Source organism: Anthonomus grandis, chromosome 22 (assembly GCF_022605725.1).
Source record: "Anthonomus grandis grandis chromosome 22, icAntGran1.3, whole genome shotgun sequence".
NCBI classification, from domain to species: domain Eukaryota; kingdom Metazoa; phylum Arthropoda; class Insecta; order Coleoptera; family Curculionidae; genus Anthonomus; species Anthonomus grandis.
Window position 1 is genome coordinate 42,889,959 of NC_065567.1, and position 121,896 is coordinate 43,011,854.

Below are 121,896 nucleotides of genomic sequence, written 5' to 3' on the forward strand. Positions count from 1 at the left end.
AGCACTAAAATAGTAAAAATACTTATCACAAGTATAAATGCAAATTCTTTAAATCTAACTGTAGGCAATTCCCTTTAAATTTACTGGTAGTGCATTAAAATATTTACTCAATCAATATCCTGGACTACTGGCTTGACTGGAATAGTCTTGGGGTTGATTTTATTATACTTAAGTATTTTCATTCAAAATGACAAATGTTTGAGGCTTGTTTTCTGTTGTTAATATTAAACTAAAAAAGAGCTAAAAAGGTTAACCAAGGGATTGAAAATTTCTTCCAAAAACTTAGATGCTTACATTATATTAAAAAATTCTACAGATATTTTTTTTTGTTAAATCTCACTTAAAGGCTGAGATTCTTAACCTTAATATAGGTACAGATATAGATGGTTTTGAAAATATGTGGCTAAAAATTAATATAAACAGGGTCTCTATTACTGCTGGGGTCATATATCGTACTATGAATAATATTGGGGCTTGTGCAAATGCACTCGACAATATTCTACCAGAAATAATATTAACCTCCGACTATGTAACGGTTCTAGGGGATTTAAATATAAATTTTTTTAACAGCAATAATCCAATATCCGACATATTTGATGTTTTTGGTTTCACTCAGACCATTGATGAGGCTACAAGGGTCACTGATAGAGTATCAACATTACTAGATCCTATATTTTTTAGTGATGCAGATGCTGTTATGGATGTTGGCACCATCTCTGCTATCGGGATAAGTGACCATAAGTTGGCATTTTGTAATATACGCTTACCAAATCTTAAAAGAGTCCAGAAAATAATATAATTCCGCAGTTACAAACATTTTAATGAAAACCTTTTTAATACAGAGCTTTTACAAATACCCTGGGATAACATATATTATTTTCCAAATATAGATGACAAAGTACAATTTCTGACACAGAACCTAATAAAATTATTTGACAAACATGTACCAATAAAGACCGTCCGCGTTAATAAACCCCCAGCACCTTGGCTTACACCAGCTCTAGAGGCCATATTAAAGGAACATGATAAGGCTAACTTAAAATATAAAAAATCAAAGTCATTAGCTGATTTTGAAGCTTATAAGCGGGCTCGAAACTTTGCACTTGCTTCTATTCGAAGGGAAAAAAAGGGCTATTTAAGTTTTTTGGAACAACAAAAAAATAGTAAGTTACTCTGGAAAAATCTTAAAAATATGAATGTAAATGTAAGCTCAAATACTTCTAATAGTGAATTTCCACTTGACTCTGTTAATCCTGATAGTGCAAATGACTACTTTTTGAGTGTATTTAAAAAATCAAATAAATGTGACCAAAAAATACATTTCTATAACACAAATAAACTTAAGAACAACTTGCACTTTCAATTTAATATGATAGATTCCAGTTCAGTGAAAAAAAATATTTATTCCATTAAGTCCAATGCTTCTGGTCATGACAATTTGACACTTTTTATGATAAAGCCTAGCCTTCCTGCTATTCTACCTCATTTGACACATATTGTTAATTCTTGCCTAGAAGCTGGGTATTTTCCAGAGGACTGGAAAAAGTCCATAATTCTCCCTGTTCCTAAGACCAGAAAAGTAACTGCTGTGAATGAACTTCGTCCCATAAGCCTGTTGCCTGTCCTATCTAAAATTCTTGAAAGAACTGTTCACACACAAGTATTAAATTACCTAAATCTTAATAATTTGCTCCCAGTTCATCAGTCAGGCTTTAGGTCTGGACATAGTACTACTACTGCTCTTCTGAACTTAACTGACAACATAATAAGGGCATTAGACAAAAATATTGCGGTTGTCCTAGTCTCCCTGGACTACTCTAAAGCTTTTGATCTGATAGACCATGATTTACTGTGTGCTAAACTAAAATATCTGGGCTTTGACGAATGCTCTGTCTCCTTTTTCAGGTGCTACCTGACAGATAGACAACAGCGCGTACAAATTGGTAACAAGTTTTCTTCTGCTGAGACTGTGATATCTGGTGTACCACAAGGATCTATAATTGGACCACTTTTGTTTCTAATATACATTTTTGACATTTTCCAGGTAATCAAAAATTCAGATTCACAGTCATATGCAGATGATAAACAGGTTTTGCATTATTTTGACCCCAATAAACCAGCAGAAGCTGAAGCATCTCTCAATGACGATCTAAAATCCATCAATGATTACTCAAGAGAACATAACTTAAAGATAAATCCTGAAAAAACAGAGGTACTTCTCTTTTGTTCAGAAAAGTGAAGAAAACTGCTAGAAGGTAGGTTGCACCTGAAACTGGGCGACACAACTTTGGGATTTTCTAAAAATGCGAAGAACTTAGGGCTTATCATTGATACTGATTTAAGGTTCAGAGATCATGTGAATAAGTTACTTCAAAAAAGTTATGTAAAAATGAAAGTTCTCTATGCCAACAGATTTATCTTAGACTTTAATATTAGGAAAAAACGCTGTGAATCTCTGGTTTTGCCAATTTTTTATTATTGTAATATAGTGTACTACCCCTGTTTAGATTTAGTGACAAAAAATAGATTGCAAGCTGTGCAAAATAACTGTTGTCGCTTCATATTTGGTCTGAGGAGATATGATCATGTCTCAGCAGAATTTAAACAATTAAATTGGTTAAATATGTCGGGTGTAGTAAAGCATCATTTTGCTACTTTTCTAATGAGGTTGTTAATATCAAATATTCCTGTATATTTGAGGGAAAAGTTAGTATTTCGAACATTTATTCATAACCATGAACTTCGTTATGGAAATCACTTTACTATGCCACAACATCATTCAGCACTCTTTCAAAGAGGTTTTGCCTATAATGCAGTATCTTTATATAACTCCTTAGATCCCTATTTAAGAGATATTAGTTTAAACGGCTTTAGGTCTCAGTTTAAAACTTATTTGTTAAATTTACAAAATACTTAGTGTCATTATGAATTATGTTTACTTTTCACTTCTTTTTTGATTTAGAATAGGGATGGTTAAGTGTAAGAGTAGCCTAAGGCTAAACTTCGCCATTTGTATTCTTTAACCTTAATCTTATATGTATATACCTATAAAACATTTAAATCTGTGTAATGTATATGCATGATTAATAAAAGACGATTTATTATTATTATTATTATTATTATTATTATTATTATTATATTGTACCATCTATGACAAAACAATTCAGGCAGCTTAGCAAATATTTTATAATAAACAACTCTGTTTCAAATAGGCAAAGAGAAATTTGGAAAGTTGTCATTGATTTTAGGGGCCTTAGGTCTAGTCATCATTGTTTTTCAAGTTAAGGGCTGTTAATATAAACACATTCTACTATTCAATAAGTAAAAAATTAGTATATAGTATTACAGAAACTACTCAATTTGCTCACTGGGTGGCAATTCTGTGTCAGACAGTTTTTACTTTAGGCCTGTGGGTTTTGAGGAGCTCAAGGAAGAATAAGCAAATAAATAATAAGAGATCTTCTGGTTGTAGTATGTCAGTTAAGGTGTTTCTTAGCATACAATACTTTCATTAGTAGTGATAATTTTCCAGCTTTTCTAAAGAAAGCCTCAGTTGTTCTTATCTTTAAGGGAGGAAACAGAGAAACACCAACTGATTACAGACCAATTTCTTTTTTGCCTTCAGTTACTAAGCTTATGAAATGCTAAATATTACAGTTTCTCAAGAAGCATAATTTTCTTAATTCTTTGAAATTTGGCTTTTAAAACAGTAGAGGACAAATGATGCTGTTTTGTGGGTACTTCAATTTGATGCTAATTATGTCTTAACTATATTCCCTTTACTGCCTCCTCATGATTTGGATGTTCTTACCTTCCTTAAATCTTCTTTTTAATGGAGTTTTTATTTAAAACAAATATTATCATCTTAGGAAATTTTAAGATGAAGTCTTTTACATTTTTATGAAATACAGTAAAAGTTTTTTTATTCGCGGGGAATATGTTCCGTAAATATGCCACGAATATGGAATGGCAATTTTATGGGATTATAGGGGATACATTCCTAGGTGACAAAATAACAAACAAGTACATACATACATATATAAAAAATTAATTTAATTGAAGTTTTTGACTATATTGATTAATTATTACCTTCAGGCTTCGGAATTATTTATTAATAATTATTAATTAACCTTCGGGCTTAAAGAAATTTGTAATTTTTTCTTGCTTGGCATTTTTTAAAAGCTCCTTCAATTCATACTGATATTCAGCAGTGGCATTAGCAATTTGCCTCTTAAAAATAAGACTTCGTTCCATAGATGGATCAATTTTCATAAAAAAATCACAAAGTTCATTTGCCAATCTCTTAGATTTTTTGAATTAAATGTAACGTTTCCAGTGCTTGTTGAAGGCTCTTCTTCAATAGGCTGCGAATTTAACATTTCCTCCAAGTCTGTTTTAGTCAAATCTTCATCTTGTGATTCAAGCAATGTCTGAATGTCACTTGATTCTATATGTTCGAACCCATCTCGTCCTATTTCATTCCCAATTTCGACTATGTTTGCAGTCAAAGTTTGAATTTGCACAGATTCTTCATCATTTTCTGTAGTCAGAGTGGCCTGTGTCAAAGGAACCAATATGGCAGCGATATCATTTAACAATATACTTTGGGTATAGTTGTAATAAGGTCAATTTTAATTTTTTATTAGTCCATTTGACGATGCATTTACAAAGGATATTCCGTTCAATACCTATTTGAATCCTTTTTATCAATATATATGCACCAACGTACTGATTCGATCCGCGAATAAAGACATCTTTAGCCGGGAATATAGGAATTGGGTTGCATTTTTTTAATCCGCATTATTTGCGGAAAATGCGAATGAAGAAATCGCGAATAAAGAGCTTTTACTGTATTTAATCCTAGGCAATATAACAATATAGTCAATTGAAAACATCTTGTCGAACTTGCATTGTCTTATTTATTTAATGTAACACGACGTTTCGGTTGGTAAGTATCTCCAACCGTTATCAAGTGTAAACTGACAGCAAACTACTATTCTATAGGCTTATATACTAGATGTGTGCAGCGATGTGGAAGGGGAGGAAAGGGAAGAATGGATATCCAAAGAAGCTAATAAGTAGGACCATCCAAAGGACGCGTCCAAATCAAATCAGAGACGAGGCCACCACGACAACCAGACTTCTACCCATACCTTACATTAGGGGTACATCGGAACAAATCCGACGCATTGCCAGCAAGTACAATATTAGAACTGCCTTTAGATCTAGCACCACTATCAGAAGCGTGGTATCAAAGACCAAACCAGATGGCATGGTGGATACCAAAAATTGCGTCTACCGGATCCCATGTGAGTGCGGTGACTCATACATAGGTGAAACGAAGCGCCCCCTAGAAATCAGAGCGAAGGAACATCGCAGCTGGACCCAAAGAGGAGAGGTTTCCAAATCCGGGATAGCAGAGCACGCGTGGCATAATGGACACAATATCCATTGGTCAGAAGCCAAGATTCTGCACAAGGAACAGCACTGGCGGAAGAGGAAGTTCGTAGAGGCAGTTTTCATTTCACAGAATCAGGGGCCAGCCAAGCGTCGATGTGCCCAGCATCTGGAAGCCTCTACTCTCAGGACAGTGTAGGATCTAGAGAGAGGCGTGTCCTCCCCCCCCCCAACTCTTTTCACGGATGACTTTCCCTTCCACATCGCTGCACACATCTAGTATATAAGCCTATAGAATAGTAGTTTGCTGTCAGTTTACACTTGATAACGGTTAGAGATACTTACCAACCGAAACGTCGTGTTACATTAAATAAATAAGACAATGCAAGTTCGACAAGATGTTTTCACTGTACCATTGTCTACCACCTTCAAAAACACATAGTCAATTGACTTTTTAGATCTGGTGTTTAGTAACATCAACATTGATATCATAAGGCATTATTTCTTATTATATCCTCAACTGCTAGAGCTACATTTCTCTAGATGAGGATACACATTATAGATGCTAAAACTGCCCACAAGACTCCTCGTCCAGTGGCTAAAAAAACTGATCTAAAATTACTTTTTTTTCCAACTTCAAGGTACCAAATGCAAAGTATCAAGGTCCACAGCAAATGGCTTTTTTCACAGCTTTTACCTTTTTTCAGTGCTTTTACCACCCCAGAACAATTACTCTTATGATATTCTCACCATGAGCAAGTTTTTAAAGAATAACCCTACTGCTGTTTCTGGATGGCATTCTTAGTTTTGTTGTAAAGGATTGTGTTTCCTGACAGGTGGAAGGTTGCTAGGATATGTCCGGTTCTTAAGAAGGGAGATTCCAGCTTAATTAAAACATTAGCAACCTATTTTAATTCTTTGTAATTTTTCTAAATTTCTTGAAACCATGAATTTGTTCTCAAGTTTCAGTTGATCAATGTAGATCCTTCTCTGGCAGATGTTATGTAACTAATCTTTGTTCTTTTCTCATGGTTTTATCTTGAGTTTGCAAAGTTCGAAATGAAAATAGTTGACCATTTTCAGAAGCTAGTATTATTTGACTTTTTTTACCAAATTGATCATTACAAAAACTCGCTAATCTTTTTGGATGTTCGCACATTCTGGTAAAATTCCTGCACTTTTTTGCTCCTATTGATATAAGATAAGATTTATTACATGAAACAAACAACAGTCGTCAAAAAACATGCATAAAACTATAATACTAAAATATCTCCTATGCTAAGAACATTACAATTTAAAATTTCCTCAACAGTACAACATGTTTTTTCTATTAAATAGTTTTTAACAATTTTCTTAAAACTATTTATTGCCAAGTGCTTTATGTTCAGTGGCATTTTATTGAAGGAAACAGGTGTAAAGTGCAGAGCAGCATTCCAGGATCGTCCCAGTCTCAAAAAGGCAACTCTGAGATCCTCCCGGGCACTTTGTTTTATAGAGTAACCCAATTCAAATTCATAATATTTTTTATTTAAAAAAAATTGTAAGTAAACATACATACATGTAGTTACAATTGGGCAATAAGCGTCAAACAAAAAAAAAAGTACATTACTGTTTACAGCCTGTTAAGCATAGAATAAACTTACGCAACTACCGTACTACCTAAAATTAAATTACGTTAAAATAGAAATAAAATATTGCATTAAAAACAATGATTAAACCATAAGAGTAAGTGGTTCCTCTTTCCGCTGCTGTCAGTCTATTCATTGGTACTATCAGGCCTATACACCTCGTTGGAAAGTTGTGCTGAGATTCAAATTTCTGAAATTTTTCATGGCTTTTGAAGAAAAATAATAATATAGTATATACATACATATAGACCCACTAAAGTAAGAAATCCCAAGCCCCTAAAAATGCCTCTGCATGAATGGCGTTTTCACAAATTGAGCATGGTATGTACTGCTCTTTTTTGTGCTATAAAGGCCTTATCCACATCCATACTGTTACCCCAGAAAATAATCCCATATCTGAGCACCGAAAAAATGCTCCCATAGTTGACAGTTTTTAGATGTTCTAAATGTTCTAAATTTATATATCTGGCCATGATTCTTAAGGAGTTGCATGCCTTATTAACTCTACCACAAACAGTCACTACATGCTCAGTTCAATCTAAGTTCTAATCCACATGAATACCCAGAAAGTACTTGACAGCATTATCCAACAAAACCTCCTGAGGCGTCTCCCTACCTTTCTGTTTTGAACTAAAACACACAAAGTTAGTCTTTTTATTAAAACAAGTCTATTCTTTGTAAACCAGTCTTGAGCTGTTCTTAAATGATCTGGAGATATGTGGAGAAGATCAGAAAGTGTTGGTGTCTGACTTCTCAGTGTAAACCCTAATTTTTCTGTTTGATTCTGGTTAAGAGTAGTTTATTACAAATAAACCAAGTCTAAGCCCTCTGTGCATCCCCAGATCGCTGCAGAGCAGCATCTACAGTCTCTGTAAAAACTGAAAAGGTAATGTCTTCTACAAAAAGGGTACAATTTGAGAATTGATCTATTAGAGTGATTTAGATAGATAAGGAATAGAATTGGCCCAAAATGGATCCCTGGGACACTCTAATTTTCATTTTCCTTTTATTAGGCAACACTCTACCATCCTTCACCGCCTAGCATCACTATGGCTTTATTACCATGTAGGCTTCATCACTATGGCTTTCGGGGGGTTACATCTTTCTGGTTTTCTTCCTATCTATAAGATCGACAATAATGAGTATTTGTGGAGCCGGGATGCTCTGATTTCCATCTTATCTCCCTGGGACTTGCTCCGGGATCTGCTCTGGGGCCTATACTTTTTCTCCTGTACATAAATGGTCTTACCAATCTTGATGTTCAGGAAAAATTACTCTATTTGCATATGATACGATACTTCTCTGGCATAATGCCTATACAGATTCTTGGCGGACTACAATGGCAGCTGATCTTCAGGTCATAAATCTTTGGTTTGAGTTCAACTTGCTGTTACTAAATCCTCAAAAAACAAATATATCTGCTTTAAGTGTGTTCTTGACCATGTGCCTATTTCTAAATTACTAGTACAGCAGTCTGATATAAAGTTTTTGGGCATAGTTATGGACAGGGAGCCCAAATTTGTGGATCATATACTGGGCGTTTGCAGAAAACTTTCTGCAGGGTGTTATATTTGCAGAAAACTATCTCCAAGGGACTCTGTCGTTCACTCTTTGTCAAATTGACATTATGCGCCATAGTAATAAATTAAATCTTCCAATTCCCTCAAGCACTTTAATTCATAAATCAACTCTTTACGAGGGAATTAAAATCTTTAATCATTCTGACTTAAAGGGGGCTACATCTATTAAGCTTTAACCTGAAGATATTCTTGACTGGCAAAATTTATTATTTATTGGGCAAGTACTATGCTGACTCTTTTTAATACCGAAGTTTACATCTTCAAGTTTTAGTCCTAATTTTATCATAAATGGCCTCCCTCCTGTATATACTTATAATAAGCATATTTTGATTTGATTGGATTTGGCATCTCTCTGCAAGATATGATTTTAGCAATTTTATGCTACTCTCTTGGAATGTTATGCTAGGAAATTATAAAATGTTTTATAGTTAATAAATAGTTTTATAGTTAATTATTTTAATAATTTTAATAATAGTTTTATAGTTAATAAATGTTTTATAGTTAACATTTTAAGCATAACATTCATAACATTCATTTAATACCAACTATAGAATTTCGGATGGTATCGTCATAGAAAACACACAATTTTACAAAAATGCAATGTTATATTTGTTCATAATAACGATAGTCGCACTGCCTTATGCTTACTTTTGGTACATTACATATGTACAAACATTGCGCGCATGTTGGTTTTGCATGCTAATCTGATTTGTACTAATGTTCTTCGTAAATACTCATAGTTCAGCAATTCTTTTAATTTCTTAACAGTTTGTTAAGAGACAAAGAAATAAACTAAAAGGTATATATACAGGTACAAGGAAGTCAATTTAAAATATTTGTTAAAAGTAAATATTGTAACGCGATATATTTAAAAAAAAATAACTTAAATATTATTATTAAAAAAAATATTTTACTTACAGGTTTAGATGAATGCCTCAAGTTTGTAGAAAAATTCTGTTATTCAGATAGTGACATAGAATACATCAAGCAGATATTACCACCACATATTGAAGATCAATTCTACGATTATTTAAAATGTTTGACGGCAAAAGATATAAAGCTGTATGCAGTTAGAGAAGGTAAGCGGAATAAGTTGTCTTTCTCCAAATAATACAATTAAATATTTGTAGGTACCGTCGTTTTCCCCAGAATACCTCTAATAAGAATAGAGGGTCCTCTGATCGTAGCTCAACTGCTGGAAACCACCTTACTCACTCTAATAAACTATGCTAGTCTTATGGCAACTAATGCAGCTAGATACCGGATGGCTGCCGGAAAATTAAAACTTTTTGAATTTGGATTGAGGAGGGCGCAGGGGCCAGACGGTGGTTTGTCTGCGTCAAAATATGCCTACATCGGAGGTTTTGATGGAACCAGTAACGTTTTAGCAGGGAAACTTTTTGACATTCCTGTCAAAGGTAAGCCGCAAGCAAATCTATGACAGATGAGAAAATATATTTAGGTTTTCATTTAGATATATATTTACCTCAATACGTTAAAACACTAAAATAAATTAAAGTATTGTAGGTTATAAATTTTTCATTGATTTTATAGACAAGGCAACCTGGGTTCCACCAATACCCTCTTTAGAAAGGCCAGAGCGCTCACATTAATTTTGGCGTGACGTCATCATATGTAGGCCTAACAAATTAGACAACATAGTAGCTGCCCGACGCGTGACAGTCGGCTACAGGTTGTTTATCTTCCCGCTTTTACTGCCGGTTCCGTTCGCGTTTTTTCACTTTTACATATTGAAGTTTATAATACTGAATATGCCGTACAAGTTTTGTGCACCGGGATGTTGGGGAAATTATTTTAGAAACGGGCTTACAGTTCATGTGTTTAGTTTTCCAAAGGAGAGTGATTTGCAAAACATATTGTTGCGAGCAATTCCGCGAAACGATTAAGTGCCTGGTAAATACTCTAAATTGTGTGAATTTTATTTTCCTAAACGTAATATAATTTGAAATATTTCTGAGCAGGATCCCAAAACAGGTAAAAATTATTTTAGTCAATTTAAAAAAACCCGATTAAAGAAAAATTCTTTTCCAAATCGTGCCGATTATTTTTCGAAAAATTTAGTTGTGCGGAAAAGTAATGAAGATAAATAGGAACTCCTGGTCCTGTAATAACTTAATCAATTGTTATAAAAAATTATTTCAAATTAGAGACGTATTTATATGGCCAGTCTATTTCTGTTTCATAATTATGATACCAAATTTAAATTCACTATTTAAAACTAGCAGTTTGTATAAATTAGGAAATACGGTAAATACAATTGATAATAAGATGATGTCATCTCCCTTAAGTTTTAACAATGAACCTTTAAGTTACCTACCAACTAGTAGCAATGAAATATATGAATCATTAACCAAGCCAAATTACAAAGGTGGTAACCAAACTGATTCCGACAAAACTAAAAACATAATAAATTTTGTTTTTAACCTATGCTCAGAATATTTTTCCGTATTTCCGGATTATTTTTTTTGATGAAAATCATATTGACCCCTGTTCGGATTATTAAGGAGGCAATACTGTACAAACTGCAGTAAATAACAATACTATTACATCCTCTGCAGTGGCATTTATGCTAACTAGCCCACGTTCAAATTTTAAAGAAGGTATATATGTCCTGTGTCCAGAATAAATTCGAAAATGTAATATCAGTTTATTAAAACGATAATAGAAAATTTAGAGGAAATTGGTTACCTAGTATTTTGTACAGTTAGTGATAATGCAGTAAATAGTAAGGCAATAAGTAATATTTCATCCTTTAATAAACTCAGGATGCTTTACCCACATCCTATTGATCCAGAAAGAACCCTATTTTATCTTTTTGACACAGTTCATTTATTGAAATGTATTTTTAATAATTAGCTTAATTCAAAACCTGATCAAACATTTTGTTATCCTGATTTTGAGACAGGTCAAGAAAAATGTGCTGCTTTTTCCCATCATGAAAAGACTGCATGAATTGGAACAAGTGAATGGCTATTCACTTAGCTTATATCCATCATCTATAAAAAGACAAAAAGTTAAATTAGCACTTAAAATTTTTAATCCTTTTGTAATCGAGGCTCTGAAGAGCTTTGTTAGCAATATGTCTTTTTCACAAGATACAGTAGATGTTATTGTCATTATATGGACATGATGGAAAATTGTAAAAGTAAAAATTCCCCTTAAGGGAAAATCTTTACTAGATAAGTACCAAGAACCTTTTACCAAAATAATATTAGAAGCATATTTAAGAAAAAACTAGTACTCATTGTAAAAAATATTCAACAAATACAATAAGGGGTTTTTGTTTTGAAATTTTGTTTTGCCAAAAAAAAAATGGAATGGGGTGCGACTAAGGGGTCAGTTCAAGTTCTGGCAGCCTTGTTTAAACCAGAAACCCTTAAATATCATTCAGAAAATTCACATACTATAATCATTTTGCGTTAAAACTTTTGTTCATTTATATACACCGCTCAATGCCTAGGACCAAATATGATGACGTTACGCGTTAAGCGCTCCGTCCCTATTATAGGAGGTATTGGTTCAACCCTAGAATAATCATAATATAAATTTAAATTTAAAACTTATGATCTCATTCTAGGTACGCACGCTCATTCCTATATAACCTCTTTTGGAAACTTCGAAGAGGTTACAAACAAAATGCTAGTACCGGCAGGTTGTTCCGGTTGTCCCCGAAATTTCCTCGAACTGGCTATCGAATACCGTTCGAAGCTAACCTTAGTTTTTAACGTTCTACTATCCGAAGTTAGTGACGGAGAGTTGGCTGCTTTTGTTTCTTTTGCGACGGCTTTACCAAATAACTTTATGGCGTTGGTAGATACGTATGATGTGAAAAAAAGTGGGTTGATAAATTTTTGCGCCACTGCTTTAGCTTTAGATCGGCTAGGGTATCGTGCGCTGGGAGTTAGACTAGATAGGTATGTATTTACAAGAAACATTTATATTGTTATTAAACATTCATTGAGATTATGTTTCATATTCATTTTTATATTGTATTTGTTTTTCATTTATTACTTAAATTATCCTTTTAATGTCAAGGAGAGAAATAAAAGACTATTTTTTGCTATTAATATTTATTGGTACAAGAAAATGTTTCTAGATTTTTTGTTAAATTTTTTTCTTATTTTAGGAAAAGAAAATTATTTATTATATAATTATATTATAATAAATAATGTATAATAATATAATTATTTATTATATAATGTGATATATAAAATAAAATAATAAATGTGAATGTCTGTCCGGAATGTCAGTAAATATAGATATGTTTACTGTAAATATATATAAATATATATATATAGAACAGATTATGAAGTTGAACTATCAAAATAGGAGTTGCTGGGAGTTTCGAACCAGCATCTTATGGGCCTAATTTTGATTTATTTTATAAATAACTAAGAGAGTTAGTTATAATTAGCTTATGTGTAAATATTATGAGATGCATTTCCCAAACATTTGAAATCTCATTTCTTAGAAATTTCTTGATACTATGTGATTTTAAAACGGCTTTCCTTTATTTCAGTGGTGATCTCGCTTATCTATCCTGCGTGGCAAGAGACTATTTCCAAAAGGTAGCACAAGAATACAACATTCCATACTTTGGAGCTCTGACTATTATGGCATCTAATGACATCAACGAAGAAACCATATTGAGCTTAAATGAACAAGGGCATTGTATAGACTCATTTGGCATTGGAACTCATTTGGTAACTAATTTTTTATTAAAGCACAATCGTTGTTCTGAACAGTTAATTCAAAATATAGAACTAATTACCACAATTATGTGAAGAGTTCAGTCGGTTAGTTTAACTGAATTAAATTTCGTAGGTTACCTGTCAAAAACAACCTGCTTTAGGTTGTGTGTACAAAATGGTGGAGCTAAATGAACAACCTAGGATAAAATTAAGTCAAGATGTTCATAAGGTAACAATTCCTGGAAAGAAAGACGCGTATAGATTATATGGCGAAGCTGGATATGCACTTATTGATTTATTGCAGCGAAGCTCGGAACTACCCCCTAAGGAGGGTAGCAAAGTGCTATGCAGGTAATATCAACTTGGTGCAAATATTTTAACAGCGTATTTTTAAAGTTAAAATAAGACTTTTTGTTTCTACAAACATACATCTTAAAATGCACCCCCTCAGAGCTACAGCCCGCGCAACTTGATTGATTTTTTAGAATCGTGGCTACAGTTATGGGTCAAATCTTCTGAAAACTTGCATGTTCCCATTTTTTTGGGTGTTCTTTTTATTTTCTGTCATAAAAATGATGTAAATCCAATTTTATGGGATGATTTAGGGGAGCTTATCTTTCTGATAGCCCATATCTTATATAATGTGGAAGAGTTGAGAAGTTAAGTGTGGCTGAATATAGACAACGTAAAATTATTTAACTACTTAATAACAATAAAAAAATTAGATGTATACGAAAGTTTAGCAATATTCAAAAACCAAAAAAACATTCTTAACAGGGATGAAGGTCCAATCCCTTATAGTCAATTATATAGTTTAGTTAATGTTTAAAATTTGTTCGGCGATGATTTATTGCTGTATTAATTACATCTTTAGCATATAAGGTACTTATAAGTAGTTTTAGAGTTTTGGTTAGTGGTAAAACTGTCGTAATTTGAGTGTTACACCAAAGGTTTTAACCATAGGAATGTAAGCATAGAATTTCGTAAAACAATTTTATACCCTATCGTTGCTTATATACCAGCTTATGATGGATTTCGAACAACTAAAATAGTTTCAACGACCAAGTCGAGCTTTGTTTAACTTAATTAATTCAATTCTAATTTAGAAAACAATTGGTTAGACAGAAGAATAGCGCGGCTGGTTTGCTTAGAATTTTTAAATTAACTTTCCCCTATAGAGTAAATGTTACGTTAATCTGCATTGTAAAATTGTTTCATATACATATATGTTGCCTTCAGACCTTTTCAATATTATTTTGATTTAAATTAGGGTATTTGTGTTTATACAGTGGTGGCCAACTAATTAGAAACAGTGTGAATAAATTAATAATAATAAATCTTTTGTAAATAAAATTGTTTATTCTTAAATTTCTCGCCCATTGTCGTAACTAACATTTACATTTAATATTACCATAAATTTAGTGGATTTGTCTTCACATATATACTTTTAAAAAAAAAGTTAATTTTTTATACAAATATTGAATTGGACAACTAATTAGAAACCAAAGAATTATCAATTTAAAAAAACAAAATAAGAACTCTAAACCCTAAATAAATCAATATTTTGTAGCAAATCCCTTATTTTCAATGACAGCTCTACATCTCCTGGGCATTGACTCCACCAGATGTTGACATCTCGCTAGTGGTATCAATTTCAAGGTTTTTAATATTTTTATGTTCTAAAAGTTTTTTCAGGTCTCTCCAAAGATTCTCAATGGGATTGAGATCCGGACTACATGAGGGCCAATCAAGTACATCAACATGGTTATCGTCAAACCATTTTTTTTACAGACTTAGCCGTGTGCTTGGGATCATTGTCTTGTTGCAAAACCCAAGACACCGGCAAAGTTTCATCAGCAAATGGCAACATGTGGTTCTCCATAATATCTTTATATTTTTCTTGGTCAAGAATACCGTCAATTTTCACTGATGGACCAACACCACGCCACGAAAAACATCCCCATAATTTTATATTTCCACCTCCATGTTTGACTGTGCTGGTTGTATACTTTGGATTATTTTCCGCACCCCTTATTTTATTGTTTGATTTATTTATTTATTTTTTGGTATTTTATTGTTTGATTTATTTATTGATGAACTAACAAAAAAAATTAAATACTGTGAATGTGTTCTCTAGGAGGATGATTTACAAGTTTTCATAAATATTAATGAATTTGATGATTGCTTAAAATTGCAACACGATTTCGATATAATTTCTGATGGTGTTCGGCCAACGGATTGAGCTTAAATGTAGAAAAATGCAAAATTTTGACAGTTTCCAAAAAGAAATATCGCATTAATAACAATATCTTGGGTAGAGTTAATGAAATTAAAGATCTGGCTGTGTATATTGATATTGGTCTTAGATTTGATTACCATGTAAATTATATTAGGAATAAAACTATGAAGCTATTGGGTTTTATTAATACAACTTTAAAGGATTTTAATGACATTCAATGTTTTAGAGCTCTTATTGCTCCCACGTGCGATCTATATTAGAATATGCTAGTCCAGTTTGGTCACCTCAATATAATATATACATTGAATTATTGGACAAAATTCAAAGAAAATTCTTTAGACTTGTTGCTTGTAAACTTGGCATATTTATAGAAGTCATTGATTACAATTATATGGAAAATCTCTTAAACCTAAATTCTTTGAAAGCTCGGCGTGTAATACTTGATCTGTCCACTATATATAAAATTGTTAATAATGTATTTAATTTTTTTAAATTGTTAGACAGTATCATTCTTAAGTCCCTCAAAAATTCGTGATCCAAAATTGTTCTCTCTAGTTAAATACCACGGAACAAATTATGGTATGAATAGTCCATTAACTAGACTATGTAGACTAGCCACTGTAAAGATATTGACTTTTTTGTACATCTTTCAGAATATTTCATAACTCACCTTGCCAAATACCTTTATCATAGTACTATAGTTTAAATATTTTATTTTCTGTTTATATACTCTTTTCTTTTTTTTTATATGTACCAAAATTGTGAAACGGAAATTGGGAAACCGTTAATAAACTATTATTATTATATAAAAGAACCTAAAGCTGTAATATTTCTTTTTTTTTAGGCACCCATTTGAAGAATCCAAACGAGCGTTTGTAACACCATCCAAAGTTGAAAAATTATTAGTGCTACAGTTTGATCAGGGGAGAATTTGTCACGCATCAGAAAACCTTCAAGAAGTACGCGAGACTGTTGAAAAATCTTTGAAGATCCTTCGACCTGATATCAAAAGAAACTTAAATCCTACACCATACAAAGTATCGGTGAGCGATGATCTTTATCATTTCTTACATACTTTGTGGCTTGCAAATGCTCCGATAGGAGAACTCTCTTAAGAATGCTTAAACCTATTTCAACTTTTTATTATGTGCGCGGAGTAAAAAATTCTAAGGTCAAAACAAAGCGATTTATTATGATATAATATGAAACTGTCGGTTTACTAAGTTGACCAGATTTTTTTGGAGTTTTTTTTAAGACAAAAATTGTATGTCTTGCTGTACTAAAATAATATTAAGACAACTTAAAACACGACCACTTTGACGTATCCTATCCATTTTAGTATAAACAGTATAAAAAAGAGCACTTTTTAGTATGTTCATTTTACTTTAGTATGTGATCTTAACTACTATTTTAATATATATATTTTACATTTTCTATAAATTACATCAGCTGATTTATTCAGAATAACTTTTTAAAGTTGGCTGTCTATAGTTGTAGTTTTATAATAATATATAATATACAATATATATAAGTTGCAGACATTTTCAATACAAGGGGAGATTATAAGAAATTATCAAATACCTTATATTGATAATATTTACAAAGTAGGATATTTTCTTTTTTATGATATTATTTCTGGCCAGTATGATACACTATTTTTTCCTTCTTCAAATATTTTTAGTTACATCGGTATATAAATTGCTTTGGTTCATGATATTAGTATTTATAGCCTATGAAATAGCTATAGCCTCTTTTGGAATACATAAGTTCAGACAGTATTTTATTAAATTTATTGCATAATACAAAAATAACTCAGTCGTCTGTATAGATTTTTTACTTGAATTAATTCCCAGCATATCTTTCAAAGAACCCGACAAAAATGCTACAAGTCTTAGTTTTAACCCATTAACTCCCGGTTATTTTTTTTTTGTGAGAAAATTATTTTTAATAAGTTTTTTTCAATACTTCAAACAAACTTTGCTGTGACCATATGGTGCTACGCGGTTTGACTATGATTTATATATATGACTTTGAAACAATACAAACAATATTCAGTCATTTAATTTAAAGTAAAGATGAATACTGTTATTGTAACTCGACTTCATATGGAATATACATAAAAACACCCACGTTGCATTTTTTGCACACTCTTCTACCCACTAGGAAACAACCCCCAGTGGCATAACATCGCGGTTTGTCTTGTCGAACTCGAATAACCGAATGATACTTTTTGATTTTCTTCTAAATTCGAGTTGCGGTAAATATGGTTTACCACCACTTTGTACCCCTTATACCAATGCGGTATCTATTCTCGTCCATTAGGTTGCCACCAGCTGTGTTTTCCAAAATGTCGGATCATAGATTCGTCATAATATAGATACTGTTCGGGCTCAAAGGAATATAACAGAATGTTCTCTGATCTTAACCGTTAGTAGATGTATTTTCCACATTTTATCCGGTTTGTTATTATCAGTGAAGGAAATAAACCGTAAAATTATAAAAAACGGTCTCTGCGCGTAGACATCTAAACCAGTGAAGTCCCAGGCTAAAACCTTATCCTTGGTAAATTGGTTTACCCACTAATAATAAGAATTCCAATATAGCATTTCATTATTTCTACGGATAATTTATGGTCGACACGTTTTTAAATAAAAAATACCTGGACGTTTTCTCGATAATCATACGTATGTTGTCGTCATCGAAGAACAATTGTAATAATTCCACGAGAGTTAAATTCTGATATGGCTTAAAGTCATATGTTGGAAAAATTTGCCCACTTGCTTGACTCTTTTGCTCTGACATTTTATGATGGCTGAGAAGACCTATGTTTTGGTGAAGCATGACTCAAGACTTTGCGACGAATCATCAGAATTCTACTCACCAACTTTCATGTTATCCAGGAGTTCTATTTCGGCTTGAGCTCTAGATTGTCTGCCAGACAATTTGTTGATAAGTCCACTACGTTCTTTATCCCATCGTGGAATCTACGTGTGTCACAATGTCCGTATCGAGTGGTTCAATAAATATTTCGTCTTATAATAAGCTATATCTAGGGCATTTTGAAATGAGAAACTCTTCCTATAACAAAAAAAACCATTTTGACAAAAAATCGATAGTATAACTGCCCAGCGTTACCATACGGTAACAGGCTGATATACCCGTCTGTAGCTCACATGACATAACTCATGTTTTGATGGAAAATAATACAATATTTGATATCTCTTCTAATAAGCTAATGAAGATAGAAACGATTCTGTAGAAAAAGTATACATAAACCAGACATCAACCACCAGCAAACAATTTGTTATAAGGCTTTGTCAAATCTGACGTACAGCCGAATACAAGAAATGTTTTTTTTTTCGTTTTATCAATTTCACAACCATACATTCAAAGTAAGACACGTTAACATTACTTTTTATCTAAATTTTTATTTAATATAACGATGAAGTTATATTAAATATTTATATCTATTTTTCCGTCGATTGAATAATTCATACTAGTTTTCAAATATCGACTGTCACTGATTTATTCACACTTTTCCTCACGTCAGTGACAATATTCATTTTACTGGTGCCCGTTACCTGAACCGAAAATTTGCTAATTTTGCAATTACATTTAATTGAATAATTCAAGATTCACTTATTAAAATTTTTTGAAACTTTGCGCAAGGGTTTGCTAGATTGGTCTCTTCAAAAAGTTATCTTACATTTTTTCTGTAAAATGTACAGGGAATACAATAATTGACCCCCTTAAAATTTACATGGGATTTCCTATGTTCCGCTCGGCAACGCACCACCGGATATAATTATAAGTGTGTTTTTTTAGAGGCGAAGAATTTTAAATTGAAACTAAACACAAACTATTTTATTTATATTAATGATTTTGCTTTTATATTTAAGATAATTTTTTGGCATTAACATTTAAATATGATTTCGGGCATGTGACTCCTACGACTGGCGCGTACATGATGTAATCTATAGGTCCAATTTTCACACACTCTTTCCAGTACTGCGTCGTATGTTGGCTTCCAAGTGCTCAAGTGTTTCGGGTTTATTAGCGTAAACATGCGACTTAACATAGCCCCAAAGAAAATAATCTAATGGCGTCAAGGTGCACGAACGAGATGGCCAGTTTAGAGATGCATTTCTTGAAATTATTTGTTGCTCGAATATCTCTTGCAGTAAATTAATTGTTTGGCGCGCGTATGGTGGCACCGTCCTGCTGAAACTACATTTTTGTAATGACCATCAGCATTTCTGAAGACATAAGAACCAATGATTCCACCAGTCCATAAAGCGCACCAAACAGTGAGTTTTTCTGGATGCAAAGGTGTTTCGACAATAAATATAAAGTTCTCGTGGATTCTCATCGCCCCAAATTTAGCAATTCTCCTTGTTTTCTTAGCCTAATCTCTAGTCTTAAGTGTGCTTCATCACTGAACAATTTTCATATGAAATCGTGGATCAACAGCAATCTTTCCTTCCACCCATTCAGCTAATGTACCGCTTAAAAAGATAATCTTGAGGTTTCAACTCCTGGACAAGTTGAATTTTATATGCTCACAACCCGAGATCTTTGCGCAAAATTTTCCATAAAGTGGACACAAGTCCACTTGTTGAGAACGGCGACGAATTATTACATTTGAATCACTATTAACACTATGTTGCACAGCACCTATCGCTTCTTGCGTGCACACTGTACGGCGTCTTACAGAATGCGTATTGTTGATTAGATTAATATTGCGAAATCGATCAACAATTTCTCAAATTAAACCAAACGTTGCTCCGGGATGAGTCTATTCATGTTGAATTGCCAAACTAACCTCAAAACAACCCAGAAATGTAAGATTGGCTGTGACAAAAAACAGTGTAGCCAAATGAAAGTTCTCCGCCTCTAAAAAAAACACCTTTTACTTACGCAAAGTTTGGCTCCCTAATGAATTACAGACACCGGTGTTTGTTTGGTCCGAACGAATAAACAGGTTGAACTATTTTTAAGTGGCTGATAGCGGCATCTCTTCAACTGGTCTGAAAATAGAGCTGCAGCATCCGAAAGAGAACTTATGACCAGTGCTGTGAATTCGTGTTCCGAAGGATCAGCAGCTTGAAAGAAGACTTGTGTAATAAGACAACGCTTTGTATGCCAGTGTAATCTTTAATTAAAACCTTCTAAGCGCTTTCGGTTTGTTAGACCATCTTCAGAGCAGCTCTGTGACAACAAACAAAAAGATTATGGAGTGACCTAACATAAACATATTTGAAAATGAAACATGGCTAAAATCAGAACAGCACTTCGATCTCCTTTATTTTAAGTTTCTAAGACAGTACAGAGGAGAGGGATATGGAGGCCTAGCAATCGCCATTAAAAGCAACATTCTCTTCACAACTTCATTAATTAGCCATATAGACCAATCCAACAACCTGTAAGCTCAAGCCATTAAAATACAAGCTTTGCACACAACAACTGCCTATGCCTCACATAAGATTTGAATTGAAAAATTTAAGGTCTATTTTTTTAATGCAAACTTATGGCAGCAATATATTTATGGGAGATCTAAATGGCGATGATCAAGAATGGGAAAGCAAGACCAACATTTCTAATCGAGAATAATTAGCTGCAATCTTAAATTCGATGATAAAATCGACTTTCAACTTCTCATGAACGATGGTTCATCTACAAGACTACACTTACCAAATGAAAATGTAAACACCATAGATCTAACAAAGAACAACCAAGAAGACAATTTCAACAAGCAAATTAAAATTCATATTACGATGAGGTAAACACAAAGATGGCAAATGTAAGACAGAATGCCGCATACAATGATCTAATCGAGACAACCCAGGAAGCAGCAGAGAACCATATTATCAAGAAAAATACCAAATTCTTTAATTGAAAATATAAACTTTAGCTATTTATCTTCCTATAAAATTATGGAAAAAAATGAAGGTCCTCAAATATAATATTGAAGAGTACCGTTTTAGCAACCCAATACATGCAAAAATCGAGAAGAAAAAAAACGTGCCAATTACCAATGATCTTGTCAGGCAAAGGTAACTTACATGTTTGTGTTACAATCCTACATTGCCTTATTCCTTAATATTTTGAAATCACATCCTTATAAGTTAACATTGAGTAACCTGTCTGACATGAAATACCCAAATAGTATGACCTAAGGTGTATAAGCCAAAAGTACACCAAATGCACAGCACTTAATCGAAGTAAAAAATCGGTGTTCGTTATGAACTTTTTACTCAAACTTGAACGATTTTCGAGCCAGATAAACCAGAGCATTATCTAATGCCTGGCAAATGCAATTATTACGTTCAGGTACACATATCAAATTGTATTTCATGATTTAATTTTATGAAAAATACACTAATTTTAGAGTTAATTAGGCTAATACTCACCTTATGAGAGGCTAATACTCACTTTTATGAGTAAATGTATTTTTTACAAAAATACATTTACTCATAAAACAACACATATTTTTCGAAACATTGTTTAAAAAAGTGTATTAGTCTTTATAAATATCTAAAATCAAGAAATATTTGTTGTTGCTTTGTTCTAGCCATACAGTTGTTCGAGCTTCACAAATAAATTGATTCGTTTTAATAATTTATAATGTATGTACCCTTTTATGAAAGTACAATTTTCTGTATTAATAAGGGCTTTGATTTCACTGGGCTCACATACATCTTTAAATAGTTTAATATTTAAATTTCAATTTTGTATCAGTATTATTTACTTCGTCTGCACATGACTATCCTGTTATACGGATTGAAATTTACTTCCGTTAACAGAAATAGTGGACATTTTCGAGGTTCCAAATCAGCTTTAGTGTAAAAGATTATCCAAGTCAGAGGAATATTAAAACTGACTCTTTTTTTTTACCTGCGTCCTTATAGTAATTATTTTATTATTTTTGGTATTAATATTTTATTTCTGATATCAAAAAAATATAATAGAGACATATTTTTGCTAAAAGCACCTAACACCTTTATTTAGAAAAAAACATCTTCCTAAAGGTACGTGGTTTTGAAGCTCTAAGGTACTTACTATCTTACTATTGGCAAATGTAAATTTAGATCCGATTTATCCTGTATATAATATGTCTGAGCCAATATAAAGCATTTAGTAGAAAGCGAATAACTTTTTTTAAATTTTTTTTTATTTGTTAAAAAGATTAAGTCGGTCATAAATCGAGGATATCGCTATTATCTGGGACTGCGAATCTAAATAGACATTTATTATGAAAGTGGTCAGAAGAAAGTAAAAGAAAAATTTCGTTCATCGCTTATGTTATATTCAACAGTCAAGAAAGACACATCTTTTACTAGTAATTTCTTTTGGCAACTTATGTAATATATCGCTTTTTCTTGTATTGTTTGTATGTATTTCTTATATATGACTGACTATATTTGTTTCGATAGTCGAAATACATTATTCGTAAATAAATATGGCAGCTATTATACTTTTTTTCATGTTGATAAGCACAATACTTTCAAAGAATTTATTGTTATTTTGTTGACCTCTTTAGATTTATGACGGTACTTGTATTATGTATATTTAATAAGAGTAGGTATTATTTATTATGAATTATTTGTATATTTTGATTGTTATTTAAAATCTTTGTATATATGTGTATTTTATGGTATATAAACTTTTTAGTGTAGAACCATTGTATTAAGACATTTAAATCGATGTAAGGTATTTAAATCCATCCAGAATTTTAGCATGAAAAATGTTTCGTTTCCTATATTCTGATGACCACAGTATCAGGGTTAAATAATATACAGGGTGGCTATTCAAAAACGAAAGTCAATTTTGGGCTTTTCAGGTCATTTATAAAAAAAGGTTGGACCCGTCAATTTTTGAAAGCGTTTACTTTGGTTACAAATATTTCCCTAAATATTTAATTTAACCCTGATATGGTGATTCTAAGTCAAGAGTGTTAAAAGTTTTTAAAATATTTTCTGGAAAGGATTAAATACATGTTGAATAATATATTTTGGCACAAAGAAATAATGTTTCCATAAGTTTTTTTGTAATTTATTTTGCGGTCACTATATTATACACCTAAGGACATAGGAATTTCAACATTGTACTCCCTTCTCCAATTTCACAATACTCTTTTAAGTCCGCAAATTTTAAAGCACCAAATAGCATACGCCTCGGAGTTACAACACAAGTACAAACTATTTTATAACGGTAGGTCTAACTCGTCTGCCGTTAAGCACTCCCCACTACCAATACTATAGAATTTCCTATGTCCGGTCTTTAAATTTTCATACCTGTATAAATTAGTTGATAAGATTAATTTTTATTTATTGGCATATTGGTTATATTTTTTGCTTATTAGACTAGTAGATCTGTTTACTCTTTATATCAATTCTTAAACGAACGTTTTTTGTTTTGAAGTTTAGGTTGTTCCATGGTTTTAGACTATTTATATGCATTTACTTGTTTTTGTATAAATTGTTATGTTATGGTGGTTTGAGATAAAGAAATATACAATGCACAATTTGTGAAATATGTTTTTTTTTAATGTTATTTTGTTGCACCTCAGATACACCAGGGGAGTGACGGTTTGCGGTCAAATCATAGGTAGATAGTTTCATCATCAATCATAGTTTCTAGTAGACCTCCTTTAGCATTTCGCCAAGACCAATTAACTGCCCAAGGACACACTAACGTTTAATTAATATTAAGTTTTGTTTGCTATACCGAACCTTCAAGGCCTAGATATTGTTACACTCTAACGAGATAATGCTCAGCCCCACATTGTAGCTCTTAGATTACAATGCCTTCAAAATGCCAAGATCAATATTTTTCCATGACCTGCGCGTTCATTTGATCTTTCGCCTATCGAACATGTCTTGAAAGTTCCTCCAATGAACTTATAACAGCTGCGTGATGCTATACAGGTTGCCCGGGATAATATACCTTAGGATTGCCTGGATCACCTTATCAGAAACTGCCTAGGTGTTCTATAAAATAGAATCATTTAAAAGAACGATAGACCGAATTTGTTTAAAAAAAAGAGTCAACATTTTTGAATAAAAATTTAGTCGTTAAAATTATATATCTTCACCTTTAAATGCTTTTAATAACCAATATTACGAGATTTCATATTTATTTGCCTATTGTCCTAGATATGCATATAACATCGAAGTTATTACGTTGTTCATAATCGTTAATAACCTTAGTGATATTGACCTGTTATAAAATATCAGGTTTTGGTCTATAGAGTGATTCACGTTTCACATGAAAAACGAAATATAAACTAAACAGCATTTGTTCAGAATAGAAGATTCGTTCTGCGAGAAAGACGATCCGCATCAGATTCTTTTCGAGCAAATAAGACAGCCAGCTTTTTTATTTATGGCACTTCGCTGCGTCCCAGAATTTTTTGTAGATTTGTGGCCTCTCAGTTTTATTACATAAGATTCACATAAGAAGAATATAAGAATACACTGGCACAAAAGAGCGAACCCTATAGTACTCGAGCATGAGTAGCGCCAGTACTACGAAGGTGTCTGTGGATCATTTTCTTAAAATTCTGCAAGTTGTAATGTTCCAGAAAGACGTACTTTGGGAGTTAATTCTGCAGACTTGCACTTTATAAAAGGGAGTCCCGAGATAGGGACGCTCTACGCGTGTGTACATGTACTCGCTTTTTATGAGTCGCATCTGCCTGTCAAGTAGATCTTGCATATATAGCTCTAGTTGGAATGATATGGGCCAGTTTTGGAGAGCATTTTTCCATAATGATATCGATAAAACAGAGTCAGGTCCGCCACCTTCATTCTATGCGCCAAATGTCCAAGCTTCTAGTTATCTCTGGATCTCCTATAAGACATATGATCCTCTTCTGGATGGAATCAAGCAGCTTCTGCAGTGTGCTTGCGTGCAGAGCTCCATATATGAGAAACATGGTCACAATGTTCATCACACACGACATGGCGTGGTTTTTGCTTCCATTAAAAATAATATTAATACAGAAAAAGCTATGGATATGACCATGATTGGCCTGAATCAGATTGAGAGGGATATTATATGGGAACCTAATGAGAATAATATTGAAAGAAGAGCGGTTGGGCTGAATGAGTTGCTTAAAGATGTTGCTGATCAATGCATTCCAGAAGGAGGATTTATCTTGGTAAGCCGAGCCTATTTGGTGGAATGAAAATTTGAAAGATTTAAAAAAAGAAGACTTATTAAAAGCTGAAAGATTCAGAAATACTATAAGAAAATAAAACGAGAAATCTTGGGATAACTTTATTGAAGATAATTTATGGTCGAATCTTTGGAGCCGGCCTTACAAGCTGGCTTCGGGTAAAACTTATAATAAAACTGTTATGGATAGTGTTGGCACTGCAGCCGGCTTTAAACCGCTGACTTTGTTTTTTCTGCTCGAGAAATTATTGATTAATTTATTCCTCTAGTCCTATTAATTTGGATACAGTTCAATATAACTTACTTAGAGATAATGCACTTTTGCATACTCCTGTGGAACCTTTAAATAGTCATTTAGAAGTTGATGCATCTGAAATTGAACATTATTTATTACATCTGAATATTAAGAAAGCTCATGGACCTAATGGAATTCCGCGTATCGTCCCCAGGATGGTCTCGGTTATTATAGCCAAATTTTTAAGTCGTCTCCCATGGCTGTTTCAATTTCTCGTATTTTCCAAAAGTTTAGCAATTTGGCAAATTAATTATTATACAGAAACCTGGTAAACCGGCTACTGATCGTGAATCATTTGGGAAAAAACCTTAGAACATTTTATTAAACTTAATATGCTTAGTGAATTTGAGGATGGTGCTAATTTTTATCATAATCACCAATATGGGTTCTCTTCTAATTCTCAGGCAAATCTGAGCCTTATAAAGCATTAAAAGCTGTTGTGATGTATACAGCCTTTTCGTTTTAAAAAGAGTCACAAGTTTTTGAGAAGCTGCTTTAACTATTACCGCTACATAATCATGCGAAAACATATTGCTTCCAAAATCCACATCCAACAAGCGAGCTGATGAAGACAGCAGTAAAGTACATAAGACTTGCGGAGTAAGAGGCAGCCTTCTTTACAAATACAGCCTAGAGTCCTAGCTGCATCTAACTTAATCAGATTGGAATCACCCCTCTCCAAAATGATGTTAAGATCGGCATTAATATGTGGTTACCTGGCACTGCGTGTCGGCTGAAGTAATCTGGTTGGGCGACTTGAAGAAAATCATCAATGTATTGTTATCAGCAAAGATGTAAATTGGATTAGAAGTCTTGTCGAGACATGGTTAATATATAATAGAAAGACGGTAGGGGACAAGATGCAAGATGCTGGTCCCTGAGAGACACCTTAATTTGAAACCTCTACGAGGTATGTTCGTTAACGACAACCTGGATGGATCGGTTCTCGAGGAAGCTACCAAGCAACGAGATTTGATGGCAAACCATAAGAATACAGTTTCTTTAAGAGGTTTTCATGTCAGACTCTCTTAAATGTTTTTGAAATATCTAGAGCTATTGCACGAGATTAACCCTATTTCTCGATAGCCTCGGTCCAAACATGCGTGACATACGCCAACAGATCGTCAGTAGATCTGTGTTTTCGAAAACCACACTGATGGTCGCTAACGATGTTTTTGTTGCAGATCAGAATGATCTTGATCCATTAGTTTGTTTTTCACTTTCTCATTATATTTTTCTTTGCAGGTATCGGTCTGCTTGCACGCGTTTCTTAAGGCAACAAAGTTGACATGATTTGCAGGGTTTGGGTCTTGGCGCCATTTGCGAAAAGCAATATTTTAGTGGTTGACTGCCTCAAGACATCTTCTTTGGAGCCACGCCTTGCTGTATGAAGAACTCTTTTTAAGATGTTCGGAATATAAGCATCCATACCTGCCAAAATCACCTCTGAAATCTCTCTCGCATACGCTGAAGGATAATTGGTCTTAAAACTGACAACATTGCACGGAAACGAAGAGAGAAACTGTTTTGAATATCTCCAGTTGCCTGATTTATAATGCCAAACTCCGATGATCCTGTTTTCATTTCTAGTTCACATATTGCGGCTATTAATTTGTGATCTGTTGTTCTAGTGGTGCATATACGGTAATGTCAGGTCATCCGTCGCGAGAAACAGATTCAAGAGGCTAGGAAAGTCTCCCTGTCAGGGAATCTGGTTGACTCTTGTTTCAGCTGCGTTAGGCCATGACTAATCGCAAAGTGTCTGCTTGGCACCCTTTCCGGTAGAATACGTCAACCAGTTGGCCTTGTAGACGTTAAAGTCTCTCACAATAACAGTTTCCGCACTTGGATGGTTTGCTTACAGATCGTTGATTTGCCCAGTAAGGTCGGTGAAAAGCTTTCTGTAGTGTATATCGCTGGGTGGTGTGTAGAGGAAGTAGAAATACTTTGTGGATGTCCCTGTTGTTATTTTGAACCACATAACATCGAACCGTGGTAATTCTCGAGATTCTTCCTGCTGAAAAGACATATCGCTTCTAATGAAGACGGCGACTCCGAAGGTGCACCTAAATCAAGTGTAAATGTCATATCCAGGATACAAAATATGACCCTTGGTTGTTTCCGAGCTCACTTTCCTCTCTGTTAGAGCCAACATGTGAGGTCTGTTTGTTTGAAGACGTTGGTGCATGGCGTTGATGTTCAGATTTCTCATATTATCTAAATCCAATGCTTAATGTTTTATGTCTGATGGATTCCCCAGATCAGCCTTCACCTAGAGATCCTTAACTCCGGAATATTTTGATCCAGGAGGGGCCATCATGCAGGACAGAAATAAGGCTTTATAGGGCGGCAGCTGGTTCACCTAGTTATCAAAGAAGAGAAATGATAACTGTTTTCCAGGATTGTGAGAAAGTCGAAGAGCATCGTTGGTGGCCTGAGTACGGTTCTTAATCTATTTTCCTGGGAGATGCCGGGGTTGAGGGTGTGGTTTGCTGCAGCCTTCTGGTTTTAGATGAATTTCGTGAGGTCTTGTATAAATACCAACGATAATTGTCTTGCTCTGGTCTCCGTGTTCTGTATCTACCGCTTAACACAATATTTTGCTTTATTAATCTTTTTTCTAACCGAATTTCTTTTCTTTTTAAGGTCTTTATGTCACTCCTCCGGATAAATTCTCTTTGACTTCTAGACATTCAAAATTCTTTCTTAAATTGAAATATAAAAAGGAGTTATTAGGGATATTCCTCAAAAGAAAAATATTTTCAAACCTAGTACCTGTTAATCGTCAGAATTTTGTGGACCTCATTGTAGTTCTGTCCATCATTTTTCATGGTTAGTTCCTGACCTCGCTTTTAGCCGTTTATTTTATTAAGTCTAAAAATAGGTTAAACACTTGATTACTCTTCATCATAAAAACGATGTAACTATGAATACGTGTTGTTATAAACATTGTACAGGGATTAACCTATTAGTTGGCATACGAAAAATATGTATTACTAAAAGCACTTTAGTCGAATTAATAATTAAGTAAATAATTAAAATGCTTGAAGTTCATTCGTTTACACTGTTTATTGCAATCTAATACATGATTTTGTCATATTGTAAAAATAGGTTTAAATTAGTACTCATTTAATAAAATGTAGCTGTGTAAAAACATGTATTTTACATTTAGGAACGTAAAAAGACCATAAAGGCGTAAACTGAGTGTCCTTGTCTTAAATGTTTAGCCATTATTTGAATAGTCTATATTTTTATTTGCAATACGCTACAGACACCACACAATTGGTAATTACATGTAAAGTAAAGTAGGTATTAAAAAAAAACAGATTACTACTAATATCGTATTAAATTTAAGAACAATAATAAAAAAAAATATTGTTGTAATTATTAAGTACAAATAATTAACAAGTCCAATAGGTACAAAAAATAATATAGAAAAGTTGTAAAAAGGGGTCTTAACCTAGTTAGGAATCCCACCCTTATTAAGGGGTTAAAAATATCAATTATATTAGAGCTAGATTTTTAAGAGATATCTTCAGAATATCTATCCAAGAACTTCATTAGCAACAATCATAATTTGATTAAAGAGAGATAAATTATTATTAATGTCCACATTAAAGAATTTTTGATTATTTGGAACTCTTAGTTTAACTTTATATACATTTAATCGGATAAAACTGACTAAGTTGCAGTCATTATAATTAAGGTTTTTTAATATATTATTCAAAAATATAACAGGCAGTGTTTTTCTTCTAACTAGGAGGGTATTAAATGAATGATCTAGCATACTTTTATAAGAAACCATGCATGGATAGGAGTGATGACATGCATGGCGTAAAGATACCGCAGAAATCTTTTTTGGGCCTTTTTTATTTAATCTATATGCACAGATTCCAAAGCCATCCTTATTTGAGAATCATATTTAAGGTGGAGTCTATTGCATTATACCGGGTGGTGCGTCGCCGAGCGGAACATAGGAAAACCCATATAAATTTTAAGGGGGTAAATTATTCGCTTACCTGTACATTTTATAGAAAAAATGTAAGATAACTTTTTGAAGAGACCAATCTGGCAAACCCTTGTGCAAAGTTTCAAAAAATTTTAATAAGCGAATCTTGAATTATTCAATTAAATGTTATTGCAAAATTAGCAAATTTTCGGTTCAGGTAAAACCAAACGAACACCAGTAAAATGGATATTGTCACTGACATGAGGAAGAGTCAATAAATCAGTGACAGTCGATATTTGAAAACAAGTATGACTTATTCAATCGAGGAAAAAATAGCCATAATTAAGTGGCATTATGCGGGAAACAGTTTTAGAGCAGTATCTGAAATGTTTTCAGTTTATTTCCCCAACAAGCCCATTCCGTCCATTTCAACTATTAAACGTATTGTCAATAAGTTCGAGTGCAAAGGTACCGTAATAAATAATTGTAAATGTTCAATTCAGGATATCGAAAATAGAGCCGAAGAAGAGAGAACAGAGATCTTAATATTGTACTGTGTGTGGAGGAAAACAAGATGGTTAGTACGAGGGTTCTTGGGCAAGAGCTATATAAACATCATACAACGGTATTGCGCACTTTAAAAAAACAAATATTATTCGTATAAATTCGAAAAACATCAAGAGCTGCAGGAAGGAGATGAAAAGCGAAGAATGGCATTTTGTTTTGAAATGATGGAAAGAGCAAATAATGATAGGAATTTTTAAAGAAATATTTGTTTTACCGATGAATGTACATTTACCCTCAACAATGAACCAAATGTTCAGAATCGCCGGTATTGGAGCCAAGAAAATGAACATCGCTTTGTTCATGCTCGTACACAATATCCCCAAAAACAAATGTATTCGTGGGAATTATCGGACACCATATCATTGGACCCTTTTTATGGACTATAACCTAACTGACACCTATTTGAACTTATTTCAAAATCAAATTGGACCCGCCTTGGAAGAAGTTGTTCAGGAAGATCAAATGATCTGCTACCAAATGGATGGTTGCCCGGCCCATAATGCCCGTGAGGTTAGAGAGTGCTTGGAAAATGCTTTTAACGGCAATATTATTGGTCCACGGTACCGGATACTTTGGCCAGCCAGGTCACCTGATCTTTCACCGAATGACTTCTTTTTGTGGGCTCATTTAAAAAGTGTTATTTATAAAAGTGTAAAATTTGAGAATCTAAACCAGTTACAAAACGCTATTTCGTTAGAATGTAATAAAATTTCCTAGTATCAACTTAGTAACGTTAGAAATTTTATGATCGGTTAGGATATTGATAAGAGACCAATCTAGCAAACCGTCGTGCAAAGTTTCAAAAACTTTTAATAAGCGAATCTTGACGCTTATTAAAATTTTTTGAAACTTTGCACGAGGGTTTACCAGATTGGTCTCTTCAAAAATTTATCTTACATTTTTCTGTAAAATGTACAGGGAAGCCAATAATTGACCCCCTTAAAATTTACATGGGATTTCCTATGTTCCGCTTGGCGACGCACCACCCGGTATAGTTTTGTTATTATAGTCGATATTTCAAAATGCTTAGAAATTCTAATGAGAAATCTCAGTGCTTTAAAAACTTTTTTCGTAATGTTTCAAATTGTTGATTGGACAAATTTTTCTAGTAAAAGAGATAACATAATAATTTATCATAAATAAATTCCGGTGGGTCATTCTCGGACAGACGATTTTCTTGAACTCTGGTTTAATATTTTGTTTTTTTGGGGCGATTTTCCGGATTTGTATCTGTTTTTTGAACTTGTCGTTATGGCAGGTAAAACAAGCAAAAGCTCACTCTCTTATGTAGTTTGTGACAAAAATATTTCCAAGTCAGCCTCACATGGCATTATTCTGAGTGTGCAAACTTAAGTGACTTTAAGGTACGAATAATGAGTGAACAAAAGGTTGGTCTTGCAAAAATTGTAAAAGGCAATCTACTTCGACAGTACTATTTTCCCAAACATCAAGTGCTTCTCCTGGAACTGGCAAAAGTGATACCAATAAGTCCATGTTATTTACCCTAGTAATGGAATTGAAAGGTGAAATAAGTGGCTTAAGAAGTGATGTGTCAACTATGAAGCGTTAAAAACGTTATGAAAGCGTTAAAAAATCCCTTGAATTTCTCAACTCTTTATATGAAGAACAAAAACAAGCAAGTAAAGTTATAGGGGAGATTATGGAGGCAATAAAAACGGAGAATACCAAAATTCGTTCTGACTTAACGTTGTTGCAAAACAAGTTTTCTGATATGGAAAACAAAAAATGCGAAAAGTCCCTTTTAATTAAAGGCGCTTTTGTAATTGGAGATTATCCTGATGTTATAAAGAAACTTTAATAATATTTAAATAAGAGGCTTTTCAAGTAATTAAATTTATAAGTTTAGAGTTTTCAAAGAGTATTGTAGAGAACTTAGGACCTATTATACCCAAAAAAAATCACCAGTAGCAAGTGTGACTTTTAAATCCAGGGCTGTAATGTAGGATTTATAAAAAATTCGAAGGGAAAAGGGGGATTTAAATACAACTGCCTGTGGAAACAATCAAAAAATGAAGCGTGTTTTTGTTAATGAGGAACTTAATGAAAATACGTACCAGTTGCTTAAAGAGGCCAAGCAACTTCGTCAAAAAGGCTATAAATATGTATGGAGCAGGAGTAACTTGGTGTTCATAAAAAGCACCGATCAGGCGATTAAAATAAAGGATAGGTGCTTATGTGAAAAAAATCCTGGAAAGTGCTAACAGAGGTTAGAAATAAAAATCAGTGTAATGTGCTATAATTTAATGGTTGCAAATATTTTCAGGTAAGAATGGCAGGTAACACTAAAATTGTAAAAATTGGGAATCTAAATGTAAGATCATTGGTTGCTCATTTTCCTTATGTACGTGATGTTATACTTAATCATGATTTTGATATATTTTGTATAACTGAGACTTGATTAGGGCCTGACATACACTCTAATCTTTATAATATAAAAAATTATAAAATGTTTCGCAAAGATCGTATGAATAGGGCGGGAGGGATCGCGGTTGATATTCGCAATGAGTTTGTCTCTGATGTTTATAACCTCATAAATACGGATCAGGGTCCTATAGAATACTTGTTAACGTGTATAAAGGCTAAAAAATGCCATATTTTCATTGCAGTTATTTATCGCCCTCCCAAAACATCTGTAACAGAATCAATTGCGTCATTTCACCCCATTTTATCAGAGGTTACTCCGGTTTTTGATCATGTTCTGGTAACAGGTGACGTGATTCTCAATCTCCTAAACCTTGGTAATCCTTTTAGCGATTGTTTTAACTCCTATAATTTAAACGAAGTAATTAATGAACCAACAAGGATTACTAAAAGAACAGCCACTTTACTGGACCCAATACTGGTTAGTGATTCATCTCTCGTTATTATTACTTCCTTGTGGCACTCCTGAGGTTGCTATAAATATGTTTGATCTTGAGAGCCAGAGCCAACCCTAACAGGCTGAAGCGTGTCTGTCATACAGGATTTCAACAAACAGTAAGCATACTCTGCTATTCCAAAGTTTTCTCCAAAACTCTCACAGTAGGTATAAGCTACGTCTAATGCTTCAGTCGCGTCGATTTAGCTTCAGTCGCCAATTCTGAAATGTGCGCAAGATTTGTAGTGGTAGATTTACCCTTTAGGAACTCATGCTGAAAGTTTGAAATTTTGGGCATTAATAATTGAATCGGTTCACTACAAAGTAAGGTTTCAAAAATTTTTGCTAATACTATAATTAAACTTATGGGTCTTTAATTTTTAATTTCATTTTTAGTTCAGTTCTTAAAGACAAGAGTTATAAACTCCTGGACAAAATTTGCGCACCACTTGATTTTTAGAGATTTTTTTTTAATAAAGATAAAAAAATAAGCAAACTTATAAGCATTGTTAACTATGCATTATTAATTAACAAAAACAATTATATTCTATTTAACAAAACGATATTTAAGTAACTAAATTCAGTACAAGGAAAAGCATCGATTTTCACTAACTTCAATTTTGATACAAAAATAAAACAATAGACCCATAATGAATTCTTAATAACCTGTATTGCCACCTCTAGCTGCAATGACCGCTTGAAGTCTTCGCAGCATTCCTCGTATCAAATTATGAAAACTTTCTCATATTCTCACTCCTCACGAGCAGCATGTTCCATGATAAAGTATAAACATAGTTTTTGTCCAGTTCTGCTTTTTATACGAGAAAAGATATTATAACTGTTATTTATGTGATATTTATTTTTATTTAAATTTTCTTGACAAAATAATTAGTGGTGCGATAATTTTGTCCAGGAGTTTATTAATAGTTATACTGCCATTTTTAAAGTTTAAGAAAGTGTCTACGTTTAATAGCTACATTCAATATATGGTTTAAGGGTGCAGCTAAATACTCTGCCAGGCCCTTGGATAATATATAAGCTGGAACGTTATCAGGTCCACTTGATTTTTTACGTTTTAGGGCTTTTATAGTTTTAATGATTTGAGACTTAGTTGTTTATGAAAAATTAAATGTGCTACCACCTAAATAAAGACTTTCTTTCTTGTCATTAGCAAAAATCTGAAATTATATTAATATTAATTGATTTTGGCTTAACATAATTTATGATTGTACCAGGATTTGGTTTCTCAGCATTTCTCAGTAGCATTCTGAACCAACCTTTGTGAGATTCAAAACCAAATGGGAGGTCTCTCATTAAGAGGTGGAACAAGAGTGGAAATAAAGGATCGCTGCGATATATGACAATTGAAGAATGTTTACTAAAAAAAGAGGACACTAGCAAGGCCTCATGATCTGGGAAGTGGGCATCAACCAGCTTGAGTATCAAGTCGTTCATGTCACATGCTAACAAGGGCCTCGATGTCCAAGAAAACTGCTCCGGCGTGCTATATAGGCTCCTCGTACATGAGTGGAGTGGTTTGGATAGTAGTGGATTGCCACAAGGCGGATTCTAAATTGGCCTTCTTTAATACACCGGAGTATTATTAGGACGGTAACGGATAAAAGGTGGAGAATCGCTCTTTCCTTCCATTTCCTAAGGGGAACGCTTATACGGCAGTAGGTCGCGAAGAGGACTGTGGTGCGCAGTATCCTGGAAGCGGATTACAGAGTTGGTATGACATCAGCAAAGAGGATTGTAGGCGAGTACACAAGGATCAGTTCTGTTAATATATGTATATGATCAATTATTTTCCTTTTGTACCTCTTTACATGTTATTACAGGATGTCAATCGGGTTTCAGGAAAAATTATAGTACAACTACAAGCCTACAAGTTTAATCAATGATATTCGAATGAACATAGACAATAAAAATGTAACGTGTTTGGGATTGCTAGATTTTAGCAAAGCTTTTGACACTCTAAGACATGAGCTGCTTCTAGCAAAACTGCAATATTTTGGCCTTTCAAAAACCTCGATAGATTTCTTTTCATCTTATCTTAGCAACCGTTCCCACTGTGTTGCGATACGTACTAATGACTACCTTCTAGCTAGGTCAGATTACTCGATTATGCCACAGAGAATACCTCAAGGGTCTATTTTTGGCCCACTGTTGTTCTCTATTTATGTTGCGGAAGATCCAACAGTATGCGGACGATTCGCAAATATATATATCATTCCCTGAAAGTCAGGTGCAAACTGCACAAAACTGTTTTAATACTGACTTGAATCATATTAATAATTTTGCCAAAAATCACAATTTAAAACTTAACCCTTCTAAATCGTCTGGTAATATTTCTTGGTGGTACCAAACTAAAGCGGAAACGGCAAATTCAATTCAAAAATTACAGAACTCCTGTTTACGTTTTTCTTTTAAATGTAACATATAGAGAACACATTACGCCTCACTTGAATAAGCTTTCCATTTTATCAATGACTAACAGGCGAAAATGTCATTCGCTGAGTTTTGTGCATAGAGTTTTAAAAACTGGTCAGCCACCTTATTTGCGTCAGTTATTTTACTGTAGTCGACATAATAATTTCTTAATTCCGCGACATAAAACTGGGAATTTCCAAAAATCATTCAGTTACGTAGCTTATTAAGTTAAGCTAGTTCATTCCATAACTTATTAAGTTATGGAATGAACTAGCGGACGAAATAAAAACACAAACATATACATTTACATTTATAAAGAGTGATGAAAGTAACTTATTGACCAAACAAGGAAATATCTTGTGATTTATATATTTTATTTTTTTTTTTGTATTTCTTGTTACATCATTATAAGTACAAATAATTGTTTTATAAAAAATAAAAATTGAATCCCTCCATTATTTTTTAATTGAAACTGATTGTGATTGAATTGATCTGTGTATCACAGGTTATTGCTTTGATTAAATCTATTGTAGATTTCTATTTAATACAATACAAATTGCGTGCATCGTGTGCAATAAAAGTTTTTAGGATTTTATTTTATTTTGTTTTATTGTAAATCTAGACTTAGGTTTTAATTTATATAAGTATAAGATTTTTGTATTAGACACTTTTGTATTGCTGAAAATAGTACATTTATACTTTTAACGGGTAGCATCCCGCAGATATATCGACATCTTTGTGGTGTTGCATGTATCTGTGTATCGGTTTTTTATCATCGCGATGCTTTCCTTATTTGTCCTTTTTCGGAGAATTGATAAGATTATTTCCGTATTACTTACTGTATTTTATGTGTATATTTTGGACAAATAAAAAGATTTTTTTTAAGTATGCTTTACACATATTGTTAGCATATAATTATAATCAGAAGTAAATTTAAGCTATAAAAATGTTTGATAATTTGCTTTAAATTAACACATAATTAATTTGCTTTTAATCTTGCGAATTGTAGACCAGATTTCTTTAATTATCATTATTACAGATATTACAACAAGTATTTTCTTAAGGTTCCGAGCATTAAAATTCTGATAATATGTTCTTTAAATAAGATCTGTGCAAATCAGGACTTATTCGGCTAAAATAAATAATTCAAACAATCAAAAAACCAACAAAATATTTTTTCAGTCCTAAACCTTGATTAATTAAAATTAACATTGAGTCTATCTAAAAATAACTAATTAGCACAGTATATTAGGCATTTTAGACAAACGGTGTCAATGTCAGTGGCAAGACTCCAAAAATTATCATTTTAATCGAAAATAATTTCATAATACAACCAACCCGATGGTAAACACCCGAAGATATTGCATCTCGCACATACCGAAAAGTAAAGTAATAGCTGATTCAAAATGTGGATCTTGAATGAACAAGGTTAGAACCACTTTATTGAGAAACAGCAGTTGGTACTGCCGCTAAATCTTTTAGCGTCTTGCTTAAACACTTCATTTTATTTTATTTAACCAGTTAACATTGATAAGTGTTCAGGTGGAGTTTTAATTAGAAACTAATGTTTAAAATATATAAAATAAAATGCTCTTCCTTAAAGTCGCATTTTTAGTATATCTAGTGTTTTTTTTAAACCGATTTACGGTGTGTGTTGCGCAATTTAGGAGTAAACTAGGGACTTTAAACAAACTTTTAAGTGACAACACTAATAACATAGGAGATTCTGGAGATATTTTGGGAGAGTATGATTTTATAGTTGTTGGAGCAGGTGAGTAACATAGCATAATTACTATTTATAGGGTTTAATATAAAAATATTAGTAAATTTTGTGTAAATTTAAACCTCGTGATTTAAGTATACAAAATATAAAGGAAAATTAATTGTTAAAAATGTTTATTTAAAATACACAATTTATTAAAAAATATATATAATTAAGTAAACCAATTAAATAATTGTAAAATATACCTAAATAAATGGCAATAGGAAACGTGAAAATAGCTTAGAAAAAAAATTCGAAAAATATGCTAATTTTTAGAAATATATTGCATCTGCATGAAACAAAAATTACATTAAAATAAAATTTGTTGAATAAAAGCACAAAAATTGGTGAAAAAATGCCCTATTTTTAAGGAATTAAAATTTTTTCCATCATTTCATTTTTATTCATTTTAGTTGTTTTTTAAATTAAGAATTTCAAAAATAAAATAATAATATTAAAATAAAATTCGTTAAATTAAAAACAAAAATTAAAGAGAAACTCTAACGTCTTAACTTATTAGCAATTCTACATACCACGAATTATATTTTTTGGCGGCAAAATGACCAATAAATAAAAATTAGAAAATTTACTAATTTTCATATTAAAATATTATGCAGTGCCATCGGTGTTTTATATTGGCGAAACGAAAAAAATAGATTATGACGTTTAAATGACGAAAAAATTAAATCATGATTACAATAGTGAAACAAAAACTGGTATTAAAGAAGATTTTAAAATTATAAAATACGACTATATAAGCTTATAAGTAAAAAATACATCAACTGGACATGAAAAGCACGTTAGACTAAACATTACGTGATAAAACTAAACTAGATTAAGAATCGTAAAGATCAAAAAGTTTTAAACTGTAAATCTAAAAAGGTAAAGACAAAATATTACAAAAACACTGACGAAGACAAGAATAAAATAAATAACACAATATTTTAACATTTATTTAAAACAAATCCTCTCAGGAGCCCTTTGAACCGATTTAAATTATCACCACTTTTCTCATCACTAGGTAGCACGAACTTAATAAATATACCTGGACTACTAATCCATATTGCCACGATACCCAAAAATTACCACTGCCTGGTAGCCGCCAATTTGATAGTGGTTATATCCTTTTGATGTTGGTCAGTCTGAACATTTTCAGTGTTGCCAACAAAAAATATATTAAAGCTAGAAGTAGCTTTAATATATTTTTAGCAACAGCTACAAGTGGATTCATATACTAGGGTAAATGAGGAACTTTCAGAGAAGATAAAGGAGCTAAGTGATCTTAATCAAAATTTGATTAATACCATTACAATGCTTGAAAAAGAAACTGAATATCACAAAAACAAGATTGAGAGTATGCAGACAGAGATTGAAAACTTAAATTGTATTAATACGCACATGTTAACATCAATTAAAACTCTTGAAGCGGAGAAGGATATCCCGTCTCTAAATAGAAACGCTAGCAGTAACTTAAAAGATTTGATGACTACAAATCTTCAATCAAAATCTACAAACTGCTTAGCAAAAGCGCATTTCAACCCACGAGCAAAATCAAATGTACTAATTTATGGTGATTCTAGTGCTAGAGGTTTCTCTTCTCTTCTCTCAGGTATTCTGAGCTCTTCATACAACACCTGTAATTATGTGTTTAGTAATGTTACAGCCCAGACCTTATGTAATTATGCGTTTCCTCTAATTGTTAAGTATACGAAGAATGATGTTGTTGTTGTTTGTCTTGATTTTTCTTGTACATCGCCATCTTTTTCCCAAATGAAATCCTTGCTATCAATGGGCAGGATAACTAATGTAATTGTTTGTATTAAATGCGATTTTAATAAGTACTCAAAAACCAGATATTACAATACAATTCATTTTATGAATTCTTTCATCTGTAACCGTAACTTTTCTGTGAAAATAATTACTGATGTCAGACAAAATTTTAGATACCGTCACTCTGTCAAATCTATGTGAAAACTTTTATCTTTATATGTTAAAAATACTTTTCTGTCATCCAAATTAGTATTAGCATCTTTGGGTATTAGCAATAGTAAGATAATCAGCGATACACCCTTGACCGAAGGTAGGTCTTTGGTTACGCCTCAACTAGACCAATCTATAGACACCCTTGCTATTGGATCTTCTTCTTTTTTAATAGAAACTCCCACCAAGTTGCCCTAGCATTTCTTAATATTTAATCTGTGCGTTCAAAAGTTAGCGGATTAGAACTATTTTTAGAATCGGTTAACTTTCCTAGTGTGTTAATTCTTGTTGAACACTGGTTGAGGTCTGACGAGCCTATTGATATCCCTGGTTATGTACTAATTTCCAAATTTTCACGCAAGCATTATACACATGGCGGTACTTTTATTATGTTAGAGAAAGCTTTTTTAATTAACTTTAACTTTCAGTTTATGTTTATTACTATTGACAGATTTGATCATCAATTGATTGAAAAGGTGTGCGAGTTATCTATTGTACTTAACACTAAGTTAAATTTGTATATTTTAGGATTGTATCGATCTCCATCGGCTAATTTAGATTTGTTTTTAGAAAGGTTGGAGATCCTCTTAAGTGAAATTTCGGTTAATGCAATGTTGATTCTGACTGGCGATCTTAACGTAAATTTTCTAGACAAATCTAATGGATCAAATCGAATGCTTTTTAATCTGTTAAACTCATTTAATTTTAAGATGCACGTGGGTCAGCCTACCCGGATCTCAGCATTTTCTTCCTCACTGATAGATTACTTCTGTACGAATTTTAACCAACACGAAAATCAGTGTACAACAATCAGTGCCGATTTGTCTGACTATGAGGCAGTAGTGGGATTAGTAAAGCTTAATAGTGCAGCTAATGAGAATAGGTTTAGACGTGGTAGACTTTATACTAGAGCTAATTTCCGCAAATTCTCTTTGCTTTGACATATGTCAAGTTGAAATAATGTATTGACTACTGTTAACCTACTGCATAGCTTTCATCAAATTGTATTAAACAATTTTAACACTGCTTTTCCTGTTGTCAATATTAAAAAACGAAATAGAAAACCTTGGTAAGTATACTAAGGGTTTACGAGTGTCTGGGAAAAATATGCGCTCCCTCTTTTACATTAGGAAATACGCTATGAACAATGCAACATTTTTAAATTACTATAATAGATACCGCAAGATTTACAGAAACTCAATCAAAATGGCTAAGTGGACCTTCTTTCAAAGGAGGATAAATAGTTCCTCCAATACAGCAAAAGAGTCTTGGAAGATTTTAAATGAGCTAAGGGGCTAAAATAATGTCTTGGTTATTCCAAGTACCTTAGTTTCCAATATCCTCAATTCCTTCTACTGTGATATTGCTAGTAACCTTGCAGCCAATATCTCATAAAAAATAGATCCCAGGAGCTATCTCAGCAATGTGGTAGTAGCCGAATCTTTCTTTTTTGCCCCCACAAGTGTGGAAGAGCTTATACATTTAATGGTTAATATTAAGAATAAGAGTTCATCAGCGCTTTGTCTCATCAGATGGGCTTTCTCTTAGAATATTTTCTGCTTTACCTCTTGTTGCTTTGCAAGTCTTGGCCGAGTCAATTAACTTTTCATTTATGTCTGGAGTTTTCCCAGAGTGCTTAAAAAGAGCAATGATTATTCCTCTTTACAAGGGTGGCGATCGCGACTGTCCTTCTAACTTTAGACCTATAGCGTTATTGCCTACTTTAGCCAAGATAGTGGAACGGCTCGTTAAGGTGAGGATGGTTTCATTTTTAAATAGGTTTGGCCTATTGAGTCTTCAGCAGTTTGGCTTTCATGAGTCTGTGAGCACAAATGATGCTATCTTTAGCTTTCTAGAGCACCTGTACAACCGACTGAATGTTGGTGAAGTTGCAGCAGCGGTATTCTGTGACTTGTCCAAGGCATTTGACTGTGTGAGTCACAGAGTGCTGCTGATGGAAACTGGAGCTCTATGGTTTCACAGGAACTGCCCTTGAGTGGTTTCGTTCCTACTTATCAAATCGTGTCCAGGCTGTCAAATTTTATGGTGGTATCTCTAAGGAACTTAAATGTGGGTGTTCCGCAAGGATCAGTACTTGGTTCTTTACTTTTTCTCATTTATGTGAACGATCTGCCACAACTGCAGGTAACTGGAAAATTTACATTGTTTGCCGATGATACCACCATCCTCTGGCACGACTCTGATGTTTCTCAAATGAAGGCCAATATATGTGCAGATTTGTTAAAAATAAAAGACTGGTGTGATGCAAATTTTTTGACATTTAATGTTTCCAAAACAAATATCCTTAATTTTAAATGTAATACAAATGATATATGTTTGAATAATGAAGCCATAACCATGCCACCGTTCAGTAAGTTTTTGGGTCTTTCCATAGACAAGTTCCTTAAATTTGAAGACCATATTGTGAATGTATGTAGAAAAGTCTCATCGGGCTGCTACGCCCTAAGGGTTATTGCCACCAGTCGTAATTTCTCCATCGCCAGATCTGCATACTTCGCGATCACAGCATAAAGAAACCAGCAGTCGCACTTCAATAAAAATACATTGGCTTGAATAAGCGAGTTCGGTGCATGTGTACTAACGCAGGCGAGGCATTTTTGCTTATAGTAGGGATGCCGCTGACACTCGCTACGGTCCACGCGGCTTTTGCCTTGGCTAGAGCCGGACTTAAACATTTTTTTAGATGTTATTATCTTGTAAAATAAAAATACCTACATAGTACAAACACAGCATAAAGAAACCAGCAGTCGCACTTCAATAAAAATACATTGGCTTGAATAAGCGAGTTCGGTGCATGTGTACTAAGGCAGGCGAGGCATTTTTGCTTATAGTAGGGATGCCGCTGACACTCGCTACGGTCCGCGCGGCTTTTGCCTTGGCTAGAGCCGGACTTAAACATTTTTTTAGATGTTATTATCTTGTAAAATAAAAATACCTACATAGTACAAATATTGATTTTTTAATATAAATAATCCGTGCAGGAAGTTAATTAGGTATGTACCATAAATTTAAGAGACCATTCTTTGAGTAATTTTAAAACAAAAAGTTCATATAAATATATGTCCAGAAATTCTTCGTTCTCAATATACAGGGTGTTAAAATGTAACAACTAAAATATATGCCACTGACTTTTGTGCAATTTTTATTATGTTCTGTGGATTATACAAATAAAACTTTTCTGTCTCTTGAATTTTTTTCGTATCTTGCTTAGTTAATAATAAATTCCAAATGAAACTTTTCCCCAAATTCCTTGTGTGATCCAGGGACATGCAATTAAGTGGACTTTTTTTTTCTCGAAAAATAAGCGAGATACGAAAAAGTTGTATTTGTATTTGAGTAAATCAAATAACATATTAAAAATGGCACAAAATTGAGGTGCCCCAATTTTTTTGCCACAAATATTTCTTCAGGTCCCGTTCGAGATTACACTGGACCTAATAAATTTAATCATGTTAGGGGTAAATTAGCTCCTTAATGTTATAAATAACACCGCCAGAGAACTTGCGGACCTATGTTCATATGAACTTTTTGTCTTAAAATTACTCAAACAATCGCCTGTTAAATAATTTATGGTACATACTTAATTAACACCCTGTATAGTAACGCTTTTAGATTAACACCTGACTACATAGTAGTTTAAGGATAACTAATTATACAAATAAAGTAATATATCAAAACCAATAGAAACTCTTAGGCCAATAAATAAAGACAAATAGTTGGCAACAATTCAAAACAATTCTAACATCTGCGAATTTTTGTTATATTATTAAGTACCAACTAAAGTAAAAGTATACAATTTTGCAACTCTTTTAAATATGGCAACACTGTTAAAATGGCAGAAATATAAATAATGTCCTTAAAAATCCAAAAAAAAAATATTACATTGCTGCAACTTTAATTGATGCTTAATTATGTTATTTGAGCCATACAGCCAAATTTGCAGCTATTAAAAACTTTGGCAAAGTCAATTATTTTGCTTCATTAATAATTTTTGACATACCCCTCTTTTAATACAAAAGTTTTTATAAAAAACGCTACGCTTTGTAAAAATGCTATTAAAATAGTCACTAAGTACGGCGCTGAACTAGGCGATACACCTATGAACACAGTTCGATAAACAGTGAGCTCGGCATCCGGAGAACATGGCTGCGGCATGGCTAAGGATGCTATTAGTTCGCTTACATTTTCGAGCGGAGTGAGACTGCTGGTTTCTTTATGCTGTGGTACAAATATTGATTTTTTAATATAAATAAAGTTCATACATTAACAAAATATTTAAACAAAAATAAACATCGCAATTCTACATCTAACAACGACGATATAGAAGAATACGTGCAGGAAGTTAATTAGGTATGAACCATAACTTTAAGAGACCATTCTTTGAGTAATTTTAAAACAAAAGGTTCATATAAACATATGTCCAGAAATTCTTCGTTCTCAATATACAGGGTGTTAAAATTTAACAACAACTAAAATATATGCCACTGACTTTTGTGCAATTTTTATTATGTTCTGTGGATTATACAAATAAAACTTTTCTGTCTCTTGAATTTTTTTCGTATCTTGCTTAGTTAATAATAAATTCCAAATGAAACTTTTCCCCAAATTTCTTGTGTGATCCAGGGATATGCAATTAAGTGGACTTTTTTTTCTCGAAAAATAAGCGAGATACGAAAAAGTTGTATTTGTATTTGAGTAAATCAAATAAGATATTAAAAATGGCACAAAATTCAGGTGCCCCAATTTTTTTCCCACAAATATTTCTTCAGGTCCCGTACGAGATTACACTGAACCTAATAAATTTAATCATGTTAGGGGTAAATTAGCCTGTTAAATAATTTATGGTACATACTTAATTAACACCCTGTATAGTAACGCTTTTAGATTAACATCTGACTACATAGTAGTTTAAGGATAACTAATTATACAAATAAAGTAATATTTCAAAACAAATAGAAACTCTTAGGCCAATAAATAAAGACAAATAGTTGGCAACAATTCAAAACAATTCTAACATCTGCGAATTTTTGTTATATTATTAAGTACCAACTAAAGTAAAAGTATACAATTTTGCAACTCTTTTAAATATGGCAATACTGTTAAAATGGCCGAAATATAAATAATGTCCTTAAAAATCCAAAAAAAAAAATATTACATTGCTGCAACTTTAACTGATGCTTAATTATGTTATTTAAGCCATACAGCCAAATTTGCAGCTATTAAAAACTTTGGCAAAGTCAATTATTTTGCTTCATTAATAATTTTTGACATACCCCTCTTTTAATACAAAAGTTTTTATAAAAAACGCTACGCTTTGTAAAAACGCTATCAAAATAGTCACTAAGTACGGCGCTGAACTAGGCGATACGCCTATGAACACAGTTCGATAAACAGTGAGCTCGGCATCCGGAGAACATGGCTGCGGCATGGCTAAGGATGCTATTAGTTCGCTTACATTTTCGAGCGGAGTGAGACTGCTGGTTTCTTTATGCTGTGTTCGCGATTATCGAGTCGCACCTTCGATATGGAATTTGCTTTTGGGGTTTATGTTCAAATTCACTTTTTAATTTAGTGTCTATACTCCAGAAAAGAGCCATTAGATATCTATGTGGGGCCAAGCCTCGTGACTCATGTCGCCCGCTTTTTGTAAGTCATAATATTTTAACCCTGTGTTGTATTTTTATTTTGGAAACAGTTTGCTTAGTTTTTAGAAAATATAAACAGGAACTCCACTTAGGAAGCCACTATAAAACGCGACAAAATTATTTCTTGAGGCTACCCATTCCTCAATTTGAACTTGTCCGTAGCTCTATCATATATGGAGGTAAAAAGCTGTTTAATATAAACTTCCACTAGAAATAAGACAACTTAAGACTGAAAAAAGCCTACGTATAAGGGCGAAAATATTTCTTGCTAGTAAAGCCTACTATAGTTTAAGTGCATTTTTAATGATTAGCATTTAAATATTTTTCAAAGTTTTATATAATTTTATTTTATTTTAAATTAGTTTCTCGTTTTTATTCCTTTAATGTACAGTCTATTGGCTTTGTCTACAACTTCTATGTTTATGTTGACAATAACGGTTTAACAGTAATGAAGTTGACGACGCTGACCTTTGACGTGTGACGTGTCACGAACTAAATTATTTTTCTTCTTTGCATGGTTTTTAAACCATCACTGGGAATCTAAAAAAATAATTCTAAAATTCTTTTGGCGATTTGTAAACGACGGTTGGGAATATCATCTGCAACAGGCGATGTAGCATCCTCCTTATTTAATACGTGGATAATGTATCACCATCCTTATTGAAACGTATTTGGTTCACTGTTCATCATCTCTATTTTGATTTTAATAGATGGTTGTATATATTAATGTGGAAGCACTGTACATAGAAGAAAAGTAAAAGTCGTAATAATGAAAATAGAAAGATAATAAAAGTATTTTTAACTGGATTTGTTGAGTAGATACAAGCAAAACTTTAAATGAAGATCATCATTTTCATGGTATTAGGATTTATAAGATTCAGGTTTAAGTTTATAAGATTCAAGATTATCAGAAAAAAAAATAAATATTTTAAAGTGCATGCATCTATCCCAAGTTAATTAAAACTTCGTCTAATTTTAGGTAAGGATTAAGATTTCTTTCATAAAATTTAACGAAATTCTTAAAGAAGTACAAGAAAACCCACAGATCTAACGCAACTATCTTAAATTCTTAACTAAATGTAACTTTCTATTTTGTATTTGTAAACATAACCTCTCAAAAACTTTAATTGTTTTGTTTCCCTACAATTGGCACAACTGAAGTTTGTCAGAGTGACCAACATCGAAAGGACACAATCACGCAAAATGGCGGCGCCCTAGTAGTAATTACTTACTGTTCATTGAATTGGCAGTTCAGGTATATTTATTAAGTTCGTGCTAGGTAGCTTATTAAACTCAAACCTTGAATAAAACAGTGTTGAGCATTTTACTGGTTCGACATCTATCTACCAGAGTAAAATTTGTACCATTTCTAGTATTGTATTCATGTACATCTGCAAACATTCTTAATTTGTGACAAATATTTTCAGGTAGTAGACTTTTTTATTTTAAAAATAAACAAGGACACATTAAACATAATTCTCTGCTTTACAGATAACATATTTAGGACATTTAACATGGACGCAACAGGAGTATAACGATCACGTTTGAAAACTAACCTTATGGCTCTGTTTTGTATTATTTCTAGCTTGTCTATTTTGTATTGAGGCAAACTAAACATAGCAGCGCATAACAGAATTGTAAAAGGGGAAGTGCAACGGCGTTGGAAAGCTGTAATTTCATTTTCATAGGCAGATTTTTGTCAGAAATCCTACTTTTTTAGAAAATTTTCTTATAATATAGTGGAAATTTAGGCATCTAAAATTACTCCAAAATATTGATATCTTTTTAATATAAATTTTTCTGCACATTATTTATGTCTGCTTGACAAGTTTTTGATTTTTTTTGCAAACACGTAAAATTTAGACATGTTTGCATTTAAGCTTAATTTATTTATATAGAGCCATTCGAATAAATTCCGAAGGTCTCCGTAAAAAAATGAGACAAAAACAACAACTCAAAGAATGTACAACTTTTTAAAAATATCGGACACAAAATAAAAATGACATTAAAATAAAATTTTTTGGATAGGAGATAAAATTTAAACCCTCCCGCAGGGGTGAGCTCCAACCCTAAACTCTTAAATGAGAATAGGCATCCAATATCAAGGGCGTGTTAAAAAAATGAAAAAAATCTGATTGTTTTAATTGGTTATACGATGAAATGTTAAAACTCGTTTATTTTTATGTTGGAGAAATCTTTCGTGCACAATTTTCAATCTTGTCACTAAAACCCCCGCAGGGAGAGCATCAACCCTTAAACAACATATAAAAGCGTCCGGAAGGTGGGTGCAACCCTTTAAGGGGATGATAGTTGACTTAATTTTAAGCCAACCATGTATAGGTCGAAATTCGATTTTAAATTATTTACATTTGTTATTGCAACTTTTTCATTTTTTCCAATAAACAGTCAAATTTCGCCTTTAATCGGTAATACAGCACAAATTCCAATTAATATCTAAGTTTCAAAGTAAATTTTGTTTTGTCTAATGTTTATTTAATCAAACACCATAAATTCCAAAAATCGTTGTTAACTCAGAGAAAAAATATAAACATTGAAACGTGAAAAATAATTGTAAAAATATTGTTTGAGTTGAAATAAAATAACCAGTAGTAACTCTAACAGTACACGATGTTGCAGACATATTATATTTTTATTTATGTTAGTGAGAGTAAATGTGTAGTTTTTGTATTTAGATGAGGTCTGATGAGGCCCTAATGCGGCGAAACGCGTAATCCTTTAAATAGACGCTTAACTTGTGAGATTTTGACTTTGAGTATACTTTCTCTTCCTTTTTCATTAACATGTTATGAGTCAGATACTCAACTTTACTATCTATATCACAGCATAAAGAAACCAGCAGTCTCACTCCGCTCGAAAATGTAAGCGAACTAATAGCATCCTTAGCCATGCCGCAGCCATGTTCTCCGGATGCCGAGCTCACTGTTTATCGAACTGTGTTCATAGGCGTATCGCCTAGTTCAGCGCCGTACTTAGTGACTATTTTGATAGCGTTTTTACAAAGCGTAGCGTTTTTTATAAAAACTTTTGTATTAAAAGAGGGGTATGTCAAAAATTATTAATGAAGCAAAATAATTGACTTTGCCAAAGTTTTTAATAGCTGCAAATTAGGCTGTATGGCTTAAATAACATAATTAAGCATCAGTTAAAGTTGCAGCAATGTAATATTTTTTTTTTTGGATTTTTAAGGACATTATTTATATTTCGGCCATTTTAACAGTATTGCCATATTTAAAAGAGTTGCAAAATTGTATACTTTTACTTTAGTTGGTACTTAATAATATAACAAAAATTCGCAGATGTTAGAATTGTTTTGAATTGTTGCCAACTATTTGTCTTTATTTATTGGCCTAAGAGTTTCTATTTGTTTTGAAATATTACTTTATTTGTATAATTAGTTATCCTTAAACTACTATGTAGTCAGATGTTAATCTAAAAGCGTTACTATACAGGGTGTTAATTAAGTATGTACCATAAATTATTTAACAGGCTAATTTACCCCTAACATGATTAAATTTATTAGGTTCAGTGTAATCTCGTACGGGACCTGAAGAAATATTTGTGGGAAAAAAATTGGGGCACCTGAATTTTGTGCCATTTTTAATATCTTATTTGATTTACTCAAATACAAATACAACTTTTTCGTATCTCGCTTATTTTTCGAGAAAAAAAAGTCCACTTAATTGCATATCCCTGGATCACACAAGAAATTTGGGGAAAAGTTTCATTTGGAATTTATTATTAACTAAGCAAGATACGAAAAAAATTCAAGAGACAGAAAAGTTTTATTTGTATAATCCACAGAACATAATAAAAATTGCACAAAAGTCAGTGGCATATATTTTAGTTGTTGTTAAATTTTAACACCCTGTATATTGAGAACGAAGAATTTCTGGACATATGTTTATATGAACCTTTTGTTTTAAAATTACTCAAAGAATGGTCTCTTAAAGTTATGGTTCATACCTAATTAACTTCCTGCACGTATTCTTCTATATCGTCGTTGTTAGATGTAGAAATGCGATGTTTATTTTTGTTTAAATATTTTGTTAATGTATGAACTTTATTTATATTAAAAAATCAATATTTGTACTATGTAGGTATTTTTATTTTACAAGATAATAACATCTAAAAAAATGTTTAAGTCCGGCTCTAGCCAAGGCAAAAGCCGCGTGGACCGTAGCGAGTGTCAGCGGCATCCCTACTATAAGCAAAAATGCCTCGCCTGCGTTAGTACACATGCACCGAACTCGCTTATTCAAGCCAATGTATTTTTATTGAAGTGCGACTGCTGGTTTCTTTATGCTGTGTCTATATCATGAAAGTAGAACAATTTATCCCAACATACTTCAGACTGAAGGTCAAGTAAAAATTCAGGTTCATCGAAATGCTTAAAATCCCTTATAGTCAAATATTTTTTAGTTTTTATAATACGTGATATGTTTATATAGCAAAATGTTAATAGGTGATCACTTACCGCATTTGAATTTAATGTCCCACTCTGACTTACAATATGTTTATCGTTAATAAAAGTTGGGTCTAGTAAAATGGCTGTTGTATCAGTCAGACGAGTTGGTTCATCAATTACCTGACAAAAGTCATAGCTATCAAATAATTTGCTGACTGGGTTTTGAATATTCATCATATTGATGTTTAAATCACCAAAAACTAAAACATACTCATCTATAGGCAAAATTTCAGGTAATATTCTATCCAGGATATTTACACATTCTAATACATTATTACCTACTCTATAGATAACACTTACTGCTTCCGGTTTATTCTAATACGTACCCAATAATATTCAAAACCCTCTATTGATATTAAATTCATAAAGCTTAAATGCTCACATTTTATTGAGCTTTTTATGTAGAAACCCACGCCTCCACCTCTACCTTTACTCCGTTCTTTTCTATAAAACTTGTATCCTATAATATCAACAACATCTGATGATGTATCACTTGTTATTAGAGCGAAGCTCTTATTATTAACCATGTTTCCGTGACACCAATTATGTCAAAGCTATTATTCTGAATTATATTAGTGAACTCGACAAAACCTGTAAACACTGATTTAAGATTCAAGTGTCCAAAGCTAAGCACATGTTTTTCTATTTGCTTAAATACCATCTTGTATAAAATATTAGTTTTCCTCTCTATTTAAATCGAAAAGTCTACTCTCTGATTAATGACCTCTAATAAATTTAGCCTACATGGACATTGCCTATTGAGGGCCAGATAAGATGTGCTCAGCTTCAGACCTGAACTCTTTTTATTAGACTTTCAACAATTTATACATTTTAGCGCATTTGAACCAAACAAACAAACAAACAAACTTTTGACACTGAGCAGTTTTTGGCTAGATGGCCAAAACCCATAGAGTTAAAACATTGAATGATATGAATATTTTTCCTTCCCAAGTTCCTTCCTTAATCTAAGTTTTTATATTTATTTTCACTTTCCTTCACAATTTTCATAAAAAACCAGCATGCTCTTGTATGGCATTCCAACGAACAATCTGATCCACTACGTCGGTATCACTATCATCCATGGATATGTCTGTGGGTTTTATGTTGATAATCTTAAGCTTCGGTTTTCTTTTAACTGGTTGATCAAACTCATACTTATTGCCTAATTCTTTTACCATTCTATTCTTTAAACAACTAATTTCCTCTTCACTCTCACAAGCAATTACTACGGCTCCATCCTTAGCGAGTTGAAATTTTGACACGCTAACCCCGACAGGACTAATTTTCTGTTGAATAAACTTTTTGGTTATTGAACTTTCTTAAGTTTGCTTCGGTCTTATTACTATTACAGATTCTGACTTCTGGCTTTTAGGTTTTTCTGCAAAAGACGTTTAAGTGGCACAGGGCAAAGTTTACAGAATAGAATTCTATTCTGTAAACTTTGCACAGGGTATATTGTTTACCTTTTGATCTTTTAGTTCATTATATTTCTTATGAAATATATCCTATTCACTTTTTAACTTCATATTTGATTTCGATAGGCGAAATGAGTTTTGTGAATGCTTGCTTGCAACACATATGCAATTTAAAGAATAATTTAGTAACAAATATTATTTTTTTCCGATGGAGCCACGTTCTGAATAGTTGTGTGAACAGACAAAATTGTCGATATTTGGCAACAGAAAATCCGTATTGAATGATGACGGTGAACACCCAGTATCCTTAAAAACTAAATGTGTGGTTTGAAATAGTGCGTGGAAAAGTAATAGGTCCCTTTATCTTTGAATAGACTTTAACGGAACAAGTGTATCTCGATTTTCTACAGTTTGAATTAGTTCCAGCATTACTAGCTTTATTTCCAAATCAATTGAACCCAGACTATCCTGCTGGAAAAATAGTTCTTCGTCAGGAAAAGAACTAATTCTCCAGCAAGATGGTGCTCCTCCATACAATGCTGGCACTCTGCGTATATTTTTGGATGAACCCTCTCCCAATCGGTGGATAGAAAGGAGAGACCCATCGAATGGCCGGCTAGATCGCCTAATCTAACGTCAATAAACTTTTTTTGTGGGGGATACCTTAAGTTAAATGAATTTAGACATAAGTTTTGGGACGCACTGTGTAGCTGTATCTTATAACTGTCGCCTAGTAAATTCAAATTTATATCACCCAACAAAAATACTTTACGGTCAGCGTTTAATAACTCTTCTTCCAGTAATGCGACAAGACTATTTACCATATTTCTTGTAGCCCGTGGATTATAAACGGCTGCCACAAACTTATCGACCTTAAAAGTTGTTTTCTTTCAAAATATCGGGTAAATTGATATTCTATTATATTCTATTCTACAGCATCTGCAACAACAGATTTAATAACCGATATTTTAATTAATTTGGATCAAAGTAAACTGACTGCAGTTGTTTCGTTTAACCTTAGTAACCGAAAGGCCTTTGATACCATTAATCACAAGCTACTTCTGCAAAAACTTGAAATAATGGATATGTGAGGCATCCGTTACGATTGATTCTCTAAATACCTCGGAGAGAGATCGCAATTTATTTCAATTGAAAGGTTAGATAGTTCTTATCAACTAGATAAACATGGTTCAAGGTTCTATTAATCTTAATTAATTCAATTGTTAATTTACATTTAAAAAGGGACAAGTTGGGGTCGTCATAATAGAAGGTCTTAAATCGCACAAAACAATGGTTGCGCTCGCACAAAGTAGTTTAATAAGCTTAAACACTAATAAATTTTTATTTATGTTACTAAATAAGTTTAATTTTAATGTTAGCTATTACCAAAGAAAATAATAGTAAACTAGTTAGTTTATTAGTTATTCGTTAGTATAATTATCTTTGCTATTACTCTGTATTTTATTGTTGCTCTGTATTGATCAATCTTTACCATGGAAAAAAATACTCTCGCCTCCATCATCTTACATTAATTTGATACACTGCTAGTAAGAATCTCACTTATCCAATTGAGGTTCTTTAAAAGAAAGCAATTAAAAATATCTATAGTCATTGGTTTCATTACTCAAAATCCCTCTACATTAACTATAATATTTATTTATTGAATTACAGTATCAACAGCCATAGAGGCCAATTACAGATACCACCTATAATATGTACTTACTACTCTAAAATAAAATCCAAATATAATATTAGCATATAAATGTACAATGCGCCTAATAAAAAGTTTAAAATATTTCTTATAATCTATAATATATTTAAGTATTTACAACTACCCACATTTAGAAAAAAAAATATACATATTTATATTATCACATATCAGGCATGAGACTATTTAGGCATGAGATAATTTCTGTAAAATGTCTTGAATCTGTAATAGCAATATCAAGGTCGGAGGCATAAATATTAAAATAATTACACATTCTATCTATATATTGGTGAGTTCTTGTATATACTTGTTCTAGGACAATCGAGATGAAAATGTTTTCTTTGTCAGGTATTACCAACATTAATGAAGAATGGCAACATTGCCATAATTTGAGGAGCATCAATCTTATTTGCCAAAATTTTATAAATGTAGACTAGGGATGTTTTAATGCGCCGATTTTCTAGGGATAATCTGTTAAATATTTTCAGAAGCAAATTATGGTTATAACCTTGCTCGGGATAATATCGAAATCTCTTAAAAAACTATGGTTTTAATCCAGACGTCATATTGTGGAGACCAAATTATGCTTCCATATTCTAACCTCGGTAAAACCAGACTATCAAACAGTTTTAATCAACACTCAACATTAAAGTTTTTGGCAGTTCTTATAACGAAACCCATTATTTTGTGTGCATCATTACCTGTGTTAATAATGTGATTGGTAAAAGCTAAATTACAGTCAATAATTACACCTAAATCATTTTCATTGCTATTTTGTACCTATCATAAGAATTAACAATAAATTCAATTCAGTTTCCAATATGGTTCAGCGCAGAATTGAAATCAAATGTCTTACAAAAAAGATTGGCGCATGCAAAGTATAAACAGTCTAAAGCCGTTGAAGACTATGAAATGTTCAGTAATCTTAGAGCAATCTGTAAAAATCAGGCCGATCAGTGCTACTCAAACTATATTGTGCAATCTTCTATTAATTACCCAATCTTCTATTTCCAGTGACCCTAAATATTTCTGGAAATATATAAGAGATAAGACACAAAATAACAGTATTCCATCTACTGTGAAATATTTAGATGCAGTAGGTGAAAATGGCCATGAAATAGCATCTTTATTTGCACAATATTTTTCTGCAGTCTACTCTCCTGATGAATTTGATGTTCAAGAATTTACGCAGCCTGATATTGCATGTTTTTTTATATTAATCAAATGCATGTACAAATATCTGAAGTCTTTGGAAAGTTAACCAATGTTCATAAAACACTGTGCTTTTGCTTTGGCACGTCCGCTATGGCTGATTTATCATTTGTCTTTCAAGACAGGTAGTTTTCCAACCTCATGGAAGTTAAATTATTTGACTCCTATATTTAAGAATACTCGTCAGAGGGATAATGTGAAAAACTATCGTCCTGATTCTCTGGCTTGTCAATTTGCAAAGGTTGTTGAAACCTTGGTCACAAAATTTTATCAGAGAAATTTAAAAACATAATCTCAACTAAGCAGCATGGGATTGTCAGGGGTAGGTCCATTACCACAAATTTGTTGCTTTACCAAACAGCTTTGTCGGGTGCCTGGGAGAATGGTATGTCGGTTGATTCCATATATACTGACTTTTCCAAGGCCTTTGACAGGGTTTATCGTTCTCTTCTGGTTACGGTTAATTGTCAGTCTATGGTTGTCTTTTGGCCTGGTTAAAGTCATATCTGTCTGAAAGAACACAAATTGTATAGATAAATAACTTTTACTCTAGTCCTTTTCCAGTGACTTCTGGGGTTCCTCAGGGTGCCCATCTTACCCCTTTTTTATTTAACCTTTTTATTAATGATGTTGTTCATTCTTTTGATTATTGTAATGTGTTACTTTTTGCTGATGATGTTAAGATTTTTAGAATTATAGACGGTAACTTGGCACATCGTGAACTTTGTTCGGATCTTCACAAATTTGAATTATGGTGCAAGAACAATAGAATAGTCCTAAATGCTAAAAAATGCAAATATATTCAATTTACCAGGAGCTTTAGTCCACCAGTACCATCTAATGAGTTCACTTATTGAGAAGGTATCAGAGATACGTGATCTTGGGGTGCTTTTTGATTGGGGCCTAACTTTTTTAAAACATATTGAAAACCTGTGTATTAAGGCTTATAAAATGTTGGGTTTCATTAAGAGGCACACTCATGATTTCAGCAGTATTGATTTCATCAAAGTTCTGTATATTGCATTGGTTCATAGTCAACTTGAGTCGAATTCATGTATATGGTCACATTATTATGCTAAATATATAATGTGTCTAGAAAAAGTTCAGCGTAAATTCATAAGATACATTGCTTACAAGCTTAATATTCCTTGTATTGATATTAATTACAATGAAATGTATAGATTACTGAACATTGAAAAGTTGGAGACTCGACGTAAAAACTGCGATATTGTCACAACATAAAAGATTCTTAACAATTTAATACAGTCTCCTGAGTTGTTGGGCAGCTTAATTTAAATGTTCCTCCTACTGCAGTGCTCAGACAGACTATATTATTCTACCTTGAACAACATCGTACACTGTATGGTGAAAACCGTGTAATAGGTAGAATGATGATTAACTCAAATAGTGTCAGTATAGATTTGTTTCATTGTTCTCTGAGTTCACTTTAACGAATTTTAAAATCTGCTTAAGTGCAATATAATTTTATATCTTGACTTTGCTTAAAGTGTGTCTTCTTTTCTATTGTAGTTTACTCTGTTTTAAACCATTGTTGTCCTTATATTTAATTTAATTTTATTTTATAATATTAAAGTTAGGTTACAACATACATTCATGGCTGTTTCTAATTATTTAAATTCTATACGAATCCTGCTTGGAACATCAACAAAAACTTACAGAAAAACATAATTCAGAATGTTGGTCCTCTTAGGTTTCTCTCCAATCACGTTGGTGTCATTGATTTATTTTATTTCATTCCTGCTGATTTGGAGACGTTGGGGACAGTGATATTATGTATTAAAAGTAAAAGAGCTCTGAGAAAGATGAACTTTTTATAAGACTCTTTTTTTTAATATACCTGATAATGTCTTGAATATTTTAGGTCAATCAATAGATGGGTCTTGGGAGTCTGATGTCTGCGCTTTTCTTGTCCATAATTACTTGCTTCTTTTCGTAACAGAGTGAATCTACAAGACCCACCAAATTATAGACCTATATCATTACAAAAAAAAAACGGGTAAAGGCTAGAGGAATTTTATTGTTAAACCGTATTTAATTTAGCTTCCGCTTCCGAAAGCGTTATAATACAAATGATTCCATTTTTCAGTTCTTGGAGAGTCTTTATTCTGGTATTTATGCTGGAGGAGTAAACGCGGTAGCTTTATGAAATTTATCAAAAGCATTTAATTGTGTTTATCATTCAATTCTGCTGCAAAAGCTCTATCACTGTGATTTTATGTGGATGTGTCACTTTCATAGTTCGAGTCCTGATGAGTTTCATTATCTGGTAGTTGTTAGATCATCGTTAGATCGTGTAGGATCATCTCAATCTGAAATTTTAGAAAATAAATGGAGGAGTAAGTGTTTTAATTGCCTTCAAAAAAAGATCCACTATTTGTTTCAGATTTTGGTGTTAGAGCAATGACAAAGTTGATGATTGCAAAAACATTCCCCTTGGAAAATAATCCACCATCCAAAACATTTTTAAAGGCATAGTATATATATAAAAAAATTCCGTGTTTCATTTTGATCTACTCACCCTGTATATTTCTGATACGTTAGATGAAGTTATATTCAATAAGTAAATATATCGCAATTGCAACATCCTGGACAGGTCATTACCACAGCGAATTAAAATTTCCTCTTATTCAGCCTAGGAGTTTTTTAATTCTACTGGCGTACCGCTTTAGAACGTGCTTGCAATATCCGTACACAGCAGCGCTTTTAAATGGTGCTGAATTTTTATGAAGCCAGGTCGGCGACCATCCTGGGACTTAATTCTAAACCTGCTAATTAAACATCCGTAATCTCGATCTTGCAGTACTCCTTTGGTACCCAACAGTAGTAACTTCTTAATATCTCTACTAATCCTAAATAATAATTTTGGTTTCTCAAAACAATCTCTAAGTAATTTTGTTCAGATAGTACTAGATGCTCAAGAATGTCATAAAAGGTTGTATTTATCTTCTTTATCGTATATTCGATACCAATGGTTATTTGTCCATTGTAATCTCAAAATACAGCACACACATCCCAGATGGAAAAACACATAACATTTTCCCAAAGACATAGTAATCTCACCAGTTGTTTAAAATATTGCAATGCTCATTTATATGCTGATGACACGCAACTCTACTTTTCTTTTTTTCCTGAAAGTAAAGAAATAGCTGCCAAGAAAATAAACGATGATCTAAAAGCCTTAATAGATTTTTCAGAAAAACACAATCTGCAAATAAACTCGTCTAAATCTACCTTCTTGATTTTCGGCAAAAATCGCGAAGTATTGCATCAGAGTATGGCTTTGGAAGCTTCCTCAAACAAGCTTTTGCATTTTACTTGTTCCCGCAATTTGGGACTTCACATTGACACCAATATGAGGTATAAACAGCATATAAGTAAGTGCATTCAATCTTCTTATTCTAATTTAAAACAACTGTTTCCGCATAGACACCTGCTTTCAACATCTCAAAAAATTACCTTCTGCGACGCTCTGGTTTTGAGTCATTTTAATTTTGCCGACGTATATGGTCCATGCTTAGACTCTATCGACAAAGGTCGAATTTAGCGAGTACAAAAGTCATGCTTGCGATTAATTTACGGCATTCGTCGTGGAGATCCTGTCAGTTACATGCTACGACAAACCAAATGGATTTCCATGGAGGATCGTAGAAATTTGCATGCTGCTACTGTATTTCACCAAGTAATAACTTTAAATCGCCCCTCGTATCTATTAAATAAAATACGCTATAGAACTGACGTACATTATTTGAATCTCCGACATAGAGGTCTAATTTCTCCGCCTTTGCATTTCTCTTTTTTTTATAAAAGGTAAAAAAACACGAAATCTACAGCATCACAAATTGATGACATTTGGGATGCTGTAGATTTCGTGTTTTTTACCTTTTATAAAAGTGTATGACCAGCATCTTTGGGATAATGGATGAATTTTTCGAGTTATTGGATGTTTGGCACTTGTTGGGGGATACCTAGTAATTTATTTTGGATGCAATAAAAGAAACAAAAAAGAAATTATAAATTATTTAATGAGGGAGGTTAAACACGAATCTTTTTTAAATTGCCTTTAACCTCCTTTTTGCCTATATTATGGTTAAGATTTTTTAAAATTTTAAAGCATATGATATTTATTATCTTTGTATCTAGTTAAGATATAATATTTTATTGTAAATTGGGCAAATAAACGATGTATTATTTATATTATTATTATTTATATGCAGATGATAAGCAAGCAGCTCTACAATCTTTCAAGCCAGACCACCCTTTGGAAGCTGTAGGTCAACTGAGCCAAGATCTAGATACTCTTCTTTCAGTATCACAGAAACATTGGTTAGCACTTCTAAGTCCCAGATGTTGCTTTTTAGTAGAACTCGGTCGCAAAAATTAATTTGGCTTTAGATTCTAATTGAACATAGAAATTTACATATACAATCTTTGAAAAAAAATGCTTTGCGACTCCTTAGTATTCTCTCGTTTTAATTTTGCGGATGTGGTTTAAAGTCCATGTTTGCTAGAAAGGAATAAATACCGCATTCAACTACTAAAGAACCACTTTGTAAGATTGATTGGGAATCAGCTAAATTACGGGACGGGGAATGGATGAGAGGCGTAGTCTTCCCTCAGTTCTTTTGATTAAAAAAATAATTTCAAGAGCGTGTCCTGATTGGTTATACCGAAAAATAAAGTTTAGCTCTGAAATATATAATCTGGATGTCCGCGATACAGATTCAATAACAATCCCAATTCACAAAACTTATATGTATAATGTATTATATCATAAGATATTGGTGTAAATAATTCAATTGTTGCATTTAAGGTTAGTTACTGTTTCGTGGTATAAGTGGAATGAGATAGTTGAGGTTTAGTACTTAATATAATTTGGTGTACAATATTTAACATTATTTTCTAATTAGCCTATTTGCTACATACCTTTTTGGTGCCTATACTTGGTTCAATAGAGTAGCTATTAAGCTACATGGCGTCACGGAGGCATTAGTGTTATTTTTTTTTATATGATTTTATCTGTTTAAAATTGAAATAAAAGCCATTTTATGATTATGATTATTATCAGGTTTCATGCCAAATGGCAATCGCACTCCCCCTTGGGGAAGGGGGTGATCGTTCACTTCTCCCAGATATATCAGATATCAGAAGGATGAAGCACTTAGAGGAGTTTCCGGAGAGAGGAGTCCTTTCCATGTTATCGGACTCTGTTTTTTACCTTTATTTACACATAATGCACTTAAACTAAAATTACATATGTTTCTTAAACTAGTTGACGTTATAACTTTCTGACGATTGTTAATAATACGATGACGATGTCGATAATAGCGTCGACTTCTGCATTAGTTAGATTTATTAGATTAGCATAGATGCTTTCTTTAAGGTTGAGCAATATTAGTGTCATGTTGTTGATACAATAATTGGAACTCTCCGCACTTCTCTCATTTTCCATTGTCTTCGTATCTGGTGTTCAAGATCTCTGTACTTAACAATCTTTTTATTATGTTTCCCTCTTAGGGTGTTATTATTAGGAATAGCTACATCAATAAGGGATGTCTTCCTTTTTCCAGAAAATTTTATACATTAGTATTAGGCTATATACCTATTTACTCGTTGGTCACAAGAAGTACAGTTCGATCCCAATACAATTTGCGTTGCTCATTTTCAAAAACTGGTTCTGGCTTATAGGTATAACATAATACCTTGACTGCTGATAAGAGGTTTAGTCTTTCTGCAAGCTCTTGATGCAGTATCTTTGCAACTAGATCATGCCGTTCTTTATATTCCGTTGGTGCAAAAGTTTGACATCCACTGGTGACATGCTAAATAGACTCCGTTGTCTTACATCCATACCTACATCTGTCACTTTGTACCATCGGGTCTATCTACGACAAACTTTAAATAATTTCTTGTTGGTATTACTTTACAAGGAGCTTTTCGGTTTTGGGGAAAAGCTGTCCCGAAGTCAACCAGTAGTTCGACGCCGCTATGTCGAAATACTCTTGTTGAACCTTGTGAACATGCCTTCTATGTAGTGGTTTTCCTATCCAAGCTTGCATTTTTTCTTGCTCGGTGCTATGGTGTATGGGTAGCTCCAGCTCCTGTAGTTTAAGTGGTGTTGAGTCGTCTGTTTCCCATACGGCACGATGAATGTATGATGTTTCAGTTATTCCTAAGAAAAAAGAACGCTTTAGTAGCGGAAGTGACTAATTTGCTGAGTCAGTTGCTTCTCTATGTCGGCCATTTCTCTTCCTCCCATATGTCGAGGTAGCGTAATTCTACGGCACTGCGCGGATGATTGACTTTCTTTGCAAATTTTCGATGTCTGTTTTAGTCCATCCTATAAGACCAAAAGAGTAGGTTAATGAACTGACTCCACATTTATTAATAGCTTTAAATACGTTTCTGCTATTAGGACTTGTTTTAAGGAATCGTAGCATTCTTTGCGACTGTTTCATTCCTAGATATTTTTTGGATTCTTCTTCGTCCATAGCATTAACCGTTTTCTGTATGAAAGTCACCTGGTTGTAGTTTACCTTTAATAATGTTCACAGCCACCATTTAACCCTGGTGGGCCAGGTTGCCCCTTTAGTCACCTTTTACGAGAGGCAGAGCATACCGAGGGACTATTCTTTGACCCCGGTCCCCCACAGGGATTATTATTATTATTATTATATATTACTCTCATTAGATAAGTAAGTTAATAATTTTTAAAAATCTAATAAAAGCCTAAGCTTAAGTGATTTACCTCAAAATAAAAAAACTCTCTTTTTACAGGGTCTGGCGGCTCAGTACTTGCAAATCGTCTGACCGAAAATCCTGCTTGGTCGGTTTTGCTTCTTGAAGCTGGAAAAGATGAAATCTTTCTTACAGAGGTGCCTCTTACAGCTTCTTTACTCTCAATCACTGCCTATAACTGGGGTTACAAAAGCGAAAAACTAACAACAGCTTGTTTGGGGTTAGTAGATGGTAAATGCAACTTAGCAAGAGGTAAAGGGTTAGGCGGGACTAGCATTATAAATTTCTTGATATATACTAGAGGAAACAAAAAGGATTTTAATAATTGGGAAAAAATGGGAAATAGGGGTAAGTATAAAATATTTTTATAATTGCGAATTTCAATTTGTAGTTTAATAATTTAAGTCAGTACAATATAGACATGAAGTAAACATCTACATTTAACCAAATTGTTGGTTCCCGGCAGTGTACTACTTACCTCACTGTAGTAATTGAACGGATACAAATTAATCACAAGTATAAGTTAATCATATCTGACATAAAGACCCCGTGTGCTTTTCTTAGTTGGTCAATATTACAAATACGTCATAGAAAATGTCATTCTACTAAAAGTTTAGTGAACATTTTTGCAAGGCCATAGCGGCAGTGCCCTGCGGCAGGCAAGCGAAAGTGGAGATCGCTAAAACATTGTAGTTCTCTCTGTTGCATTAACTCCCTGGGTACTTCGTAAAGATATTAGCGAGTGGTGTTTATTAGTAGGTTTGTACTAGAAAGTAGGTGTGCCGAAATAAAGAGTTTGTGATTGAGGTACAAAATTGTAAATGTAAGTTTGAAATGCAAAATTGAAAGTCTGTTAATCTGGGTTTAGTTCATGTATCGACAGAACCGATCGAATATTACTCAAAAGAAAGAATCCTTGACCCTGATGAATGTTAGATGGAGCCTCGATTTAGAGGAGTGATGAAAAGTTTTTCTATGGTGGCGGGAATTAGTTCCGCAAGGTGGTATCGGCCTACTCCTAGGACTCTATGAAGCGCCGATGATAGTCATAAGACCTACATCTGTTGTCTGTATAGTTTTCGGATTGCTGGCTTGAATGTTGGGAAAACATCGGCAAAATGGATATGTATATCAAATATAAAGTTTCATACAACTGAAAAACTTTTAAAATGGCAAGTAGACTACATGGAGGAAATTTTGATCTTGAGGAGTTTCCAGCAGTGCTGTATCGAAATGAAAAATTCTAGATCAACAGTTTGACTTTCTATACTAAGACCTTTATTATGTTTTTCAAAATTCCACCACTGGGTTGGTTTTCAAAAATCCATTTGAATTTTCTTTTCTAGAAGAGGTGTTAGCTTATTGGATAAGAAGCTATAGTCTTTGTTTCCTAGTATAAGTAGTTCGTCAATGTCTTAAAAAAGAAGGATGAAAGGGTGCAAAATTCTATTAAAAGACTTTTTATCATGCCTAACAATATCATGTATAACAGTTTATTATATTACTATAAGATATTATTTAACTTTTTAGGATGGAGTTATAGAGATGTTCTTCCTTATTTTATTAAATCAGAAAATTGCTCCTCTTGTAAGCAAATCGATGAAGACTATCACGGGTTTTCTGGGTATTTACATGTTGAAAATCCTGGATACGAAAGCCCGTTTGTTGATTTATTTATTAAAGCTGGACAGGATTTGGGATACAAAAACAATGATCCTAATGGGCAAATTGGCTTAGGTAAGATTATAATTCCATAGATTACTCTAACTAAGATGCGCAAGTCCAACAAAAACGCGAATTGTTTTTTGTGACCTCGAAAAAGTGGCTTCGGATAAACCGCATGAATGACGAGTATTGTGGCCTGGAAAAAGCGTTTTTATATAAATTGAATAGGTTTAACCTACATTAATATATTTATTGTCATGACAGAGAGTCATACAATTAACTAGCACTTTAAAGTATAAAATGCAATCAATTTAAACAAACTAACGAATAAATAACTTCATAAAAAGAATACTAATAAATCGAAACATAAGCATGCGGTCTAGACGAACGTAGGCGGAACGATATTTCTCGACCTTAACTATGGGAATATATCAAAATATGGGATGCTCTGGTACCTAACAGTATCAGTACGTTACCTGAGTGGATGCGACGGAGAATCTAAATATATATATTTTATAATATTGATCAAATATTTTTGTGTCTAAATTAAGTATATTCTTATTTTAAAGTAATAAAAGTGTTAACAATAGGAAAAATGTCAAAAGAACGTGAAAAAAGTATAGAAAAAAAACAAGAAAATTCAAAAATTAAAAACTGTATTAACATTAATAAAAATAATTAATAACGGGTATTTCCTCCCCTATTTTGAATAACAGTACGGGAGTAATTAATTATTCATGCTTAAAATTATGGATCTTATCTCCTTTTGATCCAAATTATTCCATATTTAAACAATATCGCCAGTGAGTCCATATAAAGTGTTGGGAGGGTTAGGAAGTTCTTGAAAACAGCGGTAGATCATGTCTTAAACATTCTCAATTGGATTAAGATCAGGACTATTTGCTGGCCAATTCATAGTTTCAATTCCAACATCATTAAAATAATTTTGAACAATCAACAAATTCTCAACAATGTAAGGGCCAAATAGTTCACTTTTGCAGGATCTCCCTTATCAGGTAAACCTTAACCCCTATCAGGTGTTAAACTGCCATTATTAATAGCAACCAAGTCCGTACGAGCAGTTAAAGAGATTCCTCCCCAAAACATATGTAACTGACCCTCCACCAAATAATCTGGTGTTCTGGAAGTTACATTGGGCATATCGTTCATTTGGTCTTCGATAAAATCTTATACGTCTTTCTGGTTTTATCTGACCAAAGAACTCTTTCCCAGTCTTCATTAGCCCAATCGATGTGTTCCCTAGCAAAAGTTAGTTACTCTAGGGTTAAAGCTGGTCCTCGCGCTGGGATTCTTGATCTCATATTAGATTCAGCAAGGCGTCGACGAACAGTATCAGTTGAAATTCTGAGTCCATCTGCTTCCTATAGCTGTGTCTGCAGCAATCTTTCTGTCACAAACCTTTTTCTTAAAGCAGAGTCTTATGAAACGGTCTTGAACTTGTGTAGTTATGCGATGTCTGCTTTGACCAGATCTTCTTAAGTGGTGACCTGTCTCCCTATAACGCTCAATCATACGGTAAACGGATGTATGCGATCCACCAAATCTCTCTCCAATTCTTCGAAAGCTCCATCCCTCTTCCAGTAAAATGACTGCCTGCGCACATTCTTCAGCCGTCAAATTTCTTGAATGACGTTCCATGATAAACACTATATTTCACTGTACCTCACAAATGTAAATTTTCAGTACAAATGATAAACTTTACCAATAAAACTTACAAGCCAAAAAAGGATGTTAATTCAAATTTTATCCGGAATTCCAACAAAATAAAAAGAAGACAAACATAAACACCCGTATAAATTTAGAACGTCTATAATATGGCAGTTTAAAATAAAAATAAATATTGGCACTTGTTTGGAAATTTCCAAAAATAATTCGAAATAATGTAGTGGTGCGTTAATTTTGCTGGCCAGTGTATATCGGATCGGACCACATCTATTCAGATATTCGCATCTGACTTGTAAGAGTAATATGTGATGTTATTAAAAAAATTATAATCTTTGTTTGACCGATCCGTCTACATGAGCAATCAGTTCAGTAGGCTTCCTCTCCTGTCACCAGCCAGGAGCCACCACCTACCTAAGTAGGATAACCGATCTAATACGGCTTTGTTTTCTTTCTTAAGAGAGCATCTTATTGCCTGCTGTAGTATTATTTTCAAATATCTCAAGTATTAACAGAAATTTAACTTTTAATTAATATAGAATAAAAATTACCTTGTAAAGAATTTTGTTTATTTTAGGATTCTCCAAAGTGCAGGCAACTATGAAACATGGCCGACGATGTAGTGCTTCAAAAGCTTTTTTAAAACCGGTATCCCACCGTTCCAATCTTCACATATCTCTTCAAAGTAGAGTGACAAAAATTCTTATAGACCCTAACACTAAAACTGCTTACGGCGTAGAATATTGGAACAATAAACAAAAATACATTGTGAAAGCTAGAAAGGAAGTTCTTTTAAGCGCTGGAACGATTAATAGCGCTCAGTTATTGATGCTGAGTGGTGTTGGACCCAGCGATCACCTACGAGAGAAGGGAATTAGTGTTTTGGTTGATCTACCAGTGGGATATAATTTTCAAGATCATGCTGCCATGTCTACCATTCCATTTTTAGTAAACGAAAGTATAACAGGTAAGTAGGTTTATATAATTTATATACTTATTAAACAAACATGTAATGTATGTTTTATGATTCGTAGAACATTGAATTATTGTTGTTATACGTTATATGTTATACAATATTAGATTATTTCTCCCATGGTTTCTTCGGTCACTTCTAGATGTTTTTTTTTAAATAAAATTTGATTTTTTAGTTTTATAAAGATTATCTAGTATACACTAATGAAGTAAGAGAAAGTCTAAATTATGCCACATGCTGCTATCATCCGCAAATAGAGTTAAAACTCCATAAGTAGGAATAAAACTGTGAGGGACTCCTTATTTTCCAAAGCATTAATATTTAGATCTACAGAAGACTCGTTGACAGCGAATACTTAAAAGTGTCAGTCAGTAGTTTCAATAGGAGGTGATGACTGACACAATCAAAAGCCTTTCTTTTTTAAAGATACCAATAGTAATTCCAGTGAATAATGAGGAGTCAGCAATTACTAATGGATAGAATATTCTGGAGACTATTCTCAAGGCCTCCGGTTCAATAAACACATTCTCATGTTGGTTCAATCTTTGGCGAACTAGTGCTTGATACTCGCAGAGCAGGTTTATGCCTTTTTTCTCATATCTTTAGTTAGAGTTCGTCTATTAGGTATCTTCTAGGGATGCCACAGAATGATCAGACCTACCGAAGGCAGTCTGTGGTCACCCTCTGGCCAGAGGTGTATAATAGGCCGTCTTATAACAAAGTCGTTTACATTGTTTAACAATTTTTTTGTAAATGCATATATTTGTATATTTGTAATTTGCATATATTTGTATGTGTATTACTCTTTTAAAAGTAGTAAACTGTCAACTGATAATATTACCTGTAAATTAATCAAGAATTTGCGAAGTCAGTGGCGAAATAAGATTGCCGAGAGAACAACAAAACGGTCGGCAAGGCCTACTATAGAACAAATCGCGGCCTGAGTCAATACAAGAATATGTGGCAAATCATCAATCAGCAAAATTTTGAAATTTGACAATAAATTAAATACCAGCATAACTCTATAAAAACTAATATTATTATTATTAAAGAAGATCTTAGTCTTTATCGAGAGAACATCCAGTTACAGGACATGGAAGTTAAATTTTGCCAGTTAGAAACCAAAAACTTAGATTTAAAAAGATAATTAAAAAATATTGAGGAGGTGGGAAGAAAGTATTTATTATTTTTACATTTATTATATATAAAATTATATTTGGACTAAAAGATGAAGCAGATGTTTTGCTGGAAAGGAGGTCTGAACTTATGCAATAAGACCTTATCTGTTAATATTCAGCAGAAAAAAATAGATAATATATACAGGATACCATTAAAGTCTAGTGGCTCTTGGGTATGTTCGAGCGAATTCACTGTATAATAATTATACAGTGACATTTAACCTAATGATCCCGAAATGACTACTATTCTCAATTGTGAAAACTTATTCGATGGTGACCTTTTTCAAAAGACTTAAATATTATTAGCAACGCTAGCAAGCAGAATTACTGCTGCTTCAGTGTTTATATTCTCTGTCAAAATGCGTGCATATTAGGCTTATGGTCTGTAACTTCCTTACCTTTCACACCTTCATATCCTGGTATCCACATTAGAGTGAGTTTGTTACTGTTTGACAGTTGTTCTGCTGCCAGTCGACAATCCTATACTAGCCAGGAGTTAATTTTATAGGATGAGCACTTTTAAACAGCTTGTAGGCCTTTCTCGGCACATTTAGAGGTAGCTTTAGTAATGCGTTAACTTCGGCTTGAAAGATGGTGGATGTACTACCTAGGGATGCTGATATTATACATCTAGATCCATAGACTCCGATCTGACGTCGATTTCCATCTTTACTCCATCTGTATACCAGACTATTCTAGTATTCCTACAAGGTCTTTAGGAAAACTTCAGATGTTTGAGTTGCTTTGACACCACTCGTAAGTTTTGCAATATATTTATTCAACTTATTAATTATCTGGACTTCCTCGTTTTAGTACTTTTAAAATTTAGGAAAAGTTATTGTCCCTTTTCATGTCTTTCTTATTTAAAAAAAAACAATTTTTCTTTAAATTTTATGTCATTATAGACGCAACTACACTTTTAATGAGTGCCTGAATTTTCCAAACAATGATGTGTATATATATCATTGTTTCACTCACTGGAAAAATTTATGAACTGCAAAATAACCTCTGGAAATTTGTTTTTAGATTTTGCCCCCTTCAACGAATTTCTTACTATGGGTTATAGACTCAGTCGTTGCCCTTGCGATAAACACCTCAGATAACAACAGATGTTGCTGACAAAGTTGAAATTTGATTCAGTAGAACCTCCTGGTTTCACCAAACAAACAAACTATAAAATCGAATTTACTCATTTTTTTACCAGAGTAAGGTCATATAATTCCTAAAAATAAAATTATTAGTAGATGTTCGGCAAAAATTTTAAAATATTACAGAAAACAAAAGTAAACATATTAAAGTAATAACAATTTTTAGTTTCAGACTTATCAGTTCAAAATCCAGCTGATATTTATAATTACCTTGCCAGAGGTAAAGGGCCTTATACGATTCCAGGAGGTGCAGAGGCTTTGGCTTTTATTAAAACCAAATATACAAAAGATGAAAATGATGACTATCCTGATATGGAACTTGTTTTAGGAGCTGGAGCGTTAAATGGGGATGTGTTTGGAGGATTTAGGACATTATTGGGTAAGGTTCTCGTTTTAAAAACGTTAAAATATTCGAAACTTCTAAAAAGCAAAAGCTTGCTGACCAAGGGGTTGGCCAGAATTGTATCGTCAGAAATCAATGCGTAAATATCAAGGTGACTATCAAATATGTAAATTTGCAACAGAATATGCGTGAGATAACAGCACTCGTCAATGGAACTTACCACTACTCACCAAAATTTCATCCATTTTGGACGCGTAGTTGTAGCAACAGTTGAGTGTTTTTTTATGAAAAAACCTCACTGTTATTAAGATTGAGTGGTTATTAAGATTAGGTGAAATAGAAAGGTCTAAATAGATAAAAATTAATCTCGCCCAAAATTATCATATTTATATATCATATATATATATATATATATATATATATATATATATTGAGGGCGTCTAGTACTAATTTTGGTAAATAATTTGTAGCTATATAACATTAAGCTAATTTGCCTATGTTGACCATCTGCAGGTCATTAAAACCTTAATAGAGCAGTCCGACGAATGTAACTCGTGCTATTGTTTGTCAATGATGAAAAAACCTTCGACTCTATGAGACACAACAAGATGTTTAATGCTATTGCTGACTACCAAGCTCACAGTAGATACTCTTCCATCCTACAACATAGTTAAAACCACGTGTAACACAGCAAGTGTAAAAGTATGTGAAAGACCGATAAATTTCAGATATAACGTGCAGTCGACGGAGAGGCACAATCTCGCCTAAGTGTTTACCATGCTTATAAAATACATGTTCAAAAATATTGAGCTGGAGAGTCTAGGTATAAATATCGATAGAAAAGATCTTAGTCACCTCTGATTCTCCGACGACATTATATTGATATCATATTACACATGAAGAACGGAAAAAATGCTGTCAAAACTGACACCTGCTTCCGACAGAGTTGATCTCAAAATCAACACAACAAAAACGCAATTCATAACGAACCTGGTCCCTAGCTAAAATCTTCCGATACAGGGAAAAGACATCCTATAAGTATCTATGACCTGAGATCAGAATCGGCAGATATAATCAAACACGCGAAATCAAGCCGAGAATTGGACTAAGATGGGCAGCTTATGGTAAACTTAAACATATATTTAAGTCAGAGATTTCGTTGTGCCTGAAACGCAAGGTTTTTGATCATGAGTTACGAGACTTCGGTAACGAAGAAATCAGTAAATAAAGTGAGAGTTACACAATGCGCCATGGAACGTTCTCTATTGGGAATTACCATAAGGTATAGAGTTCCCAACGAAACATGATATGACAGAGAACCGGGGTTACAGCTGCGGTAGAGCGGATAGCTGGCTAAAAGTTGGACTGGATATGTAGCAAGAAAGTGACATGAAGAGAGACCATTGTTTAGCAGTTCATTATTTGTATGACCACGGTTCTTAAAGCACATCTCTGTGTGACCTTATTCAACCAATTTAGCTACGAACGACTTTTATCTTGTGCGCTCGGAGGACAAAGATTTTCTTAAATGACGAGGTCATCACTTTCACCAATAATTACTTTATAGAGAAAGACGCAGAGTACCATTTGGGTTAAAGGAACGAGAGCATCGTTAGAAGTAGGTAGACTTACAACAAAACTGTTTAGAAAAACAATAAATGTAAAGAAAAAATGTCGGGGAAAAGGTGAAAATGAGAGATTCACTGTTAGTTTCCAAAGCTTAACCCATACCATCATTGAGTGGTACATCTCACGGGCATATGAGACGCGAAAAATGTCCACCGAAGAAATTGCAGGTAAATTGCCTCTTGGCAATGATAAGGTCTGCCTGGGTGTATTTATGATAGGCAGTTACTGTATAGCATCTGAAACAGGAGATTGCAAAAATTTTGTGATCTAGATCGCAGGCAGAGGGAAGTGACAGTATTTCAATGGGCCTACATTGCTAAACCAAAGGGCCATCTGGTATAAAGATGAACATTCTCTAGAATGAATATCAATAGAGGTGGTGCAGGACTCTGTGATGAGGTACCATATATCAGTAGAGCATATTCGCTGCAGGAGCGTGCTACTGTCTTTTTGCTTTGTTGAAATGTGGACAGGAAATCCCAAACTACGGACACCGCAATACAGCGATATCAATCTGCTCGGACAGTAAGGAGATTATGGCCGAAAAAGTGAGCTCCAAGCTCGTGCTGGAGTGCATAAAGGTCCTGAAGGAACTGGCGAAGATGGGCTACAGGGTTCAGCTTCTCTGGGTGCGTGGTGACTTAGGCTATGCTGGGAATGAGAAAGCGAACTCCTTTGTTAGACTGCGACCTGTGAGACGGCCGGTTGGGCCTGAACTCATAATCGATATTGCTAAATGCATAGCAGTTGCATCAATGAAGACTTGGCTGGATAACTCGACTCTCCGAAAATGGAGGCAAGCCTCTGATGCATGAGAGAGGCTAAGGCACACATAGAGCCCATTTATCTGTCTCACCAGAAATCTACTGCGCGTAAAAAGAAGCGAAATTCAGCTAGTGAAGGTCTTTTAAGCGAAGACTGGAATGTAAGTCGCCATCTCCACATTATCCGCAATGAATGGATAATAATCCGCGGAATGCCGGTGTTATTGGAAAAAGGATAAAAATGCAGACCACGTTATCGGTAAGTGTACAGCACTCCCACGTGCTAGGTTCATACTTGGGTAACACGTACAGTGCACCGAGCAAGTTTAAGTCCTTCAAATCAGAGAGCCTCTGGTAACCCTCAGTGGGGCATGACGGGTCCATTACGAGACCTTTGTGCATAATAGCCCTCTTGGCTGCCCACTGCACTACAAATCTACAATGAACAAATCGGCAGTAACGCAATGATAAACATGTAATTTCCGAAAATTTAGTGATAATCAATGGAAATGCTCAAAAGAATGGTTAAAGAAGAAATATTGAATCTGACTTAATTCAATGAAACCTAGTTCTTGATAAAATGAGGACAACACTCCTTCACCATCACGGCCAGAATGTGATGTGGCCGAATGGAAAACTCTAATTTTAATTTGTCGCTAACTTTCGTAGTCTTAATCATGACGAATATTGCAGATGGATATAAAGTCAAGTTACTAATGTTTGGAAGGTATAGTATAAGTGTACTTAAAACTAATATCTACTTGAAAAGATCTTAAATTTCCAAGACAATTGAAAACATAATATAATTATACAAAACGTATCGGAGGTGCTTAGAATTTTTAGATTAACTAGTCAGTTGGATTGTAGACATTTTAAATTTCAATAAAGAAATAATCATAATTAGCTGAAGTTCGAATAATTTTAGGTATCCCTCGAAGTACTTACAAAAAAGTGTACCTACCTTTAATTGGAAAGCCCTCTATAAGTATAGCTCCTGTTCTTTTGAGACCAAAAAGCAGAGGTAGAGTATACCTCAAAGATTCTAATCCATTCCACTGGCCTGCTATTGAACCCAATTATTACTCTGAGCAAGATGATTTAAAAACAATGGTCGAAGGAATTAAAATTGTAAGTATAATTTAGACGTTTGGTCATTTGAACATCAACAAACCGATCCCACTAGAATGTGAGCTTACTAGTTTCAATAGTATATTCTCATGTTGCCAATTTAAACTTAAAGAATCATCCGCGGTTTATTGAATGTTAAAAATTTTGTTTGCATGCTTTTGAATTATTTTGGTACAATGATCTAAAAATGTGGTTTTCCACTGCAAATCATGAAATTTGCGGTAGGTTTCTGTCTGATATTCCCACCAACTAACATTAATATGAATTTAGTCATTTCGCGATTTTACAGCGTAGATATTAAATTGTGACTTTGATAAAATACGCCAATCATAATAACGCGTGTTCAATTTTTTGGCATTTAGGTTAAATTAATACAATGAGATATTAATTAATAAAAAAATTAAAGTATAGTTAAGCGTCCAACAATATTTATATTTCGCGAAAAGAAATTTATTTTGTATAATATAACAAATAAACTGTATAAACTATCTAATTTTTTTTAACAAGTGATGCTTTTGAGCAACATAAAGTAGGTATATATAGTAGGTCCTCTCCTTGTTATTTACAAATCTGACATTTTCCGATGCAAGTCTCCATACAGGCAGCACCATTTTGCAAACCATTGCGTAAAGTTTCATGTAGCTTTTGAGCCAAATTCATAGAATTATTGGTTCTTTCCACACAGAAACACACCTTCTTTATTGGTCGAATGGAATTACCTAAGGAGATAATTTTTATTATTTTCTATTAATTTATGATATAGCAACATCAAATAGAGTTTACAAAATATTCTTATGTAACAGTGCAAACACAACTAGAGAAAATAAATAATATACGTAAAACATTTTGTTTTTAAAGTTTCTTTGTTTAATTAATATATTAATTTAAGGCTACAGATGCAAAAGAAATAACAAGTTTGTAAACAAGTTTAACTAAACTCCAGAAATTATTCTTCTCTAACGAGCAACACTGGAAGCAATATCCCTGTATAAAGTAGATCAAAAAGGCCCCCAACAATAGCAATTTGATTAAATAAAAGTCTATCTAGGGACAAAAATACTTTTTAAAGTAATACTACAACTACAGTTAGGTGACTGCGACTTTTTCTTGGGTAAATACTCCGAAGCACATTCAATTGACGTCAGTAAAATACCTGAACCAAATTGTAAATAACAAAGGCAAATATAAATAGTATTTATCTGGTGCAACTGCCACAGGAGGTGGTTGGGTTGGGTTTACTTTATGACTTTTTTGATAAAACCTGCCATTCATAATAACGCTAGTTCAAATTCTGCCAACAGCAAAGAAGTATCACGCAAGCAGAAGAAATATCTGCCACAGGAGGTGGTTGATCTATATTTTTATAAATAAAGACAAAATCTACAAAACCATCTTACTGAGAAGGGAAAAGATGATTGCTATATCAGTAACCGAGACGCACAAGGTAGATGCAAAGAGACAGCTCACAAAACAAAAAAACTAGCGTAGAAATGAAAATCTATGGTAAAAGACAAATAAGCTTTGAGAGAAACCCACGGAAAAATAATAGGACTGTTATAAAAGCGGACAAGCAATACATACTGAAGAGGATCAGCATTCTAAGTGGGTAACTATACCTGTAAACTAAGGAAAGCTCCAATCGGCTAGGGCCAGTCTGCAGATACGCTTTCTTCTTCTAAAAGAAGAATATGACGTATCATTTAAAGAACCGACCAGAGCTTATCTGTCATCATCTGATGAGAAATGTCGGCAACTGAGTTTGCCAAATGTGTTAAGCTAAATACAACCGCACAGGATTGTGTGACGTTCGAGAAAAAAAAACAGGATTGAGGTCTTTAGGGTGAACACGATGTTACACCAGTATTACTACTGCTGCTATTTAATACGAGTTCTACTACCACATTATTAAAAGAAATATTTAATGGAATCTAATCGAATAATCTAATTTTTCGGAATACTATGCATGATTCAAACCTATGGATATCAACCATAATGAGATCTGTAGCTCCTGAATTAATTCTGTAGATAATTCACTAAACAGTTCCCTTTGGGTAAAAAGAGATAATCGTAAAGCTAAATATTTTTAGTCGAAACTATACAGGTATGGAAAACTGTTGAAAAAGACTGAATTTTATGGATTTACAATTTTGCGTCTTTTAACAAGTATAATATTAATTTTTTCCTACGTCCGGCATACCACTATAATAAGATATAATATTGATAATTTTATGACGTACGGACTTACAACGGTAAGGAAACCCTAAAATAAACCTATTATAAGAATAGTATTGATAGTTTTTATGAAAAGAGTTGTTAACACATTAAATATAACCATAATTCTTTTACCAAATCAATAAAGCTTATGTAAATTATTGGTTTTATACACAATGTCCACTTGGGTATTTGTATACTATCTTGATATATTCTGGTTGTACGTCCTCCTAAAATTGCTGTAGGCAGGGAAACAAACATGTTTTGATGGCGATTTTTTCAGTTGGCTGCTGTAAAAGAACTTGTTATTTTATTTTAATATTTTATACATACAAACGTTATACATATAAAATTAATACTCACATACAGGATGTCCCCCGCCTCGACTTACATATACTAAAAGTTGTCTATATTGAAGTTCAAGTCGAAAATGTCTTACACATATATTCAAAACGACATGATAAGAGTCATAAGCAATTACATTATTGAGGATGTAGATTTCAATTTTCGGAAAATTCTTCGCGGAAATCAGCTGGCGGGCTCTAATGCAAATGGTTACAAGAAGCTTCACATTCATCAGCAAATCATTGTTTTTGACTCTCGTTATCCTAAATGAGTTTGTCAAAAACGGAAAGTGCTTCAAAGGGTTAAAAAAGAAAAAATGGCCGGTTTTGATCTTCTTATCGTGTTGCAAAATTCCTATTATTCTCTGAAATTAAAGGTTGTTTTATAAAAAAGCGAAGACTAACTCCGTGGAATATTTTTAATGATATTATTTTAATGAACCATGAACCGTTTAATATATATTTGAGGAGTTCATTTTTTTTGCTGTACAACATGGTGCATTCAATTTTTGCCAACCTTTAAACCTTGCGTGGATTAAGGCAAGGATGCGTAATATCCCTCATGTTCTTTAATGTTTACTACGAACCTATTTTCAAACAAACCTTGGAGGAATGTGATGAAAGCATACTAATTAATGGCCAACGTTTAAACATAATCAAATACGACGCAGTGATATTCACAGGCAGTTTAGAAGGCTTACAAACACCGATGACACGTATAACTAAAATTAGCCAATTGTACGGATTAGACCTAAACACAAAGACAAAATATATTGTCATTAGCAGGCACCCAGTCTTATATACACAGATGATTATCAACCAACAACCAATTGGAAAAGTTGAAATCTACATATATCTTGGCATGAACATAAATGGTCAGTGGAATCACTCCTTAGAAAAAAAACAACGTACGGCAAAAGCCAGCCCAGCATTTATAAAAATTAGCACCGTCTTCTTCTTCTTCCTCGCTACCATGGACTCGTGTCGTTATTCGACAGCCGCTCAAGTCCGCTAGCACCGTCTTCAAAAGCGGTGACCTGCCGCTGAAAACCAAAATCTTGTACTACAGTGCTATACTTTTTCAGTTCTGCTACACGGAGCGGAGGTCTGGATGCTCTCGGAAGAAGCTACGAAAAAACTGGAAGCATAGAAATGTTGTATTACAGACTTATCCTAAGAATCCCATAGGTCGACCCAATTACAAATAATGAATTCATACGCAGAATAAGAAAGAAATGTGAAATTATTGCCTTAATAAAAAATCTACATTTCTCCGCCATATTAAGACTGGACTGTTGCGCATAGCCGCCAACAAAGTAAGAATGGAGAAGTTGGCCGCCAATATTCGGAACAAATAAATACTGCACGAGGAAACCATGAAAATTCACTGTTTCAGAGATATCAATAGTGGCACACTTTATTTAAGCAATTCTTCAACGTTTCACATTTTGACATAATTTTAATAACTATTTAATTTTCTTTTTAAATAAGAATTAGCAATAATTATTTGTGTATAAGAAACTCTTAGCATTGAACAGTCGAGTCCCGGGACACCTTGTATAAGTAGAAACACATACAGATATTTATATTTTTGAAAAAAATTATACTAACCCTTTTTCTTAAAATGCTGCTTACAATCTGAGCACCAAGTTAAGCTGTCCGAGGTATTTGCTGGTCGAGATAGAAACTGTTTGGACTTAATTGTCTTCTTTGGCAAAGAAAAAAAGGTTGACTCATATTTGGTACAGAGGGAACACGTTTCAGATTCATGGTGTATTTCGGAGGAGCAGTAACGATCGAGTGGCTGCACACTGTTACTACTATTATTGGTTTTGATGCTTTTGATGATACTTGTAACACTGGTAGATTCTGGTGCGCAAAGGGAATCACTGCAATAGCAATAGGGGATGCAGTCTTTGCATATGTTATTATTGGCTTTTGGGATGGCTTCATATCCTGCCATCTAAAAATAAATGATAGTATTCATTTCTGCTTAATTAACTTTTAAAACGAAGATGCACGTTATTTTTCTACAAAAGAAACACAAACTTATTAATACATACAAAATTCTACTTTAAATGAAAGCGTAGCTTGCTTAGAAATAAGCAAAAGTAAAACTAAAAAATTTCAGCCAACATTAAATTACAATATTTGGTTTACGTTTTATTATACATATAAAAAAAATTGCTTTACAGTAAATAAGATGCTACAACTTCAAATCCATAAACGGTTTCAATAGCAATTAAAACTGACGATGTTGAGAAAGCTTTGTGATAAACCTTTGGACCTCCACTGACCCTAGACTTTGAAACATCTATAATAAGAATAAGGTGTTAGATTTCGGATTAGAAGGTTTCGGAGAAGGATAGATCGGTTTTCGGAGTCAGGGAAATGGCAAGAGCACTCCCAGTCAGCCGAAAATATCTCATTCCACTGAGCGCCCGCAACAAAGTACGGCATTATTTGCTGTATGACTGCTCTACTGTTAAAACTAAAATCGTTGATTGAAAAGGGAATCACCTCTTCAATCAACGCTAAAATCGTTATTTTAATTCGCCATGGCTGCTTATACTCCGAAAGAGTTCAAACAATCAAAAGATATGACGACGGTAATTCAGCTACAGCGTGTAGAAATTTATTTACAGTCACGTTTGACGACATCTTTGTGCAAAAGTCAAAATGTTTCTGCCACAATAAACAAGAATGCATAGAACAGCGGGATGAAATGGTTTGTAGTGCTTCATAAACTAAATATTTGGGCAGGTATTCTGGAAGACAATATTATAGCACCGTTTCTTATTTATGGTCCTTTGAATGCCTAAAGTAAATGCCTTTCTACAAAACCAGATTCTTCCTGTCATTATATTATATACATGGTGGCCCATCGAAAACAGTCCAACAAGGTTTAGGGCTCTTTTTTAAAAGATTTAAAAAAATGCTCGGACCCATCGATTTTTGATTGTAGGGGGACAATTTTTTTAAATACTTTCAAGCCCTTAACATCAACCCCTTGTTGCAACCTCCTCAAAATCTTAAATAAGAGTGAGGGTCAAGTGATTATATATAGCTTATTTTATAGGACTTATTCTAGTTACAACTGCCAAGTTAGAAATTGCTTGAGTTTTCGCAGTATGAATACCATTGTTTAATTCTTTTAGCGCTAGTTTTTAGAGGTTCTTGATTTACAAAACAAAAACGCTTGCACCCGTCGATTTTTGATTTAAAAAAAAAGATTTTTTGTTTAAATTTTTAACCCCACAATTTCAACTCCTTAGCGGGGGCGACATTCACCCTCATTTTTTTAATGGGAAGGGGTGTGTTGTGATACATCTTTTGAAAGGGCATTGAATTTTCTTTACAATAGCGTTTTGTTTTTTAAATTTGAGCTACACATCGCCAAGCAATGGAATTCTAAACATTTTACTGGATATTTTGGGTCTGAGTAAAAAATTGTTTTTAAACTATCAAAAATTAGTCAACAATCCGACTTTATCTTTAGTAAACAAGTTGATGTGAATTAGTTATTTCTGTGCTTTTCTTTCGATTCGATAAAAATGGTTTATTATATTGAAATTATTGAATTATACTTTATAAACAATCAATGTGCAAGACTAACGGCAACTTTGTTTAATGAGACACATGCATATAAACACGTACATCATGGTTACATCCTAGAGTTAGTGGCAAAATTTTGGGAAACTGGTTCGGTGGCAAATAAAAAACGGAATATTGAAAATCCAGTGAGAAATGAGGCAGTAGAAGTCGGTGTTCTCGGTGAAGTTAGTATGAACCCTACATGAAAAATTTTGTCATGTAAAGGGGAGTCTCGCGGACCACTGTACAGCAAATTCTAAAACATAATAAATGACACCCATATAAAGTTCAACTTCTTCAAGAATTAAATGAAGATGATAACGACCACCGTTTACAGTTTTGTGAAATAATGTCCGAACTAATTTCATATAATCCCAACTATCTTTTAAATGTTTGCTTCTCAGACGAATGTTCATTTTTTCTCAATGGCACTGTCAATCGTCATAATTGTCGGTACTGGTCCGACACGAATCCAAGGATCTACCATGAGGTTCACACTTAACACCCTCAAGAATTAAACGTTTGGGTTGGTATTTTTGGTAATCACATAATTGGACCATTTTTCTTACCGGGAGATACGTACTTAGACCTTTTGGAGAATGCCGTTAACCCGGCATTGATTGAAATTATGGCAAACGACCAACGCTACCATGAACAAAATGCGATATTTCAGCAAGACGAGGGGCTCCTCCCCATTATGCATTACCAGTACGGTAGTTTCTGGATGAAACGTTTCCTAGTAGATGGATTAGGAGAAGGGGTGCTATCGAATGGCCAGCAAGATCACCCGATTTATCTCCTTTTGATTTCTTTTTGTGAGGACATCTGAAATCGAAATGTTATGCTACCCAACCTGAATCGTTAGGAGATTTATGGAACTGCATCATTCATGAATGCCAACAAATAACACCCGATATTCTTCACAATGTCCGGGAACACTTTGAACAGTTACTGTACTATTGTATGAAGGTAAACGGCGGTAAACATTTTCAACATTTAATAAGATAATGCGTAAGTATTAACTAATAAAGCCAAATTAGATTTCTCTGGAACCCAGAGCTCATATTTAAAAAAACTCACCCCTTCCCATTTAAAAAATAAGGGTGAATGTCGCCTCCGCTAAGGGGCTGAAATTCTGGAGTTAAAAATTAAAACAAAAAATTGTTATTCTAAAATCAAAAATCGTTGGGTGCGAGCGTTTTTGGTAAATCAAGAACCTCTAAAAACTAGCGCTAAAAATATTAAACAATGGGATTGTTTCAAAATCTTTGACAAGCTGTAATAGTGCGAAAACTCAAGTCAGCAATTTCAAAATTGACAGTTGTAACTAGAATAAAAAGAACTTAAAATAATCTATCACTTGACCCCCACTCCTATTTCAGATTTTGAGGGTGGTTGCAATCCTCGCCAAGGGGTTAATGTTAAGGGGTTAAAAGTATTAAAAAAAATTGTTCCCCTAAAATCAAAAAACGACAGATCCGAGCATTTTTTATTTTATTTGTTTAAAAGGGCCAGAAACGTTATAGGTGACCGCCTACATCTCCTGATTTGTCTCCAAATGCGTTTTTTGTGAGGTGATTTTAAGGAAATGATCTACAGCCACCACGGTATTAGGCCAGCCAATTTAGAGGAATTAAAGAAACAAAATAATGTGTCACAATTCCTTTAACGTGAAAAACTCTTTCGGAAGTATAAAACAATTTTCGCAATGTTCTAACAGAGTGTTTAGCTAAAGAAGCTGGTTTATTTGAGCCTTTTATTTAATATTATTTGTTCATATTTTTTATTGAGTTATGTTATTTGATAAGATTTAAAGTTTTTTTTTTATTAGACTAATTCTTTAATTTTTATTTTGCATTACACAGCAGGCGAGTAGCAGAGCGCACAAAATGCATGCATACGTGTTGTCGTATTTCGCCTTTAAGCATCTTTCCATGCTAATGATCGATTCTCCAACCTGTATATGTTGTATAGTACAGTTACGATTACGGAGTTACGGTATTTTGAAACTCAAAAAAATAATTACAAAGTACATTGATGAAATGATGAAGGTTAAAAGTGTCTAGTTAACAGTTTTCCATAACCTTAAAAAAGCTCACATGGCTCTCTTCATGATGTTTTCAACTATAATTATTATTTGGTAGCTCGTAAGCAAATGACAAAAATCAATAATAATTATTGAGTTAGTAATATTTCAGAGGATCTAATTGGCATTCAATATTAAGGCACAGTTATGTCCTTTACATTTCTCTCTTTACACACACTTTACTGATATTCTTCCGATAAATGTATCCTATACAGATAACACCACTGTAATTTTGTTGAAGGAAATGTCGGAAGTATATGCAAATACAGAAGTCTCAATAAAATAAGAAAATGCCTCGATACTTTTAAACATTAACTTTGAGTGCTGAGAAAACGAGCTATTTTCCTTCTTAATAGGCGAATAGTTCGAACTTTAATATTTATAATGTAATAGATAACGAGTAAATGGATTGGAAATATAGAGACAACTTATTATCTAGGAATAGTCATTCATCAGAACGTTAAGTTGAAACAACATGTGTCTAGGTTAACTGATAATTTGTAAAAAAGTTAAACATAAATAATTTCATATGATCAGAAATATTCTAAGATGCGATCTTTAAGTCTCTATGTATGGAGTTGTTAAATCTTTACTAGGGTATGCTATAATTGTATGGAGAAGTTTATATTGGGTGTCAATTTGCAAATGTCCCTCCCTTAATATCTTTCTTGCAGTTAAAAATATGAAAAATCGTAAAGAATCGTAAACACAGACAGTTTTATTTGTAAAGGGCACATTTTAAATGAATATTTTTAGACTTCTTGTTTCAACCAGTAAGGATCATGTCACCCTTAGAATCTTAAATAGGAATGGAGGTGTTGTTTTCGTATGTGTTCGTCAAGTGGCACATCGTTTTAAAGGTCATTCAATTATCTTTTCAGCGGTATCCTACTTTATTGCTCTTTATTGTTCTCGCGTCTACAAATACGTTGCTTTTTAACCAAACATGGTAAGATGTAGCCAAAATAGAAATATTATTGTTAATTCGCTGTTGCTTGTTGGACTTTTTAGTGATAACTTTTATTAAATGCATAACGTGTGAGAATGGTTTATTCTCTTATAAAAAGAACTAAAGTTATTTTTATTTATGAAGAGGTTGGCAAGTAAGCACGAAGTCACAGATATGTGCTGGGTTTGGTGGCAAAGTTTTCCGAAACTGGTTCGGTAACTAATAGAAAAAAAACCACGAGTGATGAATAAAGGAGCTCAAATTGTGATTTTGGGATTATTTGCTGCAAAGCTTACCAGCTCCTTGTGGACAGTAGTAGACCAGGCCGGAATATTACATGAGACAGTAAGAAAGGCACGGAAAATGCATAAACTCCATCCAGACAAAATGCCGATACTTCAAAAACTCTCTATATCAAGATGATTTTGATGAAGTTTTGTGAATTCATGAGTCGCCAAGTCAACGCCATTCCTAATATTCTGCCGAATATTTGCCTCAGCGATGAATATTAATTTTTTTCTAAATGGGAATGTTAACAAACAAAATTATCGATATTAGAGTGATTAAAAGCCCAGGCGTAAGAAGAGTTTAATTCTGGTGTTATGAATCTCTTAATTAACTGTATGTATCATCCGCAAAACAATTGCGAGAAAATGAAAAGCTATAAAGAAATGGATAAGGTAAATCCCCGACATGATCATCACTATCCCAAAACAATAAGCAACTTGTTCTGGTCGTATATTAGGTGAAGGCCATAAGAAATTTAAAAAAAGTGACAAATTACATATAATTATCTTCGCAACACATATAATCTAAAGGCATTCAAATATCACAAAATTCATTTGTGAAATTTTGAGTTTGAAAATTTTGGTTTTGAATGATTGTGATTATGTCTATTATCAATCTGATTTTACTTAAATTACGGCAGTTATATTTTATTGAAAATTGTATTTGAAAAAAAGTTCTATGCATTTGTTGTTGCATACCATTTATAATTATATGTAACGTGCTCCTTTAAATACCTTTTAATAAGTGAACTTCTTACTCATTTAATTGACAAACTATTAATTAACTCACAACTCATACTAGATTAACTTATTGTCTTCTTATTTTCGTTTTTTTTTATTCGACATTTTTTGCAGGGTATTTACTAGGTGCTAAAGAGTATAGAGAAAGAAAGAAAATGTGCTATATTACGTAAGAATAATCTTGTGTACAAGCATCGTACAAGCTAAAAAAAACAAAACAAAAATACAATTTCAAAAATTGACAAAACAATGAACAAAATTAAACACAAGAAGACAAAACTTTTTGAACATACTTGAATTAAAGATAACTAAATAAGACAAACAATTACTAAATAAAGATAAACTTGTTGACAAAACTAGAGAAAGAAAACTTTCCAACATGTCCAAGGTTAAAACCTATCATTAAAAAAGTCATCCAAGTTATAATATGACTTAGCCAATAAAGGCGTCTTTAATTCTTCTTTAAATTTCTTAACATCCGATATATGTCTAACACATAGAGGAACATGATTGTACATTTTTTTACTTATGTAAATTAATGAGTTTTTGGTAAGGGAAGACGTTAAGGGAAGGAATAGGTAGGTGAACATCATTTACACGACGAGTCAAATGGCCAGTGTCAGAGGGTAGTCTGGGAATTTTGTGAATAAGAGCAGCTGTTTCTAAGATAAAGTGAAAAAAGAGTTAGGATTTTTTCAGAAATGAAGAGGGGTTTGCAAGAATCTCTTAACTTAGCAGAACACAGGTATCTAACTGCGTTTTTTTGAATAACAAAGACAATTTTAAGTAGCCCCTTATTAGTTAAACCCCAAAAAGGCAAGCCATACCGAATATGAGATTCAATAAGTGAAAAGTACATTGAACGTGCAACCACCCCTCACAGCTCTTGTTTAGCCATTCTTACTGCAAAACATCCAGAAGATAATTTCCCAGCTAAATGTAAAATATGATCTTCAAACCGAAGGCGACCATCAATGGTAATTCCTAGGAACTGGCAGCACTCTTTGTTCTGCAAGAGGGAATTTTCGTCAAACATCAGACCCCGAACATCGCACTTAAACCCCATAATAGACGTTTTTCTTACATTAAACACGAGCCTGTTGGAAGCACACCACCCTGATAAAATCTGAAGGTCTTCAAGGATACAAGTCTTAATATAATCAGAATTTTTATGGCTCCATAGTATGGTCGTATCATCAGCAAACTGAACCACCTAGCCCTGCAGTTTCAATGAACTCAAGTCATCCACATACAGTAAAAATAACAGTGGTCCCAACACTGAACCCTGGGGAACGCCGCATTTTAGGGATCTAGAAGCAGACAAACGCCCAGACACTGTAACCTTCTGAGTACGATTTGATAGATAGGACTCAAGCCATCGCAACGCTACGCCCCTAAAACCATATTTATCGAGCTTAGATAACAGTATTCCATGATCCACACAGTCAAATGCTTTGGATAGATCACAAAACACTGCCGCCGATGACTCTCCAGAATTCAAGGACACACAGACGCTCTCCAAAAAGCTAAAAACAGCATCATGAGTCCCTTTACCGGCTTGAAATCCAAACTGATTTGCAGACAAAATGCCATTATGACGTAAAAAGGACAAAATTCTGCTTTTTGCAAGTTTTTCAACTATCTTAGAGAGGGTAGACAAAATAGAAATGGGACGGAAATTACAAGGCTGATCCAACTCTCCACCCTTATGAAGAGGGATAACCACTGCCTCTTTTAAACATGAAGGAAAAATGCCAATATATAAAGAATTGTTTATGGCAGAAACTAAAGCATTTAAGAAATTACAGATAAATGCCCTGCAATTATAAGTAGAATATGACTGTACAATCAATACTATATATAACTTATAAGTACCTTTTAATATACTTACCTGCAAATCATATTTATTTAATGCAACAACTATGTCATCTTTTAAGACTTTTTCGGGATTAGTTCTCAAAATAAGATCGTCCTCGGCCTTCTTATATTTGAAAATTGGCCTGGAGTCTTTCTTCGTATTCTTACATCTCTGCTGGGCTCTGCTGTAAGACGTGGTGTGGCAGACCTTCCTTGGATGAAGTTTTTTTGGCAAATTTTGAGTAACGCAAGAGGATTTGGCAGGATTATTGTGAAGCATTTTGTTGGTACAGCGCTGTTTAACTTCTGAGATAACTTCTTCTATGGTTGTTTTAGTGCGCAATTCTAGTTTGGGTGATAGTGTTCCTGAAAATGGAAAACAACTGATGTTAGTACAAAACACCCAATGCATCATTGTTCTTTCTATTCAATAAAGAGAAAAACACCGGATCAATATGGGTTGGGTTGATAAAAATTAACAATATCGTATTGGTTCGGTTAATCGGATTTCAGAAGGCACTTACATATTACGTTATTATACATTTATATTATACGTTTATATTTAAGTGCCAAAACTAATTAATTATATGGTAACTAACAGGCCATTAATTCAGGCTTCCAGAATCATTTAATAAGATAGTGCCTGAATTCTATTGAAGCCTAGGTATTGCCTAGCAAATACTACAGATTACATATACTTAATAATAAATTACATCACATAATCATAATTTGTTCAGTCGGCCGGAGAGACTGACACTTCTGTCTAGTAATCAGCAGTAACGATTTAGTGAAAAATACGGACATGTGAGTCGCCCGCGTACCATATTTAGTCTCTTGTACATAATTTTGCTTAAAACAAATAAAATAGTGATAGTAAAATAGTAATCAACATTTAGTCGTAAAGAAGAGCTTGAAGCAAAAGAAAAAACATCAATACCAGAAGGATAGAGAAAGGATCTCTTCTATACTTAGGTATACCTTATAAAGAAACTCAAATGATTCATTCAGGTTGATGTTGCAGATCATTCAACAAAAAATACATACCGAATCCGACATCAGAGCTGTATTTGACTTAGAAAGTACCGTTTCATTCTAAGCTTAAAAGTTAGTTCGGAGGAAGCAAACTGGCTAATCTTAAATCTATTTGTATTTTATATAATGAACAATCAAATATGAAAAAGACCTCTTAAATAATTTATTGTGCGACGGGATAATTAGAAGATCCTTCCGCCTAATGTTAAGAAATTTGACTTTTCTAAATAAACATGGAGGTGTTTTAAATTTAACAATTTTATTTAAAAAAAACAGAGTATATGTAAGTCTCGTCGGCAGTGCATACTCAATCAGTTTGCTTCAGTTAACTTATGAGATATGTGGTCTCTCCTCCTTAAATAAGACTTAGATAACAGTTTTGAAGCTTCTGAATTCTGGCCACATTAGAATAATCAAGACAGAGGCCATAAATAGTGTCAAAAAAGTTTAATGGTGATAAAACCAACGAATTACATAACAATTTTTTGAATTTTAGGGCTTAAAAAGTGCCTAAGAGAAAATATAGACTTCAGAGTAGAATATCCATTTCTAAACTTAAAAGGGACATATTCTTTAAATCTTACTTTATTATCGATAATAAGCCCTCAATTTTTAGCAGATGTTTTAAACGATATAGTATTATTGTTTAAACGCAAATTTAAATTTTCCAAGATATATGCTCGGTGATTATCACTACAGAAAAAAGTGGCAATTGATTTAGTAGGGTCAATTGTTTTGGGCTTCAAGATATAACATATTTAAATCTTCAGCATTAACTACCTCAGAACTTTTGAACGAAAAGTAAAGCTGCCTGTCATCTGCATAGCAATGATATTTGCAGTGTGTTAGACCAGTGATTTGTGATGTATAAAGGGTATATAATAACGGGCCCAAAATGCTACCTTAAGGCACTCCCAATGTGACAGCAAGTATCAAGTGTAACCTTTTGCTTACGGTTAGATAAAAAAGATTTGGATTTTTTATTTTAGGAAAATGTAAGACATTGGCTTCTTTCCATTGATTACGAAAATAGCTTTCCAACAAACATTTATAATTTTAAGTTAGTGGATCGAGAATAGCCGGGCAACATAGCATAATAAGATTTATATTTAGTTAGAACCAAATGCTATACTTTTTATACTGTTTAAGATACTTATAACGGTATTTTGTGTTATTAACTTAAATTGAAACTCGTTTAATGTAATTCTATGTTCTTTAAAGAACCTGATAAACTCATCAGGACTATTTGCATTGTGATTGTTTATGCTGGTAAAAAATTTATTTAAATCATCTACATTTTGTAAGGATATAGGCAATTGTTTTTTTATGAGAAATGTTATTTTTTTTTTAATTCTTTCCAGGCTGCTTTGTTAGTACAGTTCTCGAATCTGTAGATCAAATAGTTTTTTTCTGCTCTAATTGCACTGGTAATAAGATTGCGGTATTGCTTATAACTATCCAGGCTGCTTATTCTTTCGAGTTCCTAAATTTATTTAAAGCCCTTTTACGAAGCCTCTGCATAAGTTTAATGTTGGGAGTAATCCAAGAACTATAAGGTTTATTTTTACCAGTTACGGTCCTCAAAGGTGCGTACAAGTTCATAACCTGAAATACAGATTGAACCAAAAAATCTACCTTGCCATTTACATCTTCCATATTATAAATGCCAAGAAACAGACATCATATCGATCTGAAATCGATTATTGTCGATATTGTTTAAATTTCTGTAAGTGAAATTACATTGAATTAGCTTGGGTGCCTCTAACCTAAATGAGCAATAAACTAACATATGATCTGATATATTTATATCTCGTATTTCACTATCATCTATGAAATCATTATTAGAAAAGATTAAATCAATTAAGGATATTATTGTATTTTATACTCTCGTGGGGTCAGATATTAGTTGTCGAAGCCCATACACCTCAATAATCTCGCACAAGGGCATGTTCATATTAAAATCTAAAAAGTTTACGTTAAAATCGCCCATTAATGAAATTGAGTCATAGATTCTTTGCCATCCACGTAGACCTTGTTATTCTTGATGTAAGCTTTGTGATTACTCTCTCTGACCCTTTTTGGTGTTATTTCAGGAGATATGTAGATGTTAGTGCCCTTTAGCTCTCTGCAATTTTTCAGTACATCCAACTTAAGCTTATAATCAACAAACTCCACTAGAAGTGGCTGTTACTTTCTTTGTTCTGCCTTTCTAAACGTTAAGACATCTGATATCTGATATCGTTAATGCGGCAGTGGACTTTCAGTTCGTTGTTGACGAGATCCAAAAATTTCTGAATATCTTTAGTTTCGTTGACTGATTCTTCCAAACCATAAACAACAATATTATAATTTTTGCTCCTTTTTTCTACTTGTTCCAATTTGACTTTTAGTTGTTTATTTTCTTTTTTAAGTATTAAGTTTTCAGACCTTAGTTTAGTGAGCTTTTCCAAAACCTCGGTCTTAACAGCTCCAACTTTCTCCTTTGATCTCCTTCCTAATCATAAGATTTTCCTCTTGAATTTTCTTGTTTTGTCTTACGATGTCCTGAATTAAATTATATAAATCCTGATTTATTACTGGGACATCCATATCTGATTGCTCCTGTATTTTGTATTGGGTCAAGCTTGCGCAACCTTTAAGGTACCTTTATAAGTACTCGCTGTGCGAAAACTCCAGATAGAAGCCGAAGATGAGCTAGTTACGAGTCCTAACCCGCTACCTTATGCCGACCCTGCGTATTAATTGTATAATAAGCCTTTGTCAGCAAATATATTATTATAAATGCCATATATTTTATTGTAACCAGGTTCAATTAAGTTCAGTTAGATTTAACACTTAAGTTAAGGTTAGTTAAGTTAAGTTAGTTTAATTATTGTAACCGTTCTCGAATAAATTTGTTTTTTAAAAGGCAAATGCCTGGAACTATCTTTTAACTAGCTGGAGAATACATAATGAAAGAAATTTTATTTTATCAAGGTGGTAAGATATAGAGAATTGGGACTTGCTGAAACCTGCCCACCTTAAAAAAGTGTTACACAAATGAGAACTTTCTGTTCAGATACCAAAGGCTAAAGGTGGGTTCATAAATTCCGTACGGTATGCAGTAAGAAGTAACACGGAAGAAATAAGCTCGATGCAGTAAGGCTCGTGCGAATTCATAATATAAAAACGTAAGAAGTAAAAAAACGTAGCAAAGTCTCTCTTTCTGAATATTTTCCTCTCTTAAATCTTTACTAGCCTACCCCTTTTGATTGGTTATATTGGCGAACATTACTCATCACTTACGATTCCGTAAGAAGTATGACGCAAGAAATGAAATTGAACCATTTCAGGCGTCTTACTTCTTACGGCTTGTGGCATACGGCAAAATAGGAATATCTTGTTGTATTAATTTGAATATTAATTTGAATATTAGTAGTTTATTTTCCTGGCGTCATACGTGTCACTTCTTACTGCTACCTTACGGAATTTATAAAGGGCGTAAGACGACTTTGTTGAGGTTTCGAATATTATCGGTTCTTTAATTTACTATTTAATAGCTACACCTGCCACTTGAACAGGCCAGAAGCATATATTTGCTAAAAATATACTAACCTGGAAATAATTTTGTCGGTTCTAATAGCAAATCCACATCGGTTCCGGGCATATTGGCACTTTTGAAAGCGCTTGGATAAAGCAGGTCGTCAAGGGTTGTTTTAAAACATGCTAAAATGATTCCTTCGTCGCAGCTCTTCCACTGAATTAATTCAGCACAGAGCCATTCTTTGCCAAGGCTGTGTTGTAGTTCATTTAATCTTCTTTCTTTGACAAAGGTTTTATAAAAAATGAATTTTTCTTCAAAAGTAATGGGAAAGTAAGGCTTGTAGATTTCCGTTTGTATAGTTGAGTCTAGCATGCTTAACTAAAAGCAGAAAGAATAAGTATATATTAGGATATGCTCAATAAGAAGTAAAATATTGACGAATAAAGGTAAAAACGCTACAGAGGATCATTGGCATAAGTTTGACGTCACGGCGAGCAAACAGCAATTCCAATGTAAAAGTCACAATTCTGAGTTACTAATAGCTGCTACTCTTATTTAAAAATATTGATAATTATCAAGGTCACAGTGAGTATTGTAAGGTTTCCTAATTTGTATTTTTTTATAAATGTACCATTTATTCTAAATTAAGAAATACGTTCTCGTTTGTCAGTGCTTTGTCCGCTATAATGAAAGAAAATATATATGTTTATGTTAACTGGCGACTGAAGAGAGGATGTAAGGCCAGAATAGGTATTAAAAATATAGTTCTGTGACGGGTCACGCCGAGTTTAGTTCTTTTAATAAGTAAACGTTTTCTGTTGTCAATATAATATTGTCTTTTATTTTTTTTACTTGAGCCTTACATAGCAGAGGTGGGATAGACTCAAGTTTTCGAGTTGTGTGTTCTATTGAATTACTCTGGCTTACTCTTGTTGTTGAAATAAGATTTTCAACAATTGTCAATAGTTATCTGTTTAGTGTTTAGTGAAGTTATAAAATGGAAAAAATCTAAGCAAAGTGAATCGTTTTCCTCCAACTCGTCCTCAGAAAGTTCCACACAAATTTTTACCACAATATTTGACCTGAGTGCTGAGACGTTAACAGTTACTGAGTGGATTCAGAATGTTGAAGAACTGTCTACATTTCATAAGTAGGATGAATCACTATTATTAGGTCTAGCTACTAGTAGACTACTACTTTCGGGGAAATGCTCGCCAGCGGTATGATAGTGCTAATGTGCTCTTTTTCGCCTCCTCCGCCAAACCAAAATTTAGATTATTGTTTTGAAAAAGTTTTATAGTTAAATAAAAGCTTTTGAACCACGCTCGTCAACTTCTTATGAAAATAAGGTTAGGGAGCGCGAGCGTAAAAAAAGATAGTGTCTTATAACTGTGGTGGTGACAATTTTTTAAGTCAATGTAGAAACTTAAGTGTAACTAAAATTAAGTGTAGGTTATGAAAAAGTTCGGACATAAGGTAGTAGGAGTGTTGCTGTTTGTGACGTAATTTTGATAAGGTTGCTTATTTATTTATGAAAACGGCACGTATTAATGGACATAAAGTTAAATGCCTTATTGATTCTGGTAGCACCTGCACCCTACTGAAAGCATCAATTGCTGAACATTTTAAACTATATAGTGGATCTTCCAAAACATTAAAATAATTTAATAGTAACTCAGTATTAACTAGAAGTAGTGGCGGCCACTGTCACAGCTTTAATATTAGATGATTGTCAGCTAAGTTACGACTTACTACTACTAGGTGCCGATTTAATAAATCAAGAACATATCGTACTTAGCAAAACTAGAAAAACTGTAAGTCTTAGTTTGTTAAAACCATTTTGTACGGCTGCCTTGAATGCTTTTAATGTCAACCCAATATCTGTTAATACAATAGATGCAATATCCCTGGATATGTTAAAAGTGAATTGAAATGAAATGAAATGAAAAATTAAAGCTAGTAACTTTAATTAATAATTATCGTGATTATGTTTCATTTTCTTTAAGAGACCTTGGTAAAACATCAGCCACAAAAATGATTAAAGTTTAAATATGAAGTACCAGTAGTTTATAATCCTTACTGGATGTCCGTTTCTGAGAGATCAATTTTGCGGGAACTTATTAATGAATTGGTGTCCAATAATAAAGTCCGTGAATCTATTTCACCCTATGGCAGTCGGATTTTTTTTATGAACAAGAATACTGGAGGCTATCGACTAACAATAGCTAAAAGATCTGATTGATTGAATTGGCGGAGTGACTATTTTATAACTCTAGATATGGCTTCCGGATTTTATCAGATACCTATGGATGAGACTTCTATTGAGATAACAGCTTTTATAATGCCAGAAGGGCTTTATGAATTCCTAAGAATGCCCTTTGGTTTAGCGAATTCTCCTGCAGTTTTCCAGTGGTTAGTTAATAACGCTTTAGGAGACATGAAACACTATAGCTTTTCCATACGTAGATGACCTAATTATTTCAAGTAAAACCATCGAACAGGGTTTAGAAAGTTTAAAACTGGTACTTTGCGCTTTACGCAAAAATAATTTAACGCTAAAGTTAGATAAATGTGAATTTTTCAAAACATGTATTGATTATTTGGGCAGAGATTTTTCCGGAAATTTGTACAAAACGTTGCATATATTGTTGAACCACTAACGCACTTACACGCACAGAAATCCGATGGTCCAATGAACAAGAAGCTGTAAATAATATAAAAAAACATTTGTCATCTAGACCTGTCTTATCCATATTTGATTAACCTACCTAACTTTACCTACTGAGTTGCACCAGTGCTATGGGCGTTGGAGGAATCCTGATGCAGGGAGTAGCTAAGGATAAAAAGGTTGTAGGTTATTTCAGTAAACAAACAACTGGTGATCAGAAGTGTTATCACTCCCACGAAATGGAGACATTAGCCGTAGTATTGTCTAAAATTTTTCAGAGTTTACATAGTAGGAATCGAATTTAAAATAGGAACAGATGGGCATTACGAACAACATTTTCAAAACATATTTGATTCCTCGAGTTGACCATTGGTGGTTAGAGGTACAAGACTATGATTTCCAGATAGAATATCGCTCAGGTAAAAATATGCTTTATGTGGATGCATTAAGTCGCCTGCCTATGTTGGAAGAGAAAGAAGAAGAAATTAATGCAGTAGATTTGACTGAATCTGATTGGATTTAAGTGGCGCAAATGCAGGATGCGAAGATACGAAAAAAAAGTAAAGTATATAGGAAGTTGTAAACTATGCCATGATGATGCCAGACACTTTGCCTTGGCGAAGACTTTAGAAAGGATGTCAGAGAATTACTGGTTCCCAAAAATGAGAAAGTTCACCTCAAAGACATTTGACACATTTGGCTCAGTTTACGGAATTAGGCATATCTTTAAGGCTATTGCAACTCCAAGGGCTAACGGGTAATGGGAACGTGTGAAACGAACGGTCCTAAATTGTTTGGCTACTAGAGCCAACCAGGTTGATCAACCAGAAGATCTCTGGGATTGCTATGTCAAACAGATACAAAGTGTTCTAAATTGTACTAATAAGTCTACAAAGGTATCACCGTTAGAAGTTCTTGCCGAATATAAAGGCAGGGTTAAGGTGGAATCCAAAATACTTAATAGTATTAAGGATTTTTGGAATCAGATTGATTTGGAACAGATGCGTTCAGAAGTAAGTACCCGATTAACGGTAGAACAGTTGGCTCAGAAAAAGAGGTATAACAAGACCAGAGCAGAAGCTAAATAATACAAGCAGGATGATGTGGTAATGGTTTTTAGAACGGATAATCCAGCTACAGATCGTAGTCGTAAACTTTTTAATAAGTTTAAAGAGTCATTCTTTTAAATGACAGATATGAAGTGCAAGACCTAAGGGAAGGATTTAAAAATTATAAAACCGTAGTGGCGGTAGATAAAATAAAACTGTGGGTTATGTTTTAAAATGCCACAAAAGAAAATCCATTTAATTAAAATTATGCAGTTAGCAATACAGTAAGGTAATCATAGTGTTTTTTTGATAATACAGTAAAACAGTCGTTTAAAGTTTTGGTACAGTTAAAGTACTATTTATTCTTTCATTGGTATAGTAAGTACTACTTATTATTTCATTTTGCAGCTTGCGAAATTTGTTCAGGGTGTCCCAAATTAGAGGGTGACCATTGGAATCTCGGAAACCGTAAGAGTTATAGGGTCAGTTAAATGGAGGCAAAGTTGCGCAATTTAGAGCTTAATAAAATGACGTTTAAAAAATTTAAAAATTCCGGATACCGGAGTTATCCGAAAAAAATCTAAAATTGTCAAAATCGTTTTTACCTTCTACCGACATCGGAAAACTAAAAACAGTTTTTCATTGCAACATTTCATTTTTATGTCCTACAACATGACGCAAAAAAAAAAATCAGACGTTTCGTTTTTTTTTCGATCATCATCAGCTTTATTTTTTCTTAAGGGCGCCATATTGGATTTTGTCATTTTTAAAAATTATTTTTAATTGCTTTTAAAATGAGGTATCGCACTTGCCGGTCCGATTACTCCTTCTAATACTTCCCATAAGAACTCCATGAGAGCAAGAGAGAAAGATATATCAATGGGATTTCCAAATAAATTGATTTTATATAAACTGAAGCCATAAAATACTCTGTATTTGATATAGTTTTTTTTAAACCAATTCAATAAAAATGTATCCGTTCCTAACCTAATATTTTGATTTTTTTAAATTTATATAGTAGGACATGACAAAATGACATTAGCCGGTTAAACTTAATAAAATGAAAGGATACATTTTCATAACGTCAATAAGTTTAATAATAATTTGAATAACGTGGACAAATATTTTTCAATTTTACATGGTTAAGCGGGGTTTCCACATGCAGTGATTACTGGCGCCAGTATTCACCAGTTTACTGGCGCCACAATTAACTGGCACCATTGAGCGTTTCCACAGGTTTGTTTAAAGTTCTAAACTGGCATGTTATTTATGTCATCAAAATGGCGACAGCAGCAATTCTTCGTGCTAGTATCAATGTTGTGTTGCAAATTTTGTGTTCAGAAATGCGGAAGCAATTGAAAGAAAAGAAAAAACGTAAACATAGGTATTGGATCCGTGATTGGATTTCACGAAGAAGTACGCTAGGAGTATCGCATAGGTTAATCCGTGAATTAGAAAATGAAGGCCAAGAATCATATCGTAATCACCTAAGAATAACAGAACAGTTTAACTTTTTGTTGAATCTCATAGCCAACAAAATACATCTCAAATTACAAGTAACACTATGATTCCTGGCTACGGAAGATTCTTTTGCCTCCCTACAATATATGTACAGGATACCAAAATACACAATATCAAAATTTATATGTGATGTTCTGGATGCTATTTATACTGTTCTAAAGGAATACATCAAGGTAAGGCATTATTTATTTCTAATTTTCTAACTAGGTAGGTGCTATAAGAATCAAAAAGTAATAACAAAAATGTATTTAGGTATTGTTCCAAGCTTGGCTTAATAAATTAGCGGTTTCATGTTAGGTGATGAAATTTTCCATTTGTGATCTCAATATAGTACTAGTTTGGATATATGTTTGTTCCTGAAAGTTAACACTTGCTGAATCCGAACTGGAACCTGTTGGTTAAGGGTATGGTGGTATTACGGGTGATTGATTCTGCTGATACGTAAACGTGTTTGTGGAAAAAGAAGCATACCGTCCTGATTTTTTTGTACCAAATATTTCATTATATCTTCTTGACTTTGTAAGGCATCATATAGTGAAAGACGTCTCAAATGTGCAGCAACAGTTTTTCCAAATGCTTCAAACTCATCGGCATTTTCGTGTAAATGTTCAGCTTTGTTTGCAATGTCTTGGAGAGTAGTAACCGCCGCTGTGATAGAATCCCTTTTTGCTTTTTTAGAAGGTGCAGATTTGTTCCTCGTTTTTGCTATCTTTGCAAAAGACGCTGAAGGTACCTGAAACGAGCTTTCTGTTGTTTCTTCCACAATTTCGCTGTTATCCGAATCAGCAGTATCATCACCATCTATTTTCTCATCTTGGGTGTTCTGTGATTCTTGGGATTCCTGGAATGAAGAAAACATATGTATGCTATAAATTTTTATACCTTAATGGTTTCTTTCTTCACAGTAATAACATAAATGTATTTAGGTATTGCTCCAAGCTTGGCTTAATATCTACTTTTACTTAGTGACTATGAACATTTGGTTATCTAAAAATTTTTGAATTAAAATATGTTTTCCAAGAAAAATTAACTATCATATTCGTCACATCATTGCTTTTATATTAAATTTTTCCAGATACCTGCTACACAACTGGAGTAGAAAGAAATAGAACATGGTTTTACAACTCGATGGAATTTTCCTGGATGTGTGGGAGCCATAGACGGCAAGCTTGTAAATATAAAATGTCCAAGCAACAGTGCCTCAGCTTTTTATAATTATAAAGGCTATTTTAGTACGATAATGTTAGCATTGGTAGACAGCAATTACTGTTTTATATATTTAGAAGTGAGCGCAGCAGGAAGAGAATCAGATGGAGGGATATTTTCACGACCTGCTTTAAAAACGGAAATTGAAGGCAAAACTCTCAATATGCCATCGAATTGTGTTATAGTGGCAGATGATGCGTTCCCTTAAAAGACTTATCTTTTGAAGCCATACTCACGAGCTACTCGACTTGTTATGAAAACAAATTTTTTAATTACCGTCTAAGTAGAGCAAGACGCATAGTAGAGAATGCTTTCGGAACATTAGTTTCCAAATTTAGAGTCTTTGAGAAACCCATTTCACTATCTCCTGAAAAGGTGGACAAATTGGTTCTGTCATGTTGTGCACTACACAACTGGTTACGCAAGATTTCTTCTTATTATTTAACTGCAAGACTAATAGATTCGGAAAATTTAGAGACAGGGGAAATGGTATCAGGTACATGGCGAGAAATTAGAAGAGATGGATTAAGCAGCATCACGAATATGGGAAGTCATAACTATCCAAGGGAAGCTGAGGCAGTAAGAAATAAATGTGCTCAATAATTCGTAGGACCAGGAAAAGTTGCATGGCAAAACGAAAGGATCTAATATTTTACACGTTCCGTCTTTTAAATATGCTTAATAAATGTTTTACTTACCAAAGTGTTTTTTGTCTCCCTTGATTCAACAATAGCACTTAAAAAACGATCAGCAACTTAAAACCATCCTAAAGTTGGGGTATATAAATCATTTGTAGATGATCCAGTTTTATGAGATTTTAACACCTTGTTATGGTCTAGGGTGTAAGCATTCCTAATACTATGAATTTTTGCCTTTGTCGAATTCACATCAAACTCGCTAAGATAATCAGACATGATACCAACAATTCTTCTTAAGGCTGCATCCCTTTTATTTCGGTCCTTATAGTCACCAATTTTATTATTCCATAAGCAAGGTTGTTGTTCGTAGGCTTCTAAGAACTTTATTATTAACTCACTAGACCATTTTTTTGTACTCCAGCTTATGTTCACACAAATACTGGCGCCAAAAAGTACACGAGCGTTGAACTTTACTGGCGCATGGTTTAGTGGCGCCACTAAACTTGCACCAGTCGATATTACAGGTTTCCACATGCAATAAAACTGGCGCCAGTCGAATGGCCCCAGTATATGTAGCATCCCTGCATGTGGAAACCCCGCTTTATACAAGAAGTGTGAACAAGAAGTTAAATGAATACCTATGTTTTTTAAAGAGCTTAAAATTCGAGGTATATTCTTTGATGTTATAGTGTTTTCGGAAACATGGCAACTAAAAGATCCAACTTTTTATAACATTTCAGATTATTGTATGTATTATAATAAAGAACCTCTTAAAAAACGAAAGTTAGGAACGTACTTACAACTTAAATGATGTAAAAAAAGAGTCGTTCGAATGTTTTATAAATATGTTAACATATCATATAGAAAAGTCTACAACTCTACAAGGATATCTTATATTAATAAAAAACAAGAAAAGCCTACACCAATGGGTTCGTAAAGGCAGTTAAAACAAAAAAAAATATACAAAAATGCTGCCAAGCAATATGGAATACGAAAGAGTATATAAGGCTGATAAAGGTAAACTGAAAAAACTTATGGAAGCGAGAAAAAAAAAGGATATGTTAGGTAGTTTAGCGAAAAACTAACTTTTGACAAATATTGAAATTCGTTAATCTGTACACGTCACAAAAAAAAAACAAAAATGTAACATAATAAACGAAATAAAAGATGGTAATGATGACATTATAACGAATAAAAGCAAAATATCGAATTACTTTAATCAGTAGTTTACCAAATTTATTCGAAATGTTAGCAAAAGACATTAAAAATCCATCAGAATCAAATCAATTATATTACATGTCAGGATGTCAAGCATTTGCACAGGTCAAAAAAAAATATACAAAAAAAAACATTTAAAAAAATGTGGCGTGGCACTGATTTAGAGACAATACAAAATACTACATACATATATAGAATAATTAATCACGAATACATGTAAAATAAAATAAGACAGCATTACATATCAAAAAGCCAACACTTCAAGTTCAAGAAAATCTGAAAACTAGCTATAAAACGCTTTTGTGAAAATTACGTTGTTTCTTAAAGATTTTGACTAGAAAGACCTGCTATAGGCCCATATTTCCTTTAGTAGTAGGGGTAAGATACTTTCTTAATGTGTTTTACAACCAAAGAGATGTAGAAATATTGTAAAAATATTATGATATTTCTAGTTGAATTTTTTTAGCCGAAAACCTAATAGTTATAGAATAGACATAGTTTTAAGAACTTAGACGATGCGGTGGAATATTCTAACCAAATAGATGCTGATATTGCGCTATTACCTCCCGAGATGGTGACTCGGGAGGGGCGGTTGATGTGCAGGACGTCCCAGGGGTTGTGGAGATACAGGTAGAAGAACAAAATGATTGGGAATCGGAAGATGATCTACCGCTGTCAAATTTCATAAAAAGGAAAAAGGTTGCATGCAGCACTAAATTCTGGACACCAAAATGGATTAAGGAAGAACCCATGTATGAAAATATTGAAGAAGGTTGTGCCGAAGCTTTCCACAAAATAAAAGAAGAATTACAGGAATTAACACCACTACAAATATTAGAGAAGTTTTTTGATGACGATCTTTATAATCTTCTTTAAACAGAGACCATGAGATACGCCCAACAGAAAAATAAACATGATTTTTTTGTAACTTCGGAGGACCTCAAAATTTTTATCGGGTTTTTTCTGGCTATCATTCCTTACCAAGTGAAAGAGACTATTGGTCTGAAAGAGAAGATTTGGGTGTTCCTCTAGTGAAAAATGCGTTTTCCGGAAATGCCTACAAAGAAATAAAATCTTGCAAATGATAACAAGGACGATAAGTCATTCAAAATAGGGCCATTATTTGAAGCAATAAATACTAAATTTAATTATTTTCTTTGACAACTTTTTTACGAGTTACAACCTCTTGTGTAGCCTAAAAGAAAAAGGCTTCCGAGCCACAGGAACCATATGGGAAAATCGATCATCCAAGTGTCCCACCAAGTCATCCAAAGAACTTTAGAAGGAACCGAGAGGGGCCTATGACTGGCACTTTGACAGTAGCCAAAAAATTCTTGTAGTCAAATGGAATGATAGCAGGTGCGTTTCGGTGGCAACCAACTTTGATACACTTTACCAACCACTATTGTACAAAGGTGGAACAAAAAAGAAGGTGGTCGTGTTTCAGTTGCCAACTGAAGAGTGGTCGAGCTAAATGATCTAAGTGCCAAAATATACATTTTCGTTTTTTTTCTCTCAATATATTCTATGTGCCACCGCCAATATCCTACTATGAGATCAAGTGCAATGAGATCAATTTCACCCTGGGGCTTGCAAACGAAGTCCAAAAAGGGCCACCTCTATGTCCGGCATCATATTCTTTGCTAATTGATCTAAGTGCCGGTATGCAGGTCGATATTCTTGGTTGGTTTGACGTTAGATTCAATTGTTATTGTCTGTGTATTTATATGTTAAAGTAATTACAATGAACTCTATTGCGTTTGGCGATAATACAAATACGAAATCAAGAAGAAAAAAACAGAGTGAAGCTAGATTGAGTGGAAAATCTTATGTTACACAAAAATCAAAGCTGCAAAAACCTGGAAAAGCCGTTCCCAAAAATGAGGTTAGTACGAGATTTTTAACGATATTTCGCTTAAAATTTTAGACTGCTCACGGCTCGGCCCGATAGTCAAATCTTTGTAACCGATAATTACATTACCCTGAGATTTTTTTAATTTCAGATCACCTGTAAATGTAAATTTAGCTGTAGGGATGTGATTGATATGAAAGTTAAGCTTTTCGATATATACCATGGCCTTGAACTCAACGAGCAAAGCAGCTATCTCATGGGATTATTGCAAGTTTTACCAGTCCAACGTCGCCGCCACGATGATTCAGCAGAAAGCAGACAACAATGTACCATAGCTTTTGCTGTTCCGGATGGGAAACGTTTTTGGAAATATTTGCTATCAGTCCGCAAAAGATTACCACGCTTGTTAGGCGTAAAAAGGACGGGCATACAACCTTCAAGGATGAACGAGGAGGTTGTAAAAAATTCAAGTACACTCTTCATGATAGACAGATGGTAAAGGACCACATCAACAGCTTTCCGAGGGACGAGAGTCACTACAGCCGTTCAAAAACTGAAAAAGAATATCTCAGTACGGACCTTAATGTCTATAAGCTATTCAACGCTTTTAAAATAAAACATCCTGGTTGCACTATAACATACAAATTCTATAGAAGAGTTTTTATAAAGGATTTTCCAAATCTTTCTTTTAGAAGACCTAGAGTTGATACGTGCAAGACTTGTGATTTACTTTTTTTAAGAAGCATGGACATAGACTTTAATGTATCAAGAAAAGCTAAAAACGAGCTGGAGTTGCATCATAGAAAAACAGATAAAGCTCTAAAGGTCATTCAAGAAGTAGTACTCTTCCAGGTAGCGATACCTGTATCATTACCAAGGATCTACAGAAAGTTTTTTCCCTACCAAAATTAACGCATAGTAGTATGTATTACAGCCGCCAGTTGTCATGCTACAATTTTGGAATACATGTGCAAGATACGTCAGATGGGACAATGTGCATCTGGCATGAAGGACTGTCGGGCCGAGGTGGCAACCAAATGGCATCATGTCTTCTACAAGCCTTGAACACAGGTCAGGTTTCAAATTATAAGCGAAAACTATGTATATGGAGTGACAAATGCGCAGGGCAATTAAAAAACCGAATGTTCATTTTCTTATACATTTTATTAGTAGCCAATGGACATTTTGACACCATCGACCATAAATTTTTAGTTTCCGGCCATAGTTTTTCGTCTTCAGATAGAGATTTTGCCCTTATCGAGAAACAAGCAAAACGTTCTAAGCTTCAGACAGTAAACGATGTCAAAACGGCAATTGCGGCTGCAAGACCTTCCAGGCCATACAGACTCTTAGATATGGGTGAATGTACTTTTTTTGATTTTGATAAACTATCATCAAAACTTATAAATACAATTAAACTAGGCATTACACAAGCGTCGTGGTTACGTGTGACGAAAGAAGAGCCCGGCATAGTATTTTACAAGAAAAATTTCAGTGACTTAATAGGATGGGAGAAGTGCCGTGTATTAAAAAAGGGTGTGACTGCAAAATTTAAAGTCGGTTGAGCTCTTAGCCTTGCCTGGTGTTAAGCAAATAAAGGAAAGTAAGAAAAAAGACCTTCGTGCACTGCTAAAGTACATTGATCAGGACAATAGGGCATTTTTTACCACTATTTTAGATTTTTAATAATTTATTATTTTTGTGGACTTAGATCATTTCCGTTATTTCTTCACTTATTTTGCTTCACGAAGTTTCTTTGATGTCTTACCAAAGAACATTTGTTTTAGTTTATCTCTGTGTTTGTTAATAAAGCCAATTGTCCATAAAAAAAATTACATTTGTTTTATTTTCCTTATTTGTCAAGTTTTCTTTGATTTCTAGCAATTTTTAATTTTGGCACTTAGATCACTTAGCTCGACCACTCTTCAACTACAATAAGCATATGGGAGGGGTGGGCCACCATGATTGGTTGCTTGAAAAACATCACATATCAGTACGGGGCAAAAAATGGTATTGGTACCTTTTTACTCGAGTGATAGACATGTCGATCGTAAATAGCTCAATTCTCTATAACATGATCCATACTGGAAAAGAAAAAAAATCCATAAAAGACTTTAGGATGGATGTGGCTTATTCATACCTAAAGATTGGTCATGGAAGAAGAGTAGCCTTTGGTCGTCCCTTGAGTTTGTCCAATACGTCTCGGAGTAATGTTAAAGAAAACGTAAAATATGATGGCAAGAATCACTTGGTAGCCAAGTGAGAAAAGCAAAGGAGATGTCAATTTAGCACATGCCAAAGTAAACCCCGCACATTTTGTTCGAAATGTAATGTCACTCTTTGTGTACCTTATTGTTTTAACAATTTTCATAAAAAAATAGTTTTTTGATTCATGTTTCATAAACACCTCTGATTTTTTTATCAGTACATTAGTTCTATCTTCTAATATATGAAGTTTTTGTATTTACTTATTTGTTTTTTTTTTATATTTCAATATGGGATTACATATATTATATAAGCCCAGCGTCCTCATATGAGGACGGTCTATTTTTTGACCCAGTGATCAAAAAAATGAAAAAATTTTAATTTTTTTGAGCCAAAACAAACATGTTAACCAAAACTCAAATAGAAATTAAAAAAAAAAAAGTTGGGCCTTAATGGGTTAAATAACTTAATCTTCACTACCTTATAACGCTTTAATTTTTATATTTTGCATTTGGAGATTTTTTATATAGGTAGTGAGTCCCTTGTTCAAATTCTTGTTATTCAAATTATTGTTGTTTTAATTTGTTTACTTTTATATAAAGTTTTTATACATCCTATTATCTAGATATTTTCGTACTTTGTTCTGTGGATAACACTCAATTTGAATACAGCAAACGTTTTACCTTATTATATAATATGATATATGGAAATTCATATAAGAATTACTCCAAACGCAGCGTCTCTATGCTTGGTGGATTTTTGGTTTATTCCATGTTTAGTTTTTAATAGTAAAATGGTTGTAAATTTGGAAATAAACGTTTTGTATTTGTATTTGTAATATACATTTTTCTTACCAAGTTGGAAATAATTGATTACAAATGTTAATCATTAGTTCAATAATAAGAATTTTTTTTATGTAGAGATCAAATTGTACAAAGGAACGTAGCATACGGTCAAAAAAGTCGATTTATGCATGGTCAGGCTACGCATCAGCAAGAATTTCCTAAATTATCTCTATTGAAATATAATAAACTTATGATGAAGAGAAGAATTGTGTGGTTGTGCCAGGGCCGATCCGACCCGGGAGTGCAGGGGGTGCGGGGCACCCGGGCGGCAGGTCAGAGGCGCCCCAAAAAAAACTAAATAAATATTTTTAAAATTTAATAATTTGTTTCAAAAACTATTATACACATATTATTTTAAAATATTATACATATGTAAATATTATTAATTATTAATTAATGTATTAAAATTACTTTATAACATTCCAAATATTATTAGTTATATTTCCGATTCAAAATTAATAGGTATACCTAGATATACGCTTCAGTCCGCTTCAGGTCGCACCGAGTTGGAAAAAATATGTCGCGACGAAGATTTTTCAGGAAAATACTTGTCTGTCGTCAAGGCATATAACTTGTTTCATTTTAAATTTTAAGCGTGTAGCCTGTAGTCGTGTAAATCGCAACGTTATTAAAAGCTTTTGCTTAATATTGTGGTAAAACAGACAGTAAAAATTAAAAAGGTAAGTATCTCTACACATACGTTAATTTGATTACATTTTTTTTGAGCTGTCATATAAAATTTAAATATCGTTTTTATATTTTTGAAATATATAGAATGTTTGGAAAATGGGTAGCCAAACGGAAATGGTGGATGATTGAACCTACTGCCTATTTATAATGCATAATATTTTTTTATTTTTCCTGAAATTTAAGGAGTTTTTTTTCCTTTTTTTAGATACTCCTATTAGAAATCTCCCAATTTTTTTACTCTTGAGATTTTTTAAATTTTTGTTAGCACAATTTTTTTATTTTAAAAAGTAATGTTGACTTATTTAGAGTTAAATAATATAATAACTAAAAAAAAAATAATTAATTTTGAACTTGAGGAAAAAATGAAAAAATGATATGCGTTATGAATAGCCAGTAGTCGCACTCATCCACTAATTCCGTTTGGCTACTCACCTTTCAAATATTAGTTATTTGCTTAATAAAAAAGTAGCATTTAATCCTAATATTTATTTTTTTTTTATTTGAAACGTTAAAAATATATCTCTTTATTCATTCAGGCAAAATATAGGATAACTTGGATTTATTTTAATTTTAAATTTGTTTTATTATAGATGTCTGATAATCGAAAAAAGCTTTCTGGAGCACAGTACAGAAAACGAAAGCGTGAAAAAGAAGAATTAAGTAAAAAGGCTTGCAGTTTACTCCAAGCATTTTTAATCCCAATAAGATCACATGACAAACCATCAAGTTCCCAAGCCCGAGATGAAAATGTGACGGAGACTATATGTACGAGGGTGGGTCAATAAGTCCGTGACTTTTTGAATTTCCCGCCCTTTAATGGAAATGGCAACTCTGCTCCTGTCAACAGAGAACTGTCAGTTGACGCCTGTCAAAATTTGAACAAGCTGCGTCATTTAGTTTGTGTTTGACAGCTGTTGATAGCAGACTACCACTCGTTTTGAGAAGAAAATGGAAAAAAGTGAATTTCGTGTGCTCATTAAGCATTATTTTTTACGGAAAAAAACCATCACTCAAACCAAGGCTAAGCTTGATAAATATTATGGGGACTCTGCACCATCCATTTCCATGGTAAAGAAGTGGTTTACTGAATTTCGATGTGGCCGTACAAGCACGGAAGATGCCGAACGTTCTGGATGCCCAGTCGAGGTCTCTACATCCAAAACAATCGAAAAAATTCACGGTATGGTTTTAGCCGATCGGAGATTGAAAGTGAGAGAGATTGTGGAAGCCATAGGCATCTCGCATGGTTCAGTAGTTTCAATTTTGAATGATCATTTGGGTATGAGAAAGCTTTCCGCAAGATGGGTGCCGCGTTTGCTCACAATCGACCACAAACGCAACCGTGTGACAATTTCCCAGGAGTGTTTGGCGTTTTTCAACCGCAATATGGACGAATTTTTGCATCGTTTCGTCACCGTGGACAAAACGTGGATCCACCACAACACGCCGGAGACCAAACAGCAGTCAAAACAGTGGATTTCTCGGGGTGAATCGGCGCCCAAGAAGGCAAAGGTGGGTTTGTTAGCCAATAAAGTCATGGCGACCGTTTTTTGGGATGCACGCGGTATAATCCACATTAACTATCTTCAAAAGGGGAAAACAATCAATGGAGAATATTATACCAACTTATTGGATAGATTCAATGAGAAACTGAAAGAAAAAATACCACATTTGGCCAAAAAAAAAGTTCTTTTCCACCAGGACAATGCAAGGGTACCACACATGTGCAGTTTCCATGGCAAAAATCCATGAATTAGGTTACGAATTACTTCCTCATCCGCCCTATTCTCCACATTTAGCCCCCAGTGACTGTTTCCTATTCCCAAACTTAAAGAAATGGCTCGGCGGAAAGAGATTTGACTCCAACGACGAAATCATCTCTCAAACAAATGCCTATTTTGATGACCTCGACAAATCATATTTTTCCGAAGGGATAAAAAAATTGGAGAAACGTTGGACTAAGTGTATAGAACTCAAAGGAGACTATGTTGAAAAATAAAATAACTTTTTATATAAAAACCTGTCAATAGCGGAGAAGAGAAGGAGAACTCATCGAATACCAAAACTGTAGTGGAAGGTGATGTTTTATTAACAGAACAAGGATCTGAAGTAAGCTTTGAAAATATTAACGTCTATAAGGATCCTGGCTATTGGCCAAATGTTTTATTGGATAAAATTAAATTAACTCTGACATAGTTAGGGCCTACGCGACTAACAAAGGCTGATATGATGTTTCCTTTAAATAAAGACAATAGAGGATTCTCATCTATTTATTAAAAAAAAAAATGTGTAATGGAGAAATAATTCCGAGGGTTTGGCTAGTATATTCTAAATCAAAAGATTGTGTATATTGTTTTCCTTGCAAAATATTTAAGACTTTTTCTGGTGGTAGTGGTTTGGTTGAGGGTTATAACGATTGGAGACATTTAAGTCAACTTATAGAAAGACATGAAAAGTCAAAGGGGCATATTTGTAATACAAAATCTTGGCTTGATTTAAAACAATCAATTTCTTCTAAAACGACAACTGCTTCACTAAACGACAGATGGGTTTCTGTTTTGAAAATTATAATTTATGTTGTCAAGTTTTTAGCCGGTCAAAATTTGAGTTTTAGAGGTGAAAATAACAAGATATACGAGCAACAAAACGGAAACTTTTAAAAATTAATCGAAACAATTGCCAATTTTAATTAAACAATATGCGATCACATTAACAGGATTAAAAGAACTCCATCAAATATGCCTCATTATTTAGGTGTTCATATTCAAAATGAATTAATTTTCCTTCTGGGAGAGCAAATAAGACATGACATAGATATAAATCTATGTTAAATGCTAGTAAATATTTTTCAATTATTTTGGATACTACTCCTGACGTGAGTCATCAAGACCAACTAACTATTGTAATAAGGTTTGTTTTATTAAATTATACATCAAAGCAAATCGAAATTAGAGAGCATTTTTTGGGATTCATTTCAATATCAGATTCAATATCAGACAGGACAAGGCTTAACTAATGTTTTATTGGATTTTTTGGAGACTCACAACATTTGTTTAGGCGATTTAAGGGGTCAGGGATATGATAATGGAGCGAATATGAAGGGTCGCAATAATGGTTACAACAAAAAATTATTGAATTGAACCCTAGAGCTTTTTACGTACCTTGTGCAGCCCATAGCTTAAATTTAGTTGTTAATGACGCTGCAAAGGCATCTTTAGAAATTACAAGTTTCTTTGCTATTGTGCAGGAACTTTACGTTTTTTTCTCCGCATCAACTAAACGTTGGCAAGTTTTAAAAGTTGAAATCCCAACGTTAACACTAAAACCTCTTTCTAGTACTAGATGGGAAAGCAGAATAGATGCTCTGATCTCACTTTACTCTGATAATAACAGGAACTCCGATACCAAAACTATGGCTAATTCATTACTCTTAAAAATTAAGTCGTTTAAATTTATTTGTTCCATTATTATATGGCATAATGTCTTAACAAAAATTAATATTGCAAGTGATGCAGGAATCCGATGTTGCCCTACCTAATATTATTTTAATCTTAAAACAGACTAAACATATATATCTAGTATTAGATCAGATGAAGGTTTCACTGATATTTTAGAGGAGGCCAAAAAAGTTGCCGAAGATATTGATTGCGACCCTTCGATTCCTCCGATTAATATTGTTAGACCCCGAACAAAAAAGCGTTTATTTGACTATGAGTGTGTAGACGAGGCCCCTAAAAATCCAGTTGATCAGTTTAAAATTAATTTTTATTTTGTTATATTAGATACTACATTATTAAAATTGGAAGAAAGATTCGAGCAAATGAAGCAACATGATACGTTGTTTAATTTTCTTAACAACCTACATAGCTTTCTCCAAACAGAAAAATCAATTAGTTTTGCAAAATGTGAAGCTCTTGAGAAAATTTTATATGATCCATCAAAAAATGAAAAAGATATTTTAGTTCAAGATTTATCTGATGAAATTGATAATGTTGCACCCCATATTTCCCCTGAAATGAATGCCTTAAATGTTCTTACCTACCTATTTGTAAATAACCTCATATATGTTTTTACCAATTTAGTAATTTCCATTAGAATTTTCTTAATATTACCTGTCACAGTAGCTAGTGGAGAAAGAAGCTTTTCTAAACTCAAAATAATAAAAAATTATTTACGATCCACAATGGGTCAAGAGAGGCTTTCTGACTTATCAATAATTAGTATTGAAAGAGAAATTGCAGAAAATATAGATGTGTCTAACATTGTTAAAACATTTGCATTAAAAAAAGCGAGAAAAGCAAACTTTGTATAATCATTGGATATGTTAGCTACCTGCCCCTTTATGTATACATATACATATTATAAAGTGCATGTTGCGTATGTAAATAATATGTATGTATATATTTAATTACAACTTATTTGTAAATACATACATTACAAATAAATTGTAAATAAAATTATGATTTAATATAAAATAAAGTGTTTATGTTTCTAAAATGTTGTTTTTTTTTTAACGTTAAATTATTTCAAGTTATTTATTTACAAATGTGTATCAAAGGCCGGATTCGGTGGGGTAAAGGAGGGGCGGCAAAATTTTTTTCACACCCGGGCGGCAGATACCCTAGGAACGGCCCTGGTTTTTAAGAATCACAAAGATCTGAAGTGCAGATGTAGTTGCTTTGCAACCTCTCACAAGTTAGACCGCAATATCTACCTCATACTATGTTTTCAAAGGCAGCATTCAACAATTTATCATATTCAATTGCATTTATTTTTAAAAAACTTTGATTAAGGGTTTCAGAAGAACCTTGAAAATCGTTTAACTTTTAACACAAAACATTTAACTACCGAAAACGTTCTTTTCAAAATATGAAAGTCTTATAAAAGTCTATATATTTCAATAATAATAAGTTGAAATATATAGATTTGGGATGGAAACGCCCGATGAAAGCCGGTAGGACAATATGAATGCACGTCCTATTTAAAAAATATCAAGGAGAATGTTCAATATTTTCAAAAAGGAACAAAAGTTCAAGAAGTCTGTCATTATCGGGGCAACTAAACTTGTTTTATTTCCATTCTAATACTAACTTTAAGAGTCTTTAGAACTCATTACATAACCTAAAAATATTTGAAATCTGAGTACTCTCTGCCTAAGTAACCTAACCTTAAAAAAAACACCGGCAACCACAATTCAGCAATCAAACGATTTACAGTCATTTAAAAAACGATACATACATTTAAAATTTATAAAATTAACTACAAAACAAACCCAACAGATTTTATTCTACATAAAACTTACTTGCAAGGAGACTTTTCCATTCGAACATAGCCATACTCCCGGGCAACTGATTTTCTGGATAATCAGCTCCACTTTTACAAGAAAACTTTTAGTGGGCATGTTTATTGTATACGTACAAATAATAATCCTTGTTAAATTAAGTTAATTACAATTTTTTACTCATATTCGGGATTAGTGTATAAGAGATCGATCAAAGAAACTTGTAAAATAATCGAGGTTAACGGAACGCGGACGGATGAGTGTCATTGCGTGCCTTGTCAACCTTTCTCCGTTACTCCTGGAAACCTGGAAGTCAACAATGGCATTGAACAGGTATATAACGGGATATTTCTATAGGGTGGCACAAAAACAATAAATTTTATAAAATTTTCAAGATAAAACAGATTATTTGTATGTTTAGGCGGGAATGCTCTTTTAATATGGGGTATTTTGTATACTTCCCGATTTATCAACACCAATTAAATAAGTCATCACAAAGCTCAAAAAAGTTATATGGCTAAAAACTGAATAATTAGAACAAACTATTAATATTATAATATAAAGCACAGAACACAAATATAAAGTACAATAAAAATGAAATCATTTTTTCGCACTACGGACAGGGGGCGCTAGTAATATGTAGAGCTGGCAATGGCATATCGATATATTGGAATTCGATTTATTTTTTTATCATTTTTTTCATTGATATGATTAGTTTTTTTGTTTGCGTGATGTTTTTTTAAATGGCTTATGGGGTATATACTCATATTCCCCGTATAAACTTATTCTCGATTAGGTGTTTAATGCCGCTTAGTTCGAAAATTTGCAATGCATCGCGCAAAAATTGTGGCTTAATCCAAAGATAATTATACTAACGAATAGATAACCCACGTAAATGGCAAGCTGTGAACCGACAAGGAGACATTAATGCTTCCTTAAATAAGAATATTTTATGCGCTAACCATGTAAGAATCGAAGCGACGTTGCCATTACTGATAACATTTTAAATTTTAGCTGTTAGTGAATAATTCTCTTGCGCCGCGCCGGATAAAGGCAGAACGAGGTATTCGCAAAAAATTAAGTATTGGGAAAATGGATGTTTTAATGAATTTTTAGTTTATTCTTAACATATTGATTTAACTTATTATTAGAAACTTGTGACTATGTTTTTTGCCTTATTTATTTAGATACACTGAGATAAAATTGCTTGGGCCTTAATATATAGTGAGGTTTTGTAGGCAGTTTGTAGTTTTGTTGTGTTCAGAGGCATTATTTGCCTCTGTAAAACTACATAAAATATTACACCTACCATATTATTGCATTGAAAAAATTTGTAAAAATCGCGAAAAATTGTTGAGTCATCATTTTGGTTTTGTTCGCATTAAAATTAAAATTTCTCCATTATTATTTCAAACGCTAAAATTTAAAAAAAAATGCACGTCCCTAGAAAAATAAAACGATTCCAAATCTATAAGACTTAATTTTTGGCATTTTTTGCATTGATTTGTCTTTGTACCGTATCGCAGAATTATTATTGATAAGGCCTTAATCTTTAAAGTTGACATTTGAAGTTAATTAGGAATAAAGTGGAGGAATATGTTTTAATATGTTTTAATAGAAAATAACTCTCACAAACATTTTAAATAACAAAATCGAAGAAACATTACTATAATATAATATAATATATAACTAGTACCTATATTATTTTTATGAAAAAACTTAAAGTTATGGTTTAAAGCTAATTAAACAGGACAAAATGCCGGGTTGAATTTTGGTGCATAATTGCCTATATTTTATGACAAAAATTTAAAAACTTTTAATTTTAATAATATAGGTATGTACTTACATAATATGTATATATATGTACTAAGTATATGTATATTATACTTCCTGCTTAAGCTAGGTATTCTAAAATTGGATTTTTATATACATGTAGGTAGTACATATTCACATTTTTATAACATTTATTACTAAAATCTTGGATCCGCGAATAATTAACACTTTTAGACGACAAAAAAAAGAAAATTATTCTAATACTTATACTTATATGTACATCACATACATATAATCTATATAATCTAATTAATACACCTGTACACCATGTATATAATCTAATACAATAGAAATACGAATTATTTTAATTTACAGCTATATAATTGATACAGTTAAGTGTTTAAACTCAAATTGTAGGATTTTTCATAAATATGAGAATACAGGGTGTCTCAGATTTAAAAAAAACATAAATTTTGATGCAATTAATGGGTATTGTTTTTTTAATTTTCTCCCTAAAAAATCCAAAACTAATTAAAAAATGAGCGCTTGACAAAAAAATTGCAAATAAAATATGCATTTTTAATACAGCGTGTCCCTGGATGAACGTAGTCGAAAACCATTTACAAAAGAATTGTTTTCGAAACCAAGAAATTATAAAATATCGCAATTTGATAGGGTTGATAGGGATGGGGGGGCATACGACTTCAATATTTTTATGCTGGTGGCACTTCCGGTTATACAGGAAGTTAATGCTCATTAGCTTATCTTAAATTATGTCTATACAGTGTGTCCCACTTAAAGGTTAGCCATCCCTCTAAAATTTTTGTTTCTTGACCAATTTTCAAAAACTTTTTTTTGTTGGATACATGGTCAAAAATGGCACTTATGAGCCAAGTTCGACATTTAGAGAAAGCAGGTCGTGGCCTACAGTATTCAAGTTTGAAAATCGAGAAGTAGTATTAGCGCTATTTATTTTTGAAAAATGGTACTGGATTATTATTCAGGACCACTTAAAACATAAGTGTATCAAATTTGGTATAGGGTGTTGAAATAAATTGGAGTCAAATTTTTAACAAGCGCAATAACATTCTAAATCAAATACGAATAACGTTTTTCCGTCCGAAAAGCGCTGTCCGCAAAATGTCTCTCACACAAGTGTTTATTTTTCAGGATTTCCAGATCCATACCAAGTAACATTGCGTTTCCTGAAATCGGTAAATAATAAAAATACCGTTTGATGATTAATTTTTATTTCGGGTGTTGCATCGCCAAGGGACCTAGGAAAATATTGACTCTCCTTGTAGAGAGAAAAAATATTTAAGTTAATTAAAGAATAATAAAATCTTCTACCAACAAAATAACTTTTATTTTTTTTTAATTGGTCTGTTTAGAGGTTATGTCCAAAAATCTTGATGAGTTTTTTGTCACGCTGTACGTATACGTACTGCTCAAAGTAAAAAGCCAAATGACTACTGTATTTACTACCAATACAGTAGTCATGTATAAAATGACAAACTTATTTGACGGTCCACTAGTCAAGATAAAAAAATGTTGGTTGTTACCTGTAAATATTTTGCAATAAAAAAAGATAATTTTTTATATAGATTTTTGGCTATAAAGCTTAATAAAGCTCACAGAATCGGCGTGAATTGATATATATGTCAAAGGTATTTTGACTATCAAAGTAACAAGTGGTAGAGATTTAAGCTATTTAAATAAGTAAAAAATGTCTGTGCGTGACGTGCTATTTTATTGCTGTGCTATTTTATAGGATGTAGATTTAAGTGCTCTTTAATAAATTTTAATACTTTTTTTTCTAAGTTAAAGAGGAAAGCCAATCCCCATAAAAAATAACATGGGATTTCCTGTGTGCCACTTAGCAATGGCAACACTAAGTATACAAAACTGCATGAGCACAAAAAAACGATGGCGCGAGAGAGAGAAACTCTATCAAAAATATTCATATCAACGATCCCATCCTCAAACTTCCCCAAAATCGGTATCATATAATACCTACCTATTTAAAAAGAAAAGCGTAACTTATATTTTTTGTCAACCTGATGATGTAAATTTGACGATTCGCTTTACAATTTTAGGTTTTTATCTTTCTAATTTTTGAGTTTGTATACTTTAAAGTTGGTCAAGATTAGAAGATTCAATATAATAAAATAAAATAATATATTTTTCGCCTTCACTCAAAAAGTTCACTTTATTGACTTTTACAGATGAGGCAGTAAAATGATTAATAGGGAGTAAAATGATGAAGTTTACTACATGAGCTTTAGCGAAGGCAGTAATTTTAAAACGCCTATTTTACTCTAATAAATAACTATTATTATTTGTTATGGTACTATTTTTAAGGTTTTATCTCAAAGTAATTATTGTTTTGGAATTTGACTATTTAAACCGGTATTATATATTTTTATTCTTTAAATTTAATTTTCAGTATTCAAAAATTAACTTTGTACATCACCTCATAGTGTTACCACCTTACACATTTTTCATTTATCTAAAAGTCAGAAAATTATAGTTTTTGGTTAACTGTAATTTTCATTGCCGAATAGTTCCCAATTAAAACTTGAGATAGATATAGATTGTAGGTGATGTTCATTTCACAGGTATTCAGCTGTAACTTTGCGTAAAAATACACGTATTTATACCTGGCTCTTCTAGGAGCCACAGTTAAAGACCCATGAAACGAACTTTAGGTACAAGGTGTTTCATTTAAGAGGAAAAACGGCATATTTTTTACTTTTTCCGTATATTTACAAAATTGAAGATAGCCAGTCGACGTATTTTAACTCTGAGAATTTGAAAATCGTAATAAGAAAACAATGTCGTTAGTCTTTTTTGTTTTTTATGGAATTGTTTTGTTATTACGATTTTCAAATTCTCAGAGTTAAAATACGTCGACTGGCTATCTTCAATTTTTTTAAATATACCGGGAAAGTTCAAAAATATGCCGTTTTTCCTATTAAATGGAACACCCTGTACTTACTTACTAAGGCACTGTTAAGGTTGAGTATGTTTATAGAACTCTAGGCACAGATGTAAATAGCTCAGCACGGAGCTATTTACATCTTCAGATTTCAACGCGTAATTTCACCGATGGATCCTCGCTCGAAAAGCGGGGATCCTTTTAGGTGGTCAAAAAATTTACACGGGATGGATTTTCTATAGTTTACTATTATTTTCTTTGCTTAATCTTTTGATTACTATTAGATTCTATAGCTATCCGAAAAGTAGTGCCGTGCGTGCATACCGGTTTTCATTCGTGTGAGTGTTAAGCAAATCCTTTATTATGGCTAGCATAGATAATAGGGATTTTAACTTCGTTAAGCTCAACGAAACCAATTACACTCTATGGAAATTTGGTGTAGACCTAGCTCTGGGATCAGCTGGTCTTTTGGGTTATGTCGAAGGTACAGAAACAGAGCCGGACAAAGAGACAAAAGCAACCGACTGGAAGAAGTGGAGCACTAACTCATTAAAAGCAATGAGTATTCTGGTGGGCTCTGTTGAGATGCGTTTGCATACGTGTCTTATCAATTGCACGACTCCAGTAGAAGTTTGGCAAAAACTAAAGGAACGATTTGGAGAAGTCGGCGATGATGAGAAGCAAAGTGCGTGGCAAAAATTCTACGACTTTCGTATTGTCGATGCTGTCCAAATTGCGCAACAACTGGAAGTGTTTGAGTGCATCTGCAAGCAGCTTGCTGATTCATTAAAAACCATCTGAAACAGCAAAATAGTCAAAGCTTTTGTGTAGTTTGCCACCTAGATTTTCAACGTTTCGTATGGCATGGGAGTGCACGCCATCAGTGAATCGAAAAACGGATGTGCTAATAAGCCGGCTAATTCGTGAAGATAAGCGTCTTTGTGATACTGACTCAAGTGTGGCATCTCTAGCCTTGCAGACACAGGCCCTGAGTTTAAATAAAGGTAATCAGCAGCAAAGCAAACAAAAGTTTGACAACAAAAAACGAATCGCAAATTTAAAAAAACGAACGAATTGCGCGATTTGCAAGCAGAAAAGCCACTGGGCACGAGAGTGTCCGAACAAAAAGTACCGAGGTGAAAACGCGCAGAAAGAAGATTCATCATATAATGCCGAGGCATACATCAGCGATGTCAGCGTTTTTTATTCAAAAACTGTCTCGAGTGATGAAGATCTGTGGTTAGCGGACTCTGGGGCTAGCATGCACATGACATACAAAAAGGAATTTTTTAAAGACCTTAGCGCAGTAAGTGATTTTGTGAAAATTGCTGATGATAAAGTCTTGCCTGCAAGCGGCAAAGGTACGGTTATGATTCGCGAGAAAGTAAACGAAAAAACTGTGTTACGAGAAATGCAAAACGTTTTGTTAGTGCCGGAACTTCGAAGAAATTTGTTTTCGATCGTGACTATCAACGATAAGAAGTTTTCGTTTCATGCGTATGAAACGCATTGTGAAGTGCGCGACAAAAATGGTAAGCTTACTTCTCATGGCGAAAGACATCGTGGACTTTTTAAAATGAACTTTGAAGTACCTATAGTAAAGTGCAATATGGCCGAGTCAAAGCGTAATATGCTAAAGCTTTGGCATGAAAGGCTTGGTCATGTTAACATTCGTGCCGTGGTAAGAACAAGTAAGCTGTTCGAGTTCGCAGATCGTGATTTTGGTAACGGAAAAGACGATTTCTTTTGTGAAACATGTGTACTTGGTAAGCAAACCCGTAAGCCACATCCCACAGCAAATAATTACCGGTGCATCTTTAATCCTGGAGAGAAAATTCACACAGATGTGTGCGGGCCAATTAATGTCGAATCTCCGCGAGGTTCGCGTTATTTTTTGCTTTTCAAAGATGAGTGTACACATTATCGAAAAATATACTTTTTGCAGCATAAGTCAGAAGTATTTGAAAAATTCAAAGATTTCAAGAATTTCGTAGAGACACAAACTGGTAACAAGGTTAAAGTTCTGAAATCGGATAATGGGCGTGAATATACCTCTGAACAGTTTCAAAGGTATACAAAAGATAATAAAATAATTCACGAATTTTCGTCACCATACATTCACGAGCAAAATGGTCGCGCCGAGCGTGAAATGCGAACCATAGTGGAAAGTGCGAGAACAATGCTGATTAATAGTGAAGTGGACGTCGAACTTTGGCCAGAAGCAATTAGTACTGCTTGCTATTTTCTGAACAGAGTGTTATTAAATTAAGAACAAACGTCAACTCCATATGAATTTTTTTTTAACCGTAAGCCAGATATTAAGCATCTGCGGGTATTTGGTATAGACGCATACCTAAATGTGCCTAAAGAAAAACGTCGTAAGCTAGACCCGAAAAGCAAAAAACTCATCTTCATAGGCTACGAACGTGAATCAAAAAATTACAGCCTTTGGGACAAAGAAATGCGCAAAATCCATGTGAGCAGCGATGTCGATTTTCACAAAATAGAAGCAGTAGTGAAAAAGGAAGCAAATTATTACACACTTGATTTTGGTCTTGAAGAAGAGCCCAACGCTCAACCAGCTGATCAGATTGCCAACTATCAGCAAGCGGTTAAAGCAGCAGAACCGAATCAACAAGCGCTTGAAGACAAAGGCGAAGATCAGCAGCAGCAAGCCTTTGACGAACCGGAACAGTAAGGTCCACTGTTACGCAACAGAGAACAACTTCGTCCCATTGAACGCTATGGCGTACCTGTTGCGTTTCCTGCTGAGACTGTCCCGGTGACCTATGGTGAGGCAGTCTCGGGCTCAAATGCGGAAAAGTGGCTAAACGCAGTGGGAGAAGAGAAACAAGCGCTGCTGGAAAGCGATACGTGGATTTCTGTGCCTTTGCCTAAAGGTAAGCGTGCGATTGGCAGCAAATGGATGTTTGCCATCAAGACAAATTCACATGATAATAGCAGCAGATTTAAGGCCCGACTTGTAGCAAAGGGTTTTTCTCAGCGAGAAGGCATCTACTATTTCGAAACCTTTGCACCCGTGGTTCGTTATAAGTCGATAAGGATACTTCTTTCGATAGCGGCGTACGAAGACCTTGAGATAATTAAGTTTGACGTAAGAACGGCGTTTCTTTACGGGACTTTAAAGGAAGAAGTTTATCTGCGTCCACCTGAAGGCTACACTGAAGATGATAACACCGTCTACAAGCTGCAAAAGAGCTTATATGGACTAAAGCAGTCACCGCGCTGCTGGAATGAGGAATTTGTGTTGTTTTTGCGTCAGTTTAGCTTTACAAAAATTAATAGAGAAAAGTGTGTTTTTGTAGGGGAGATTGACAATTTTAAAGTGTATTTAGGACTTTATGTCGACGACGGTTTAGTGATGTGTAAAAGTAAAAACGCGATTGACAATGTTTTAATTTATTTAAAAAGCAAGTTTAAAATAACGGTCGATCAAGCAAATGAGTTCGTCGGCGTGGAAATCAAACGCGATCGTGAGAAACATTTAATTAAGATTAGCCAGTCTCATTATATTGACAAAATTTGCAAAAAGTTTGGTATGCAGGATGCACAAACTCCGTAAGTGTTCCCGCGGAGCCCGGGCTTTATTTTGACAAAAGTGTCAACGCGCCAGAAAATAGTGCGATTCCATATCGTGAAGCAGTTGGCTCGCTTTTATTCGCGGCTAGAGTATGTCGTCCGGATATTGAATATGCAGTCAATTATGCAAGTCAATTTTTAAATTCATATGAGCAAAAGCATTGGCAAGCCGTTAAACGTATTATTCGTTATTTGTTGGAGACTCGCGAGGACGGAATAATTTTGGGAACCAGTGGGAGTATACATATTTGTGGCTACACTGACGCAGATTATGCCGGCTGTTTGCTGCCTTGGCGGAGACGCGTAGGTCAAGAAGCGGATTTTTATTTATGCTGTACGGCGGATCAATTTGTTGGTCTAGTCAGCGACAAAGCGTCGTTGCATTGTCAACAGCTGAAGCTGAGTACATTGCATTAGCGCACGGTACCAAAGAAGCTATTTGGCTGCGCCAAATGCTTAATGAATTAAGGATTCTGGTTAAAAGTATTCCGATTTATGTGGACAATCAATCGGCAATAAAGTTATCCAGCAATACGGAGTTTCACAAGCGTTCGAAACATATAGATGTTAGGTTTCATTTTATACGTGATGTGGTCAGTCGTGAAGAAATTTGCTATGTACAGTCAAAGCTGCAATTAGCCGATATCTTTACAAAACCATTACCGAAGCAACAGTTTTGTTTTTTGCGGGACCAATTAAATATATCCTGAACATTCCAAAATAAGTGGGAGTGTTAGATTCTATAGCTATAGAAAATATTTTTTAATGTTAAGGATTTCCTATAATATAATTTAGGTATAAGGGATGAAAAAAAACCCAAACTTGATCGTAATAAAATGTGATCTAAAACAGATGCCTAAATGTAGTGTTGGTTCTTTATCTTTTCTTACAGCTTTCGTTTTTTTGTATTTTGTCACGTTTAGGAAAAACGCATCTGCGATGCCTCCTTAAATTTAGTCGTTTTATAGCTTTTGTCAAGAGCAGTTTGAGCTTTATTTTGTAAACTCACAACTTGTTGTTTTTTTCTGGTTTATTAATAAATACATTTTTCGTTTTGGAAGTGCTCTGTGTTTTTTTTATTTTGTTGAACATCAACAATATAATCAATAATTACATAATTTACCAACAAGCAGGGATTTCAAGTGGCGGATGATTGTACACTTCTCTTGTATTGTATAGTATACAGCTTTTAACTAACTCTGACCGTGGGGTTGGAATGTAGGTTGGGTACTTGTGAAATGGCCTTTCTCGAATTGCTGATATATGCTTGCGTATTTAGCAAAGGAATTCAAATATGAATGAAGAAGGAGTTAATATTTTATCTTTTTTGAAGAGGTCTTGACAGGGAGTCCTACTATTAAGTCAAAGTGAATAACGCACAGCTCTTTTTTGTAGTTTAAAAATGCGATCAAATTGGGTTTCAAAACCCGTACCCCAGAATCGAAGGGCATATCGGAGAAGTGACTCGAAAAGGGCCTAATATACTAGTCTAGGCGTTGCCAAATTTAAATCCCTGGAAACCGATGTAAGAGCAAAACAAGCAGAGCTTAATTTTTTGGATAAGTTATCGATGTGCAAGTCCGATTTTAAGGACTTGTCTACAATCAGTCCCAAAAAATTTTGTTTCTAATGTCATTTATTGTATTGCGAATCTCTGCTAATACTATGGGCGTTAAACAGAAACTGTATACATTCTCATTAGGAAGGTATGAAAGTGGATCATGGGAAGAAGTGAGTATTCATTCATCTTTTTGCAACATTTACAAAATAACTGTTAAAGGACTTAGGTGAAGTAAGGATTAGGGGAGAGTGGGGGAATATCGACTACTTAAGCGCTACTGAGTTTTTTAAGTAGAAGTATTTGTACAAATATGTCTAAAATGGTAAAATTGCTTTGTTACTTTATCTAGTAGAAGATTTTTCTATTGTTTTCGCAAATGAACAAATATTTTTTTTCTAAGATGGGTTTTTGTAAACATGGAAAAAATCGGGTAATTTCGACCGATAGGATAATATCGACCACAGTGTAGGGTAAAATCGACCAGGCAGTAATATTTTGGAACTCATTTTATTTTAACATTTAAACATTAATTTATACTGAGCAAAAGTCACAAATATATACTGAAGCTTTTTCTGCGCTAGTACAGTCAGCATGAGCCCAGGTTGCACAAGAACGGCTCCGCCACCAAATCTCATTATTGTATCCAAATTGTTCACAAATAGCGCAGATTTCATCAATTTCTCTTTCCTCTCCAACCGGGGTTTCCACTTTATCTGTAATTTTTCTTGTGACCTTCTTAATTTTGTCATTTCCCTCCTTCTTACCTGTGATTTTTTTTGTGATCTTTAATTTTCCATTTTCCTCCTTTTTTTGTTTTTTTAATGTCTTATTTTCGAGCTCTTCTATTAAAGGGGTAGATGTTAATATTTGAGAATGTTGCCTTTTTCGCTGTGAAATTCTTCGTTGAAACACTGGAAGTGGACATAACTCGTGAAAGGAAGTATTTTCCAGTGTTTTCAGGGTTTTATCACCATCATCGCTTAGACTGTCTTCCGCAACTTCTTCCAAACTTAATTCAGAATCAGACGAATCTGATGAAAATCTAGTATTACGTAAGGTATTCAATCTTCCTGGAACAGATCCACTTAATCCACTTGGCCCTAGTTTTGGAGAAGAAGTCTTTTGTCTGAATTCTATGGGTTCTAAAATATTTTCTGATGTATTTTCCTGCAATGGTAAATCTCCTGGAGCCGTTGTATTTGGCGGATCATTATTATCTTCATCGATAGGTACAAAGTCGCACAAAAACTTTTATTTTTTCATAATTTCTACTTTTCATGTACTTATCACATTCTTGGTGGTAAGCAGTTTTCAAGGACTTGAAGAAAGTTACGTCCAGAGGCTGTCTCCTGTGAGACGTGTGGGATGGAAGCGATAGTAAATGGATGCCAGCATTTCGACAAAAAGTGTAGGAAGCTAAAGAAGAATGAGTGGAATGGTTATCCAGTATTAAAAGAATAGATTGTTCTGGAGTAGCATTAGCGAATTTCGCAAAATGTTGCAACCATTCGGTCAACAACTCTTCGGTAATCCATCCAGATTTTGAGCATTTGTATATCGTGCCTGCCGGACCATTTTTTTCCAAGCCATCTTTCATTCTCATTCTCTTAAAAATCAACATAGGCGCGATATATTGCCCGGATGCACTAAAACAGCACACAATCGTAGTATTTTGACCCCTTTCTTCACTTGTTATCGCACCGACTTGCTTCTCTCCTTTTCTTGCCAATATGCGACCCGGATTGTGGACATTGGAAATACCAGTTTCGTCAACGTTATAGATGCGATGAACTTCAAAATGGTATTTTTCAAATAGTAACTCTAGATTATTGAAAAAAATATTCATTTCTTTTCTGTTGAATGCGGTAACTCTGCTAAGGCTAGTAGCTTCTGGTTTGCGAAAACTAAGCTGCGGATAACGTCGCATAAATGAGTAGATCCAATCCTTGCCGCACATCCCGTTCTCCTTATTAAAAGGATGTTTAATTTTATTTGTCTCTCCATATTTAAAAACCAATGATCTTATGCTTTGAACTGTCAATCCATAAAATAATTTTGACAGTTTTAATATGGTTTCAACCATTTCTTTTTCCTGATTTTCGGAAAAGACAGGTTTTCTTTCCAACGTAAGTTTTTTTGGTTGAAATCTACCTTTTAGCCTATCTTGAAGAGTACCATATGGTACATTAAACATTTGTGCGGCACGCCTAATGGATCATGTCTTTTCTCCCACGGCTTTTATTGCTTTTTTCATGGAATCCTCCGTCCATGAGGAACGTCCAGTTTTTCGGACGTATGTTCGCGGCATCTGAAATGAAATGCTGACATGTAAGTACCTAATGCTTGCATTTATTGCGCACTTTATTATATAAAATATAAATATATAATTAGGCCACAAATATTAGGTAGGGTAATATCGACCACTGCAGGGTAATATCGACCAGTGTGATCGATTTTACCCGAACCGGTAAACCTAACCTAGATTTTTTTTAACTCAAAATATGTATTATAAGTGCACCAAATTGGACCTAATAAACGAAAGCATATCTGCAGCATCATATAAACAGGAAATGCAATACATTTAGAAGAATTGTAAAAAGTGTTCCCTACCTTAATAACGGCAGCGGAGTTTTAATAAAAAAAAGTCTAAACACGAGCACAACTATCAACAACAACACAAAACGAGTTATGGAACGATACTAATTCGATATTCCCCCACCTTCCCCTAAGCCAGATGAAGAATACTTATTTCTTAATTCATTCACAATAGATCATGTTTCCCTAACAACATTACCTGTCTTGGCCAGCCTTACTATAATAAAAATCCTCGGCAGCCCCTATAGTTTCGTGATACATTTTTCTGTAAAATCTGATATAATCATGAAAGCAGACGCAGTCCGAAAATTTCTTTTAGTATGATAATAAGCGCATTTTCTCTAGCAGATAAACGTAAGCCTGGGGTAAAGCCTGTAGACCAGGGCTTATGATGTTTGATTTTGACAGGCCGAAGAGAAAGGCATGGAAACCAAGGCTAGACAAGGACTTAGTAAACCTAGAAGACATAAAAGTTTAGAAAATTGTTCTCTTCAAAAATTCGGCGTAATTTGTGTATCTGATTCTTTTAATACTGCTTCATGATAAGAGAAACCCGAATTCTGTATCCCACATGTCAGTACACTCAAATGAAAATAAGCACAGCTGACACACAACACACTGAACTAAATACCTAGAAAAGAAATATTTTGTGTGAAATAAGAGAATAGATCGATTTGGTTAAGATTTTTTGCAAAATTTGATTAACGAAACTAAGTTTCTTGGTAGAAATAAAAAAAAAACCCAAACTTTCAAGGCCTTTTCTGGAATTCAATAACTAGTAGGATAGTTCACTCCCGGGGTAGGGATGGCACGAGATGTAGACACTATTGACCGCACGCATTCATCCCCATTCGGTGTCACTTCACTGCGCAGTAACAGGTGCGCAATTCACGATGTAGTTGCAGCGTATTACAGGTGGAGAGCACCCGAGAGAGAGAAGAGAGAGTCGTTGGGTGGGGCTATTACGCTGAGCCCGATTTTGTGCCTATCGCATCACAGGCCGGACACGGAGAGAAATGAACGATCCTATAGCATCCTACTTTAGTTATAGAATTCATATTCGAATAATACAGAGAATGCATTAAATGATTACATTTTTACTGGAAAAAATTCGTTTTTAGCCAAATTCCATAATGTGTTTACTTAGCCGCTCCATTTAAATGATTGAAAAGAAGAAATGAGCATTTTGAGATTTGCTACTAAACGAGCTTAAGAAACGCGTAAACAGGTGAAATTAGTCTAAGTAGTAGAACTTCTTTAGTACTTCTTCAACGCTGCCCCAAATACTTATTCAAAAATACCCACGCTCAAAGTTTCTTAATTCGTTTGCTTTTCGGTATTTGATATATTACAACGGCAACTCTGTTTACCGACATTTAAAACACGCAGTATATAATTTAGATTAATTAAAATAACAATTATAATAATAGTTAATATAACTTACGAAATTAACATTTTCAGGCCATCTCAATAGCAGAATCCGAACACTTCAAAAGATATAATACTACTCTTAGTTCGATTCCATTCCCAAATTGTGAACATCTTCCTTTTAATTCAGATGAATACTGGAGCTGCTCAGTAAGACAAGTTGGTAAGTTTAGAATTACTTACGTTTATTATCTATATAATATTTTTTATTTGGCTACTTCATTAATCTAGGTACAACTCTCGGTCATCACGTAGGCACGTGCAAAATGGGGCCAAGTGATGACCCTTCAGCAGTTGTGGATGACCAACTTAGGGTATATGGAGTAAATAATTTAAGAGTTGTAGATGCGTCCATCATGCCTAATATTGTCGCAGGACATACAAATGCTGTTGTTTTCATGATAGGTGAAAAAGCTAGTGATATGATTAAAGAAAAATGGGGAGTAAGCTGACAAATACAAAAATGTGATATAAATTAAATATGATTACTTTAAGTTAGTAATGATAGGTGACTATGTAAAGTTATATTAGTTTTAATAAATAATATTTGTTTTATCTAAAAAAACGGCCATTCAAGATACAGGGTGTTTTTTTTAATATTGCGACAAAATTTAGGAGCGTGTTCCTTGGAGAAAATCAAGCAAAAAAGTTCCGATAAACACATGTCTAAGATTTAACACTACCACACCTCTTCGATTTTACACTACAAGTTGATACAGTTGAAAGAAAAAAACTTTCGTCGTCGAGTCGTTCCAGCTTTTCAATTTTCCCTTGCAGTTAGTTCTCTCCTTCTATTAAATTTCCCTCCTTTGTATGAAGAAGTAAAGGGCATTTAGTATTTAAACATAATA

At 33.5% G+C, this 121,896-nt stretch overlaps 3 protein-coding genes across 7 annotated transcripts in view; 2 read left to right on the forward strand and 1 right to left on the reverse strand.

Moving 5' to 3' along the window:
- LOC126748320 (nicotinate phosphoribosyltransferase-like) overlaps positions 1 to 24,089 on the forward strand; it is a 24,861-nt gene extending 772 nt beyond the window's left edge. The window contains exons 3-8 of the mRNA XM_050457468.1: positions 9,526 to 9,684; positions 9,736 to 10,023; positions 12,204 to 12,540; positions 13,146 to 13,329; positions 13,451 to 13,668; positions 16,401 to 24,089. Of these exons, the coding sequence (XP_050313425.1) occupies positions 9,526 to 9,684; positions 9,736 to 10,023; positions 12,204 to 12,540; positions 13,146 to 13,329; positions 13,451 to 13,668; positions 16,401 to 16,671 (1,457 nt within the window). The 3' untranslated portion in view covers positions 16,672 to 24,089. The remainder of the gene's footprint in view (positions 1 to 9,525; positions 9,685 to 9,735; positions 10,024 to 12,203; positions 12,541 to 13,145; positions 13,330 to 13,450; positions 13,669 to 16,400) is intronic.
- A 13,046-nt stretch (positions 24,090 to 37,135) lies between these two features.
- Positions 37,136 to 121,621, forward strand: LOC126748318 (glucose dehydrogenase [FAD, quinone]). 2 transcript variants are annotated; one of them, XM_050457464.1, is made up of 8 exons: positions 37,144 to 37,628; positions 60,882 to 61,190; positions 62,373 to 62,579; positions 64,768 to 65,157; positions 67,656 to 67,868; positions 71,151 to 71,353; positions 121,079 to 121,208; positions 121,277 to 121,621. In XM_050457464.1, the coding sequence occupies exons 1-8, from the start codon at positions 37,445 to 37,447 to the stop codon at positions 121,495 to 121,497; spliced, it is 1,857 nt and encodes a 618-aa protein (XP_050313421.1). In that variant the 5' UTR covers positions 37,144 to 37,444; the 3' UTR covers positions 121,498 to 121,621. The 2 variants fall into 2 exon arrangements, with proteins under 2 accessions (XP_050313422.1, XP_050313421.1); XM_050457465.1 differs by lacking the exons at positions 121,079 to 121,208; positions 121,277 to 121,621 and adding an exon at positions 110,094 to 110,199 and having other exon boundaries at positions 37,136 to 37,628.
- LOC126748322 (spermatogenesis-associated protein 6) lies at positions 71,765 to 107,701 on the reverse strand. Of its 4 annotated transcripts, none has more exons than XR_007664697.1 (6): positions 107,172 to 107,701; positions 88,049 to 88,355; positions 83,457 to 83,788; positions 75,520 to 75,871; positions 73,700 to 73,851; positions 71,939 to 72,072 (listed from the first exon to the last, which is right to left on the reverse strand). XR_007664697.1 is itself a non-coding variant. In XM_050457470.1 (5 exons), the coding sequence occupies exons 1-5, from the start codon at positions 107,268 to 107,270 to the stop codon at positions 71,912 to 71,914; spliced, it is 1,251 nt and encodes a 416-aa protein (XP_050313427.1). In that variant the 5' UTR covers positions 107,271 to 107,701; the 3' UTR covers positions 71,765 to 71,911. The 4 variants fall into 4 exon arrangements, 2 of the variants coding, with proteins under 2 accessions (XP_050313427.1, XP_050313428.1); XR_007664696.1 differs by having other exon boundaries at positions 73,700 to 73,854; XM_050457470.1 differs by lacking the exon at positions 73,700 to 73,851 and having other exon boundaries at positions 71,765 to 72,072.
- Positions 121,622 to 121,896: the final 275 nt, after the last annotated feature.

Coding starts and splice junctions, on each gene's coding strand:
- LOC126748318 (XM_050457464.1), top strand. CDS start 37,445: ATGCTCTTCCTTAAAGTCGCATTTTTAGTATATCTAGTGTTTTTTTTA. Junction 62,580..64,767: donor TAATGGGCAAATTGGCTTAG/GTAAGATTATAA, acceptor TGTTTATTTTAG/GATTCTCCAAAGTGCAGGCA. Junction 71,354..121,078: donor TGGTCGAAGGAATTAAAATT/GTAAGTATAATT, acceptor TAACATTTTCAG/GCCATCTCAATAGCAGAATC.
- LOC126748322 (XM_050457470.1), bottom strand. CDS start 107,270: ATGCCCACTAAAAGTTTTCTTGTAAAAGTGGAGCTGATTATCCAGAAA. Junction 88,356..107,171: donor ATGGAAAAGTCTCCTTGCAA/GTAAGTTTTATG, acceptor TTCTGCTTTTAG/TTAAGCATGCTAGACTCAAC. Junction 83,789..88,048: donor ACCGACAAAATTATTTCCAG/GTTAGTATATTT, acceptor TTCCATTTTCAG/GAACACTATCACCCAAACTA.